General features: G+C 40.6%; 1 protein-coding gene across 11 annotated transcripts; it reads right to left on the bottom strand.

Annotated features, from left to right (window-relative positions):
• Window positions 1-61,924: 61,924 nt before the first annotated feature.
• On the bottom strand, window positions 61,925-129,651 carry LOC131251438 (glutathione S-transferase DHAR3, chloroplastic-like). Of its 11 annotated transcripts, none has more exons than XR_009173867.1 (8): window positions 129,295-129,645; window positions 102,552-102,642; window positions 102,298-102,441; window positions 91,097-91,214; window positions 88,021-88,166; window positions 75,397-75,599; window positions 68,018-68,156; window positions 62,438-63,237 (listed from the first exon to the last, which is right to left on the bottom strand). XR_009173867.1 is itself a non-coding variant. In XM_058252124.1 (6 exons), the coding sequence occupies exons 1-6, from the start codon at window positions 129,509-129,511 to the stop codon at window positions 75,491-75,493; spliced, it is 825 nt and encodes a 274-aa protein (XP_058108107.1). In that variant the 5' UTR covers window positions 129,512-129,645; the 3' UTR covers window positions 75,246-75,490. The 11 variants fall into 11 exon arrangements, 4 of the variants coding, with proteins under 4 accessions (XP_058108107.1, XP_058108108.1, XP_058108110.1 ...); XR_009173868.1 differs by having other exon boundaries at window positions 68,018-68,117; XR_009173866.1 differs by lacking the exons at window positions 62,438-63,237; window positions 68,018-68,156 and adding an exon at window positions 61,925-62,123.
• Between the last annotated feature and the right edge of the window lie 14,528 nt (window positions 129,652-144,179).

Here is a 144,179-nt window from a genome sequence, read left to right as displayed (position 1 = left end):
GGGTAGTTCAGCTCATGAACCTTGAGATGACGAGACACATAAGCCACTGGTCTCCCGTGCTACATCAGGACAGCACCCAAACCAATACGTGAGACATCAGTAAATACAACAAATCCATCACTCCCAGAGGGAAGGATGAGGACAAGAGTGGACGTCAGACGGTCCTTCAACTCCACGAATGCCTGCTCATATGCGTCAGATCAAACAAAATCTGCACCCTTCCGAGTCAACCTGGTCAACGGGGCTGCAATATGGGAGAAGCCCTTAATGAAACGCCAATAGTATCCCTCTAAACCAAGGAAACTACGGATCTCGGACGCAGTCGTGGGCTGGCCCCACTGACACACTGCCTCAACCTTCGAGGGGTCCACTGCGACACCCTCCCTCATCATCACATGACCGAGGAATCTCACCTCCTCCTGCCAAAACTCGTACTTCTCCAGCTTCACATACAGCTGGTGGGCACGGAGGGTCTGCAATGCAATCTCCAGATGCTGCATATGATCCCCATGGGTCCTCGAATATATCAGAATGTCATTGATGAAGACCACAACAAACTGATCGAGATATGGACGGAAGACCTCGTTCATCAACTGCATGAAGACCGCGGGTGCATTGGTTAGTCCAAAGGACATGACCTGAAACTTAAAATGACCATAACGCGTCCTGAAAGCCGTCTTTGAGATGTCCACCTCTCGGACACGAATCTGATGATACCAGGAATGCAGGTCAATCTTTGAAAAGAACTGTGCACCCTGCAGCTGATCAAACAAATCATCTATCCTCGAGAGTGGGTACTTGTTCTTAATCATGACCCGGTTGAGCTTGCAGTAGTCCACGCAGAGCCTCAACGAGCCATCCTTCTTCCTGAAGAAGAGTACTGGTGCTCCCCAAGGCAAACTACTCAGACGAATAAATCCCAACTCACGCAACTCATCCAACTGTCGCTGTAGCTCACGCAACTCCATTGGTGTCATACGGTACGGGGCCTTCGAGATAGGCATGGTACCAAGCACGAGATCAATCTGGAACTCAATATGACGGTGTGGCAGCAATCCCGGAATCACCTGGAACACGTTAGGAGAATCATAGACCACCGACAACTGATCAATACATAAGGCAACTGGCTCCTCGACTGTGCAGGACATCAAACAAGACAACGGCTCTCCTCGGGGCTCTGCAATGAACTGAAACTGTGGCAAGCCGGGTATGCAGAGTGTGACTATCCTCGCGGAACAGTCCAAGATGGCGTAGTACTCGGCAAGCCAATCCATGCCCAAGATAATGTTCAAATCTGACATCGGCAATACGTACAAGTCGGCGGGCAAAAAGATATCACCGACCAGAACAGGGCAAGAAGACTGTCAGTAATCCAGTCGATCGGCAAAAATCCTCAGACATGAATGAATGTGATGCACAGAAATCAAACAGTACACGTACGATACATGCGGAGATGGAAAGAATACCCTCAATGACTCCTCTAGATGACTGTGGATCTTGCTGAGCCGCGTAGAACCTACCTGAGCTGGCTGGGGAGGTGTCTGTCCCCTTTAAGGTCCTTGATGCTGCTGCTGCCTCTGCGGTGGTGTAATGACCTGGAAAATTTTATGCCAAGACCAGAGTACCACCTCTATTTTTCCTTAGTAGTTAATTGGGGTAATTAGCGCTAAACTTGATTCCTTGTGAAATTTACATCAAGCACTTTAAATTTGATCTGCATGACTCAAAATCTGTAGAATAGTTAGCGCTAGGTTACTCTGAAATCTGGGATTCATCGCTAAATCCAGTTGCTCTTAGAAATTTTTGGAAGTTCTGGATCGGACCTGGACCACGCGTCGTAAGTCCGATAGTGATGATCTTAGGCTGTATTGGTCACCATGTTGGACTTGGCCATCACCTCAAAAATCAAGTCCAGATGATGTTCTGGGTCGATTTAATTGAGTCCGGAGTGAAGAGTGTGAGAACGGTGAGAAATTAAATAAGATTTTATGAAATCTGAGTCGTGTCGCTTGCGCGATGATTTTAAGCAATCTGACCGTTGGATTCTAACCCAATTTCACCCTTTGATCAAGGAAGAGGGCCCAGGCAGGTCATAGTGCTTGTGGTCCTGATCGAGATTCGGTGACCGTTGAATTGAGTGTGGTCCGCCACGGCTGATCTGAAGATCCGATCAGTACGAAAACTCAGCTTGACCTAGATCCATGGTCAGTGAGCTTAAGTCCGACCTTTCATGGAAAAAGGCCCACCGAAAGTGCTCCGTTGGATCGAGAGAAGCCTATTTTGGTTATAACCTAAGTATACCTTGGCCGTGGGGTTGTTTTCATCAATGTTAGGCCTATATATAGACCTTAAAACCCTAATTCTCTTTTCCATACGAATTTCCTAACCCTAGCTAAGAAAGAGAAAGGAAAAGAGAGAGAAAGTGAGAGAGAAGTTGGTGAATCATCTTAGATTCTTTCCTGTTCTCCTTCATCCTTAAACCATCACTTTAGGATCGTTATTCCGGTGATTCTAAGTTCATCCTTGGGTAAGTTAACCTAACCCTAATCTGTTTTAGAGCTTAGAATAGTTTATGCGTGTTGTAGCTCATTTCTATTCTTGCTTTAGGTTATCTTGTCGCCGTTGACGAAGACATATCGTCTGAATCAGTTCAGTGTTCTATTTCTGGTTTAAGGTGCGGACTTTAATTGTATAGGTTATGGTTTTCAAGGCTTTCAATGCCAGTGAATGGTTTATTCTTGTTATGATGAGATTTCACATGTCAAATGCTATGTTTATCATGCGTTCCTAATATGCATGTCTTATATGGCGATTTGTGTATTCTATGTATATGTAGGAAGTACCGTATACGTATAAAATATGAACCTGTGTTTGCCATGATTAATTGTCGTATACTTGTGCTAATTGTATATGTGACAACTCCTTGGCAAAAGGAATTTTCCAAATGCGTATATTTCAACATACATCATGTATGTTGAACTATGTATTCTAAGTGTTTGTAAAAATGTCTGTATGATCTAAAGTGTAATATATTTACCTAATTGCGAGCATTGAGAAGCGATTGTCAATACTCCTATTGATGTGTATGATTTCCTACATGCAAGTCATATTCCTTGTTGTTTAATTTCAAGTATTACTTATGTGAAAATCCATGTTAAGTTGATTACTCTTTAAATGCTTACATACCATGTGATTTGAGTTGTTGTTCCATTACTATTCTAAATTGTTGATATGAATATCTGTTGTAGTGGAATGTGTTTGGGACTATGGAATAGTCTAGAAAATCGGTAATCGGCCTTGAGATTATGGCTGAGGTTGCTTTCGCCACATAGGACGTGATTTGACGAACCCGAGTCGTATTAGAGTTGTCGGCGGTGGTTTGGCCATACGGAGTGTTTGCGCACTCTATGTCGTTCAACCCAACGTGCGCTCGTGCTAGTCGAGCTCGTCAAGTAACTCGATTGTCCGATGTATGTTCACCATGTATGGATACTATTGTTTAAATCTAGGATACCAAACTTACCAGTGCAAATTCTGTAAACCATTGTACCTTGATCCGCTAAGACTCATGAGTCGGACATGGTGGTATGGGACACCGTGGTCGAGCTGTCGGCCTACGCTGGGGTGACGAGCCTCCTCGTAGTGACCAGTGAACAACCAAACTCGTGAGCCGATTATGGTGGTATAGGACACTATATTCGTGCTATCGGCCTACATTGATTGGTGACGAGCCCTTTGTAGTGACCTCGAGCATATCTGGATACCGCATTGAGGTGACGAGCCTTATTGTAGTAACGAAGGTATGATAGGCGTGCATTGATTGGTGACAAGCCCTTTGCAATGACCTAAAACCATATGATTGTATGAGATGCCTAGGACTGACGACCCTAGAATGGATCACTGTTTGGACGTTGATATGAGGAAGGTACCTTAGCTTCCCAATCCTGCTGCATGAAAAGGACTAATAACAACTTGGTAATCATGTTCATGCACCGCATTTGCATGTGCCTGGAAGACGTGGCGCACTTTGAGGCGATGTCATGCGTAACGTAAGATGAAGACGCTAAGGGTGTACGCGCGAGGGCACGCATCATTCTACATGCATCCTTGCATTAACAAGAGTACTTAGGACATGTTTGATTATTCTGCTTTATCATTACTGATTGATTGAATTGATAACATGTTAACCTTTGCTTTATTGTTCCATTGAGTGATCACTCATCCCCTCGTTCTGGGGCGGTGTTTAAACACCCACCAAACTGTCTTAGCTGCAGATGTTAATGAGACCTCTGAGGCAGAGCAGGAGATCAAGGATGATGAGGCTGCATTTTCTTTCATGCAGTTTTCATACGGGTTCTAGTGAGCCTTATTCTGATGCGTGGGATGCTGGGATTTCTTTTGGGATTAAATGATGTAATTTGATACTTATAATTTTGATAGCAACACTTGTAATACATTCTGGTATGTATATGTATTTCAGGGATGTGCACATGTACACATATATTTCTTTAAGTCTTCTGCTTACGTTCTTCACTTATCCCTGAATTATATTTGCAGTTTGGCTTAATCTATTCCATGTTTTATGCACTCATACAGACAACATACATCCATCATTCAATATTTTCCATAAGTGATGTTTTGAAACTCGGGAGCTGAGTTATGCTCGACCCCCGAATTTCAGGGCGTCACAAGTGGCCTGTGCTGCTGTCTCTACTGCTGCTGGGGCCTCTGTGGCTAGGGTGGCTGCGGTCGCTGCTGATGGGGTCGTTGCTGTGCTGGAGGCTGCTGTTGAGGTCGATGGTGCGCTGGAGGCCGCTGTGGCCCTCTCGACTGCTGCAGATGAGGGCGAGGACACTCAGACAGGTGGTGCCCTGTCCCACCACATCTAAAATAGGTCTCTACCAATGGTTGCTGGGGTGGCACTGGAGGTGCTGCTGTGGTTGCTCGTGCTCTAGCAGGTGGGTGGCTCTTGTACCTCTGTGGGCGTCGATGCTGTTGGGAGCTACTGGAGGGGGCCTGCCTCTTCCGACCTCTCCACTGATCTCGATCGCCCTGTGAGCCGGCCCACTCAGTCTCGTAAATTTGAGCCCTCCGCACTACCGCTTGGAAAGTCGGGAGCTCATGCCCAATAACACAGCCTCGAAGACTGTAACGTAAGCCGTTCTCGAAATGGCAGGCCTTCCGCCCCTCATCATCAACCAAATATGGCGCGAACCTCGATAATGCCACAAAGCGGGCCGCGTACTGCGCCACGGTCATGTCCCCCTGCACCAGAGTCTTGAACTTCAGTGCTCTCTGACGTCGAATGTGGTCTGGGAAGTACTACTCCTCGAATCGGTCGATAAAGTCATCCCATGTCCAGACATAATTAGGTCCTACAACGCGGGTGACAAAGGTCCACCAATACTCTACCTCACCTTGGAGAAGGAATACAGCCAACCGGACTCGCTGTTGGGTCGTACATGCCATAGTATCAAAGATCTTCTCCACATCAGAGCGTCATCTCTTAACTGTGGTCGGATCTGGCTCACCCTGAAAACGCGGAGGATCAATCGTTCTGAACTCTTGAAGTAGTTTGCTTGCATGCTCCTGCTCTGTCTGAGCTGACGAAACAACTGGACGCCTGCCCTATCCCTGAAGTGCGGCTATCATAGCCTATAACATTTGCTGTAACTGAGAGGCACTCACAGGTACGGTCGGATCTGCACCGGCCTCAGGTGGAGGAACGACATCCTCAGGCTATGGAGCAGGGATCTCTGGGGGTGGAACGGGAGCAACAGGTGGTAAAGCAGGATCCTCAAGAGCCAAAGCGAGAGTCGATCGGGTCACTCTCCTACGCGGCATGTTTTATATGAAGAATAAGGACGCTGATCAACCTTGAGAATCGCACATTAGGGAATTCAATCGGAAGGTTATCCACTCAGAACCTAGACTCATAGTAAACATGTGATGTTGTTCTCGGTTATTCCTAAGTTATGTTCTGATACCAACTTCTGACATGCCCCAAACTCGGAAACCGGTCTCACAAAATTCTCGATCGCCAAATCTGGCGCCGACAGCCTTCGTAGTACCCCATTCTCGGCTCCCGGCATCTATATACCAGGTTCCAATCCTAGGATCCTACAAGGAGGATTTCAAGTATGATTTTGATTCAGTATAAGCATAACCATAAGCATAACCTACGAACAATAACCACAAGAACACCATCACAAAATCCACTATGATCAAAAACTTTAAGTACAATGCGTATGAAAGAGAAATACAATATGACAAAAGTAACAAAAACTCCAAAAGCTCAGCTGCACACTCCAACTGCGGCAAGGCTATGGCTATGTCCTGGTGCCACCTGCATGCATCAATCATGCATAAGCTTATAGAAAGCTTAAAGGTTGGTGTAAATGTGTGCGCAATATAAGTGTGCTCAGAATGCAGGGTCAGAGAAATGCAGAATCATGTTGATGAGTACATGAATGTAATCATCCATACCAAGGCTATGCGGTGCAAGATATGAATGCTATCGGCCATGTCAAGACCATGCGAAGCGAGACGTAGTTCAAGCATGCCAATTCTCATCATATATCAGTACAGTTCTCATTCTGGATAATCACCGGGGTTTAGTACACTCCAAATGGCACTGCCACTCTCTTAGTCGCACAGTCCAAGTGAGCATAAGAAACCTCACTATCCGCCTGGCCAATAGTCTGCCAATACCTATCCGGCACGTTGATAGCGGACCCATTCATGAGCTGGTCAAACTCAGCCTAGTATTTCCCCTACTCTCAGTCGAGTAAGGCCACACCCCTTTCCAACCGACCACGACACAGTGAGAGACGCGGCCTCCTGGTATTCAGCCCTCATGCGCTCATATATCCACTCGGTCTTGACATTGGAGTCATCCTTTGGTACTATCAGGTTTAGGAATTTTCACCCAAGGACATCTATGGCGCCCCGATGATTAGTAACAATATTTTTGGTATCTGATCCTACCATCCACGATGTGTCTGTGGAGGTCATAACCCTAATGTCGCTAGGGCATGTAGTAATCATGTCATACAAATGTGAAGTGCATGAATCACACTACCAGTCATGCAACAGTCCTACGTGTACCGCGTGCTCATGAATGGCAACTCCACCTATCAGGGAACCCATAAACAATCTACCCAAAGGCATATGTGGTGACCAGTCACTCCTCATATCAAGCATACATATGATGCATACGAGCATGAATCATGGATCTATACTAAATAAGTTATGTGGTATTGGGCTCTGTTCATAACAAAGATGGGCCTAAACGGCCTACACATTACAAGTATGGGCTTATCAATGAGTCCTAGGGAGAGTGATAATGCAGACATTTAACCAACATTATCCATACAATGTGGACATCAAACCATCAATGCTCCCAAGGCGTAGCCCGCTATAAATGTCAACACATATACCATGGTGGAATCACACTACAATGGGCCTTATGTTCATCTTATTGGGCCTCGACCCATGGGCCTCCCATATATCAAATGGGCCTCATACCATGAGTCTCATATATATCAAAGTGGGCCTCAGTGGGCAAGCCACAAATACATCAAGTCGGGCCTAATCACATGGGCCTTGCATACATCACAATGAGCCTTATAACATGGGCCTCATATCTATTAAGGCAGCCTCAACAACGGGCCTCATACAGATAAAGGTGGGCCTCAACAATGGGTCATAAATATGGTAAGTGGGCCACACCACATAGGCCACATGTATATCAAAGAATTCCCAAGGGTTTAATGGTGGACATTCAAACCCACTGTTTCCTATAATGTGGTCCACCTGATCCTGAATCTGTCTTATATATATATATATATATATATATATATATATATATATATATATATATATATATATATATATATATATATATATATATATATATATATAATTTTTATTCCATCACAAGCCTTAAAATAATCTTCAAAATGATTGGACGGTTTGGATGAAACATATGCATCATGGTGGATCCCATAGGGATGGATGAGGTACATAGCTCATGGTGGGGCCCACACTACGGAAGGTGTGGATTATAGTACATACATTAGTGGGTCCCATGTGGGGCCCACCATAACGTTTATTTCCCACCCAGCCTCTTCACAAGGTCACACAGAGATGGGGGCCCACCATAATGTTTGTTTTCCACCCAATCTATTGATAAGGTCACATGTACCTGGGGCCCACCATAATGTTTATTTTCCTCCAATCTGTTGATAAGGTCACGTGAACCTGAATGGATAGGAAAAATAAATTTCATATTTGATCCGAAACTTCTGCAACCCAAAAAGGGTTTCAATGGTAGGTGTCAATCCTCACCGTTCCCTGTGTTGTGGGCCACCTAAGCTATGTACACGGCTGATTTTTGTGGCAACCCGCTGCCCTGAGAGGGGCCCACCAAATGCAAGGTGTTGATGTACGGCACATATCACGGTGGGGCCTATGAGTGGAACCCCTGGCCGTCTATCCGTTAGTGGCACAAGACGCCGCTGGCGTCCTCTACCAGCAACAGCAGCAAACGCTGCTATTGTTGATTTCTTTTTTTAAAAATCAAGTATTTTTGGGGTTTTTCATACATAGGGCCCGCATCGGTTAGATCCACTCCAGCCCTTGGATCCTATGGCTCATTACAAGCTAAATGAGCCCAATATCCAAGGTATTTTGGCGTATGGAAAACTTCAAAGTACATTTTAATGGTAAGAACCCCTATTTTCTACACTATGGCCCGCCAGATAATCTGAATGGCTTCATTTTTCGACTCAACACCTAAAGTGAGCTGGAGAATGGAATGGACGGTGTGGATTTGATTTTTGCATCAAGGTAGGGCCTACCTAAGTAGCCCACCCAAAAAAGCTCTCTTTTTTTTGTTAGCTTATAAGTACACACCCCTGTCAGTACACGCACTCCATGTTAGCCACTGTCTATCCAGCGTCCAAGGACGCTGGATGGCATGGATAGAACACAAGCATCATGGTGAGTCCCACATGGACGTGGCCCACCGTGAATGTATATATATATATATTATATACATATATATATAAATATAATATAAATATATTACATATGTTTAGATCTAGTGGGTGGGATTCTCCTGATATGTGGTGGGCCACTCCGTCTGATGGATGGAGTAGATCTAACACAATTCGGTGGGGCCCACAACATTCAAGGGAAAGAAGAGAGAGAGAGAGAGAGAGAGAGAGAGAGAGAGATACGGTGATGGAGGGGAGGGACCCCGCTACTAAGGGCCCTCCATTGATACAACACATACATCAAGTGGGTCCCACAACAAGTGAACCTTAAAAATTAAATTTATTGATGGATCACCCACCTCTAGGCCTTCTCCTTGCTCCCTTAGGCTCTTAAGCTCCTTGCCTTCAACTTTAATGGAGGTTGATGGGGTTTTAATGGTGGGGATGAGAGATGAGAGGGTGGGCCACACTTGGCTTGGGAGAGAATGTTTGGACGTATGGAATTTTTGGGGTTGCTTGGAAGATTTGAGAAATGAGAGAGAGAGAGTGAGGTGAAGGGAATGATATGGATGGGATGATGTAAGGAAAAGGATGGGAGGATATGGTTTAATTTGAAATATTTGTAAAAGAGGTATGGGTGAGTTTGAAAATTTGTAAAGGGGAATGGTGAGGTGGAGAGAGAGAGTTGACTTGTGGGGAAAGATTGATGGGTTGCTTGTACCTAAGACATGGTGTGTACTTGACTTGGATGATTGATTGATTGATGGGACATATCGTAGAGATTCCCTCGAAATTCACAACGCGTGGCGTTTCTTCGAAATGAACGCAGACCCATATCTCCTTGCCTGGGCATCGGATCGATGTGCGAGTCCCGGCGTTAGAACCGCGACGATGGCACAGTCGCTATGATACAAGTTTCGTTTCAAACCAACTTTGGTATACGGGACCCGGCTTAAGATCACGCGCAAATGTCAGATACGGGTCGAGGATTGCCGGAATTCGACCTGAAGGACCGCGGAAGCCAACGGAACGGTACGGACTAGGACACGGGTCTTACACATATGATACGTATGGGCATGTATCATGATGTAATAAAGTAGATAGGCATGATTATCAAATAGGGTAGACAACAATAATCCACAATTGACCACTACTAGTATATCACATACAAAGAGTAGAAGCTAAACGACATGCCCTTTCTGCAACTATAGGAGTCCATGTGGCATGTCCTATGTTAGACTAATATTAACCTCCCAAAGCACTAATATATCATATATCCCAAGATGGGGTCCACTGGAAGAATGGTGGGTCTAACTCATACATCGAGATAGGCTCTACATAGTGGATATACTAAATCTGGTACCACATATTCTCACATCTATGACAAGAGGTGATGGTGTACTAGCATCAAGGATAGGCCTCACACTTGTCCCGAAGAAGTAAATGGATGGTGTAGATGATATATGCATGACACCCTAACACTGGATACAAGGATAAGATATGTCTCATGGGGAGAGTCAAGTGAGTATACAACAAGTGGGCTTTCCCTCCCCATGGGGCCCAATATGAATACAAGGCAGGCATCGGTAGGGTCCATACATATAGGACTATGTGTCCTTACAAATGGATCGGTAGTTCACCCATCATCTAAGTGGGCCTCGGTTTGGGTCACTAAGCTTAGGCAAACCCATGTATCTAGGTGGATTACGTTTACTATGGAAGGCCTAATACAAATCACAAGGAGGGCTCCAAAGCTTAGGGTAGTCCTACAGGGTATGGTGGAAAGCATTATTATCAATGGGGCCCAATGTTTTAGGGTAGCCCATCAATACATATGATGCACACGGGTAAGAATCATGTGGTTATACTAAGCATTATCTATGGTAATGATGAACTCTCATATATATATATATATATATATATATATATATATATATATATATATATATATATATATATAGTGGCAGCCTAAAAGCCATACTACATTAAGGATGAACCTCATAGGGTGAATCATTCAACAATAGGAGTCAAGATGATGACCCTAAGTATATTAAGTGGGTTTTCTCACCCAATCCATCATCTGATAAGTGGGGCTTTCTTATGGGGCCTGATACAAACAAGGTGAGTTTACAAGTTATGGTGATTCCTATAAGGGTGGTGGAGAACACTAGCATGAATGGGGGCCCAACGGTTTGGGTTAGCCCTCTAGGGTAAGATGGGTAACACTTATGGGGATCCAATGATTTGGGATAGCCCAATTAAGGGAAGGATGAGTATTACTAGCATCAATGGGGGCCCAACAGTTTGGGGTAAGCCCAATAAGAGGAGATGAGAATGGGCCTAATAATGGGCCTTAGGGAGATTACAACGTGGACATTTAACCATCATTGCTCCCAAGGTAATGGGCTTAACAATGGGCCCTAGGGAGGATTTCAACAGTGGACATTTAACCACTATTGTCTCCTAGTGTGGTCCACTTGGGATTTGAATCTTACTCTCTATGGGGCCCCATGACCCTTATACAAATCGGGGAAATGGATAGACATTGTGTATGTAACATATACATCATGATGGGCCTCATAAGGCAGCCCCATGGTGGGCATATAACCCATAAATCAAGGTGGGCCTCTCAAGGCAATGGGGCCCACGATTTGAATATAACACATACATCATGGTGGAATCACTCATCACAATTGGGCCTCATATAAGGGCCTTGTATACATCACATCGGGCCTCACACAAGGGCCACATATACATCACTTGGGCCTCAAATACATCACATTGGGCCTCATTCCTGGGCCTCAAGTACATCACAATGGTTCTCATACCTGGGCCTCTTACACATCACAATGGGCCTCATATACATCACAATGGGCGACATCTCATGGGCCTCATCAATCAGCAAGTGGGCCTGATTAAAACACATACCTCTAGTGGGCCTAAATATTAATGGATGGCAAGGATAAAACATACATATCATGGTGGGCCTCAACCTAGTTGCAGCTGGACATTGGTCCAGCAGCAGGTGAACCTGCTGACTGCTAGCTAGGCCTGGCCGTTAAGGCCCGGGCCCTAAAAATGATATGGAACTGGTGGACCACGTTGATAAAACGCCTACATCATGTGGGTCCCACTGTCCACGTGTGGATAGCGTGGGTGGAGCACATACATCACGAGTGGGTCCCACAGATGGATGGTGTAGATAATACACTACATCACAGTAGGCCCCACCTAATCTAGACGGCCTGAAAGACGTGGCTAAAAAACGTACATCATGATGAATCTCACCATCCAGATGGACAGTGAGGATAAAACACTTACATAAGGGTGGGTTCCCATATATCAGGGCAAGCCCCACCGTCCATGCATCTAGACGGTTGGATATAACACATACCTCATGATTAGACCTATATCATGGTGGTCCCCACCGTCCAGATGGACAGTGGGATAAAATACATATATCATGGTGGGGTCCACTACATAGATGATGCAGATAGAACCCATAAATCAAGGTGGTGTCCACATAAATGGATGGTTTGGACATAACACATACCTCAAGATCAGGCCCACAAAACTTGCTGACGTCAATACAGCAGGTATATAGCTGGTGCGACCCACAGAGCTTGCTATGTCAATACAGCAGCTGCATAGCTGGTGTGAGGTACTCCAGTCAATCCATTTCCACGGTAGGTGGGTCCCATGTGGGGCCCACCACAATATAATATTATATATATTGTTGAAACGCTTCAATGTCTAGGCCCTAGACGGGTTGCCTGGATAAAACACTTGCATCGTGGTGGTCCCCACACGTGCTACAGGTGAATAATGTGGTGATAACACATACCACATGGGTCCCACAGCTGCTAGACGTTAGTCCAACAACCTCCTCTGATGGACGGTATGAATAAAATACATACATCACAGTGGGTCCTGACCCACCTAGTGGATCAAACTGATATTTCTGATTTCCTACATCCAGGGTCTGCCCAAAAATGGGCAGCAACAAGTTGGGCCTCATGATCAGACGGTGTAGATCTAATCCATTCATCAAGGTGGGCTACAACAGGGAAAGAGAGAGAGAGAGAGAGAGAGAGAGACAGCGATGGAGGGGGGGGGCTCCACCACTATAAGCCCTCCCTAGGTGGGACATGTAAATACAATACATTCATCAAAATGGGTCCTAAATCATGTGGGCCCTAAATCATACGAAGATCAACAGTGCAGATCCCTTTCCACAAAAAATTCAAGGTCTAGATGGCCTTTTCACAATGGAAAAATAAACATCATGGTGGGGTCCATGGAGAATGGCCCCATCATGGGATGATCATATGAATCATAGTGGGCTATCGGCCACACCTAGGGCGCAAGGTGAGATCCATACCATCAATTGGTAGGCCCCACTTGGCCCATTATCAAAAACACAATATAACCTACAAATCACCCACCGATTGCTAATCTTTTAGGCTCCTTGGAATGCTAAGCTCCTTGGCTTGAACATTGATGGAGGATGATGAAGATTGAAGGGCTAGGATGGGAGATGAGGGGGTAGGGGCCACACTTAGCTCTCTTGGAAGAGCTTGGACGGTTACTCTCTTTGGATTACTTGGAAATGGTAGAGAGAATGAGAGAGGAGGGGGTGTTGTAAGAGGAGGTGACATGGAGGGTATGGGCTTTATTGACTTATGGGGGTGTGAGGTGGCATGGGGCATAGGTTGCCTTGACTTGTTGGTAAGAAAGGGATGGGATAGGCATGGGTTCATTTGACTTGGTGAAGAGAGAGGTATGGGTGAGAGATGGATTGTAGTTGATTGATTGATGTGATAGATTGGGTAGAGATTCTCTTGGGATTCGCAACGCACGGTATTTTTTTCAAAATAAACTCAGGCCCACAACTCCTGGCTGGGTATCGCATCGGTGCGCAAGACGCACGTTGGAACCGTAATGACGGCGCGGTCGCATTAGTACAAGTCTCGGGTCGAATCGACTCAGATCTACATGATGCGGCTTAGAATAGCGTAAATGTCAATTGCAGGTCACGAGTTGTCGAAATTTGATGAGGAGGATTGTGGGAGTCTAAGGGATGGTACAGACTAGGATACGGGTTTTACAGAACACCCATCTAATCACTTAGTCATTTTATCAAACATGTGTGCCTCTATAGAATAATACATTCACTAGAGCATTTAATCAAACATGTAAGAATCAACAAATCAACACATCTAATCAAGCATTTAACCAAACATGTGAGCACAATTAGAATAACACATTTTATCACCTAGACATTTTATCAAACATATAAGCATCCATAAACAACTAATGACATATATTACAATCGAACATGAAACATAGAGATGCTAGCTATTTACAAACTATTCACAATAAGACATCATTAAGTGAGACCCTCAAGGGTCGATAAATGGAAACCTAGGCATAATGGTCTTTACCTTGTGACTATTCGTCCAATTCATGGCACTCCTAAAGTTAGGATTTTGAAATATCGTTGAAAGACCTAAACAAGCATATAAGCTTGTGAGATTTGGATAAACAACTATTGAAACCCTAGATTACAAGTTAGATTCAATACTCACCTCCAATCGTGGCCGGGAAAGCTCTGATGACGACTTTGGTTATGGCCTGGCGGCTAGAGAGGGGATGAGATGGTGGAGGTGCACCAACACTCATACCCCAAGCTCTCTCTCTCTCTCTCTCGCTCTTCTCCTTTCTCCTCTTTCTCTTCTCCCTTTCTCCATTTTTCTCTTTTTCTTGGTCATGAAATTCATATGGGATGAGGGGGGTGCCCAAATAAGAGCCTTATATAGTGCCAAAAGTAATGTAAATGGCCCTTTATTCATTATATTAACCCTTGAGGGGGTTGTTTTCCACTAATGGGACCCAATGGAAGGTATATGGGTCAATTTAAGTCATGTGATCAGTGTCCCACTAGGCGATCTATGTTTGGACACAAACATATAATGATCAGGCGTGCCGATTAATCGGGGAGGCCTTAACTTAGATCGACAGTCACCAATGATTAATCGGGCCATAGCTATATGGATATGTGTGGAGAAATGTCTTTAGTTGGTATCCCGACTTTGGCCATGAATCAATGGTCCAAAAGTTACAACTTTGTAAAAGAACAAATGGGCTAGTTTCACTTAAGTTTTAGATTTTTGTCTAAGGTATTTACACAACCCAAGCACTTGCCTTGTGAGTCCAAGTTGATTGATTCAAGATGTAATATTGGTTCAATGTCCAGCGATGGACGTCAAGCCTGCTAAGATGATCGTCTTTCTATAGCCTCAGGTTTATTAGCCCATAAATGAGCAATTTAGAGCTTATTCGAATAATTAGTGCATTTCTAGAATGAATTGGAAGTGAGATTTCTTATACACGATGATTAGGGTGTGGATTAGCTAAGTTTATAGTATGGCCTATTTGTAATTAATGAAAATGGTGATTCAGTCCTAATCACTCTAAACTATTGGTTTTTAGGATAAAGGAGTAACTTGGTTGATTTGATTTGTTAATTAAGATCCAACCCCTAGTTGTCTCGGCTTTAGGTCGATCTTTATTTAGTTACGGTTGTCTCAATTAGTTAGTAATAGGTCAAATAGATTTAAGCCCTAGATGAATAAATCACGAGGCTAGACTCAAGGTTTAAGTGATCGGGCGGATTTGTTCGCTTCCTACAGTTGATTAATCGGATTTGTACAGTTCTTTACTGGTACCACCCACGTATAGGCTCACCTTAAGCGTCAAGGGTCAATAAGTGACAATATAGGCTAGTTATATTGAAAATTTTCAACGATTTTTGGAAATCCAAAGTAACGAAAATCTAAGACGTTACCCTATTCCATGGTATTTCAGAAGTAATTGTATCATCCCCAATTTAAAATTTGTGTTTCTTGCATTATGTGGAAAAATCATGCAGGAAGGTGTACTCATCCTAACTGGTTGTAAATAAACATGTAAGGTTCTAGTTGAAGGACCATTATGCACATCATTGTTATTCATCGTCACGACGATGAGGCTAATTCCCAACCATATTCTCGGCCAATTCAAAGGATCTTAGGTTTTGTCGAATCCGACGATGGATAAACAATCCTTTAACTAGTCATCCTTCACTTAAGAAAGCTAGAGTGAGGGTTAGAAGGATAGTATCAGATTAACGATCCTAGTTTAGATTCTGTGAAACAAACAAACAATGTTAGTATATAAATTCTCAGAAAAACCTAATTTAGAAACGCAAAGAAAATTAATCCTAATCCTACACCAATTCCAACCCTAAGGCATTTTAGAAAAAACAAAGCTGAAATCCTCGTCAATGGTGCCAAAAATTTATTGAGCAAACCCCAAGTGTAGGGCTTCGATGTAGTAATAACTCGGTAAGACCGAGGCTGAACTCACAAGGACTTATATTTGTCTATTTTCTAGAATACTTTAGAAATAGAATTAAAACTAAAACTAACTTATGGAATTGGGTTATAAGAAGTAATGATTGAAATTGAGTATTGTAAAGAAAAATAAATAAAGCAAAGCACTAGAGCGCCAATGATCTACTTCTAGTAATTTTTAATGTCTAATTCACTTGATTCAATTAGACAACTAACTTAGAATCATAGTCATATATCCTATCCAGCCAGATAATAAAGCGGTTAAATCATCATTCATAAACTAAAATAGATTTGAAATTCAATTAATTTAGTTCCCACAAAAGAAACCAAAGTATTGATCATGGGGAAATCAAAGCATTTATTGTTCACGTAGTATACGATAGATCAATAAATTTTATAGATCAATCCATTGCAAAATAGATAAGCATTCATTCTTTGTCTCCCTGAGCATCCAAAATGCTCAAAGTTGATAATTGATCAAAATAAACTAAAAATATATAAATCTTCATTCAAACCAAATATCAATGAATTGTTCAACATTCAAATTAAATACTTGAATCAAAGTAAACCAGAATATTAAAAACTACGACAAGCTTCACTCTTGGCCCTAACTAAGAGATTTAGATAACCATAAACATGATTGAATTAAACTCTAAGAGAAAAAACGAAAAAGAACTTATAACCAAAAAATTGGCGAAGAAGAACGGCTCCATAGATGCTCTATAACTCATTGTTTTCTCTCACAAACCCTAAATCCTACTTAAAAGAGCCTAAATCACACCCTTAAATAGACTTAATTCGCACTGGCTTCAAACCAACTTTCGATTTACGCAATTGCACGCACTGTTGATGGGTCTTCGATGGCATTGAACTCCCCTTGAATACCTATCGATGGCATCGAAGATCTCCTCAAGTGATTAAGTATGAACATAAAAATTGTCCAACAACGGTTTTTCAAATTTTAGAAGTTTGTCGAATGCATCGAAGCTCCGATGTCATCGAGTAGGAACATAGGTTTTTGTCCAGCAACTGTCCAGAATTTCTCGATTTATGCTCAATAGAATCAATCTCCCATCGAAGTCCACTCGATGGCATCAATGATCACTCAATGGGATCGAATGTATTTGAACTTCTTCTATTTGCAACTTTACTTTGAATCTTTGATTTTATTTTTTTTTTCTTTTTACGCTTAGTTCCCATGATATTTAACACTTCTAATTCTTCTTCATGACATTGGAATCTTTAACTCTTTGTTATATCTTCTTTTGAGCTCTAATTCCATCACCTTAAGCATATTTTCATCATTGGGTCACGAATCATCTCGCATGCGTGAAACACACATAAATATATTAAATTAATACTTAAATTCATGGAAAGTGAATGCAGTTAAGAGGATAAATATGTAATATTTAAATCTCAATAATTACATCCAATACCAAGTTATCCAGCACCCTGGCAAGCCCATGACTGACCCTATCCTCCATAGAAGCACAATAGGAGCCCTTTAGTATGTTATCTTACTTGGCCCAACATTTCTTTTGTGATTAACACGGCATGTTTGTTTATGCAATACCCCGCTGCTGATTGTTGAACTCCTGTCAAATGAATTATCCACTATCTCAAGCAAACAAACAGTCATGGCCGTGTTATTACCCGGTCCTTGTCTCTTCACTTAGTAGCATTCTCTAATGTCGATTGACGTAGTTGTGCAGGTGACAAGAAATCACAAGACAGATACCTAATCTACTTGGGACCCAGTATCATTTCTTGGCAATCTCGCAAGCAACATGCCATTGCTCACTCCAGAACTGAATGCAAATAACACTCCCTTGCCAGTGCTACCTAACGTGGCTACCATTTTTAGTCAATGTACTTAGCATTTTTCTATCACTTCTATCCATGTTATGTTGTGATAATACCAAGGCCATGTACTTATTCACAAATCTCATTTTCCATGTAAGAACCAGACATGTTGAGATTGATTTTCACTTTATGAGAAACAAAGTAGCCAAACGAGATCTTCAAGTTCATTTTATCTCAATTAAAGATCAGCTTGTCAACGTATTAGCAAAGGGGTTTTTGACCATTGAATTTAGTCATTTCTGAAGCTAGCTGGACACTCGACATCACTTCTTTGCCGTTGAGTTTAAAGGGACATGTTAAGAAATCTTAACAAAATCATTTCTTAATATGGAAAGGGATTTAGTCATACTGCTTTTCACCGTCAAAATCTCATTTTAACTAGAATATTCATTTTATTTTTTTATTTGTCAACTACCTCATTTTAACGAGAATATTCATTTTTTTTCCTCTCTTCAATTAAATTTCTGTTTTTAAATAACAATCTATAAATTCTATTTTAGAAAACTATATACAGAACTTATAAATTTTGCACTTCTTTCATTGGAGAGTTTAGCGGAGAATACAATAAAAATTAGAAGATCTTTGATTTTATATACATACGAGAGCCTAACCAATGGCACTACCACAATGTTTGGTTGCACCCAAATGAATTGTCTTAGAATTTTACACTAAGTCAGATCAATTACTCATTAAATATCATAATATTTGATGCAACCAAATACAACCGTGAAAATTTTAAAGAATCTAAGTAATTGAAAGTTAATTTAACATGATTTAGTTGATAACACAGGGAAGGACATGAGGTTGAGCACCGTCTTCCTCAAGAGGATAACTATTCCGAATCCACGGAACTTCGCTGGACTCCTCACAGAGACTTCTCGAATCCACGAGGAAAGAAAGCAAGAAAATAGAAATAAATTCTAATAAATTCGAAATTGATTAATGAATGAAAAAAAAAAAAAAAAACAAGTTCACAACCCTTTAAATAGGGATACCAAGCAATGGGAAAAAAATTAGAATCAAACTACAACTAAAACTCGTAGAATTCGCGACTTACTATAAATAGTAAACTTACTATTTATAGACGGTCATGATGTCTACTAGTGTACATGGTTTTCAGCTACAAATAGTAAGTGTCTTATTTGGCTTCACCAAGCTATTCTCCTAATTTTTCTAAACTCTTTTCACGTTGGGCGCAACTCCTAAAGCCCAAACGGATGAAGAGTTATAATCAAACTAAAACTTACTATTTATAGTAAAAATGGAATTAAAATAGGGAAACAACCATCGATCTGGCTGTACTTCACAAATCCATCTTGCGCAACCCGGCATAAAAGGGTTGGTTGGCTAAAGTTGCTCGTTCTACCCCGAAATCATATATTTTATGTCCGATAACTCATTTCGAATTGCGAGACATGCCTGATTTAAGGTCCAATGGTCCAGATCACTTCTGTCGTCGACTGGGCCTTTTCTAATACATCTTGGCCATGTAACTATCTGTGACCCTCTCTACATCAGTCTCCTCCATTTCAAAAGAACTCATCCTTAAGTTCTCATCTTGCTCTGGTTCACAATACTCGGTTAGGTCCGTGACGTTGAAAGTTCGTGAGATTGTCATGTCATCTGGAAGATCAATAACGTAAGCGTTGTCATTGATCTTTCGGATGATTGGTACCAGTCCAATCTTCTTAATTTTCAACTTGTTGTACGTTCCAGTCGAAAATCTTTCTTTACGTAGATGGACCATTTGTAAGACCCGTGTCCTAATCCTTACTGTTCCGTTGGCTTCCGCGGTCCTTCCGGTCAAATTCCGTCAACCTTCGTACCATATCCGGTGTTTGCACACGATCTTAGGCCAGGTTCCGCGCACCGATGACGGCTTGATCTGAAAGTTGTATCATAGCGACCGCTCCGTCGCTGCGGTTCCAACGCCGCGTCTTGTGCGTCAAACCGACGCTTAGATCATAAGTTGGGGACTATGCGTTATAATGGTCGTGGACCGCGTATTGCGGGGCCCACCTATTCCATGTGGCACTAATCTCTAGGAAATTATGAGAACAATGACATCACCCTACCCTAGCTATAGCCACCCTACCCTAGCTATAGCCACCCTACCCTAGCTATAGCCACCCTACCTACCCCTATCCCTTCTTACAAGCATTTAATGCTAGCCACCCTCTCTTACAAGTCATTATTACCTACCTAAGCTACTCTCCCTCTCTCTTATCTCTCCCTCTCTCCTTTATTTTTTTTCATTCCTTCATTTTTTTTTCAAAGCAACAAACCCATACGTATGAGACCCTCTCCCATTTCTCCCAAGCTACTTGTGTGGCCCACCTTTCCTACCCCTTCATCTCTCATCTCAACCATCCATTTTTCATCTTCCTCCATCAAAGAGTAGCACAAGGAGCTAAGGAAGCCAAGGGAGCAAGAAGATCAAGTGGTGGGTGCCTTGATAGGGTAGATTTTCATATTTTTAAGATGGACCAAGTGAGGCCAACCGATCAATGGTTTGGATCTCACTTTGGACCCTAAGATGTGGCCGATGGCCCACTTGGATCATCATGATCATTCCATGATGGGGCCATTCTCCATGGACCCCATCATGATGTTTACTTTCTTGCATATTTAGGGTCATCTAGACCATCTAATTTAGTGGAGAAGGGATCTCCACCGTTGGATCTAACTTTAATGGGCCCACATGTAATGAGACCCACTTGATGTATGATTTAGTGCAAGGGAGGGCCCATAGTGCTGGGGCCCCTCCATCACGCGGATCTCACCCTCTATCTCTCTATCCCTCTCTCTTTTATTTTATTTTCTTTTATTTATTTATTATTATTATTTTATTTTTTTTGTAATGATAATGAGTTTGTGTGGCCCACTTGAATGGACCCCACCATGAGGTAGGTATACTATCCAAACCATTTATAAGTGGGGCCCATCTTATATGTGTAGTACCTATGACTTGGTGGCCCACCTAAGCAGGGCCCACCTCCAACATTTGTGCCAAGTCCAGCGTCCAGGGACGCTGGACGTTTGCTGGAAAAGAAACACAAATGAGCTTTTTCCCAAGCTTGGAATGGTCCACTCATATGGGTCCTACTTTGATGTATATATTAAATCCATGCCGTCCATTCCTTTCCTAAGTTTGTTTTAGGCGTTGAGCCAAAAGATGTGATCAATCAGACCTTCGGACGGGCCATGCCATACCAAAAGGTGGTTTTCACCATTGAAACCTCCCCTGATGGGTTATACACTGGAATAGGTCCAATATTGGACTTGTTTTGCTCGTAGTGAGCCATAGAAGGACACTGGACGGTGTGGATTCACTGGATGTGGACCCCACCTGTAAAATCTGTGGATTTTCAAAAATCAAGAGAAAAAAAAAATAAATGAACACAGCAGCTGCTGCTGCTGTGTCAGAGCCGCAGCAGGCGCTGCCTGCGCTCACCGGGCGGGCGGACTGGCCGCCGTACAGCCACCCACGGCTGCAGTCAGCCTGCTCCAAGACTCAGGTGGCCCACATCGTGTGAAACAGTGGAATTGAACATTTACCTTTGAAACCCTTTTTGGGTCCACAGAAGTTTTAGATCAGGGTGAAAATTTTTGTCCCCCTTCATCTAAGTCTGCTTGACCTTACCAGTGGTTTGGATGGAATATAAACATTATGGTGGGCCCCACATAGAGTCCACAATGATGTATGTGTTTCACCGTCCGCTGGACAGTGGATGTGGAGCCCACTGAACGTGGAGCCCACTGTGTGGGTGGGTGCTCGTGTGCGTGTGTGTGGGTGCGTGTGTGTTGGTGTGTATATATATATATATATAATATTATATTATATATAATGTTATATGTTATATGTATATATACAATATTATATTATATATAATATTATATGTTACATATATATATATATATATGTATATATATTATATTATATATATAATTGATGGTGGGAGGCCCATTTCAATTACTTATGGCCCATGATTGAGGCCCACTTTGATGTATATGCAAGGCCCATGGGTCGAGGCCCATTTGATGTATTATGGGCCCATGGTTTAAGGCCCATTAAGACATATTGGGGCCTATGAGTTGAGGCCCATTTGATGTGCATTTGGGGCCCATTGGTGTGGCCCATTTGATACACATAAGGCCCATAAGATTAGGCCCATTTGATACATTCTAAAGCCCACAGTTTATAGTCCATTGCAATGCACATAAGGCCCATTGGTGCGGTCCAATGATGTGGCCCACTTGATGAATACAAGGCCCATATGATATGGCCCATTTGACGTATTTAAGGCCCAATGGGACGTGCCTAAGGTCCATTGCAATGTACGATCCCAACATGATTTATGTAATGATGTTTATGTCAGGGCTATGCCTTGGGAGCAATGGTGGTTTGACGTCCACATTGCAAGTATAGTGTGGTTAAATGTCCGCATTATGACATTCCCTAAGGCCCATTGTTAGGCTCGTGCGTGTTATGTGTAGGCCGTCTAGGCTCATCTTCATTATGAACATCATCCACCCCATATAACATATTTAATTCTATGATTCATGATCATATGCATCATACGTATGCTTGATATGAGAAATGACTGATCATAGCATAGCCTTCGGGCAGATTGTTTAGGGACTCCCGTACAGGGGGTGTTGCCCTACATGAGCGCACGATATGCGCAGGAATTGCTGCATGACTGAATAGTGTGATTCATGCATTCGCATTGTGTGGTATAGTTACTGTACGCCCTGGCGACATCAGGGCTGTAGCCTCCACAGACGTATCGTGGTTGGCAGGATTGGATACCGGAAATACTGTTCTACATGGGGTGCGATAGATATCCCTGGGTGAAAGTCCCTAAACCCTTATGGTACCAGGAGGTTGCTCCAACGTCTAGACCGAGTGGGTGCATAAGCGCTGGGTGCCGATTACCAGACGGTTGCGCTTTCCACTGTGTCGTGGTCGGTTGGAAGGGGGTGTGGCCTTACCCGCCCGAGAGTAGGGGGCAATGCTAGGCTGAGTCTGACCAGCTCGAGGAATGGGTCCGCTATTGACGAGCCGAGCCCGATATTGGCAGGCGGATAGTGAGGTCTTTTCCACTCACCTTATTGCGCGCGATGGGGCGGCAATCTGGCTTGGAGTGTACTAGACCCCGGTGATATTCCAGATTTGAGCCGTATTGACATGTGGACTTAGATGAGGATTTGTATGCTTGACTTGCATTTCGCCTTGCATGGCCTTGGTATGGCCGACATCATTCCTTGCACCGCATGGCCTTGGCACGGCTAATGGGATTCTTAGCATTCATCAGCATGTTCCGCATTACTCTGATACTGCATAGCTACATTATCACCTTGAGCATACACTTTCACCACCCTCTAAGCTTTCTATAAGCTTATGCACGGCCGTTGCGTGCAGGTGACGTTGGATCGCAGCAGCGCTGAGGTTTGGACGCGTGGCTGATCTTCTTTTGGAGTTTTGGTCTATCTTCATTGTATTTCCCTTATGCTCATTGTACTTGTAAAGTTTTTGATTATAGTGGAAATGTGATGGAGTTTTTGGTTGTTGTTTGTGGGTTATGCCTTTGGCTATGCTTATTACCAATCAAACTGATGTACAAAATCCTCCTTGTTGCATCCCAGGATCGGAACTTGGCGAATGGGCGCTGGGAGCCGAGAATGGGGTTCTAAGGAGGCTGTCGGCGCCAGATTCGGCGATCGGGAATTTTGTGAGCCCGGTTTCCGAGTTTGGGGCGTGACAGAAGTTGGTATCAGAGCATAACTCGGGAATAACCAAAAACAACATTACATATCTGCTATGAATGATTTAAGTCCTAAGTTCGGGTAGCCTAGCGATCCTTTATTACCGACCCTTAACGAGCGTGCCTTCGAGAGTTTTCAAAGTTGATAGGCACCTTCGCTCTTTCCTGTAGGACATGGCGCGCAGGAGAGTGACCCGATCGACTCCCGCACCACCATCTGAGACTCCGACTCCACCACCTGCGGCTCCCGCACTACCACCTACGATTCCTGCCGCACCACCCGAGATTCCTGCTGCCCAGCCTGAGGATGCCGCTCCTCTACCAGGGATTCATGCTGCCCAGCCTATGGGTGCAGCTCCTCCACCAGAGACCAGTGCGGAGCCGACCGTATCTGTGAGTGCTTCTCAGTTACAGCAGATGCTGCAGGCTGTGACGGCCGCACTTCAGGGGCAGAGCAGACCCCCAGTCGTTTCACCAGCACAGGCAGAGCAGGAGCGCTCGAGTGCCCTCCTTCGAGAGTTCCGACGCCTCGATCCCCCGCATTTCCAGGGTGAGCCAGACCCGACCGTGGCTGAGAGATGGCGCGCCGATGTAGAGAAGATATTTGAGACGATGGGATGCGCGACTGAGCGGCGAGTCCGATTAGCCGTATTTCTTCTCCATGGTGAGGCTGAGCACTGGTGGGCGTCAGTCTCCCGAGCAGCCGGTGCTGACTTTGTATGGACTTGGGAGGATTTTGTGGATCGGTTTGACCGACAGTATTTTCCCGATCACATCCGACGTCAGCGAGCGTTGGAGTTTGAGGCCTTGGTGCAGGGCGATATGACAGTAGCTCAGTATGCTGCTCGTTTTGTAGCATTGTCCAGATTTGCACCTTACTTAGTGGATGATGAGGAGCGGAGAGCCCGCCGATTCGAGGCCGGCTTGCGTTACGGTCTTCGAGGCCGTGTTATTGGGCATGAGCTCCCTACCTTTGAGGAAGTGGTGCGAAAGGCCCAGATTTTTGAGGCTGAGTGGGACGGTTCTCAGTCTGATCGCGGTCAGAGGAGAGACCGCAAGAGGCAGGCTTCTTCTAGTGATACGCAGCAGGGTCGACCTCAGCAGAGGCGCACAGGTCGCCCAGCCTTCCGAGCGCCAGCAGCACCTCCAGCACCTCCAGCACCACCTTCGAGACAGTTCACTGGCACTTGTTTTAGGTGCGGTGCGACAGGACACCGTATGTGGGAGTGTCCTCGTCCCCAGCAGCAGCAGCAGAGAGGTCCACAGCAGCCTCCACCACCGCAGCAGCAGCAGAGACCCCCACAGCAGCAGAGGCCCCCACAGCAGCAGCGACAGCAGCCTCCACCAACGAGACCACCTCAGCAGCAGCATCAGCACCAGCCTCCGAGGCCGCAGCAACAGAGGCAGCAGTTTCGACCGCCTCAGCGACAGCAGCAGCAGTAGCACGCTCAGAGAGGACAGGCACCTCCTCAGCCGGCTCAGGCTCGATTCTATGCGGCCCAGCAGGATCCTCAGTCATCCGGAGGAGTCGTTGAGGGTATACTTCCTGTATCTGCATGTATTGCACGTGTGTTGTTTGATTCTGGTGCATCGCATTCTTTTGTGGCCGAGAGTTTTTGCCGATCGACTGGTTTGCCATTGGAGTCTGCTCGTGAGGGGTTGACAGTATCGACTCCCTTGGGGAAGACTGCAGTGTTGGGCCGATTTTGCTTGTCTTGCCCCGTTTTAGTTGGGGATATATTTTTGCCTGCCGATCTGTTTGCTTTGCCTATGTCCGAGTTCGATGTCATCCTGGGCATGGATTGGCTTGCCGAGTATCACGCCATATTAGATTGCTCCGCGAGGACAGTCACGTTTTGTATACCTGGCTTGCCGCAGTTCCAGTTCATTGCTGAGCCCAGAGGAGAGCCGTTGTCTTGTTTGATGTCTTGTGCCATAGAGGAGCCTTTAGCGGTGAGCGTCGACCAGTTGCCTGTGGTTTGCGATTTTCCCGATGTGTTTCAGGAGATTCCGGGATTACCGCCTCGTCGACTCACCGAGTTTCAGATTGATCTCGTGCCCGGTACTGCGCCTATTTCAAAGGCCCCATATCGTATGGCACCGTTGGAGTTGCGGGAACTACAGAAGCAGTTGGACGAGTTGCGTGAGTTAGGCTTTATCCGTCCGAGCAGTTCACCGTGGGGAGCGCCGGTACTCTTCGTGAAGAAGAAGGATGGCTCGTTGAGGCTCTGCGTAGATTACCGCGAGCTCAACAAGGTCACGATCAAGAACAAGTACCCGCTCTCGAGGATTGATGATTTGTTTGATCAGCTGCAGGGTGCATAGTTCTTTTCGAAGATTGACTTGCGTTCCGGTTATCATCAGATTCGGGTCCTAGAGGAGGACATTCCGAAGACAGCATTCAGGACGCGTTATGGTCATTTCGAGTTTCAGGTCATGTCCTTTGGACTGACCAATGCGCCAGCAGTGTTCATGCAGCTGATGAACGAGGTCTTCCGTCCGTATCTCGATCAGTTTGTTGTAGTCTTCATCGACGACATTCTGATCTATTCGAGGACTCGTGAGGAGCATGAGCAGCATTTGGAGGTTACGTTGCAGACCCTCCGCGCACACCAGCTGTATGCAAAGCTGGAGAAGTGCGAGTTTTGGCAGGAGGAGGTGAAGTTCCTCGGTCACGTGGTGACGAGGGAGGGTGTCGCAGTGGACCCCTCGAAGGTTGAGGCAGTGCGTCAGTGGGGCCAGCCCACGACTGCGTCCGAGATCCGTAGTTTCCTTGGTTTAGCGGGCTACTACCGGCGTTTTATTGAGGGCTTCTCTCGTATTGCAGCCCCGTTGACCAGGTTGACTCGGAAGGGCGCAGAGTTTATTTGGAGCGACGCCTGCGAGCGAGCATTTATGGAGTTAAAGGACCGTCTGACGTCCGCTCCTGTCCTCACTCTTCCCTCTGGGAGTGACGGATTTATTGTATTTACCGATGCCTCGCATATTGGTTTGGGTGCTGTCCTGATGCAGCACGGCAGGCCTGTAGCCTTCGCGTCTCGCCAGCTCAAGGTCCATGAGCTGAACTACCCCACGCATGATTTAGAGTTGGCTGCAGTTGTCTTCGCACTGAAGGTGTGGAGACACTATCTCTATGGGGTTAGGTTCGAGCTCTTTTCTGACCATAAGAGCTTGAAGTACCTCTTCTCACAGTCTGAGTTGAACATGAGGCAGAGGCGCTGGATGGAACTCCTGAAGGACTACGATTTCGATCTCCAGTACCACCCGGGTAAGGCGAACGTGGTGGCGGATGCCCTCAGCCGTCAGCCACGAGGCCTGGTGGCGCATATGATGATTCAGGAGTGGCGGATGCTCGAGGATATAGCAGAGTACGACTTTGAGTTTGGCTTGCAGTCTTCTATTGTGCAGTTATCGAGCCTGTCGATTCAACCCTCTCTTGTCGCAAGGGTGATTGAGGCTCAGCAGGCAGACGAGTCGTTACAGGATTACCGAGCAGATGCAGCATCTGAGAGTCAGACAGATTGGCAAATTGGTACAGATGGTGGACTTCGCTTCAGAGGCCGATTATGTGTCCCGGATATTCCTGAGCTACGTAGAGATCTTATGACCGAGGCACATCGATCGCGGTTTTCTATCCACCCTGGCTCGACGAAGATGTACCGTGACATGAGGCGACAGTATTTTTGGGCGGGGATGAAGCGCCAGATCGCCAGCTTTGTGGCCGAGTGTGACACGTGCCAGCGTGTCAAGGCCGATCATCAGAGACCCCCTGGTCTATTGCAGCCGTTGAGTGTCCCGATGTGGAAGTGGGAGCACGTGTCGACAGATTTCATTATGGGCTTGCCGAGGACTCAGCGCGGTCATGACGCCATCTGGGTTGTCGTTGATCGACTGACGAAGTCGGCACATTTTATTGCGATACGTGCGACTTGGCCTTTGGACCGGCTTGCGAGATTATTCATCGAGGATATCGTGAGACTGCATGGCATTCCAGTCTCGATCGTTTCTGACCGAGACCCGAGGTTCACGTCTCAGTTTTGGAGGAGCTTCCAGAGAGCGATGGGTTCTGATTTGCGATCGACCGCGTACCATCCGCAGACCGATGGCGACCGAGAGGGTCAACCAGATCCTTGAGGATATGCTTCGAACTGCGCGATTGATTTCGGGGGTAGCTGGGATGAGCATCTGCGATTGGCTGAGTTTTCATACAATAACAGCTATCAGGCGACCATCGGCATGGCTCCTTTTGAGGCACTATATGGCAGACCATGCAGATCACCGAGTTGTTGGACCGAGGTTGGAGAGCGTCGTCTCTTAGGTCCCGAGCTTGTGCAAGAGACGTCAGAGGCTATTGATATCATCAGGCAGAGGATGCGCACAGCTCAGAGCCGACAGAAGAGTTTTGCTGATCGTCGGCGTCGTCCCTTGGAGTTTGATGTAGGGGACCATGTGTATCTCAAGGTCTCGCCCATGAAGGGCATAGTTCGATTTGGAGCGAAGGGCAAGCTTGCCCCGAGATTTATAGGACCTTTTGAGATCACTGGGCGCATTGGCGCCGTGGCCTATCGGCTTGCCTTGCCATCTCAGTTGTCTGGCGTCCACAACGTTTTTCATGTCTCTATGTTGAGGAAGTGTGGGTCAGACATCGTTCCTGTTATCGATTGGCAGCCGTTAGAGGTTCGTGAGGACGCTTCCTACATTGAGCAGCCAGTCCGTATCCTTGATCGGAAGGAGCAGGTCCTCCGGACCAAGGTCATCCCGTTGGTGAAGGTTCAGTGGGGTCACCATTCTGTCGAGGAGGCTTCTTGGGAGCGTGAGGCTGAGATTCGAGAGCGCTATCCTCATCTCTTTGATGATTGATTGCATGTTGTATGTTGTCTCTGATATTTATATGGCGATGCCTTGCTTCCTCTTCTATTATGATTTATATTTTCTTGTGTTGATTGTTTAAATTTCGAGGACGAAATTTTTATTTGGAGGGGAGAGCTGTAAGACCCGTGTCCTAATCCTTACTGTTCCGTTGGCTTCCGCGGTCCTTCCGGTCAAATTCCGTCAACCTTCGTACCATATCCGGTGTTTGCACACGATCTTAGGCTAGGTTCCGCGCACCGATGACGGCTTGATCTGAAAGTTGTATCATAGCGACCGCTCCGTCGCTGCGGTTCCAACGCCGCGTCTTGTGCGTCAAACCGACGCTTAGATCATAAGTTGGGGACTATGCGTTATAATGGCCGTGGACCGCGTATTGCGGGGCTCACCTATTCCATGTGGCACTAATCTCTAGGAAATTATGAGAACAATGACATCACCCTACCCTAGCTATAACCACCCTACCCTAGCTATAGCCACCCTACCCTAGCTATAGCCACCCTACCTACCCCTATCCCTTCTTACAAGCATTTAATGCTAGCCACCCTCTCTTACAAGTCATTATTACCTACCTAAGCTACTCTCCCTCTCTCTTATCTCTCCCTCTCTCCTTTATTTTTTTTCATTCCTTCATTTTTTTTTCAAAGCAACAAACCCATACGTATGAGACCCTCTCCCATTTCTCCCAAGCTACTTGTGTGGCCCACCTTTCCTACCCCTTCATCTCTCATCTCAACCATCCATTTTTCATCTTCCTCCATCAAAGAGTAGCACAAGGAGCTAAGGAAGCCAAGGGAGCAAGAAGATCAAGTGGTGGGTGCCTTGATAGGGTAGATTTTCATATTTTTAAGATGGACCAAGTGAGGCCAACCGATCAATGGTTTGGATCTCACTTTGGACCCTAAGATGTGGCCGATGGCCCACTTGGATCATCATGATCATTCCATGATGGGGTCATTCTCCATGGACCCCATCATGATGCTTACTTTCTTGCATATTTAGGGTCATCTAGACCATCTAATTTAGTGGAGAAGGGATCTCCACCGTTGGATCTAACTTTAATGGGCCCACATGTAATGAGACCCACTTGATGTATGATTTAGTGCAAGGGAGGGCCCATAGTGCCGGGGCCCCTCCATCACGCGGATCTCACCCTCTATCTCTCTATCCCTCTCTCTTTTATTTTATTTTCTTTTATTTATTTATTTATTTTTTTTATTTTTTTTTGTAATGATAATGAGTTTGTGTGGCCCACTTGAATGGACCCCACCATGAGGTAGGTATACTATCCAAACCATTTATAAGTGGGGCCCATCTTATATGTGTAGTACCTATGACTTGGTAGCCCACCTAAGCAGGGCCCACCTCCAACATTTGTGCCAAGTCCAGCGTCCAGGGACGCTGGACGTTTGCTGGAAAAGAAACACAAATGAGCTTTTTCCCAAGCTTGGAATGGTCCACTCATATGGGTCCTACTTTGATGTATATATTAAATCCATGCCGTCCATTCCTTTCCTAAGTTTGTTTTAGGCGTTGAGCCAAAAGATGTGATCAATCAGACCTTCGGACGGGCCATGCCATACCAAAAGGTGGTTTTCACCATTGAAACCTCCCCTGATGGGTTATACACTGGAATAGGTCCAATATTGGACTTGTTTTGCTCGTAGTGAGCCATAGAAGGACACTGGACGGGCTCAGATTCACCGGATGTGGACCCCACCTGTAAAATCTGTGGATTTTCAAAATCAAGAGAAAAAAATAAATGAACACGCACGCCGTTAGCAGCGCCGCGCGCTGCGCCACCGGGGCGGATCGGCCGCGTGCTACCCACGGCTGCAGCTGTGGCCCCACGCTTGATGTTTATATGTCATCTAATCCGTTCATCAGGTGGCCCACTCTCAAGTGGGCCCATCTCAAAATCAGCCTGCTCCAGACTCAGGTGGCCCACATCGTGTGAAACAAGTGGAATTGAACATTTACCTTTGAAACCCTTTTTGGGTCCACGAAGTTTTGGATCGGGGTGAAAATTTTGTCCCCCTTCATCTAAGTCTGCTTGACCTTACCAGAGTGGTTTGGATGGAATATAAACATTATGGTGGGCCCCACATAGAGTCCACAATGATGTATGTGTTTCACCGTCCGCTGGACAGTGGATGTGGAGCCCACTGAACGTGGAGCCCACTGTGTGGGTGGGTGCTCGTGTGCGTGTGTGTGGGTGCGTGTGTGTTGGTGTGTATATATATATATATAATATTATATTATATATAATGTTATATGTTATATGTATATATACAATATTATATTATATATAATATTATATGTTACATATATATATATATATATGTATATATATTATATTATATATATAATTGATGGTGGGAGGCCCATTTCAATTACTTATGGCCCATGATTGAGGCCCACTTTGATGTATATGCAAGGCCCATGGGTCGAGGCCCATTTGATGTATTATGGGCCCATGGTTTAAGGCCCATTAAGACATATTGGGGCCTATGAGTTGAGGCCCATTTGATGTGCATTTGGGGCCCATTGGTGTGGCCCATTTGATACACATAAGGCCCATAAGATTAGGCCCATTTGATACATTCTAAAGCCCACAGTTTATAGTCCATTGCAATGCACATAAGGCCCATTGGTGCGGTCCAATGATGTGGCCCACTTGATGAATACAAGGCCCATATGATATGGCCCATTTGACGTATTTAAGGCCCAATGGGACGTGCCTAAGGTCCATTGCAATGTACGATCCCAACATGATTTATGTAATGATGTTTACGTCGGCTATGCCTTGGGAGCAATGGTGGTTTGACGTCCACATTGCAAGTATAGTGTGGTTAAATGTCCGCATTATGACATTCCCTAAGGCCCATTGTTAGGCTCGTGCGTGTTATGTGTAGGCCGTCTAGGCCCATCTTCATTATGAACATCATCCACCCCATATAACATATTTAATTCCATGATTCATGATCATATGCATCATACGTATGCTTGATATGAGAAATGGTGATCATAGCATAGCCTTCGGGCGATTGTTTAGGGGCTCCCGTCAGGTGTTGCCCTACATGAGCGCACGATACGCGCAGAATTGTTGCATGACCGAATAGTGTGATTCATGCATTCGCATTGTGTGGTATACTTACGCACGCCCTAGCGACATCGGGCCGTGGCCTCACAGGCGTATCGTGGTTGGCAGGATTGGATACCGGAAATACTGTTCTACATGGGGTGCGATAGATATCCCTGGGTGAAAGTCCCTAAACCCTTATGGTACCAGGAGGTTGCTCCAACGTCTAGACCGAGTGGGTGCATGAGCGCTGGGTGCCGATTACCAGACGGTTGCGCTTTCCACTGTGTCGTGGTCGGTTGGAAGGGGGTGTAGCCTTACCCGCCCGAGAGTAGGGGGCAATGCTAGGCTGAGTCTGACCAGCTCGAGGAATGGGTCCGCTATTGACGAGCCGAGCCCGATATTGGCAAGCGGATAGTGAGGTCTTTTCCACTCACCTTATTGCGCGCGATGGGGCGGCAATCTGGCTTGGAGTGTACTAGACCCCGGTGATATTCCAGATTTGAGCCGTATTGACATGTGGACTTAGATGAGGATTTGTATGCTTGACTTGCATTTCGCCTTGCATGGCCTTGGTATGGCCGACATCATTCCTTGCACCGCATGGCCTTGGCACGGCTAATGGGATTCTTAGCATTCATCAGCATGTTCCGCATTACTCTGATACTGCATAGCTACATTATCACCTTGAGCATACACTTTCACCACCCTCTAAGCTTTCTATAAGCTTATGCACGGCCGTTGCGTGCAGGTGACGTTGGATCGCAGCAGCGCTGAGGCTTGGACGCGTGGCTGATCTTCTTTTGGAGTTTTGGTCTATCTTCATTGTATTTCCCTTATGCTCATTGTACTTGTAAAGTTTTTTATTATAGTGGAAATGTGATGGAGTTTTTGGTTGTTGTTTGTGGGTTATGCCTTTGGCTATGCTTATTACGAATCAAACTGATGTACAAAATCCTCCTTGTGGCATCCCAGGATCGGAACCTGGCGAATGGGCGCTGGGAGCCGAGAATGGGGTTCTACGGAGGCTGTCGGCGCCAGATTCGGCGATCGGGAATTTTGTGAGCCCGGTTTCCGAGTTTGGGGCGTGACACCATTACCTAATCGCCTACCTTGAACACTTTTTGTTGTCGATGTTTGTCCGCTTGCTCCTTATACTTTTCGTTCAAGGCATGTACCTTGGTCTGTACCTCTGCACGAATGCCCATGATCCTGTCTGTCATATGTTCTACTACAATGCTCATTCTTGGGAGCTTAGGCAGAAGGACCAAGTCAAGTATGTGGCGAGGTACACGTCTGTAAATAACCTAGAATGGAGATTTCCTTGTTGAATGGTTCACCATGTTGTTGAATGCAAACTTTACTTGAGACAATGTCAAATCCCACTGCTTCGGTTTTTCTCTTAAAATACATCGAAGGAGTTTTTCCAACGTGCAATTCATAACCTCGATCTGTCCGTTAGTCTGTGGGTGGTAGGCATTGCTGAACTGAAGTCGTGTATTGAATCGAGTCCATAAAGTTCACCAAAAGTGGCTAATGAACTTCATGTCACGATCAGAAATAATAGTCTTGAAAATCCCGTGTAGCCGCACAACTTCTCTAAAGAATAGATTCGCCATGTGTATTACATTAAGAGTTTTCTTGCATGGAATAAAGTGTACCATCGTAGACAAACGATCTACTACCACGAACACCAAATCCATAACGCATCGTGTTCGTGGGAGACCAAGCACGAAGTCCATAGATAAGTCCTCCCAAGGGTCGTCAGGCACTGGTAACGGGATGTAGAGACCCATATTATGAGATTGTCCCTTGGAGATCTGACAAATACAACAACATTGGACTGCCTTTCCTACATCACGTACCAATTGCGGCTAGTAATACCGCTCTTCTACAAGAGCTCGCGTCTTATCTCACTTAAGGTATTCACTAAGGCCACCTCCATGTAGCTCTTGGATTATCTGTTCTCTTAACAAACTTTTGGGGATGCACAGTCGATTCCCCTTGAAAAGGAACCCGTCTTGCATAAGTAAGTCACCAGGGTGACCTTCTTGACATTTAACCCATACATCCTTGAAGTCGTCGTCGTCAGCATATATGTCCTTGAGGCGCCCCATCCCGACAACCTCATTGCTCATAGTCCCTAACAAAGTTGCACGACGACTCAGCGCGTCGGCTACTTTGTTCTGTCACCCAGACTTATGTTTTAGCACAAACGTAAATTCCTGCAAAAATGAGATCCATCTAGTATGCACACGGTTAATGTTAGCTTGGCTACTAATGAATTTGAGAGCTTGATGGTCCGTGTAAAGTATGAATTCCCTTTAAATCAAATAATGTCAATAGTGTCGCAATGCCTGGACCACTGCGTACAGCTCAATCTTATATGTGTAAGTGTCATGGTTTCCTACTCCTTTGGTTGTCAAATTTTGTGGTGCCAAAAACACAATCTGTGTCTTGTGTAGCATGTTGATTTATATGATCAAGACACTCTATCACAATGCTTCAAGTTAAGAAAGAACGGTGATCTACTTCAAGAAATGCAAAGTCAAGTACTTTGTCCACTTCTTTAAGCTTCAATGTTCAGAGTTTTTGAAGTTATATCGAAAAGATGAGTGCTTGTTTAAGATTCAAGATAATATTCAACTCAAGATGAAGAACAACTCAAGAACGACAAATCCAAGCTTTAGAAGATCTGAAGTTCAAGCTACATTATGTAAAGATCTCAAGCTTTATAATCTTCAAAGGTTAACCATCATCTGAAGAAATGATGTTTCAATGTTCATACTTCATGTCTCAGGTATGAAAGACCTTAGATTGACCTTAGGGTAGGTCATTTTGTATACATAATTCAAATTGAATCACTTTATATGAATTTAGACTGCTTTAAGACTTGTCCTAAACCCTATTCGACTAGTCCTAGCACTGCCTCGACCAGTCCAAGAAATTTCAGGACCAGTCCTAAGTTGTTGTAAATTTTCAGAATTTTTTGGTTGAGCCACAACCAGTCCTAGACTCTACTCGACCGATCGTGTGAACAGTACACAATTCATTCACGACCAGTCCAGTAGCTTCACTCAAACTACAGGAATGAAACCTACTGGCTCACGACCAGTCGTGGGTTGGTCACGACCAGTCGTGGAGGGCTCACAACCGGTAGTGAATAGCCTACAACCAGTCATGGAACGGTTTTATCTGATCGCACTCAAAAATTCAAAAATTTGTTCGACCTACGACCAATCATAGTGTCCTCAGGACCAGTCGAAGATACAATTTCTGTAACTATAAATAGAGCACGAATTTCAGAGTTTCATAATCTAATTCAAGAAAAATCAAGGCATCACTCTGAGATAAGTTTGTGTTCATTTTAAGCTACTTTGTGCATACTTAATATTCTCTTTTGTTAGCTTTATCAATTTGATTTTATTTCTATATTCCAATCTGATTTAAAAGAGGAATTGTTGTATTCCTTCTTCTTGGAATCAAAATCAAATAGAGCTAGCCCAACTGATTTAATTTAAAATCAATTAGAACCTAGAACCATTTCTTAAGTGAGTATTGGACATTGAACTTCTACTTTCGAACTTCTACTCTGACTTGGTTCTTCCGGGCTGCAACAAAAGGAGAAATCCTGGTATTTTACATTATTGTAAATTTTCTTCTTTTGGTTTTATTTGAGATTAAGCAAGAAAAATCTCAATCTGTTGGTTATCTGAGGAGAGCCAGAAAACTCAGAAGTGGAGGTTTTTGAATTGTGTAAGCCCATTTGAAAGACACAATTGTGAAGCTTTTGGGTGAACCTGAGAAAAACCTAATTTTCCTAGTGAACGCTAATGTCCCCTATGTGAGGATATTAGGAGTGGAGTAGCAAGCTGTGTGGCTGTTGTTTAACAGTTGATGTACACACAAGCAAACCACTATAATTTTTTGTGCCTTGTGATTTGAATGTTTGTGTTATTTCCATTTCTTTTATCATTCAAATTTGTGGGATGTATGTGTGGATGTGAATGTTATAATATCTACATTTCAAGCATTATAGGAAATGTTGTAATAGTTTAAAATTTATTTCTTACTATTTCCTTTATTTCCTTTTAGTTTGAGCTTTTGATATTCAAATTGTTCTAGTAAGGTTGTCCTGCCATAAACCCTTGGTTTTTATGGTGCAAGGTTGTCCTTAAAACAACATTGGTATCAATCTCTCTATTTGAGGTTGCTTTAAATTTCGGTATTATAATTTGTTTAAAGTGTTATCTTTCCTTTATTCATTTAAATTCCGTTTTTAAAGTTTTAATTTGGCATAGTCCTATTCACCCCCCTTCTAGGACTCATAGCTAGGCCTTTTCAATATGTAGACCACTTCTTACGTGCATTGCTAAGTTTCTCACTGTAGAAGGCTACCGTCTTACCTTCTCGAGATAAAACTCCCCCAATCCCGACATATGAAGCACCACATTCGACTTCAAATAGTTTGTCAAAGTTGGGAAGTATAAGAACCGAGGTCGTGGATAACATGCGATTAATTTTGGTAAAGCTCCTGTCAGCTTCCTCAATCCACTGAAACTGCCCTTTCTTTATGCAATTTGTGATTAGTGACACAATAGTACTGAAATTTTTTATGAACCGATGATAAAATGTCACCAATCCATGAAAACTTCACACTTCATGAATATTTGTGGGAACCGGCCATTCTCTGATTGCCTTCACCTTCTCCTCATCCACCTAAATGCCCGCGGATGTTACGACAAAACCCATAAACAACAGACTATCAGTCATGAAGCTGCACTTTTTTAAATTAAGATACAGTTTATTTTCAGTAAGCACTTGAATGACCTTCTTATGGTGTTCCATATGGGTGATTTCGTCTTAACTGTATATCAAAATATCATCAAAATAAACCACAACGAATTGTCAAATAAAAGGTTTCAGAGTTGGTTCATCAATCTCATGAATGTGCTAGGCACGTTCGAAAGACCAAAGGACATGACCATTTATTTGTATAATCCTTCATCAGTCTTAAAGGTCATTTTTCACTCATCACCTGGTCGTATTCAAATCTGATGGTAGACGCTTCTTATGTCCAATTTAGAGAATATTTTTGAGCCCTCCAGCATGTCTAACATATCGTCCAACCGTGGTATAGGAAACCTGTATTTTATGGTGATTTTATTAATGACCCGGTTGTTGACACACATGTGCTAACTCCCATATTTCTTTGGAGTTAATACAGATGGTACAACACATGGGCTCATGTTTTTTTGATAAGACCCTTACAGATCAGTTCCATCACTTGCCCCTGTAAAATCTTGCATTCATTCGGACTCATCCGATAATGAGGACGATTGGGTAAACTAGACCTAAGGACAAAGTTAATATAGTTTTGGATAACCCTCATAGGGGGTAACCCATTGAGAAGGTCATCAGGCCAAATTTCTTTGAATTCATGTAACAAGGGCCTTAGTCTTTTAGGGATGATGGTAAGCTCGAGTTTTTTCCCTTTTACAATTAATTACAATTAATGCATAAGCTTGTCCTGTTTCTTTAGATTCTTCCACGAAGTCCCATCTGGTTAAGAGAAAATGAGCCTCAACTTTAGAAGTTTAAAGTGGTCCCTCTGGATCCATAGGGGCCAATATGGTCTTCCAGCTGTCTTTGATAAAAATATATATGTTATCTCGCCCTTTATAAGTGGCGTCACGGTCATATTGCCATGGTCGACCGAGTAGTATGTGACATGCTTCCATGTCAACCACATCGCATACTACTTCATCCTTATAATATTTGTCAATTAAAAAGGATATAGTGCACCGTTTAGTTAACTTTGTTTCGCTCACCTTCTTGATCCAGCCGATTGTATATGGGGAGGGATGACACTCTGTTTTCAATTGTAATTTCTCCGCCATGACTTTGGAGACGATGTTCTCGCTACTCCCACTATCAATAATCACGTCATAAACCTTTTGATTCACCGTACACCTAGTTCGGAAGATGTTATACCACTGTGAATGCACTTCTTTTCTTGGCGCATATAATATCTGCCTCACGACGAGCGACTCGCTGCAATCTTGTTGAACTCAACCTGATTCATTTGCCTCGTCCTTAGTAGTGTGCTCCTGTTCTTTAATATCTGGATCTTCATATGCATTATCAATACTACCATCATTGATGGCGATGTTCACCACTTTTTGCTAGGGACAAGTATTTGATAGGCAGTCCGGTTGGCCACAACAATAGCAGTTATCGAGCCTCAGTCAAGCATAAGGGTTCGGGATTCTACTTTGACTAGTAGCAGTCAATACGCCCCTTTGGGGTCTAGCCTGCCCGCTTACCTGATCTTAGCTCTCAGACGTAGGAGGTTGAGTGCGTGTTCTTATGGGCTCCTTCCCCTTGGGCTATGAAGCTCCCTGGGGCGAACCTGCCGCAACGACCCTTGCGGTAGGGTAGGTCCATGTGTTAAAACGTTCAAATTACGCTTCCGCCTGGGTAGCCAATTTGATTGCATCATTCATCATCTAGACGAACTGCATCTGGACCCGATCCTGGATCACCATACGTAATCCACAGTTGAATCGGGCGACTTACTACAATTCAGTCTCGTCCAAATCATTATGCGCCGCCAGATGATAAAATTATTCTGCATATTCTCTTATCGACCAATTACCTATCAAAAATTTTAGTATTGTTGGAATAATACATGATCGTAGTCACTAGGGAGGAATCAGGCACGTAGTAGTTGCTTCATCCGTTACCATGTGTGGATTGGTGTTTTCATCTGCCCGGTTCGTACGAGTTGCAGTTGTTCCCACCAGGCTGAAGCTTCGCCCTTTAACTTATAGGCCACAAGCTTGATCTACTTTGCTTCACGGATGTCCATATAGTCGAAGAATCTCTCAACTTCAGAAAGCAAATCGAGGAAATCCTCAATGTGTAGTTCGCCAATGAAGGTAGGAATATCAACCAGCATCTTGAATTCCCTATCTGTTCGATCTACTCGATCACCCCCTTGTTTTAGGTGTTGGAAGATTATGTCATCGATCTCCTCCTTGCTGGATCCCCCTTCCTCAAGAATGATCCTTGGATGCACTGCCAATACTATCCTACGATCAGGGTGATTACGAGTTTTAGTAATTGGTGGTGGAGGATTACAACCAGAAACACGGAGTTGTCCTAAGGTTTCAATTATGCGATCTGCCAAGTGATCTGTCATGCGATCAACGGAAGCCTGCAGCCCTTGCATGGCTTACCGATTCTCTTGCTGCCCTACTTCAAAAGTCATTAAAAGCTGATTCCATGGAGCACCGTCCATAGGATTATTGTCCGCCCCGTCGTTAGAAGTCATCGATCCGAGGAAAAACCTCACTTTAATACGAAACTGACGCAGGGAAGGACATGAGATCGAGCACCGTCTTCCTCAAGAGGTTAACTATTCCGAATCCACGGAACTTCTTTGTTCTCCTTACAGAGACTTCTCAAATCCACGAGGAAAGAAAGTAAGAAAATAAAAATAAATTCTAATAAATTCAAAATTGATTAATGAATGAAAAAAAACGAGTTCACAACCCTTAAAAGAGGGATACCAAGTAATTGGAAAGAAATCAGAATCAAACTACAACTAAAACTCGTAAAATTTGCAACTTACTATAAATAGTAAACTTACTATTTATAGACGGTCATAATGTCTACTAGTGCGCAAGGTTTTCGGCCAAAAATAGTAAGTGTCCTATTTGGATTCACCAAGTTGTTCTCCTAATTTTTCTAAGCTCTTTTCACATTGGGCGCAACTCCTAAAGCCCAACGGATAAAGAGTTATAATCAAACTAAAACTTAATATTTATAGTAAAAACAGAATTAAAATAGGGAAACAACTGTCGATCTGGCGGTACTTCGCAAGTACATCTTGTGTAACCCAGAGTAGCGGGGTTGGTTGGCTAAAGTAGCTCGTTCTACCCTAAAATCATATATTTTACGTCGGATAACTTATTCCAAATTGCGAGATACACCTGATTTAAGGTGCAATGGTCCGGATCACTTCTATCGTCGACCGAACCTTTTCTGATCCATCTTGGCTATGTAACTGTCCGCGGCCCTCTCTACATTAGTTGAGATGACAGAACTTACTCTCACACATGCGCAATGGGTGCGTGTCAGGATCCAGACTGTTCATCATGAGGTGGGCTAGTCGTATGTATTGAATATGGATTATTAGTAAACTTTTTGAGATACATCGTAACCGATGAATGGGCTCTCTTGATCGTCAGTCCAGGGTTTATGCATGTGAGGCCATTGGTTTCCCAAGTGGGCCACACTGACACATGAAGCACGCATATTGGCAAGGGTAGCGGGCATCTTTTCAACAGTATGAAGTTGATTTTGGAGAGACATTTGTCTTGTTTGCTTACCTCGAATTATTCTTTCTTAATTTTCAAATCCACCACTCATATATTGGATTCATTGGATTTTTATTTAAACATGCATATATCAAGAGAAATTTCCTACTGTACGACCCATATATGGCCCACCAACCTTTTAAAGCCCACTTGCTTTTTAGCTTCCAAAAATAAGCCCCAACCGTATGGCCCCATTTCTCAGGTTAAAAATGCCCCTGCTTTTTCAGCTTTTTGATTTCCGAAAGCTGGGGCTCCCTATGGCTATGGATTATAACCATAGCCATAACCGTAGTGCCACAGCAATCTGTGCACCGTTTGTTTTTTTTTTTTTTACATGGAGAACTTTATTCTACCTACATTTTTCTCTAGTACATATTTATATAAATATGTATATAAGCATATAAAAAAAATTCTCTCTTTTTTTCATTTATTTCTTTATTCATTTAACGAGAATATCTTCTAAACCAAAATTAGTTACTTGACGTACCCTATATGTTTTTGGGGTAGGAGAAGCTACTTTAGCCAACCAACCTAGTTATTTTCCAAGATTCCATCAGGTTGATGGTCGAAAATCCATTTCATTCACTTTGTGGTCAATTTCAATCAGTTCGCGATCAATTTCATTCATTTCATTTACTTCACAATCAATTCCATGCATTTCACAGTCAATCCCGGTGATTCCCCTTCACTTCACGGTCAATTCCATGCATTTCACGGTCAATTCCCTTCACTTCATGGTCAATTCCGTGCATTTCACGGTCAATTTCCTTCATTTCGCGGTCAATTCCATGCATTTCACGGTCAATTTCCTTCACTTCATGGTCAATTCCGTGCATTTCACGGTCAATTTCCTTCATTTCGCGGTCAATTCCATGCATTTCACGGTCAATTCCGGTGATTCCCCTTCACTTCACGGTTAATTCAATTCATTTCATGGGTCAATTCCCTTCACTTCACGGTCAATTCCATGCATTTCACGGTCAATTCCCTTCATTTCATGGTCAATTCCATGCATTTCACGGTCAATTCCGGTGATTCCCCTTCACTTCACGGTCAATTCAATTCATTTCACGGTCAATTCCCTTCACTTCATGGTCAATTCCATGCATTTCACTCCATTCACTCCCTTACACTCAAATACACGTCCGAACTCATCTCTGTCATCCCTATTCCCTCAAATACACATCCGAACTCATCTCTTCCATCCCTATTCCTTCTTTTCACCGATTTTCTTCATTAAATCTCCATCCTTCCATGTTCCATTCTACTCAAGGCTACCTGCATTCGTTTTATGAGATGACGTGAATGCATTGATAAACGTGAAATGTTGTAGGCTTTTCTCTAAAGAACGTATTTCACATCAATGCCAGGATTGACCATGAAATGCATGGAATTGACCGTGAAGTGAAGGGAATTTACCTTGAAATGCATAGAGTTGATCGTGAAGTGAAGGGAATTGACCGTGAAATGCATGGAGTTGACCGTGAAGTGAAGGGAATTGACCATGAAATGCATGGAATTGACTGTGAAGTGAAGGGGAATTGCCGGGATTAACCGTGAAGTGAAGGAAATTGATCGTGAAGTGAAGGGAATTGACTGTGAAATGAATGGAAATGACCGTGAAGTGAAGGGAATTGACCATGAAGTGAAGGGAATTGACCGTGACATGCATGGAATTGACCGTGACGTGAAGGGGAATCGCCAGGATTGGCCATGAAATGCATGTAATAATTGACCGTGAAATCGACCGGGTCTAGATGGGGTCGACCCTGTTCCCCTCAAAGCTCTTTGGGCCATACTTGAGTTATAGATTTATCCTGTGATTTTGGTTTCCACCCAAACTTGTTGAGCAAACTATACATTCTTAATATACGGCAATTCCAAGATTTTAACATTAGACCCTCCAAAATTATCTCACATACATCCTTTGCATTGACCTTCACGCCAATTGCTTTCAATGGGTCTGGTATAAAAGAAGAAGTGGAGCCCAAACAACTTTCAACTGAACGGGGTCGACCCTTCCATGCATTTCACGGTCAATTCCGGCGATACCGCTTCACTTCACGGTCATTTCCATGCATTTCACGGTCAATTCCCTTCACTTCACGGTCATTTCCATCCATTTCACGGTCAATTCCGGCGATTCCGCTTCACTTCACGGTCATTTCCATGCATTTCACGGTCAATTTCGTGCATTTCACGGTCAATTTCATGCATTTAATGGTCAATTCCGGCGATTCCCCTTCACTTCAAGTCAATTCCATGCATTTCACGGTCAATTCTCTTTATTTCACGGTCAATTCAATGCATTTAATGGTCATTTTCGGCGATTCCCCTTCACTTCACAGTCAATTCCATGCATTTCACGGTCAATTCCCTTCATTTCACGGTCAATTCCATGCATTTCACGGTCAATTCCCTTAACTTCACGATCAATTCCATGCATTTCATGGTCATTTTCGGCGATTCCCCTTCACTTCATAGTCAATTCCATGCATTTCACGATCAATTCCCTTCACTTCACGGTCAATTCCATGCATTTCATGGTCAATTCCCTTCACTTCATGGTCAATCCCATGCATTTCACGGTCAATTCCCTTCACTTCACGGTCAATTTCGTGCATTTCACGGTCATTTTCAGCGATTCCCCTTCACGGTCAATTCCATGCATCACGGTCAATTCCCTTTACTTCATGGTCAATTCAATGCATTTCACGGTCAATTCCCTTCACTTCATGATCAATTCAATGCATTTTACGATCAATTCCCTTCACTTGACAGTCAATTCCATGCATTTCATGCTCAATTCTGGCGATTCCGCTTCACAGTCAATTCCATGCATTTCACAGTCAATTCCCTTCACTTCACGGTCATTTCCATACATTTCACAGTCAATTCCGGCGATTCTGTTTCATTTCACGATCATTTTCATGCATTTCACGGTCAATTCCCTTCACTTCACGATCATTTCCATGTATTTCATGGTCAATTCCAGCGATTCCGTTTCATTTCTCGGTCATTTCCATGCATTTCACAATCAATTCCCTTCACTTCACAGTCATTTCCATGCATTTCACAGTCAATTCCAGCGATTCCCCTTCACTTCACGATCAATTCAATGCATTTCACGATCAATTCCCTTCGCTTCACAGTCAATTCCATGCATTTTCACGGTAAATTCCCTTCACTTCACGGTCATTTCCATTTATTTCACGGCCAATTTCCTTCATTTGACAGTCAATTCCATGCATTTCATGGTAAATTCCCTTTACTTCATGGTTAATTCCATGCATTTCACGATCAAGTGAAGCAAATTGATCGTGAAATGCATTGAATTGACCGTGAAATGCATGGAATTGACCGTCAAGTGAAGCGAATTGACCGTGAAATGCATGGAAATGACCATGAAGTGAAGAGAATTGACCGCGAAATGAATTGAATTGACTTGAAGTGAAGGGGAATTGTTGGAATTGACCATGAAATGCATGGAATTGATCGTGACGTGAAGGGAATTGACCGTGAAATGAATTGAGTTGACCGTGAAGTAAATGAAATGAATGAAATTGATCGCGAACTGATTGAAATTGACCATAAAGTGAATGAAATGGATTTTTGACCATCGACCTGATGGAATCTTAGAAAATAACCAGGTTAGTTGACTAAAATAGCTTCTCCTACCCCAAAATCATCTATGGTACGTTAATTAACTAATTTTGATTTAAAAGATATTCTTCTTAAATGAATAAAGAAAGAAATGAAAAAAGGAGAGAAATTTTTTTTTATATGCTTATATATACATATTCATATAAATATGTATTAGAGAAAAATGTAGGTAGAATAAAATTTTGCATGTTAAAAAAAAAAAAAAAAAAAGTGTATACCACGATAGTTATGACTACAGTTATAATCCGTAACCAGAGGTAACCGCAACTCTAACCCGGTCGACCGGGTAACTAGGCCGATCTCAATAGTTGGACAGTGAGTTGGGGTCAACCGGGTCAGTGGGACGGTGACTTAGGGTCGACCGGGTTAACCTGTACTTCTTTTATATGGCATCATGGTTATGGCCACGATTATTATCCGTAGCTATAGGATCCTGGTTTTTTTTTCGTGGCTTTTTGTGGGTCCTATTATGAGGTATTTGTTATATCCAAACCGTCCATCTATTTGGCGAACTCGTATTAAGGGTTGAGACGAAAAATAAGACAGATCTAGCTATCAAGTGGACCACACTGTAAAAGGCAATGGAGGATTTAACGTCTACCATTGAAACCCTTTTAGGGGTCACAGAGGTTTTGGATCATTATGAAATTTGTTTTTCCTCTTCATCCAGGTCTTTGTGACCTTATGAACAGATTGGATGGAAAATAAATGTTATGGTGGGCCTTACAAAAGTTTTAACGGTGAAAATCAATTTTCCTGCTGCTCTTTGTGGTGTGGTCCAGTTGATCTTTAAATATAATTTTTTTTTTTGATAATGCTCCGAAATGATCTTGAAATATGGATGAACGTTGTGGATATAATAAATACATAACTCTGGGGCCCATGTAACTTTGATCTCGTTTGAACCGTTTAGTACAACTCGGAGTTCGAGAAGCGTCAGCGCTCTTCTTCGAGCACCAGGCGGTCCGGCTCCGGGAGGAAAGCAGGGGCATTTTCGACCTGAGAAATGTTGCCGTACAGCTGGGGCTTATTCTTGGGAGGTAAAAAGCAAGTGGGCTTAAAAAGGTTTGTGGGCCATATATGGGTCGTACAGTTGGAAATTACCCATATATCAAAGACGGAAAATCCATGTATGAGGTACGTATTCTAATATGATACGTCGGGACTTTAAAGATTGAATATGGGTCGTCCTGCAATGATCCAGACCGTTGATACGATTAGTTTCATCGTGTATAGTGAGTATACAACAAAAAAAGTATTCAAATTGGATCGTTTCAAATTTTGAAATTCAGTTCCTTTTCTTTTGAAAATGGACGGATACCGTAATCTTTGTCTAATTAAAGGTTAAAACATTCAATCTGAGAGATTATTTCGGATATCCCCAAATCAAGATAATACTACCCACTTACACGGTTTGGATCATTCAAAAGAACCCAATTCCAATGGCCAAAGTGCGGACATATTATATTACAACACACCGGGATCTATTGGAGCAAACCTCTCGATGGATTCCTTCGTCCAGCCTGTGGATTCCTTCAGCTATCGGTACTTTTGAGTAAAGACGATGAATGAAACAAACGTCCACGCGCGCCCCTAACAGAACAATTCCCAAGTGTTCCGGAGTGCGAGTACACATTTTTCCACACTCGTTTCCCAGATGTGGACAACGTCCTACCACGTGAATCATCCCAGCCGCACATCAGTCAGATCCACCAGTTAAATACCCTTCTTCGAAAACCCAGCTCATCTACTAATGATCACGTGGGACTCACGGGTGTGCTGAAGGTCAGACACACGCGGATTGGGTACTACCCTTGGCTGGAGAGAGGATTAGGTGAGACCATGGACTCACCCAAGATGGTGCTGCCCTTACCATAGATCGACCTTGATGTATATATTTTGTATCCATGCCCTCATATATTTTTTCAGATCCTTTTAATGCATGATCCCAAAAATGAAGAAGATCCAAATATTAGGTGGGCCATACCTTAGGAACAATGGTGATTGAACGCCCTACCAGTAAGAAATTCTTAGGGCTCACTTTAATATTTCTGTAATGTTTATGTGCCATCCAATCCGTTCATAAGGTCACATAAGCCTGTATGAACGGAAAAACCAAATATTAACTTGATCCAGAACTTTTGTGGCATATCAATAGTCAATCACCACTTTTTCCTATGGTATGGTCTGTCTGGTAATTGGATCTTCTTCGTTTTTTGGATCATTCCCTAGAATAAATTGGAAAAATGGATGGACAGCATGGATACAAAATATATAAATCGAGGTGGGCCCATGGTAAGGGGTGCACTATCTTGGGAGGCCGGGGTGTCACCTAATCCGCTCCCCTGCCTGTCAGCTCGGCATTTACTAGGAGGGGCTCATTGTGATATATGAGTTTTATCCACATCATCTATCTATTTCCCCGTGTCATTTTAAAGTGCAAACCCATAAATGAGCCAAAAGGCTCTAGCGGACTACACAGGAAAATGCGGTGATAATAATTCCCACCACTTAAACCTTACTATGATCCACAGTCATGTTTATTTGTTACCCAACCTATTCATAAGGTCACATGGGGCCAGATGAAGGGAAATCACAAATACCGGTTTCATTCAAAACTTCTGTGCCCCATGAAGTTTTTGGCAGCAAGTGTTTAATCCTTGCTATATGGTCCACTTGAGCCTTGTATCTACCTCATTTTTGGGCCCCTAAACTAGAATGATACGAAAAAAATAGATGGACAGTGTAGATAAAAACCCATACATCACTGTGCCCCAACATATGCCAAGTTTGGGAGAAGTGGGGTAGTATCCCATCCGCGTAGGTAAGACGGTTGTTCAATTTTGCCTACACCCTTTGTCGAGGTGAATTATCTATGGCAACCTTGGTCAAGAAGTTCCTGTCCTCAGGAGTTAGATGGGCCTACCATAATGTTTGTGAGAAATTCATCACATCCACCCATTTTACCAGATCACCTTAGGACTCGAGCCTTTTTTGGTATATTGAAAACTCATGTGGGCACAAGGAAAAAAATGAGTAGGAAAATGCCTGCCTACCATTGAAACTTCCCTGAGTCCACCATCATGCTTATATGTCATTCAAACCATATGTAAGGTTGTTCCTAAAAAAGTATAAAAATACTAGCCTGATCTAAAACTTCTTCCGTTGCCCATGAATGTTTCAACAGTTAAAGTTCAATCCTTATGTTTTCCTGTCATACGACTCGCTTGAGTTTTAGACGTGTTTCATTTTTTTATTCATGTCGTGATATGACCTGACAAAAAATAAAGATGATAGATTTCTGACAAAAATCACAATGGCTCCACCTAGTTTAAGAGTGGATGAACTTCATGGGTGGAGGTGTACACGAGTTGAACTGAGTTAAGCTTGGCAAAGCTTGACTTGGCTCAGCTCAGTCCTCGAGCCTGATTAGCGAGCTCAGCCCAGTTCGTTTGGCAGCTTGGGCCAATTCGAGCCGAGTTCGAGCCAAGATCGAGCCTCTGCGACATTTTCTTAAACACATGGAGTGAACCTTCAAATTCTCACGGAATGTAAAACATCTTCATTGGTTTACATGTATTTCATCAAACACTCAGTGAGCAACATAAAAATCCAGATACAAGGGTATTTGTTTCCTATCCATATCTTCCTCGCTACCAACCGACACTTGGTTGAGTCATTTCATCAAACACTTGTTGAGCAACATCAATATCAAAATAACTGAGTTATTGAACTGGTTTGATTTGAGTTCAATTTGAGTTGGGGTTCGTTCCGAGTTGAGTCAAGCTCAAGCAAGCTCGAACTCAGCTCGAAACTTTTTCAAGTCAAGTCGAATTGAGTCGAACTCAATTTCAAACCGGCCCGAACTCAACTTCAAACCGAGTCAAATTGAGCTTTTTTGAGTCGAGTCGAGCTAGCTAACTCGGTTCGTGTACAGCTCTATTCACGGGGCAGGCTCTCGCGGGCAATCCGCATCGATCGTCCTTCATCTTGTACACGTGTCCCACGTGTATCAGACTAGTGTTTAGATAAGTTGGCAAGTGTGGGGCGTTGGCACGTGGGAGGAAAGAAAGGAAGGGAGGAAGAGACAAGGGGGGAAAGGGATGTCTGGGGAGTGGCCGACCCAGCAGAAGTAAGTGGGGGACATGTGCCACAGCTGGGAACTCTCCTTTCCATGCATGCATTGGACAAAGACAACATCTCTTCCTGACGTATCGAGTGCGCTGTTTCGGCCTTTGTGACTCTTTTCCTTGGCATACCTTCCCCTCTTCTCAGTGCGTGCATGCGTGCCTCTGTGGGTTGTCCACCTTGTCTCGACAATCCCCCGTTGCTTCATTTTCACTCAACTGGCCACCCCATGTGGGGCCCACATAAGGAATGTTGCCTTCGAGAGTGGTACTGGGCCCCACTTATTTCAGACAATTGGACGGTGTAAGATGAAAACGACCCGCATTTATCTATTATCAGGGCACACGTATGGTCTTATCAGCCGTATTTTGCCGACATGGATCTTCGATGTGGGCACACCTTTGTTAACTGGACGCGGATTGCGTACTGAGTCACTCGGTACGCTATAGCATACAGGGTAAAACTCTGTGGGGCCATCGTGATGTATGTGTCTTATCCACACCATCCATCGTCTTTTTCAGCTCACTTTAGTGCGTGATTCAAATATTGATGTATATCCAAGGTTCAAGTTGACCACACCGCTTAAAATAGTGGGGATAATGACATCCACCGTTGAATCTTGCCTAGGGCTTGAGAGTGATGTTTCGTTTCTAATCCAACGTGTTCATAAGGTCACCCAGTCATGCAAGAAGGGAAAACACAAATATGAACTTGATCTAAAATTTCCATAGCTCTGGTAACGTTTTCATTGGAAGGCGATCAATTACCATTGTTTCCTGTGGTGTGGTTCACTTGAGATTTTAATATGCTTCAATTTTGGGCTCATGCCCTTAAATTAGCTGGTAAAATGAATGGACGGTGTGGTTAAGAAAGATACATCACAGTGGGCCCCACAGATTTTATTAAGTAGGCAACCACGCTATGTTGAACTGACCCTTTAACACCCTGATCTATAGCTCAAGCGGTAGACTGAGTGAAAGATACCTCGTTTCAACAGTGAGGTCCTAGTGGGGGTGGCTAACAGTGAAGTGTGAACTCACAGTGGAGTGTACTAACAAGCTAACAAAACAAAAAAAAAAAAAACTGATCCTTCAACTTCTCCTCGCGCGAATCCCCTGACGAGTGACAGTTTGCTCGCACATTGAGGACACGTGTGAAAGATCTGAACCGATTGTCAGGAGTGCAATAACAGGACTATGTCCACATTCAAAAATCAGGTTAGTCAGACGATCCAAACTGCTCAATATGGCATCTTACCTATTTTTGTCAAATTCAGTGGTTGGTATTATCCAACTGAGTTGGTTTTCAATGGGGTCATATCCATGGTGATGCCCCACATGATGAGTGGCTTGGATCGTACTCACGTGCACTTTTTTACATGGTTTCTGCAGGTAAGTTGTGCGAGTAGATGTGCTCGAAAGTTTGGCATACGCTCGCACTTAGCTCTCCCTTTCTTCCATCTCTGTGCTACAATCAAAGATGCCCTTCAGAGTAGTGGGCCACCATAACGGTTACCAAAATCCAAAACTCACCGCATTGGGACCATGTTATGGGTCTTTCGTCTGCTATGAACATCAGTCAGATTTTCAACGGTGGAATCGTTCAAACGTAGTGATGGCCAGCAAGGTCAATGGTCTCGATCGACCTTGTCATGTTCCATATGTAGCGTGGAGATGGCAGCTAGGGCTCTCACATCAGTGGCGACCATGTTCGTGCTGGTGGGACCCGAGTCGAATAGGCACCTGTTTTAGGCAGCTTCGTAAATGCCCGACCTCTGTGGGGCTTACCGTGTTTTATATGAAAATCTACTCTGTCCATCGGGTGAGAGACGCTATTTGAACCGTACGTTCAAAAGATCAGCCCGAGAAAAGAACTTTGATGGGGATTATTAATGGCAAAAATGTAGAAATGCTCTTAAAATCTCTATCTTCATATAGTGTGGCGCGCATGTTATTTGGGTGAGGCTGATTTTTATTTTTATTTGATGAAAGATACAGATCATGATGGATCCACACGTAAACCTATGGTTGTTATCTCATCCCCATTTTTTTATCCTATCATGAGGTCCACCTGAGATATGGATATCGCTGAAATTTTGTCCAAGGTTCTAGAATCTAGTATGGAACCTGATGGACGGAGTGGATTTTAGATATGCAACATGGTTGGCCCCACAAGCATGGGTTTTCTACGCGCTTCCTAAAACAGCTGTTGTGGAGGATTATGGTCGTGTCTGCATTTGATGGACAGCTGAGGCTCCCATTGGGATGACATCATGCAACTAACCATGTGCCTATGGAATGTGCCATGTATGCACGACAATGGCGCACGGGTGGCATGTCGCATGGCTCCATTCGACAAGCACGTGCCTGCCACAGATAATGACAGGCCTTTTGTCAGTTTTTAAACAAGCAAAAAGCCTGAAATTGCATGGCGTTTTCTCTGTACTAAAGTGGACTCGAATGCAGTGCGCTCTTTTCAGTGGTCAGCCCCACAAGGGACACATATTCAAGATCTAAGCCGTTCATCAGGACGGTGAAATGTAGATGCCTCCAAACAAGAGGTAGTAGCCCATATCCGTACAGAATATCAGGTCTGGTTTAAAGATATTGAAGAATGGTCCAAATTAAACATAGGAAAATGGCCCACTAGATGGGTGGGAAAGGATTGATCTTTTATCTAAGGCATATAGTGGCAGTGTCGAGTCCGATTATCAGCTTGGATCTTGCATATACACGCCACATTGTCACATTGGCACGTGCTATATGCATGATCACAAAAGCGCAATCGTGCGAGTGCATTTCCCGTTTCTCATGTACATACACGCCGCACGTGAAACTGTATTTTATTGAGGGCGGATCCGATACAGACGTTTCTTGGATAAGCTTCATGTGGGGCGCACAGTGATGTTTCAATGCCATCCGATTCGTTCTATCATGTACACCCTCTTCTGTTCCCTTGGATCCCAAAACGCAGGCTGATCTACAACTCAGGTGGGACACAATGTAAAATCATTCCAAACCTCTACATTCACATATTGTGGCCCACCTAAGTTTTGGATTGGGAAGGTTTTTACAGTATACATCATCCTAGTGTGTCCATCTTCTGAATGGATTAGATGGCTTTCACCAAAAACACGGTGGGCTCCACATACAATCTGGGAGGTTTCTAATGGTGGGTGCACCCATCTCAACTTTTCCTTGTGGTGTGGCCCACCTGAGCCTTGGATAGGTTGGATCCTTTTTAGGCAAGTAGAACATTAGGTGGTTCACATGATGGACGGATTGGATGCCATTAAAGCAACACGGTGGATCCCACATGTATCATAAAAGGAAGAAGTTAGTATTGGATATGTCATCAGGAGTTAATTGATGCTCCGGCATAGCGTGATGATTGATATGCAGCCACTTAAATACATGAGCTCAAAATCAACGTTCCCAATTGCGGGGACCACAATAGATAGGTCTCGCATCCAAAATTCAGATTGATAGAATCATCCCAGCTACTGAGGAGTGAACTTTCTCTGCTGAATCTGGACTGTTGACTTTCCTATGACCGTCAATCAAATGTCCATTGATCGGCCAGATAAGAAACCAGAGAAGCGAAATTTTCTTTTCTACAAACAATCTATATCAGGGCATACGATTTGAACGGTTTAGTTTAAGTTACCTGCATATCAGGTGTCCAATTTCCTAGTGCCAGTTTACAACCATCACTCCCCTGCCAGAGTATCTAAGTGTAGGAAGTGCCCATTTATGAAAGTAAAAGCTCATACTAAAAAAGTTGGATATGCTGAGAGGCTTTTCTGAAAAGATGGAGCTAAAGATTGATACTCTGGCAGAGTATGATCGTCCATGCAATGGGCACTCAAGAAATCGTACTGGTGGCTTGTACTAACTAAAAATTAGATGTTCCCAGTAGTGGGCCCCACCTTAGATGGGTCATAATCCAACATATCAGACCAAACCCATGTCCTAACCATCTGATTTAGTTGACATCTAATATGCAGCTGAAATGAAAATTAATTCAATGATCCACTTCAACCAACAAATGTCCGTTAATCACACTTAGGTTTGTCCAACGAATCTATTTGATGGTGATGACTTAACTGCAGTGGGTCCCACAGTTTTGCAGGTCTTGTTTGACCTGAACGGATGCACGTGTACAACTAAGTGAATGCATATTGGCCGAACATCCTTCGAAAAGTTGATAACGGTAGCTTATTAAATAACCAAGGGCTATCCACTTCCCTCCAACCAAAACTAATATCATCTACCAATATCTATAGTAAGCATTTTAATATATGCAAGCCTTTTTTTATTATTAATATTATCATGTACACCCTTGCAATCTCCTTTTGCACCGAGGAATGATGCCATGCACTAAGTATGCAACTTTTCTTTCTTTTTCTTTTTTCTTTTTTAGTGGATCACGTCTGCATGAATATGGATGGGCCTAACCATGGTTTCTTATGGCCCAAAAATGATCACGCAATTGTTTTATCAAATGATTTATGGTCAACTAATTGTAGCCATTGACATTTTTAAATCTCCACATGTACATTGATTTTGTTTAAGTAGTTCAAAAATTCTAAAAGAGTTTATTTTTTTTCAATTACATATGTAAATGGGAGTAAATAGCTAATAATAACTCTTGAGGGACGTTTATTTGAGAGAAAAATTACAAATTAATTATGCTTCAAAAATAACATCAAATGCATGAAATCAAAGAGGGATTGGGTACCGTTAAAATCACGGGTATATATGTGTGATCCACAAATTGACTCAATGTCAAGGCCAACTCGAAGACTTGACCGAGTCTTTAATCAAATTGGGGAATGCACATGCACCTGCACACGCGCACATTTAAAGATATTTCATGGCTGAAAACTGCCTGCATGGCACCGCTGGTGATCAACTCTCAACTGAAATATTAATAATGTGAATAGATATTTTAAAATAGTTAAATTTAGTACAAGTACTGTAAAATGCAAATCAAATCAACAATTACATAGATAACTCATCGTTTAACTGTGTTGGTTTCTTGGGTTGAGGTTGGGGTTTTTTTAATTCAAATTCACACCTTTATTTTTAATTAGATCTCCACTAGGGAAATGAGTGACTCGGTTTGAGTCACTCTTGAGTCATGTGAATCAATCCACTCAATTCAATAAGTCTCTCTACGTGAGTGATGTAGGGTTGAATGTGATGAGGTCAATCACCGTCTTCCTCAAGGGTAACTATTCCGAATCCACAGAGCTTCTCTAAACTCCTTACAGAGACTTCTTGAATCCATGAGGAAAAGAACAAGAAAAATATAAATAAATTCAGAAAAATTCAGAAATTGATTGATGATTGAAATAAATGAGTTTACAACCCTTAAATAGGGATACTAAGTCATGGGAGAAGTTTCAGAATTAAACTAAAACTAAAACTCCTAAAAACCGTGACTTACTATAAATAGTAAACTTACTATTTATAGACGTTCATGATTTCCACTAGGGAGCATGTTTTTTGGCCAAAAATAATAAGTACCCTATTTGGTTCAACCGTGTGATTCTCCTAATGATTCTGAGCACTTTTCATGTTGGGCGCAACTCCTAAAGCCTAATGGATGAAGAGTTATACTCAAACTAAAACTTACTATAAATAGTAAAAACGAATTTGAAACAGGAATTCGACCAAAGATCTGATAGTATTTTGCAAATTCAACGTGCGCAACCCAGTTTGCGAGATACGTCCTACCCCAAAATCATATATGGCATGTCGAATAACACATTTCGGTTTGTGAGATACGTCCATTTTAAGGTTTGGATGGTCCGGATCACTTCCACTTCTGACCGGGCCTTTTCTGATCCATCTTGGCCATGAAACTGTCCCTGACCTACATCACTGAGTCAGGCCTAGTACCGAGTTTCCCAGCAACTTAGCTCAAATCTCACTTAGCCCGGTTGACTCAGCCGAGTTTTGAGTCAGGTTAGTGAGTAAAGGAACTATTGGTAGCAACGGTATCCTTTCTTCAGCCAAGTTTACCTGTTTGGATCCTATTGCAAGCGTATCATTTTCTTTTTTAACTGTTAAACAATTGACTGGGTAAGTAACTCGGTCAAGTCAGGCAGAGTTGACTGAGTTCATGAATCAGACTCGAGGAGTCTTGTCATGCCTCCATCGTGTCTTGCCTCAAAATCTTGTCAATTCGACTTTGACTTGGCTGAGTTTTGAGTCAACCCAATGAATTTTAAAACTAGGGTGAGTTGCGTGAAAATCTCGTAATCTGATGGTTAATGCCCAAAGGAACTCAAAAAATTGTACATGTGGCATGAATTAACTCAAATTAAACTGTTCAAATTGCTGAGCCTACCGTAGACAGGACATCATCCAAAAGGTAGAGGAACAATCTTCTATTAATGGTTCATTTCAGCTGTCTACTAAAATGTCCACCAATCAGCTAGATAGGAAACCAAACCTGTGTAGTTTACTATCCAAGAGCCACTTGGATTGAGCGAGGCGGATTATTACAGTTACTCATCTGCCCCCGTTTGCACTCTCTTTGTGCCTAGATACCAACCATCACCCTCTGCCATAGCATCAAAGTTCCACTTGTTTTTTATTTTTGCCCTTTTCAAGGGTACTTGGCAAGTTGCAACCACATGTGCCAAAATGGCATACACGTGTAATATCTGGGCTATTCATTAGGTGGACCCCACATGAATGTTCCCAAGCCGGAATACTGGGCCGTCCAACTATCAGGGCACATCAACTGTCTTCTTCATCTTATTGGCATGTGCTAATCTACTCGAGTGTATTTTGGCAGGAAAGCTGCAATTCGTTGACTTAGGGTCCATTTGAATGGACAGCACAATTTGGAATTACTGCAACTTGAGCAAAACCCTGTCCAGCTTGATATTAGAGCAGCACCGAAATGAAAACCTCATTGAAAACAGAAACCTGTTTTTCCTACTTTCTCACCCCAAGTAGCAAAAGCAGAGATAAACACCGTAGGTCCTGTTAACATCAGCCTGCAACCCTGTGGCTCAGTAGACTCGCGAGAGTTTCAACAAGAGGTCATGTGTTCGACATATCGCATCATTTCTATCCAACTGCTCAGGTTGAAGATGGTGTCAACCCAACTATCCAAGTTAAAGATGTAGACCCAATCAGGGATCCAGATTGAGCTGGTCGATGATATGGACTCAATTGTGGGCTTTTGATGATAGACTAGTACCAATTCAACAGTCTAGGGCTTTTGATGATAGACTAGTACCAATTCAACAGTCTAATTGAACCGGGACCCATGTGTCCATCTGTTCATTACTGTTGATGGGTTGGACTAGTCGGGCCCACAGCTTTATCATATCCCCACATGTCAATCATTCAGCCTCTTTAGAAGATCTTTACCAAGGTTCAAAGGATTATCCAAAATTGGGATGCGTTGCCCTGTGTGTATTGGTCTTCATCTACAGGCCTGAAACAAAGGAATACAACCCTGTTTCCGTGTTGAGTAATAAGGTAAACTGAAACTAATTCGCAATCTTAAACCACTGATCAATGGTTAACAAAATGGATGGTACAATTCCTTGAAGGTCCATGAAATTGAGCATCCATATGGGTCCCACCTCTACTCCATTTTAAAAATGGCTTTGATTTGAGAATCCATTGGATCCAACTAGTGAACAATAAAATGAATAGTCCACTCCAAATTTTATATATATATATATATATATATATATATATATATATATATATATATATATATATATATATATATATATATATATAATGTATGATCATGGATGTGGACCATTCACAAGGTGCCCTACCTCTGACTCAACATACCTGTAAACAATCATTTCAATCTGATGATGCCAGCCAATAATCAATGCCAATGAAATGAATGTCCAAACCGTTCATTATCAAAAGAGGGCTTATCATGAACTTGGATTGGTTATGTTTTGAGTCCCACATAATAATTCGCTATTTCTCTCACGTGTCTCTTAGATCTAGTGTGATCCTAGCCATCTGAACAGAGACCAACAAAATGGGTAATACAGATCATTTATGAAAAATGCTATCTGATCTTGGATCTAATCAGCAATCGTATGGGCCCAACTTTTGCTTCCCCTTCGTCTCAAGAACTGCTCTAACATAGATGACCAACAAAAATGAATGGTGACAAAAAATTGTCTCACCACATATATAGAGTTCTCCTATGTGCCCTACCAGATCACTTGATCCAAGCCATCTGATCAGTGGCCAATGAAAATGGCTAGTCCAGATCATTTATGAAAGTTACCATGTGATCATGGATTTGATCATCAATCTTATGGGCCCCACTTTTTCCATGTTCCTCTCAAGAATCACTTTAATCTGACTATCCTAAATCATTTAATCAATGGCCAACAAAGTGAATGGTCCATATCATTTATAATTTTATTTTTTTAAATGTCTAAATTTTGAAATAGGCCGTTCATCTATTGTCCCTTCCTCTAACATCCCCATTACTCTAAAGAATCACTATGAACCATTTGATTGATGCCCAATAGAATGGAGAATCCAGATCATGTATGACATAAAGTCTTCCAATCATGGACCATTGATCTTGCAGGCCCCAACTCTAGTTCCCTCTTTCCTCCAGATAATCACTTTGATGTAATGATCTTTGGACAGCCTATCAATGGGCAACATAGTGGATGGCCTAGATTGTCTATGACAGAGCATCTAAGTTGTGGATTGAGATCCTCCATCTTGTGGAACCCACCTCTGCTTCCCATTCCTGTCAAGAAAATCACTTTGATTTGCTGGTACTAGCCATATGATCCATGGCCAACAAAAAGACAGTCTGGCTTCATTGTTGTCACCATCATCCAAGCCTCACCCAATCCTATTCCACCATTCTACTCTATTAAGCACTGTAACTTCAGTTTAGACCATAGGTCATCAGTTCTTTCCTTGCAACCATCCTTTTGGACCCTAAGCCATCAACTCTAGATTATTTATGAAAAATATCTCACCATGGATATGGATTGTCCATCATCTGAGTCCCACCTTTGATTCCATTTTCCTCTCAAGACATTACTATGATCTGACAATCCTAAAATAGATGGTCCAAATCTTCATGACCAAAGGTTTTATTCATGGATTTAGATCATCCATCTTGTTCCCAAATAATGTTAACAACTTTGACTTCCATGATTTTGATCTTCATGGATTTAGATCATCCATCTTGTTCCCAAATAATGTTAACAACTTCGACTTCCTTGATTTTGATCTTCATGGATCAAGATAATCCACCTTTAAGAAATTGCTTACCAAACAACTACTGAGTAGAGAATCAATTCTTACAAGTGAAAAGAATGGATTCTTGAGGTATTATGCAATGCAGCCTTAATAATCAAATTGGAAAGTATATTCATCTAGTTAAATCCTTCAATTGTGCTGCATCAGAGGCATGCATCTACTAACTGTCAGACTTGCTTGCACACATATAGGATTTCCATTTTTGCTTGGGCTCACACAAGTGATCCATGTCTCGGATCTCCACATTCTAAGACAAAATGCAAATTGGTAACTTAAAAAACATCCATCTCCCAAGATTCCAAGAGCAAAACCTGTCATTTTTTATTTTTATTTTTTCTTGAATATATTCACATTAAGAAAACATATTTTGAAACTACAAGATCAATTTCCATACCAACTGTGAGAAATGGGTTCATGGAAAGAGAAACCATTCTTTTTGTTATCAAGCTATGGGCCTTAAACCCATGGTCGATGTATAGTGGTTAGAGCATATTCTCACTCGCACTTCCCATGCAAGAGTTTGTCGAGAGAAAATGTTTCCATTTCTTCATGATGAAAGAAAGAGAATTTCTTCATGATGAAAGAAAGAGAACACTCCTTCATTACCTCCAGCAGTCAATACATACTAGGAGTGGATTCTAAACCAGGCATAGACGTCTGTACAGGATCCTATTGAGATAGGGTGGGTGATAGATTTGGGAACACATATAGGCGAGTGGGTTAATTGATTCTAGATAGTTACTCTACCTATGTATGATTCAATGCAAAATAAATAAATGACTGTGGAACATTAGAAAGAAAACTATCTCCATACTATGATGTGCATTAGCACCACACTAATTTGCTTAAGCATCAAAACCAAGAATTGAGATTCACTCTTCCAAAAGGGAGAGAATCTCTCTTAAGAATAGAAAAAGTTAAGGAAAAAAGAAAAAGAAAAAAAGAAGCCTAATTCTATATTCGACTATCATCAGAGGAGGCTCTACAAGCATGTATAAGTATGGAAAAATCCCAACTATCCATACAATCTAATTGTAGTCATTAAAAAAATTCACCTAAGCAGTCCCTCACATTTTTCTACTTTTGCATAAAATAAAAATAAGACCTAACCAAATTCTAAACAAATTAGAAGGCCAGTTAAAAACCTCAAAACTATAATCCCATTGTATTCTCGTACCTGCCATACTTTGGCAATAACTTCCTAGAATCATGGAGGGATCACATTATCAAGGAATCATTTTAATGCTAACTCAAAATGCTTTCAAATGGGACTTCTTTTTTTTTTTTGAATTCCTCAGCAGGACATTGTTTCACACCCAAAAGATCGCCCCAAAGTAACTGATGGAATTGCTCAATGTATTCACAAGGGACTCATCATTGAGATCTTGTACGGGTGCTTCCATTTCCATCTGATCAGGTACATTGACATCTTGTTTCTTGTTTCTTCATTTTCTTTCATGTTGCTATGCATCAGTTTCTCCTGTCCAATCTGAAAAGAATCCTTTATAGGCTCTATGACTTGGGCCTTTTATGACACTGTTTACAAAAATTGCCCAAGGTTCATTTCAATTTCGAGTAATTTGGATTAAGATGTCAGTGAGACAACATTTGCCCCTAAAAATGTCTTGTCAAAAGGCTTTTATTAATTCTGGGAACAATAAATTCCAGGCAGTGATCTGACACAGGCCATCAATTACAATCCCTAGTGAAAAAACTCTGATTAAAAGGTAAAGCCAAGGAAACTGCTTTATTACATGGCTTAGAACATCATATGCAAATGATGCATGAAATCCTATGTCCTTCATCTTCAAACAGTTTTTATATACCTTGAGAGAGTGAGAGAGAGAGAGAGAGAGCCCTGTATCAGCCCATAACAGGCCATTTTTCTGTAATGGTTGTTACAGCCCCGTAACCTGTATCAGTGCCCACCAGTACCATTACCTAACAGTTTTTATATACCTTAATAAGGCTAGATCATTCTGATGCTTGAAGAGCATGATAGCCATTGGTGTTTAGGCATCTGTACAGCCAATTGAGCATCAGGATACTAGCATAGGCTGCATATTATGTATTCAGAGAGGCACAACCGCACAGGCTTCAGATGCCATCAGCCTTGAGGCGTATACTACCAAAGATAATTTCTTACAACAATGTCGTGGTTGGGAATAGTATTGACATTGTAATGGGTCTAACATGCCAATTGGGAAGAAGAATGTCAAAATGTTATCATATTCCTTTACAGGAAGGCGCAGGCAACCCCACTCAGAGTAAGAGCAACATGTGTGCAACACAACCTTGACCCTGGGGATGAGACGACAACACCTTAGTGTCAGTCAGACACAATTAGCACAACTTAGCCTTGAGCCTAGGCGCGGGATTGCAACATCCTGATGTCAGGTAATTGGGTACATTTAGTGCAACCTGACCTTGTGGCCTTGGCCCCAAACCCTCAATGCCTTAAGACCCATTTGGGAGCTTGTAAATGGAGACAAATGGGAAATGGAATTGGAGATAAATGACTTAGAAAGTTGTGTTTGGATGGGAGTAAATGGAAGGGATTGGAATGCATTTGAATTTTCCAATATATTCAAAGGAACTTAAGTGATATTATATATAAGCCTTAATATCCGAAATTAGTGTACATATATGATATTTGACATAATAATTGTAATAAGCCCATTGAAATATATACTTTAGCCAAAAATAAGGAAATTTTGAGCCTTAGGTGGCTACAAATGTAAGGATCACAAACAAGCGACTTGTTTGGACGATTCAGATCATTCTATTACTGTGATTTTAGTGATGTAGCTGATAATTGGCTTGTTTCAGTCAGTGTTCGAAATATCGATATTGCGTTATATATCGTACCCTTGGGATACATATATATATATATATATATATATATATATATATATATATATATATATATATATCAGTTATTGCACAGGATATATTGTTTGTATCAGGTAATTTATCGCACTTTTTGGCAAATATGGGGAAACATAGGGAAAATGGTTGAATTTTCAATGAAACTTTAGGGATTGTTAAAAATGACGTTAATACACACTTTTAAATCATAATATCTCAAAAAAGAAGTGCACGATAGGTTTCTTTTGCATAGGGTCCTAGGTTATACGTTGTCTAACTGAACTAAAGCAACTATATTCAAATTGAATGCATAACATTTAGAGTGTATGTGATTATCATTTCATCAAACACTCCTAAAGACTTCAAAATAAGTCTCGTGATAGCTGGTTGAAAAGAAATTTTTTTTATATATATATATATATATAAAGAATTTAAATTATTTTTTAATTAAATAATGATTTTTTTTTTCGATAATTGACAAGAACTTAACAAATCAATAGATCAGCCCTCATACATGCTTGATTTCATTTTTGGAATGCAACATTGCAAGCAATTTGGGAGAAATAGAGAAATTTTTGAAATTTCTCCAATTTCTCCAAATCGAACCCCTTACACTCAAATTTCAAAATTAGAGTGCATATGATTATCATTTCATCAAATACTCATAAATACTTCGAAATTAGTCTCAATTGACAACTAGTTGAAGGAAAATTTTGAAAAAAAAAAACTAAAAAATCAGGGAGAAAATGAAGAACCAATGGATATTGAAATCAAGGCTCAAACTCCATGATTTTTCATGCAAAACATGAAGAATCAATGGATTTGTAACCATTTGTCACTAATTTAACATAATTTTAACAAAAAAAAGGATCAGAAATTGAAAATGCTCATCGGATCGAACATGTGGGATATATCGGCACTACCTATGTGTTTCGTATCACACAGGTGGGATCCAAGATATATCATGGGATATATCGGCCGATTTCGTCGATATTTCAAACATTGGTTTCGAAGTATCATCAGGGTGCCACGTGTATGGCAGACGCATGTGTAGCGACACCTTTGTTTACTTGTGCAACTCTCCAAGGGAGCCCAAAAAGGCATTTACCTCCATTTACTCTCAAATCTCTCGGTTGAGGGAGGATTTCATTTGCAGCCGCATTTACTCCCATTTCATTCCATTTACTTCTATCCAAACACAACCAAAAAGTCATTTACTTCCATTTACCTTCATTTACTCCCAATCCCTCCCATTTACTCTCATCCAAATGACCCCTTAGCATTCGGGTAGGCAAGTACATTATCAGCCGAAGACCAGCATGACCACGCTCAGAGGTTGGCACGGAGCCACCTTAGACAACATAGTGGGAGAGACCAATTCTAGTGTCTCAGTCAGTGCGCGGAAGGCCACTATAGATAGTGAGCACAAGGCCACTACTAGGGCCTTAGACAGTTGGCTCGAGGCTACTGCCACCACCCGGGTTCCTAGGATTTACTGAGCAACATAGACATTTTATTTCAAACATCAAGAAGAGGTTTGTTTGTTTGTTTGTTATTTTTATTTTTATTTTATTTTTATATTATTATTTTCACCCATTTCAGAGAACACAATCTTCTAAAATTAGATGGTCTAATTTGAAATCTTAAATATTCAATCAAAACCTTGTAGAGAAAGCTACAATCTTTTCTAAAACCTCCTTGACATTCAATACCTTGGAGAACAAAAAATACATCCAATAACAAAATGATGATGGCTACCGCAGTCAAATATATGATGGCTCTGCTCCTTCCATAGCTCCCAAATTACTAAACCTGGCAACATTCCAAGAAGCCATGATAACATAGTTTTCCGAGCAGCTTCAAAAAAAAAAAAGAAGAAGAAGAAGAAGAAGAAAGAGGTAGTTTTCCAAGAAGCCTTTTCATTTAGCATATGATATGAGACAAAAGGAACATCCAAAACTACATTCACCAAACTGCCTATCCTAATTCCTAGGACATGATTAACATCGTCAGACATTGACCCCTCACAGCAAACACACATCGAAGTGAGCAATGTAACCAATTGCTGAATTGAGAAATCAACTGGGAGTCTCCCTTGCAGCTCTCCAGGAAAAAAAAAAAAAAAGGAAGAAGAAGAAGAAAATTTTCAAAGGAAAATCAGCATTCCACACCCACTAGAACTAAGGCCAGATTGGGCACCTAGCTCCCAGGAAAATCCATGCCAATTTATATGTAAATTTACCATTAGTGTTCAGCATCTGCGCTAAAGCATCTTTGCTGCCATGGACCTCAATTTCAGAGTTGTCAATTTCCTGCACTAGGGGTTTAGGGCATAATCTGATTTAACAAATCCACTTTCCAGGACCCAATACTCACAAACTAGCAACCCATCATGAACCGCTAAGGCAGGAGGAAAGGCCTAAGCCTTCAGCAGTTGATAATCCCACCAAACATCCTCAAAGAAATTGGCATTTCCACACCTCAGCAGCCATCTCGAGACGCATGTTCATCCTTCAACTCATAAATGTCCTCCAAATTCAAGAACAAGAACTAGAAATCAGGACCTCCGATAAATGAGATTTCCAGATGTACTTTGCCTTCATGTAATCAGACCATTCTGACTTCGTAAACATCATTCCCCACAGCCTTTTCATTCTGGAGGCCTTTTCAATATCCCCAATACTTTTAACACCCAAACTACCTTCCCAGACAGGTAAGCAATCTTATTCCACTCGACACGATGATTCTTGAGGTCAAATTTTCCCTCCCCATAAAACTCAGCAAATATCTTTGCAACCCGGATCAACACAAACTTTGGAGGAGATGACGCAGAGAGAAGATAAACACGATGTTGTCCAGTATGTGCTTAAGAAGAATAAGCTTACCTCCCACCAAAAGAAGCTTAGCTTTCCAACCAGAATCCCTTCTGATTTTGACCAACAGACAGTGAAAATAAGCAGTTTTAACCAACATAAAGTTGAGCCCGGATGTACGTAATCAGAAATATATTTTGTTTTGAAATCCTGAAAGAGTTGACATATTTCAAATTTGCATGCAGAAATTTTATCAGACACCATATAGTAACTTTATTCTTATTGATGAAATGACTGGAAAATCGTTCATAAGAAGTTAGGAATTACATAACCCCTCAATTGAGCATTTACAGCCATTCAGAAAGAGCGTTGTAGTTCCTCGCTGTGATGTGGCTTTTCAAAATTGTAGGTTTTTTGTTACCACCATAAATCATGGCAAATGTGAAAATTAATGTTTTTTTTTCTCTTCTAAGGTTTTGTTTTTGTTGTTGTTATTAGCTGTTATTGTTGTTGTTATAAATACACTGCATGGGAATGACCACTCCATTCCACATATAGCCTTGCTGATCATGGCAATTATCAACATCCACGTCCCTATTGATCATCAACTAATCAGTCTGCAATACATCAAATTCTGATGATCATGGAAGAGCTGCAGCAATTGATGATCAGCCATCTGATCTGTAGGACATCAGATTCAGATGATTATGCGAGCGCTGTCATCTCCCAGAGAAGTGGCCACCCCCTCAAATTATTTTCAGAAAGCTAGCTGCATCTTAATCACATTATTTTCTAACATGCAAAAAGAAGATGAGAAAAAAGACTGCATCCTCTTCCAAACTCGTAAAAAGAAAAATGGCCATGACTGAATGAGATATATGTGGACATGATCATATGCTTTCTCCAAAACATGTAAAAAGAAAATCCCAATCAACATGATCATATGCTTTCTTGAAAACATTTACATAGGAGAAAGCGGCTTGCCTTCTCTATGCCTTGAATCAAAACATTCATGTGCTATTAGTGCCCCACTAACAATCTGCCTTCCAAATAAGAAATCCACTTATGAGCTAGAGATTACTCTTCCTAGTACCTTCTTAATCCTACCAGCAGAATTTTGCCTAGCATGTTGCATGGGCTTCCAATTAAGGCTTGTTGGTCTAAAACATAGTTGTGCAAAGCCTAAAAAAATGTAGCAACAACAAATTCGGGTGCAGGAGCAGGGAAGGTTCTGTTTCAAGATGTTGGCAAGTCTAAACAGGAAGTGGCAGAGGGAGTGTATGAGTTTGAAGCATCATCAGAAGTGGGAGTGTTACCTGAAATTGTGCCACTAAGGTCTATAGTCCCTTACAGATTCTACTCCTTATTTGGGATCAGGAATTGCTCCCATCTGTTTACTAAACGTTGCTCCCTCTGTTTGGATATCTGGCCTCTAGCATGAAACTCTAATGAATTCCACAAAGTCACCTTTGATGGTCTCCCAAAACACTTGAAAGAATGAAATAGGGAAACCGTTTGGACCAGGTGCATTATCTCTTTCCGGATCATTGACCACTTCTTTGATCTCATCTTCTACAATTGTTCTTTCTAACCACAGAGAATCTTCCTCTTTGATGTGCTCGAAATCAGGATTGTCCAATCTAGGGCGGTTTTTTATTCTTCTTCCATTCACATCTATGCTTGAATTCTATTGTCTTCTATGGCCATTAGCAATTCAGTGGAAAATTTTCATTTTTTTATCACCTTCAGTAATGGTTGAATCTACTACTACCTCATCCATTGAGTATAACAAAGCAAATGATGGTGTAGAATGAACCTGGCAATGATACCAGAATGGTCCCAATAATCTCGATAGTATTTCCAAGAACAATCCTTTGCAGAAACAAAGCCATGCAGCACAGGACCTCTATCACCAAAAGATTTCATCCTTAATATTTTTCCTCCTGCAGACTGTTACAAGGGTCCCCCGTTTGTAGTTCTCTTTGATGGATAGCTTCGGATTCCTCCTTGTGATCTAGTTCTTGCATTTCCTACAGGATCGCAAATTTTACTTCCATGGAACAAAACTGTTCCTGTTTCTAAATCTTGATGATATCCTTCAATTTTTCATCTTCATCTTAAGCTTGAAACCATCCCCTCCACTATGGAATTCTAGCATTCAATGACATTTTTTTTGCAAATTCTTCCACTTCTAACCACATTAACAAAAGGGGATAGGACCCCAAGATGCTTCAATGGTGTCTTAAACAATGGGGTCAATGATCCAAAGTTGGCAAAGGAATTTCGTGCAAAAATACCCCAAGATAGTGTTCTTCCCAATTTCCAGAAATAATGAATCTCTCTAATATTAGCAAGAATGGATTATCCTGATTATTGGACTAGTATATCGATGTCATCTCATGGGGAGATCAATCAGTTCACGACATTCCACCCACTTCGAAAATGCCATCATATTTGGCGTGATCTGGTTCCCCTGGGTTCTTTTATTCAAGAATTAAATGGCATTGAAGTCTCTGCACACATACCATGGAAGGCTCCACCTTTGCATGGCACTGCTTAGTTCTTCCCATAATTCCGTTGTACTATTGTGGTCGCAAGCTAGTCAATGATGACCCTCCATAGATTCACCTATATGGGATACAAGCAATTTTCAGCATCTCGCAAGCCAGCCTATCCAACTTTTAGGCAGTAAGATACGTTTCAGGCGTAGATGATTTTCATAAGAAATTCCCATCATATCATAAGATTCCTGTTCTTGAAAATCAACACTTATTAGGCCTCTGAGACTAACTCCTAAAACAAGACTCACTCTTGCCGCCATCATCATCATCACTACTATCGATAGAGTCACCATCATCGCTATCATCACCATCACCGGACTCACCTCCCACATCACTTTTTGTCTCAATCTCGATGTTGGATAGTGTCACCCCGCCATGTGTCCCACGTAATAGTGATTGTTGCGAACTACCTTCCGAACTCCTCGTCAATGGGTTGAAAGCCACATCAGGAGATCATTGCCACTACACATGAGCGTCAACATCAATCCCTTGTTCATTTGCTTCTGCCGCCACACGCGGATCTGGTCTCCTATCCGAAGAATCCAAGTCATCTAACCTAACTCGCTGGTAAAGTGCATCCTCATCGTCCTCAACATATACATGTTGTCCGACCACCATTAGGTCTAGTGGGTCTTCCTGAGCTTTTCTTCTCTCTTCGGAGAGAAGTAACTTCTCTCGTAGCTTCATGTTGTAGTGGGAATACAATAACTTCTAAAGCCTCCCGTACCCCAATCTATTGCACTTATTATGTAGACGGGGGAGAATATACTCCAATTCCTTTCACAGGGTAAAGAGTACATCGTCTATGCAAGTACACAGACAACTAACCGCTATAAAACCTCGTTGTCACTCCCGTACATGGCCCACCATTCACTTGCGAATTATAAAATTTTTCATTATTTTCAAATTTGCAAAAATAATATGAAGCTAACTTGACCACAGCAACTCACATACCATCATGATGGTCCTTAACCCTCATCGTGGCCTGGCACCTGACATTACAACCGCATCACGAAATCTAATAATTTATTAATGGCATATAGCGTAAGTATGTGATGAGGACATCCTGTGCACTGCACGGTGTCCACACGTGCACGCACACCACCCCCCTTACGCTCGTAGGCCAGAAGGAAGGCCCCACCGTCGATCTAAATCGATGACGACGTCTAAGGAGGGCCTCTACCTAGAGGACAAAGTTTTGATTCAAAAGAGTGGGCCCGTTAGTCAAGAAAAGCCCATCATGGGATCTCGTGATCGTGGCCCACTAGTCGGATTGATTTCATATTTTAGGTTTTGCTTATTGTTATTATTTAAAATATCATGAACGCTTTTGATTTCTTTGTTTTGTTTTTATTTTAGTTTACTTCATCGCCAAGTAATAGGTTGCGCACATAGTGCGAGTTTAAGGGTATAGGATTTTCCCTATAAATAGGCACCCTTGTAATTGTTTTGATTGATTCAAGTTTAATAAAAATTCTTGCTTTATTTTTCTGCTCTCTTAGTGAGCTGTGGAAGAATTCAAAAGGATGCGAAGCCCTCTCTTTTCGAAGGGCTAACTACGTGGTGTGAAGCCACATTATCCCCATCCGTCCCTACCCTCTCTCATCCGTATATCTCATATTCTATTATCATTATTGCTTTCAATTTCCCAGCTTTTGCAACTATTCATTCCCATACAGCCAGTTTCCAGAATTTGGAACTGTAGGAGGGCTGAAACTTCGGCGGAGCACTACGCCTTGACCTTACGTCAGATCGTTGTCAAACTTGGAGGGATTGGAGGTCTCCCCTATCCGACCAAGGCCTAGGTGCCACTTTGGGGAGGCAGGCTTCCATCACACGTGCAGCCAGCCCACCGGCGCACGTGCATCAACCTCGGGTCACCATCTGCGCACAGGAGCTTTCTCCGGGTCAGTTTTTCCTCTGGTTTTTCTCTTTTCATTCCTATTTCCTAAACCCTAGCCTTAGTTTGCATTAGCCATAATTTATTTGCCCTTTTTTTTCACCCTAGGGTTCCTTGAATTGAGATTGAGTAATCCCTTATATTAGGGACAGTTTGTTATGCATGAGTGGTTGATTTCTATTTCCCTTTGAGATCGTTTGGCTTATAATTTTTATCGGTCCAATCCTAGCCTGTGTAGGCCTAGACCCGCATAGATTCCCCTTTAATTGAATGTTTGGATTTTCATGCGGGATGTGGAATTTGTGTAATTGTTTCTGAATTGGTATGATCTAAGCCTGAAATCTTGCATATCATATTTAAATTTCATGTCCTGCATCAGTATGGAATGGTTGAGATGAAGATATGGAGAATGTAAGTGTGAAACATATTTACCTCATTACTGAAGGTGCCTTTCCCCGAACAATGGAGGAATAAGTGATAGTACACCTCATGAACAATCCTCTTCAATGAATTATCTTGGTAAAGTCTCCAGCTATAGTGGTATGTGAGATTTAGGAAATAGGTTGAAACCCTTCATGATTCAAATATTTACATATCGGTACAAAATAAGAATATATGATATGAGAACTAGCAAAGTACTGAAGCATATAGACGAAAAACTAAATCAATAACAACTTAACAGCCTGATGAAGTGGGTGAAAAAGTATCATTTTCCAATGTTCGTCAATTATTGCATGCACCCACTTATATGCCTTGGGGGCTTCAAATCGAATAACTTTATTTAGCTGCGGACACATACAACAACCTTATCGACGGATCTATATTGTTGTCGACTACCTTCAACACAACATAAATGGCTCCAAAATAGGCACTACATTGCGTACGCGCTCCTAAAACGCTTTATTCAACACAAGCTCTTCGATTCTTCAGGCTACTCTCTTCCCACTCTTATTCCAATATGCACATTCTCGAAAGCTAAAAAGCTCTCGTAGTAGGGGTTCTCGTAACCTCTGCCTGTGTTGGAAGAAGCTATTCAAGGTGATATAATCTGTGGCGAACGGTGTCACCCCGGAGTACACTATATCACCACCACACCTCTTGTGTATTGCGGATTATAAGCATGTGTAATTGTATATGAAGGCTGTGATGAGTCGTGCGTCAGTTGCTTGTCCATTATATCATTCATTGCCTTGACAAATGCACTCCCATTGTCTGTACCAAACTGCACAATGGTCTTCCTCCCAGCATCTTCCATGACAATGTGCATTAGTTTGTGAATGTAGTCTGTGTTTTTAATTTTATTACTGACATTTACAGACTTTAAGAACACTGCCCATCCCCTACGGTAGACCATAAAATTTATTACCGACATGCTCGTCAATCCGGTCCAACCATCACACATAACGATGTAGTCGTACATCTCCCATGACTGCCTATGTGAATCCACATAAGTCTTCATCTCTGCATACTCATCATCAAAATACTTCTCCACGATCTCACGGGGCATGGGCGACTACACACCCTCACCCCCACACTGCACTTCACTTATCATGCCGCATTCACAGGATTTTGATCGTAACTAAAAAACTTAGCTATAAACTTCCACACCTTCCTCACATCCCCCTCAAAATTGCGTGTGTTGGGCCCACGGGCTACAAGTGTAGAAGCTTGGCAGAGTTAAGGGATGAATCGCCAAGTCCTAGAGAGGGAGTGATTAGGATCAAATAAAAATTATGCGAATTCAAAACACAATTGCCTACTCAAATTAAAGTAAGGCGATTAACCCCAAGACTTCCAAGCCAAAGTGGGTCCAATAACATAGACTACATTTGATATGCCAGTGAAGCAACTAGTCTATAATTGATAGTGAGCTTGTGTGTGCATTATAAGTGCCTAGCATACAATCCAATTCAAGCATTCAAATGATAAAACTTAATCAAACACATAAGCAAGAATAGAATGTACACAATTCACAATCGCAAACGCAAGCACGTATAGTGGTTCGGTTTCCCTACTCTACTCCCGGCGAACGCACTCTCCTCGAGGATACCGATATTCACAATTGGATGTTTTAAATCAGGTTCACCTCTAACATATACAAGTGTACACTCTCATCGAAGGCCTACACAAGGACTTACCCATGTACTAACCCGTGTCGGTGGCCTACACAAGGACTTACCATGTACACACCCATGTCGATGACCTATACAACAACTTAAACATGCACCCACCCATGTCGGTGGCGATATGGTCCTACACAAGAATGTACGCGAATTTGAGTTATAAACTCAACACTCAATCCTACATAGGCTTGTCAATGAGCCGAGTTGAGCCTAGGGTAGGTCTCGGCCAGGATTTTTAACTGTTTGGGTCGAGCCTATTTAAAATTCTGACTTTTCAAGCCCAAGCCTAGACACCCTTAATCCTACACAGGGAAGGAGTGTCAATGAACTCTTACAATTGACAACTTACTTGCCGGATTGAGCCTCTTTTGTAGCACCATACTTGAGCTACTTCTTCAAAGCTCTCTCGTGCTTGAATCCACTCCTCAATTACTTCCCCGATCGTTGATGCCAATGCTTCAGCTCCTACGGTCGTTTGCCTCTCATATGATGTGCCAATGAGGTAACCAAGGCAATGGAGGTTGGGTGAATCTCCTACAACTCTAGGAATGTTATAATCCTAGGGGATTCACCTAGAAGGGTCTTCTAAAGAGTTTAGACAAGGATTTGACTATATGCATAGTGTCTAATCTCTATAAATGTAAGAGTTCTTCCACATCATCGATTGGTATAAAATTCTTTAGATTGATGTATAGGATGTGGTATGGGTGGGCAAACACCTAGCATTTGTTTGCACTAAAAACCCCTCTGAAAGCCCAAATATCGAATGCCCTATATATAGGAATCAAGTTCCAACTGTAAATATATATATATATATATATATATATATATATAAGGTGGCAGAAATTGGCCGGTTCAATCAATCAAACTCTCCTTCGATTGCATCGCTCGATCACTATAAATCCAACATTTTTCCAAAAGCTTATTGGACAATTTGAGCCATGTTCAATCACTTGAGACTAATCGATTAATGGCACTTATGAGTCTACTGTTTTTGGGCAGTTTGATTTAACAACAGGTCGGGACATCTATAGTCTATCTAAGCATGTTCAAATGGAGTTTCTAAGGCTAATGAATGATCAAACAAGGTTCACCTATTAGGTCATGATCATCTAGAGGTTCAAGGGTTGTTTTGGTTCAAAGTTAGGGTCACCAAGACACCTCATTTACTTGTTCTTCGCTCCTTGATTTTCCATGTCCTCGTGTCTTCGGTCTTCAGCTTTCAAGGGCTCAACCGACTCCCTGACACACGAACCCATGTGATTGATAAATAAGGTGCACAAATAAGTGCACTAACAATCTCCCTCTTTTGTCAATTACATAGCAAAATCTTAAACTAGACCATGTCATAGTTCCATACCAATGACAAACCAAAGCGACAAAAATATTACAAGTCCAATTACAATGATTTACAACTCGATACAAACAAGACATGTAGACTAGCAATGCTCACCCTATCTTCATCAATTCCCTACATAGACCAAGCAAATCCTGCAAAATAGAATTTTAACTATTTTGGTGGGATTTAATATTTCTTCCCCTTTTTGTCAGTATTTGACAAAGAGTTAATTCAATAAATATAGCAATAAAAACATAAAATGGAAAGAAACTTTATAAGTCATACATATTACTATAAACACATACTAACAATGGATTAAATGGTGCATATCAACATTAAATACATGGAGTATGCTTATTATGGTCATTCAAGAAATATACCAATCAAAATATAAATGATCAATATGATAGTCTAACAATAAACATGTGATACTTAAAATTAAGTAACTTTAAAGCTATAACTATAAAACATAAATGAGGTTATAATTCTTGAATATACCGATTAAGCACGAAATGAGGCTTGAATCCTCAGATTTTCCTATATGCTCAAAATGCAGCTGAAATGCTCAAATTTAACTATAAGCTAACATATGAGGCTAAAATTCGCTAATTTTCCATTGATGCTCAACGATGAGGCTTGAATCCTCATATTTAACTATAGAGCACAAGATTGAGGTGGAAATCCTCATATTTAACAATTAGCCCTCATAGACCTTCTAAGGTCACCTATCTCTCTTTACAACCCACTTGGGTGTGAATTTCCTACGACCTGAACTATGTTCGAGAAGGGGAATGATTTTCATATATTCATCTTCCTTAGGTGAATTCCTAGTTGGAGATCTATATTCAGTAGGTGATTTAACTATGTGAGTCCTAACCTGATTAATATTGCCCTCGATTAGCATTTTCGTCTTTTCATTAAGCCGCCATTTAGTTGCAGCAATACCTTCATCCAGTCATTCTTTTTAGGAAGGGTTGGAAACTCTTTCTTCTTATTCGGAGATCCTTTAGGGATGCTTCTCCATTAGCGTGTCAATTTCTCAGTAATGAAATTTTTACCAATTTGGTTAGTGACCGAGGTGGATGAGGCCCTTTTTTATATTAAACATTCAAATCTAAAGTGCCTAATATCTCCACAAGCATGGCACAGAAGAGAGGCTCTCGAGCTACTTCCCGAAGTAGACGAGTCCCTTTGGATTACCGAAGGGGTAGAGGAAAAGATGTGACTATCGAGTTCAAATCCCCTATTATCCTTAAAAGGCTTACCCATACTAGATTTCCAAATCTGTTCAAGTTCTTGAGCAAGGTGTCCCGTATTGGTATCGGTTCGATACGGATACAGGGGTGTAACGGTGATACGGAGGCGTAATGGTGCAATTGTTTTTTTTTTTTTTTTGCCAAAAAAATATGGATTAAATCCGGAATATTCTAAGCATTCCAAATGTGCATTCATTTATAAATTGGAACATGTTTATGGTGGTGTAACGGTCCACTCTTTGGTGAGAAATTGTATCGAACTGTCTGATTAACTTTTAAACCAAGTAACCTGAATTTGACTACAAAATTCATATATTTAATTTTCTAAATATCTAATTTATATACTTAACAACTTGACATCATTTCTCCTAATAGTTCTTTAAAAAAAATTAAATTAAATTCAGATAGATGGCATTGCCAATTTGGGGCTGACTTGGAGGACCAATCTATGCTCCAAGTCAGCCTCAAATTCATGCAATTTATTGCCATTATCCCACTTATGAATTGGTGGACATTTATTGGATAATGAATCATGAAAAAAAAATAAAAATCAAAAGGCCTTATTTTAAAAAATAAAAGTCCACAAATTAACAATTAAAACTATTCAAACAATTTGATTCTGGCATTGTGAGTTAGCAATTGCAGTCCATAATTTAATTGGTAAATTTTAACTTAATATATGTCTAGTGTACAATTTAAGGGCCCGAATTAGGCGGGACTCAGATTGTGAAGTGTAGCACGTGTCAAAGTTTTTTGGGCCCACCCGTGATGAATGTCTTATATCCACACCGTCCATCCATTTTGCCAAATAATTTTAGGGCATGACCCCAAAAATGAGGCACATCCAAAGCTCAGGTGGACTGCACCATAAGAAACAACAATAATTAAACGTCCTCCATTAAAAATTTATTGGGGGCTACAAAAGTTTTAAATCAAGCTGACATGTGTGTTTTCCCTTCATCCACGTCAATGTGACCCAATTAATAGATTAGATGAAAAATAAACATTACAGTGGACCCAAAGAAATTTTTAATGGTGAGCATTCTATAACCACCGTTTCCTATATTGGTTTTTCTCCCAAATCCAAGCAAAGGATGGACCAAAATCCACCCACTAACAACTTAGAAGAGAAATCTGAAGAAAAATGGGGAACAAATTGGATTTTAAGGGTTTTTAGGAGGGTGGCATGTGTTTCCTGGAAAGCGTCAACTCATCAATACTTAGAAATATCCTTTAGAAAAAAGCAACGATATCTCACGATATCGCAAGATATCATTGATACTTTGTGATGCATAGCAATACAATGCGATCTTATCGCCGATACATAGGAATCGAGCATTTCTAGTGTTACTCCCTACGGATTTCGTATCCACTGACATGTGATATCAATAATATTGGCTGATATTATCGATACTGCAAACGCTGGCTTCAAACACTACAATGCTTTTGGGACCCAAGTTTACACTCTCCTTCAGTAGTCTCTAGATAGATCGCGCTACACCTATGTGCCACACACTAATAAAGCCTCTACTCACCATATGACAGTAGGCATTGATCAAACCTTCATATAAGTAACATCACACACTACCACAGCGTCAGGACATGGATTAGCCTTCTTCCTCATCATGGCACTACCACACCATGGTCTCTCTCATAGAGGTGTCACTATGACACAACAGCCTTCCGACATGGCTCTACATTCACACTTGACCAACATAGGAGCTCCTCTAGTCCTACTCAGTGTTTTAAATAGATACGCTACGTAGCTTAGCCTTAATGCCACGTAGCTCATGAAAATAGCTTAAGCTATATGTAGCCTATGCTACATGATAATTTGCATAAGCTACGTGCTACATAGACTACGTTACATGCTATATAGCTCACATTGCAAGTTATTTTTCATTACAACATTAAAATCAATGATTGTCTTCAATGATTTGTTGCATTTCCTATTTTTAATAAATATTAGATAATCTTTTTAATGATTTTAGTAAAATAATATGAGTAACAGTATTAAATTGGTTTCATGCTCTTTCTTTACCTTTATACTTAATCATTGCCCATTACTATTATTTTTTTTTGAAAGATATCATTGCCCTTTACTATTATTTTAGTTTGTGTTTGGTTGCACCAAATATCATGAAATGTTGTTAAATTTAATTATTTATCAGTCTAATTTGGTGCAGAATATCATGAAATTGGTGCAACCAAGCTCAACCTTGATTAAAAATCTCAAAGTAGCATGCAGCGTAAGCTACACGCTATGTAGCGTAAGCCTCATGCTTTAGAGGGGTTAACGCTATGCCACACGCTATTCTCTATTTAAAACATTGGTCCTACTGGATAGCACTTCAACAGGTTGTGTCATGCACTACCAGGGTTATGGTCCATACAATTGCCCACTTCAGGTGGTACCTTCTCACAGGGATGCACCAGAAGGACATGAATTCATATTCTCTCCAGCAAATGCTATACATTATCAAGAATCTTGATTCAGCTCCACCTGGTATATTCAATGCCATGTACTTCAGAGCAGTTAGCTCGCTCCAGATGGGGTAACCTTCTCACAAGGACACACCAAGGTCATTGTAACAACAACACGACACCATGTTTGTCTTCGAGGGATGCTTGAACCTTGTCACAAGGACCCACTGGCGTTAATACCATAGAACAATGTTGAACTATTATTACCATAAGTAGAAAGAACAGGTGCCAGTGCCACTATCAATTAGGGTGGTGAAGGTGGCAATTCCCTAGAAATAGTGGAAGATACTCTTTGTTATTGAGTATCATTTTGCCAACTTATCATCACCTTGTGATTTTTGAAAAATTACATGAGAAGACCTATAATTTGATTCTAAACACAAATTGTGGATGAAACAGTAGATCTATCAACAGATCTAGATGAGAAGATCCAGAATGTTATTTAAAGAATTAGAAGGTGAGGATTTAATGCCAGCTTATGGAATCAGAAATTATCAATAGAATTATATGAGAGATGCCACCTGCTTTCAAGTGATGAAAATTGATCATGCCAAACAACGAAAAAAATGTGGATTCAATAGTCACATAATTACAATAGAAAATACATACCGAGACCCAAGTAGAAAATTAGTGTGGCCTAAGTCACTCTCATCCATGTAACCATTTGGCCAGGAAGACAGGTAACCTGCTCTTGCTTGGGAGATTAGCTGAAATTCAACCGAGTTTTAACCCATAACTTTTGGACGCCACCCAGCAATGACATCTTCAGGCAGCGCTCTTGTTTTAATGAATGAATCCATCGAGAAAATTGTCTGGCAAATGTGGATATCGGCAGTCAGAAAACCATATGCTGAAAATAAATAAATAAATAATCCCTACATTAGTTATTCATGAATGAAGAACAATATGATCCTTTTTTATAAAAAAAAAAAAAAACACGCACACACACTCACGCCGTAGTGGGATTTCACCACCTATGGGTATTCGAACCCTTGACCAGGTATTGAAACTCCAAAGAACAATATGATCCTGATCCATAAAGATGTAATGATATCTTGATGCCGCCAGTCCATACATGCAGGGCCCATTGTTCAGTAGTCCAACTGCCAGTCCGATGGGCAGCAGATGGGGATGCCCCAAATTCTTCCAGATTGACAGATGCTACACATCTAATATCTGGCCTTCTACAGTATCCAGACTGTTGCAGTATTGATTTATATATATATATATATAGCTTACTTAAGCTGCTGATCAGAAAGTTTCAATCTTCTCATCTGGGAGATTTTGGGCATCCCACACAATGTTCGAAATATCGGTATTGTGTTACGTATCGCACCCTAGGGATACGGATACGTATTGGTTATCGCATGGGATATATCGGTTGTATCGCATAATGTATCACTATTGTTGGAAACATGGGGAAACATTGGGAAAATTCAATGAAACTTCAATGAGTGCTAAAAAAGAAATCAATACACACAAATCAAAACATTACAAAAAACAAGTGCACATAATAGGTTTTCTTTGTATGGGGTCCTAATCTCTGTGTTGTCTAATTGAATTGATACAAGTATATTCAAAGTCTATTCATATAATTTATAAATGTAAGAAGACGTGTGGAAACACAAAAAAGCAAAAGAAGAATCACTAGATCATGTTACATGCATGTTTGATTTTATGTTTGGATACAAAGATTGCAACCGATTTGCGAGAAATTGGAAATTTTTTATTTTTTTCACTTTTCGACAACTCAACGCATCTCCTCCAAATCTCAAAATCGAAGCTCTCAATCCATGATTCTTGCAAAACATGAAAAATCATGGATTTTTAATAATTTGACACTGATTTAACATGATTTATAGGTGGGAAAAAATGAAAAAAAAAAAAAATCGAAAATGCTTACTAGATCGAACATGCGGGATATATCCCACTACTTATGCGTTTCGTATCGCACAGGTGGGTACAAGATATATCGTGGGATATATCGGCCAATATCGTTGATACTTAAAACACTGATCCCACATAAATAATGGGGCCAATAAGGTCAATGATCAACATCACTGTACCAGGGACCCACTTATACAGACTGACATCAGAGGCTTTGCTAATTCTACATGTGTACAGCCCAAGCCACATCCATGTTGTAACAGATGCCCGCATGGCACGCATGCAAACCAAGCCATTCATTGGGCATGCCAGTCAATGCCATAGCATGGAAATCAGGCCTTGACTCTTCAAGACCCTATCTATTCACCAATGTTTTAAATAACCAATAGAGTGTAGCGTAGGGTTCACCCTTCTAAGGCGAGAGGCATAAGCTACATAGCGTGTAGCTTATGCTACACGCTACTTCTAGATTTTTAATCAAGGTTGCGCTTGATTGCACCAATTCATGATATTCTGCACCAAATTAGACTGATTAATAATGAAATTTAACAAAATTTCATGATATTGGTGCAACCTAATGTAATAGGAAAGGGCAGTGATTAAATATGAAAGTAAAGCAAGAGCAAAGAAATTGATTAATATTGTTACTTATATTATTTTACTAAAAGGATTGAAAAAATTAACTAATTTTTATTGAAAATAGAAAAATGTAACAAATCATTGAAAAAATTAATTTACTTTAGTGTTGCAGTGAAAAATAACTTGTAATGTGAGTTACATGGCATGTAGTGTAGTCTATGTAAAGCATATAACGTACACAAATTATCATGTAGAGTATGCTACACGCGACTTAAGCTATTTTCAAGAGTTACGTAGCGTTAAGGCTAAGCCACACGCTACATAGCGTAACTATTTAAAACATTGCTATTCACAAAGAAGGAACAATTAAATGTTGTATTAGTCAAGAACCAACACAATTTTTGCACTGTTTGCATAACTGTACGCCTCATTGGAATGGAGAGACAAACATCAATGCACTCGTTCTTTAGTTCTTAATAAAAGCCAGAGAGGGGGCCAAGCATTCTTGGTTCTGGATATTGGTATCGGTGGGGGCACATCGTACCGGCTAAAAAATAATACAATACAACATCATATATCAATATCAAGCCCATATCAGCCTATGTCCAGCATAATTTTTTTTTATATAGCCAAAAAAAAAAAAAAGGTATCCAAAAATTATTATTATTATTTTTTTCTAACCATGCATTCAATGGTTTATCGGACCATCATTTAATCTGAATGCTATATGTTAGGTTAACTTACCATAAGTTGTGATGCTAATTTTAATTTTAATTTTTTTGTTATATAGTGTTGATATATATCATAAATTGATATTATATATTGATAATACAATTATATATAAAAAATTGGATTATGAATGATTCAAATCATAAAAATAAAAATGTAAAACACATACAAGTATGGGTATGTCACCATTGTAAAAGGCATATATAAACATCTATTTTTATCCTTAAAAGTGTTGAAGAATAAATCCAAGTGTTTTACTTTTACCTTGTCAATACCAAAAGGATTGTTGACCCTGCTCAATTTTGCCCTCATTATCTGTGTTGTTGTATCATCCATATCTATACTGAACAATATTGCAGCTAGCCAAACATGCTGCCATTATGTCTCATGACCAATTGGGGAATGTGGTCGTGGTTACTGCAGATAAGTGTTTTAAATAGCTACGCTATGTAGAGTGTAGCTTACGCTACTTAGCATAGCTTAGCCTTGACGCTATGTAGCTCATGAAAATAGTTCAAGTTACTGGCATACGTTACATGCTACTACATACACTATGTTACACACTACGTAGCTCACATTACAAGTTAATTTTTCACTACAACATCAAAACCAAATAAGTTTTTCAATGATTTGTTACATTTTTCTATTTTTAATAAAAATTAGTTAATCTTTTCAATGCTTTTATTAAAATAATACAACAATATTAAATCAATTTTGTTGCTCTTTCTTTACCTTCATACTTAATCATTGCCTTTCCCTATTACTTTTTTGTTGCACCAAATATCATGAAAGTTTGTTAAATTTCATTATTAATCACTCTAATTTGGAGCAGAATGTCATGAAATTGGTGCAACCAAGCACCGTTAAACAACCACTTTCTCTAAAAGCTTGAGCTGTAGGATGGCCTATCAATGTATATCAAGGGACCTTAACACTCTAACACTCCCCCACACATGCGGGGTGGAACTCCGCATGAGAACATACTGACAATGATGAAGGGACACTCACACCATAAATAGGTCGGGCTTGATTTCCAGGTCCCTGGGCCAGACCTGATTTTCTTTGCTCCCCATGGGAGAATAATATATTACCGAGGCATATTTGTTGCGACCTTCCACTTTGATACCAAGTAGTTTTTTCAGAAGTTGTAGCGAGAGAGAGATGAAAGACGAGGAAAAGTTGAAAGATAGCTCAAAACATGAGCCACCACTTTTTCTTTTTCTGTTTATATATAGGGTTTCCCCTATTTACAAATTACATAACCCTAATAAATATAAAATTACACATAAGACTCTACTTTGCATATTTACAACTAAACCCCTACATAACAAATAAATTGTTTCAACAAGCACAACCTTGATTAAAAATCTAAAAGTAATGTATAGCTTATGCTACACATTATGTAGCTTACGCTCACGCTTCGGAGGGGTGAACACTATTCTACACACTATTCACTATTTAAAACACTACTACAAATAATCCTTGTATCAACCATATTAGTATAGCATCACCAAGTTTGGCCATGGAGACTATGGAATTTGATAAGTATGCATGCATGTCAAGGTGCACCAAATCGGTTACGTATCAGCCGTAACGGCCAATATGTAATGGTAACGGCCGATATGTTACGCGATACAGGGGTCGAAACGGTAACCCCCCAATTTTTTACTCGGATCGACAATTACGAGGACCGTAACGGCCGTTACGCCCCATAATGGTCATTAGTACCCCATGACGGTTAGCGCATAACGGTCATAAACAGCTAGTTTTTTTTATCTTTTTAAGTTAGGATTTCTCTCCTTTTTTCTTCTTCTTCTTCTTCTTCTTATTTATTTATTTATTTATTTATTTACTTTTTTAGCATTTTTCTCTTCCGAATTCTTTCCTAAACTATTCTACAACAAATTTCGACCACTCTTAGATTGAATTTGAGGATCAAAACAAGTTATTTTAAGGATTTTGTTGAATTAAAGATCGGTGGACCATTTTTTGAAAAATCTTCAAAAATAAGTATTTATATCTTCTTCTTTTTTTTAATATATATGTTGTTATGGTTAAATATGATGCATTATTCAAATTAGAACATATGAATGTACATTTTACAGATTATGCAACTGATTTTCTTTCTTCTTTTTTTTTTTTGTATTTTTTTTCGAACTACTTTTAGTCAATTTAAAAAAAATTAGTAAACACCTACACATGTGAGACATTTTGATATTAAATTCATTCTAATATATCTACCATTAGTATTAGATAGTTAAAAAATTAAATTTATGAGTTTTGCAGTCAATTCTAAGGAATCCTTTTTTTTTTTTTAGATGAGAATTTATTAAAGAGGAAAAAGGCAACAAAGAAGAGAGGAAACTCCCACAAAAACTAAAAGCTAAAAACAGAAAAGAGAGAGAAAAGGAAAAAAGAGAAAAAGGGGGGACACAAAATAATTAGAGATGAAGTTCTAGAGACTTCTTTGTAGAATAATCTAGAGAAGATCCGTGCCTACAAAGAAAATAGAGCCATTCATACATATGATGTTATGATGAATGATACACTAGAATTTGATTTATTGAAAGTTTTTGTTAGCATCTAGTAAGGATGTGATGCAGGACATGAAATTAAATGTGACATGCAAGATTTCAAGCTTTAGATCATACCATTTTTAAACAATCACAAAATTCCACGTCCCACATACGATCAAACATTCAATAAGGGGAATCTACGGGGGTCCAAGCCTACACAAGTTTAAGGCTGGATCAAATAAAATTATAAACCAAACAATGCCCAAAAGAGTACAAGATTCATCCAATCTTGCAAAGGATTGTTCTCCAATTCAAGAGATTCACCATGTTTCAATTCAGGGAAAAATCTAGGGTTTGCAAAAGTTGGAAATACTTGGAATTTGAGATTATCTAGGGTTAGGGTTGGGGTTTGAAGGCGAGAGAGGAGAGAAATAAAAGAAATCCAGAACCTGAGACGATTCACACGTGTGGACAGCTACCTAGCCCAAGTGCACGTGCGTGGATCCCTGTCCGCATGTGTGTGGGGCCCACGGAACTGGAAAGCGCCACCTAGGGTGTGGTCGGCCAGGGGAGGCCCACTCTCACACCAAATTTCGTGTCAATCCGCCGCCCGGTATGTGCGTGGTGCTCCTCCGAAGTTTCAGCCAATCTGGTGGGCCAGAATCTGAAAATCTTTTGTGGATGAGAACTTGGGCACAAAAACAGGTGAATCTAAAGCTGGGAGGGCTGTGGAAGATGATAGAAATGGGGAGTAGGAGGTGGGACGATTTGTGATGGTTGTGGCTTCGCGCCACGGTAGTTAGCCCTTCGAGGAATAGAGGGTTTCGTACCCAATTAGCTTCTTCAACTCAGAGGGATAGAGAAGAAGAAAAACACAGAATTTTATTTATAAACTTCATTGAAAAAATACCTACATGGGTCTGCTTATTTAAAAGAAAACCCTAAACCCCAAAAGTCGTGCCATGTACGCACACTAATACTTAGAGATGAAGTAACAAAAATAACAATTAATCTACGCAATCAAAACCGTTCATGATGTTTTTAATAATGATAATAACCAAAACTCAAAATCTTAGATCATCCAAGGTAGTGGGCCACGATCATGAGATCCAATGATGGAATCCACATGATGATCGGATCCACTTCAATGCTTCATAGCACAACCCCCTAACTAAGAGGTCCTCCATAGATGTCATCATCGATCCAGATCGATAGTGGGGCCTTCCTCCTCCTTGAATACGTGCATAGGGTGGGGGGCGTGCGTGTGCGCATGATGTCCCCATCAACTCTCCCCGGCTGCAACAATTTCGCCACTGGAAAAACAAAACTCCTGAACCGCTTCAAGATGTTAGGATCAAGTCTCTGAAGCTCCTCCTCAGTGAGTCACGCACTGTCTAAAGTTGAGCGTGACTTCCACTTGACCAGGAACTTTTGAAATCCGCTGTCCGACGTTGATACTATCTGATGGTCCAAAATATCCTCCATCTCCTCTCTGAGCGTGCATGGGAGGTAGAGGCTGTGAAGATGGGTCGGGAAGAGGCCATGAATCAATGGAAAGGTCTGGGGAATCAAAATGGTTTGGTGCAAGGCTGGACAATGTATCAGTGGTCCCCTGAAATGCAACTAGATCCTCAACATTGAATGTGGAACTAATTCCCATGAAAGGTGGAAGAACTACCACATACGCATTGAGACCGTTTCGTTTTATAATTTTGAATGGTTCAGCGCTACGCGCATGTAATTTATGAACGGTTCCTTGAGGGTACCGCTCTGGCCTGATGCGGACCATCACAGAGTCCCCTACATAGAATTCCTTGAATCGTTTATGTTAGGTTGCAGAAATTTTGTAATGTTCATTACTAGTATTGATCTTTCACCTGATTTTTTGATGCAATGAATGAATGTGATATGCAAAGGACTCTGCAGACTCTGATGACCTATGGGACAGGGACAAGGACATAGGGACAAGATCAATAGGCTTCCTAGGAACAACATCACACCAAAGTGTGGCTTTATATGATCCAAACTGAATAAGAACAAGACAACGGTGTGAGATTGGACTGAAAGTTTCATCAACCCAAGACACTTTATAGGGTTGAGGATAGGCTTCAAGGTTCAAGCCCAAACGGTTCACATTGCTAGTTGATGCCACGTTGGTACAACTACCACTATCCACAATCATCTTGCAGCTCTCATCACCACATTTTGCATGAGTATAGAGGGTCATGTTGTGGCGTCAATCGTCGGTATTCTTTGCTTGTGCAAAGGCACGACGCACAACTACAAGGGTTGCAGACTCTTGTGCTCCCTCTTCCTCATCACTAGGGGTTTCTGCTGGCTCATATTCTTCCTTCTCACCGTCACTTTCTGGATGCACTACTTCTACTTGCCCATCAATAAGAAACACCTTGGTGCCCTCTCTCATGCCACACTGGTGGGCAAAGTGACCAAACCCCTGACATCTAAAACACCTAGTCGCATCACTTTTACGCGAGCTAGACCTGACAACTCCTTTTACCCTTATTATCATTGGGCCTAGATTGAACACTACTGGAAGGCTTGTATTGACATCCAGTGGTAGGCTTAGCCCCGAAAGGGTTGGCCTTAGCGCCAAAATCGCGAGGCTCAAACCGCCTTTCCATAGGTGTTTTAAGGTATTGCTCGACCTCCAACACTACTTGATACATCTGTTCAAAAGTGTCTGTCCTTGGCGAGCAACTCTTCTAATGTCAGAACGGAGGCCCGTCTTAAATCGAGCAAGAGCGAGTACGGGATCCTCATCAACTTCACACCGAATCAAGTACTCTTCGAACTTCTCAATGTATTCAGCCACACTCATGGAACCTTGTTAAAGAGACTGCCATTCTCCAACCAACCTCAAGTGATAGGAGAAAGGGAGGTACTTTTCCTTAAGAGTTTCTTTCATTTCTCCCCAATGGACTATTAGGGGCTCCCTCGACCTTTCTTTCTTTCGCTCCACAATAGCCCAAAACTGCTTTGTTTAGCCCACAAGCTTCATCTTAACAAATCGGACTCGACGAGCATCCGACATGTTGTACCACTCAAAATAGTAGTCCATATCCGAAAACCAATCTAGAAAAGATTTAGGATCCAAGTGGCCATCAAACATAAGGGCATCTACTCTAACTCCTTGGAGGAGTCTCACTTCTGGATCATAGTGATCATGATGCCCGTCATGGGGTGGGTGCACGGGTGCGCACCCATGACTAATTCATTGGCAACCTCCATTCCTTTGTCTATCCTCCTGACCACCTGCTTGAGATTGAGCATCTTCCCCAATGGTGGGGTTTGCCCGGACGAAGGTCTCTAGTTGGGTAATGCACACATTAAGTTGTTCAAAGCGTTGGTTAATACGTTGTCCCAAGCGCCTACCCAAAGACTTAAACTGTCGAGTTATATTGTTCATTGACTCTTGCAATTGCTCCATGTTTAGTATAGGGTGCAAGCCAAAACCACGACCAGTACTAATGCAGGACAAGAAATTTTAAACATAATATGCGAGATTCCAGGCTTTAGATCATACTAGTTCAAAACAATCACACAAAATTCCACATCCCACATAAAGTCAAGCACTCAATCAAGGGGAATCTATGCGGGTCCAGGCCTACACATGCTAGGGTTGGATCAATTAAAGTTATAGACCAAACAATGCTCAAAGGAGAGTAAATTCATCCACACATGCACAAAAATATTTCCCAAACCCAAGGGATTCACAGGTTTCAATTCATGGAACCCTAAGGTCGAAGAAAAAGGCATAAAAATTGAGATTTAAGACAATCTAGGGTTAGGGTTAGGGAAATCAAGTAAGAGAGGAGTGAAAGAGAGGAGAGAATGAACCTGAAACCAACCCGCACGTGTGGACAGCAGGCCAGGCCTGACACACATGCGCTGAGGGCTATCCACACGTGTGTGGGGCCCACAAACTCAAAAAAACCCCAACTTGGGTATAGTCGGCTAGGGCTGGGCCACACAACCACCAAGTTTCAGCTCGATCCGAGTTTCGGTCCACGCGTGGTGCTCCGCCGAAGTTCAGCCCTCTTGCGGGGTCAGATTCTGAAAATCTGCTGTAGAGAAGGATTGGCTGCAAAATACCAATGGATTTAAAGGTTGGATGGCGGTAGGAAAAGGTGAATATGGATGGTAGGAGATGGCGGCGAATCGGGATGGGTGTGGCTTCGTACCACGGTAGTAGCCCTTCGAAGAAGGGTGGGCTTCGCACCCAATTAGGTTTTCATAACTTAGAAAGGAGTAGAAAAACGCAGAAATTTTATTCCAATCATCAATAAGAAAAAAAAAGACCACAATGGGTGCCTATTTATAATAAAATCATATACCTCAAAACTAGCGACATGTGCGCACCCTATTACTTGGAGACGAAGTAATAAAAAATAACTAATCAAAGCAATCTAAACGTCCATAATCTTCCTAATAACAATAATAAGCAAAACCCAAAGTACTAGATTATTTAGAATAGTGGGCCACGATCATGAGAACTCATGGTGGGATTCACATGATAATCGGGTCCACTCCAATGAACTAAAACACAGTCCTCTAGCTAGGGGTCCCCCTTGGACGTCGTCATCGATCCAGATGGATGGTGGGGCCCTCCTTGCGTACGTGCGTGAAGGGGGGGAGCGTCCGTGTGCGCGTGATGTCCCCATCAAGTACGTGTGGGCATACAACTACTGACTCAACTCAAAGACCCTCTAATACACTATATGCATCTAAATGAGACTAAATGATCCTATAGGACTCTATATGAGGGAAACTACACAACGCTATTAAAATTCCAGCAACATATCTGCCCAAATAGTTTGTTAACAAAAAATTTAGCAGTCCATGTTGTGAATGATGGGTCCTAAACAGCCCTATATGATGAGACTTGGATGTAAAATAGACGTGAATAGACTAAACCTTAAACATGCAATGCATTCCCCCATGAAAACCCTAAGCTCTAATACCAAATTTGATGTAGGACATGAACTTAAATATGACATGCATTCAAGCTTTAGATCATACCAATTTTAAATAATCACAAAATTCCGCGTCTCACATACGATCAAACATTCAACAAGGGGAATCTACGGGGGTCCAAGCCTACATAAGTTTAGGGCTGGATCAAATAAAATTATAAACCAAACAATGCCCAAAAGAGTGTAAGATTCATCCAATCTTGCAAAGGATTGTTCCCCAATTCACAATTCAAGATATTCACCATGTTTCAATTCGGAGGAAAATCTAGGGTTTGCAAAAGTTGGAAATACTTGGAATTTGGAATTATCTAGGGTTAGGGTTGGGGTTTGAAGGCGGGAGAGGAGAGAAATAGAAGAAATCCAGAACCTGAGACAATCCACGCGTGTGGACAGCTACCTGGCCCAGGCACACGTGTGTGGATCCTTGTCCGCACATGTGTGGGTCCCATGGAACTGGAAAGCGCCACCTAGGGTGTGGTCGGCTAGGGGAGGCCCACTCTCACACCAAATTTCGTGTCGATCTGCCGCCCGGTATGTGCGGCGTGCTCCGCCGAAGTTTCAGCCCCTCTGGTGGGCCAGAATCTGAAAATCAGCTATGGAGGAGAACTTGGGCACAAAAAAAGGTGAATCTGAAGCTGGGAGGGCTGTGGAAGATGATGGAAGTAGGGAGTAGGAGGTGGGGCGATTTGGGATGGTTGTAGCTTCGTGCCACGGTAGTTACCCTTCGAGGAATTGAGGGTTTTTCACCGAATTAGCTTCTTCAACTCAGAGGGATAGAGAAGAAGAAAAACGCAGAATTTTATTCATAAACTTCATTGAAAAAATACCTACATGGGGTTGCCTATTTATAAGAAAACCTTAAACCCCAAAAGCAGCGCCATGTGCGCACACTAATACTTAGAGATGAAGTAACAAAAATAACAACTAATCTACGCAATCAAAACCGTTCATGATGTTTCTAATAATGATAATAACCAAAACTCAAAATCCTACATCATCCAGGGTAGTGGGCCACGATCATGAGATCCAATGGTGGAATCCACATGATGATCGGGTCCACTCCAATGCTCCATAGCACAACCCCCTAAATAAGAGGTCCTCCATAGATGTCGTCGTCGATCCAGATCGATAGTGGGGCCTTCCTCCTTGAGTACGTGTGTAGGATGGGGGCGTGCGCGTGCGCGTGCGCATGATGTCCCCATCAGGATGCCAGCCTATGAAAGCGATTCTTTTAGAATCACTTGTGTGATGCCTCTAGATCCCTAACTCCATTGGGTTTCCTTTGTGGCGTAATTCCACATTTTTGTTCTCCCTTCCCTTCTATTTTGTTTCATCTCTGCTGCAAGTGACAAAGTTTGTGGCATAATATTGGAGCATTAAATCATCAAATTGGTATGTATATTCTCCAAGTTCAATTCCAATTAACCTACATCAGCCTCTCCTATTGTTTTTAAAAGGGGATGAGATTGTCCATAAGCCTCTCATTGGGAAGAGAACCAAGATGGTGGAAATGATCAGTTTCGTAACATACCACCACCAAGAGGAGCAATGATATCAACATGGAAAAAACAAGAAGAATTGCATCTTGACAATTGTGAAAGGAGATGGAGATGATGCTGATGTTAGAGGCCTAGGAAGCTGGAGGACAACCATGTAGGACCTTTTGCTGATCTTGATATAGTGGAATGGCAGAAAGCACCAGTTGCAGAACCAACATAATGATGCAAAGAGTTCCCACATAAATTTTATGATTGTGTTGCTTATCAATAAATACAACAGCTATGTAACACTTTTCGGACTTTCTAACAAGTGGTAATATTATGGACCACAATGCCATTTTGGTAATCTGATAGCTCTCCATATATTATTACTGTTCATATTACGTTGTACTTGTATATTTTTTACTAGTGTTTGTTAGTTGAATCGTGGTGTGAACTCTGATTCTTGTAAACAACAATCTTTGTGAATCTTGATTGATTAGCATGGTACGAGTGTCTTACAGTTTTATCCTTATGGCATTAATCACATATCCTATGCAACTATTTTCATGCTAAAGATGACCAAGATTTTCTATGGAACTGGTTGTTTGAATCTGGAGGCATTAAACATTCAGTAATTGTCTTCCACTAGGTTGGAGTAGCTTTTTCTTTACTGTTTATTTTTTATGTAGTTTACTAAAACAATTTAATGGCAGAAGATCAATTTTATTTTATTTTTAAATTTTAAAAAGAAGCATTGGATAGAATATGATCAAGTTCAAATCAGAACCTGTTACTGCCTGCGTCTAATTCCATATTTTTAAACCAAAAACACTAACAGGAATAAATAAATGCTTGTCAAAAGTAAATAAAAAAAATAAAAAATAAAAAAAATAAAAAACTAAAGTGATCTTCTTTTGTATGAGAATTTGGTGATCGGTAACTCATAACCCACGAGAGTAGCATGAAATGAGAGGTAATCCTCAAACTACTCAAACTACCACAAGAAGTTCAAAATATGCATAAACACAGTGAAATTTTACAACACACCTTACCTTCATATAAGACCTCACATATGGCAATGATTCTGGAATTGACCATTTCTTGTAGTGACCCAAAGCAATCTCTAAGTGGTAAAGCTTAGGTCCAAGAGATAAGTCTACAGCACAAATATCTTTACCATTAATAAATGGGCCCTGAATCAAGCAACAAAATTAAAGAAATGTGAAAAATACCGTACACCTTGTCTTTGTAGAATAGAATTTTGAGCATATAGTCTATGCTTCCAAAAAGATGGCTTGAAGAGGTATATAGAAGAAAATTTAGTGCAAAAACATTGCAGGAAGACCCAACATCTGTTAAGCAACAATGATCTTTCAAAGATGCTATGTTTTCCTCCTGCAGCTACCAAAACTCCGGTTATTGCAGAGATTTAATGTTGGAAACTTTATGACCATTGCCCTTTAATTTATTATCATTTAATCTTTGTTCTATAAACTCAGGTTTAGTTGCTGAAGTCTCCTCAATAGTGGGGGTATAGGTTTGAAGTCATTGCAACTTCTAATTGTTTGAAGGTTAGGGAATTCCTCTCAAAAGCATTGGAGACCATCTTGATTGAAAATTTTATAGGGAATTTCAGTTCAGAATTTGGGTCATGATGGGTTATGGGTTGACTGATGGTGCAAATAAGAGGAGCACAGTTGGTGATGAAAACCAAGGGTAGAATTGCATATATGGCACAGTATTAGGTTGTAGGAAAAAGATAATTTCAGAAGAAAAATGCAAATCTAAAGATTGGTAACTGTCCCAAAGGCAAAGAAGAGAACCAAGATACGATACGGCCATGTTGGCTGATACCAATATTGAAAACTATGGTTAGATACTCCCATGTCTACCTACAACACAGGTTCTTGATTCACATGTTTATAAGATCGACTGTAGCAAGCAACCTTAAATCATCATACTTGAGAGTTGCCCTTCAAAATAGAATAAACCATCCGGCACGTTAGGGCATGGACCATGGTAAAATTAGAAAGGTCTAGAAGTTGCACAAAATAACTCTTCAAAGGAAAACTTTTGACTATACTGGCAGTGGGGCAAAGACAAAGTAAAGAAAACTCGTCATCATGCTAGTAGAGCATATTACTAGGTTTTTTATCCTAGATATATGACATATCACATATCAAAAATGCTTGTATAATGAATATTCAAGTTAAACAATAAAAAGGTGATACACCTAAAGCTCAAACTCAAGTAGTTAAGGGGATGTCGACTTTGGAGACTAAAATGAAGAAGTTAAGGGGCACAAAATTGAAGAACGAAAGAAGATTGCAGACTGAAATAATTCAAGTTGAGGTCTGAGTGTTACGAAGGAAGCTCAAACTTTCTTAGTCTCGAATACAATGGCCATATTATTATTATATTAAAAGTGGGATAAGCTTAGTCTAGTAGAAAAATAAAATAAAAGAATTCTAGAGAAGATAAGAGAGGAAGAGAAGAACTGAGAGGAACGGGTAGGGCAACAGCATATCACGCGCGAGCGCGCGCACACACACTAGTATGAAGGAAAACTTACAGTGCTCTGCTGGGGTACAAACAAACATACACACACACATACAAATTACATATATTTTTACACTCCCCCTCAAGTTAGAGCATGCATATTGATCATGCCCAGCTTGGAATACATAGAAAGAAAATGAAGGCAATGAGCATGGATCATAGCTCCCCCTCAAGCACAACATGGTAGAATATACACTAAAGCTTGCGCTTCCTTCATCCGTAGAATCTTCTCTTCAAATACATGGCCATAACAAAACTCGATACAATCAAGTCAATAGCATTCTCTCACAAATATGAGTGTGCATCACGTGCAACACTCAAGAGAACAAAAAGAAGGTGAGGGCGCATCATGTGCAACTACACTCACAACAAACAACAGGGTGGATGGACAATCACACCACAAACAAGCCTAATAGAATAAGAGAAGATGAGCTGAGAAGGAAAAATCCACCACTTGTAGAGAAACTCCCATGTAGAGTTGGGTGAATCATAACGTTGAACACCTTGTGTGCACTGAACCTTCTAAGCACTGTGACGAGAGCATCAACATCGCAATCACCATCAACACAATTTTAAACGGCATTTTACAGCTCCACAACATCAGATCATGAAGAAGAAAGAAAAGCCAGCAACAATACCCAAAAAATAAGAGACTGCGGCACCCATCTCTCAAAAAAGACATCTAGTACCCCCAAACCTTGACGACACTTCATGAATCTTGTTCCTGGTAATTGCATTGCTCTTGATCAATCACACCTATCCCTTGGAGAAAATCTACTCAAAACTCCTTCAAAGAAGCATCACAGCAGAATGACTGAAATCTGGATTTTTCCTATTTTTCTTCATTTTCTGCAGAAACACTACAAAAACTACTCCAAACTATGCAGAAAAATCTTCATTATTCTTCTAATATCCAGATCTACCAGATCCCAAACTTCTGCTTCAAAAAGAACTACTTGTCGTACACTGCAGACATCATCCATACGAAGGGACAACATCAGCAGTGGGCCTCAGCAGTGGGCCTCACTACCGCAAGTTATGGCCAGGTCCCGGATCAGACGCTCTGATACCAAGTAGAAAAATAAAATAAAAGAAATCTAGAGAAGATAAGAGAGAGTAAGAGAATAAGAATGAGAAGAACGGCTAGGGCAACAACTTATTTGTGTTGCACTTAGTCAAAAGACTAACACATACATATTTATATTAGTATGAAGGAAAAGTTGCAATGATCTACTGGGGTACATACAAACATACACACAAATTACATATATTTCCACAAGTCCCACATCAATTAGAAAGACAGTTGAATCTAAGATCAACTTAAAGAAGCTAAAAGCAACCGCAAAGAAAAATGGATGAAAGATACACTCGGTTGTGCCTGTATGCTTCCTTTTTCTAATTATTGGATAGGCATTATCTGAACGTTGAAATAAAAGGATAGTGAACTTCGAATTGATAAAAGCACCAATAAATGAAAGCAATAGAATTTCTAAATACACACAACTCCCAGTCCTTCTCTCATCACAAAGATGGGACTTAGTATAGCTGACAGAATAAAACTTACATTTCCTTTAATATAATCATTGAAGGATGTCAGCTCGGTCAACAAAGCCTGCTCTGTTCCATCATTTGGGTCTTTGCATTGAAGAAAACCAATGAAAGTGGGGAATATCTTTGACCCACTACGAGTAAAACATACAAACAATGGGCATAAATTGATATCAGACAAACTTTAATAAGAATATTCAGCATGGAGAGAACTGTTGGAAAATCCGAAGGGGGTTATGGATGGTAACCAAATTAGACATTTTATGTACAGCTGTATATATAGTGTGAGAATGAAATCCAAGAAATCCTATAGAAACATTACCAAATAATATTATACTAGAAAGCATCAAAATGACATTTGAAAATTCCATATTCTAACGTCATGCAAAACATAAAAGAATGCAGGTAATAAATTCCAAGAATAAAATTGATAGGCTTTTTATCCAAAAATAATAAATTCCAATAAATAACATTGATAGGCTTTTGACTAATAAACGTGGAATAAATGGAAGACAGCTATTCAGTTTATGTATGTAAAAGCCTGGTGGTAGAAACCAACTTTAGAAAGCTAGAAGCCAAAAGTCAGATTTTTAGCCCAAGAAATACTATGACATGCTTATGGAATTATTGAAGTAATTTAGAGAGTCAGAGTGTCAATCATGCTTACCTTTCTGTTAGAATTGAGGGGATTTTCTGCCTTTACAGTATTTGGCAGTATTTTATAATTTCAGCATTGTATGTGTAAATAAAATAGATTAGTCAACCAAGTGGGTCAACTAATCACATTAGAACCCTAATCCATTCTCCATCGTTCTTTTATGTTCTTCTTACATGGTATCAAAGATTCTATTTTCCTCCACCTTCTGGTAAATCTCTCTAGATATCAAGAAGTGGAGATCCAGAGATCTTGTTCAAGGTAATGTCCAGAGATCTTGTCAGATTTAGGGTGCGCATAACTCCTTTGTTGCGGCCTCTACCACGGCCACCACGAGCCATGTTTGCATTTGATGAGCCTGACCAGTAGCAGCAACTGGGTCATGTCTGTGCTGTGACCTTATGAAGTATGTCAGAATGAGCCTGCAGTTCTCAGCTTCTTTCTTAAGTGCTTCAGTTCAATGTGATCTATCACAGACGGTTTTGAATAAGACTATTCCTCTACTTTCACGCATCATGAGCAGATTCACCTTTCTCCCTCTGCAACTCCCATACCTCAAACAACCTCAATCTTTTTTTCTACCAAGTTCTTTCAGCACGGGGAAACCAGACTACAGCTCTGGCAGATAAATATTAATAACGATCCACAAGAATAGACCGGTCTATGGTGAGGTTAGCCATTCTCGGTTAATCCTCATGTAATAGGCGACCCCCACACCACATATCCATCCAAAAATGAATACAACTACCCTTACCTAAAGAAAAAGAGATGCCTTGATGAAACAAATATTTGGATGAAACAATTGCCTTCCACACATGAGAAGCCCAATATAAAGAGGAAGATTTAATGCTCCAATTGCCTATTTGAGTGACATACTTAGAAAGTAGGACTAGGATCTCCCTCCATAATTTGCCTTCTTCATATCCGAATCTCCAATGCCATTTCCAAGAAGGGCAACGTTCATGAGACTCAAATCTTTTAAACCAGCCCCGCCTTCACTAATTGGCTTGCAAACGTCTTGCCAATTAAATAAATTGAATTTTCATTTTTCTTTGGTCCCCTTCCATAAGAAATCTCTTCCCATCTTATCAACCCTTTTCAAAACTGATTTATGACATTTGAAAAGAGAAAATAAACCAGCATGTTGGAAAGAGCTGCAAGAGTGAGCGGCCTCCCAAGGAAAGGCACTGACATGTCCAAGATGACAACTTCCTCTCCACTCTTTCAATCACCTTGTCCCACAAGTGCTTTGTCAACTTCCTGATGCATAGCGGCAACCAAGGTAAGTGGACAGGAAGCTCCACTTTTACATCTAAAAGCATTTGTCAACTACATTAACTCTTCGTGTTGCAAATGAATTCCTAAATTTTCAGTTTTTGAAATGTTCACATGAAGGCCCAAAACCGCCTCAAAACGCAACAATTTTCCACAGGTTGTCAACCAAAGATATGTTTGTATCACAAAAAAGGATTGTATCGTCCACATATTGGAGATAGCTGACTTGGACACCAACTTCCATTACTTTGAACCCAGAGATCAAACCATTTTCCTTGGCCTTATGCATCATCCGACTAAACGCCTCACCAACCACCAAAAAAAAAAAAAAAAAGAAAAAAGAAAAAAAGGTAAGGGGTAACGGATCTCCCTGCCTATGCCACAAGAAGCTTTAAAGAAACCGTTAGGTGATCCATTAATCGGGATGGAAAACAAAGGAGACTAAACACAAGCTTGAATCCACCTTCGCCACTTAGAGCCACAGCCAAGTCTCTCAAGCATGTAGTCTAAAAAGCTCCAATCAACATAATCAAAGGCCTTCTCAATATCAAGCTTGCCAACCACCCCACGCTTGCCTTACTTGAATCTGGAGTCGATGCATTCATGAGCTATAAGAGAAGTATCTAGAATTTGTCATTCCGCAAAAAAAAAGCACCTTGATTCTCAGAAATCACCTTCGAGAACACACTTTTGAACCTTAAAGCGAGCAGTATGACTAGAATTCTGTATGGGCTTCCTATAAGTATTACAGGCCAGAAATCTTTCAGCATTTCTGCCCCTTCAACTTTGGGGATAAGAACCATAAACGTCACACTCAAGTCTTTGGAAAGATGACTTCTTTCAAAAAAAAAAAAAAGTGGAGATGAAATCCATCACATCTTTGCTAACCATTGATCAAAACCTTTGAAAAAAAGACCAGGGGGGCTTCTCACCACACATAGAGTCAAGGGCAAGTGTACTTTCATCATTAGAAATCGGCTTCTCAAGGGAGTTCGCATTGTCATCAGATAGACATGAAAATTGGAGGTTATGCAACCTCATCCTTCTCCAAGGATTGGAGGATAGCTGATTTTTGTAGAACTGAACGATAGAATCGCAAATTTGATTGTTTTATGTAGTTCTACAACCATCCACCACTAGGCTGCTAATTATGTTGGTCTGAGCCGGAGCACTCACCATGTAATGGAAGAAACTCATATTTTTGTCACCTTCTTTTAACTACAAAGCTCTTGAATGTTGTTGTCATTTTATCTCCTCCTCTTTGGAAAAAGAGGCATACTTAGATGATAAAGATATTCTTTCTTCCCTTTCAACTTCCGAAAGCTAACTCGCTTCTTCCTTCAAATTGAGGTCGTGAATTTTATGCAAGATAGAATCAAACTCGACCTCTTTAGCACCCAACACTTTTTTTTTTTTCATATTTTGATTCTTTCTTTCAACATCTTAAGCTTCCAACCAAGCCTAAAACCTGCATAACCTTCCACTTTGAACGAGGACCACCAATTTGAAATAAGAGCCTGAAAACCTTCTATTTTGAGCCAAGTTGCCTCAAACCTAAAAGGTTAAGCTCCCCAATTTTCGTTAGATACTTCCAGCACAATCGGTCCTTGATCTATAAGACTGGACAAGGCAGGGCTCACTGATTTACTAATGAAAATCTGGAAAGCCAGTCTTGAGACACAAAGAATCTATCTAGTCGTGATATAACATCAGCCTGGTTGTTGATCCAGGTATATGGAACTCCCCCTAGCGAATGATCAACCAAATCATGAAAGCAACCCAATCTGAAAATTTCTACATGCTGCAATGGTACGGCCTCTGTTAGATTTTTCAAACGAAAATCTCACTACATTGAAATCGCCTCCTATACATCACGGAATATCCCATTTTCGCTTAATGGAGGAGAGCTTCATCCCCATCTGATCATGTAATCCAGAAGAACAAGAACCATAAACTACCGTAAAAATCCACCAGAAGTCGGACTTACAATCATGCAAGAGAACTGAAACTGAAAAGAGCCAATTGAACTGTTTTCCAACTTCCAATGTTCAGTATTCCAAGGCACAATGATCCCCCTTGCTGCACCAGAAGCACCTAACGCCACCCAATCAACACTCTTAATTACCTAGATGGAACTCAACATACCTCTGTCCACAGATTGAAGCTTCGATTCCTGCAATGCTATAATCTCAGCTTTTAACTTCCTACTTATCTTCCTCACCTGGGCCATTTTGTACTTGCAACCCAGAACCCTCACATTCCAAGAGAGAATTAACATTGATCACCTACTCTACCCAATCTTACCCTCTTATTGTCACTTGACTTGTTTGAATAGGCATCGTTTATCAAACATTCAAGACTTAACAATTCTTGCCAAACCTTGGAGATCTTTTGATTTTTGAAATCTGATCTTCATGCAATTTGTTAGCTCCTTTGCTCCTAATGAAATGAATAAAATCAGAAATGTCTTCCTTACTGGCACCAAAATATAAACCAATCATCCCTCCCACTCTTTCGAGAATATCTTTTGACCATCTAATTTGGACTTTGAAAAGATTGGCATTGCCTTCGACACCATTCTGAAGAACCGAGCTTTTAACTCTTAACCAGATGCTTGAAGGATATCGTTGACACCTTTTGTGGCACACAGAGGGGTAACGATAATCAGTGTTCGAAATATCGGTATCGCACAATGTATCGCACCCTTGAGATACAGATACATATCGGTTATCGCACGGGATATATCGTTTGTATCGCATAGTTTATCGCACTTTTTGGGAAACATAGGGAAACATTGGGAAAATGGTTGAATTTTTTAATGAAACTTTGGGGATTGTTAAAAAACCCCTTAATACACACTTTTAAATCATAACATCTCAAAAAAAATATACACATAATAAGTTTCCGTTGTTGTATAGGGTCCTAAGCCATGCGATGTTTAACTGAACTAATGCAACTATATTAAAATTGGATGCATGATATTTATAAATATATTATAGTCATGTATGAAAACACAACCAATTCATTGAAAAGACAAAGAATAACTGAAAAAGTAAATTTTGAGAAATATACTTATGATTAATGGCGATATGAAGTGACGTCACCGAGTTCTGAAGGGCCAACCATGATGTATGTGTTGTATCCACACCGTCCATCCATTTGAAGATATCATTTTAGGCCATGAGAAAAGGAATGAGTCAGATCCAAAGCTCAAGTGGACCCCACCACAAGTGGAGAGAGTGACGCCCACCATTAAAAATTTCTACATGATGTATGTGTTGTATCCACACCGTCCATCCATTTAAAGATATCATTTTAGGCCATGAGAAAAAGAATGAGTCAGATCCAAAGCTCAAGTGGACCCCACCACAGAAAACAGTGGAGAGAGTGACGGCCACTTTTAAAAATTTCTAAGGGCCACAAAAGTCTTTGATCAAGCTGAAAGTTGTTTTTTTCCTTTTTTCATGTTTGACTTAACTTATAAACAGGTTGGATCTCAGATAAACATCATAGTCGACCCATGATCAGGGTTTCAAGGGTGGGTGCCCCTCTCCCCACTGTTTTCTACGGTGGGGTCCCCTCCAGATTTGGATCTAACCCATTCTTTGTCTCATGCCGTAATATGATCTAGCCAAATGGATGGATGGTGTAGATACAACACATACATCATGGTGGGCCACACAGAACTTGGTGACATCACTTTAGTAGCCGATCCGGCTACGCATCCTGAGAATCCATGGACGCAGATTTCCTGCGCAAGCCATTTGCAGGAAGTTCCGGCATTGAAAACTTAAATGGGGCCCAACGTGATGTTTGTGAGTAATCTACTCCGTCCATCCGTTTTTTGAGATCATTTTAGAACAAAGAGCCAAAAATGAACAGGATCCAATTTTCAAATAGGCTGAAAACGTAAGGATTGAACATCCACAGTCGAAATATTCGTGGGGCCATAAAAGTTTTGAATCAGGTTAAGATTGGCTACTCCCCCTGACACCAGCCCGGCAGGGTGATGTATTTGTTTCATTAATTCCGGTCATCCATTTTTTCGAATCATTTTAGATGAATGCAAAAAATGATAGAAATATAAATTTCAGGTGGACCACACCACAGGAAAACAATAATGATTGGATATCCACCATTAAAATCCTCCTAAGGCCCACTGTACTGTTTATTTGACATCCAATCTGTTGATTGGGTCATAAAGACCCAGATGAAGGGAAAAAATAAATATCTGGTTGGATGACAAACAAACATCACTGTGGGCCTTAAAAAGGTTTCAACGGTAGAAATTAACAGTTCCACTGTTTCTTGTGGTATGGTCCACTTGAGTTGTGGATATGGTTCAATTTTGGGCTGAACACCTAAAATGATCGGTAAAAACGAATGGACGGCATGGATAAACCACGTGCAATCACGGTGGCCCAACAGAGTTTACTCGGTACCAGCGTACCATGTCGCCCGTCATTGACGGAAACGGATTGGCTACTCCACCAGCCAATGGCTGATGGTCGGTGCTCTGTGGGCCCCACCATGATGTATGTGTTTCATCCATGACGTCCATCTATTTTTATATATCATTTTATGATATTACACAAAAAATTAGATATATTCCAATATCAACTGGACCACATTACAGGTAACAGTGTGGAATGAACGTTGACCATTAAAAACTTTTTGGGGTCCATAAAAGTATTGGATCTAGCTGATATTTGTTTTTTCCCTTCATCTCGGTCTTTATGACCTAATCAATAGATTTGATGTCAAATAAAAAGTACAGTGGGCCTTAGGAGGATTTAAATGATGGATATCCAATCACTATTGTTTTCCTGTGGTGTGGTCCACCTGAGATTTATATCCCTCTAGTTTTTGGGATAAAGCCATAAAATGATCTTTAAAAATGGATGAACGGAATGGATGAAATACATACATTATTTTGGGGCCCACTGAGCACCGACCACCATTCGCCGGTTGGTGTCAGGGGGAGTATCCAATCTGTTTCCGTCATTCACAGCCCCAATGCCACGTGACCAACTTACCTGGGTCCCACCATGATGTATTTTTTGTATCCACATCGTCTATACATTTAAAGAGATCATTTTATGGCATGAGCCAAAAAATGGGTCAGATCCAGAGCTCGAGTGGACCCCACCATAGAAAACAGTGGAAAGAGTGGCTCCTTTAAGGTGGGCCCTTAAAATTCCTAAATTTAGGGATCAACCCCTTAAATTAGATGGGAAAACGGATGGACGGTGTGGATAGACTACATACATTAAACGTTGGCCCAACTGAGTTTACTGAGTACGATAAGAGTGTACTCCGTAACCCATTGCACGATCGAAATCCATTTTCACCCCATCTCTGCACCCTTCTTCTTCGTTTTCCCTCTCCTTCACGCACGCAGAGGTTCTGACGATTGTGGCGGCGACGATTCTCGTTCCGGAGGAAGGGGTTCCTCAATCTGGCCCATTTTCTCGCCGGAATCTCCGAGAAATCCCCACAGATATATCGTAATGGCCCACCTCCGATCACCAATCTTCGCGGGTACTCTCCGGTTTCTCCTTTTTTTCTCTAATTCAATTTTTTTTTATTCTCCACCCATACGCATGGCGATATCGTGCGATATCTCACAATATATCGTGCGATATCTGAATTTTTGCATTTTTGGTATCTTCCGGGCGTTATCGCTCAGGTATCGTCTCGTTGGGGGCCGATAACGATAATATCGGCCGATATATCGGCCGATAGTATCGATATTTCGAACACTGACGATAATAGCATCTTCAAGAAGACACCCCTCTAGGACTTTGGCTTCCATCTTAGTCGAATCTTCGTTAAGACCTTCCGTCTTGTCATCAACACTCAATTCACCGTTTGCAGTAACATGTTCGTCCCAACCCTCATCTTTGCAGATCGACTCTTCAGTCTGGTCTCTAGTCATGTTTGTGATTTGCAAGAGAGGTCTCTCTTCTTCAACATCCCCAATATCAAGGCAATGTTGCGTATCGCAACAGAGGTCTTTCCCATATTCCGAAACATCCGACTTTTCGATGAGGGAATTGTTACAAGGTAAGAATCTCCCGTTGCATATGGGTGACAAAGGCTCGAGATCGATTTGGGCCTCATCCCCACGTGTTAGGCATGATACCTGGTTATCTTCCACCATGTGAGCCTCATCCAACCATGTCTCGAAAGACGAAGGGGGGTCACCACCAACCTTGAGATTCAAATTCAAAAAAGGACGTTCGGGATGTATCTGATCCACCTTAAAAGCCTCAGCGGTCCCTAATACTTGCTACATCAGCTGGGGAGGCTCATGAGAAGCCACATTTGTCCCACGAGCCTCCTGCTCGTGCACTGAACTTGAAGGTGAGAGACTCAGGATGGAGCAAATAATCCCCCCTGCTCCCACAGCACACCCGGGAGTATTTAGCGATGCCTCATTGGACCGCAAACCTCCTACAGCCTCTCCTCCAATTAGAAGCTCGCAAGTGCACAAAGGATAGTCCAGTGGACTGTCGGAGCATACAATTTGAGCATCATCATCGCCATTGCTACAGAGATTCTTCACCTCATCTTATCCAACATCCCTGTTACGCCATATCTCTCCCCACCACAATGGATTCCCCTAGGTTACTTACTCACTGGACTATGAGCCTCAACACTTCTTCCCTGGCCATTACCTTGACAAAACCAGGGTCAACGACATATCATTTCTTCCCCCAAATCAAAAACCAAACCTCCTCTCATCCAAAATGGGTTTTTTTTTTTTTTTCCCCAACTAATGAGGTATCTTAATGAAGAACTTTTACAAAACCAAAAAAAAAAAAAAGTACTAGGATGTAAATTTCAACATAATGAGGTAGGTTTTTTATAAAAATCACCATAAAGAAACATACATGGGCGACTTTTCACCTATTGAATGAATGCTACAATTTTGTGAATACAGTGGTCCAAGGTACTAAACAATGCAATTAATAAAAAGATACATACTACTTCATCCCTCAACAATCCCACCTCTACCCCATCAATCAACACTACATCATCCACAAACAAAATACACCAGGGACCTTTTACTAGATCATTATCATTATTCTTATCTTCATCATAGCCTTGCCATAGCCATTTGGAGTCAGCTTTATGAATCATGCTTAAGCAATCGTACTAGAAACCAGAGTTCTCATGATTGCTTCACAAAAGTCATACAAATGGCAATGCACCTGACATCACCCTTCTTTCCTCGAGCTTGGGACCAACTGAAAAGCTTTTGCTGAATACTAGGGGTTAGTTCACCTATAGCATGTGCAAAAAAGCACAGCCTTAGTATGAACCCTGAGGAAGATCGACAGTGTTAAGGAACTCATCTATCTCACCGTAAGTAGTTCTCACTTTTGTATCAGCTCCCTCGCATCATTAATGATGTCAATATGTCCTCGAGGAATCTCACCATTCCTCCACACCCACCATATAACCTACCTCAGTACTCTATCATATGCCTTTTCTAGACCTACAAAAAACATGTGTCGAATCTTCCTCCTCTACAGACTTCTCCATCAATTCTGAAGTGACTACATTACATATTACCTCGAGGATATCTCAAAATGTTTAACTATTTTTGCAATACATGTTTAATGATGTGCTACAGTAATGACGTCTAAAGTTCGAGCCAGTTGGGGAAAAGAATTCGAATAACAAACAGATATCAACAAACATCTCACATGAGGTCCAAATCAGTATGAGGAACTTGTCAAGTTGACTCAACACCAAGCCAACTCAACTTGGTACATTTCAAATTCCAAGTCAACTCAACAAGATAATCGGTTCTAACCAAGACTCAATTGACTCATAACATTGAAGGCTCAGCCGAGTCCCATCAGTTTCTTCTAAAGGAAGAGGGTAACAAAAATTCTTAATCGTAGATTCCTACAAGAGCAGATCTTCCACTCACGGTGTGCCGTAAAGGCAGTTACGTAAAAGGTAATGGTGGCAACCGTTACACGTTATGGGGTCATAACAGCCGTAACAACCGTTATGGAAAAAAATGACCCGTAATTGCCGTTAACGGCACATTATATCCCCTATAAAGGCCATAATAGCCCCGTAATGTTCTATTATGGGACATATATAGGTTTTTCATACTTCTTAATCAACATTACGGGGCAGATACAGGTTTTTTGGGGGTTTTTTCAATAAATAAATAAATAAAAAGAGAGACCGTAACGGCCATTACGGGGCTGTAACAGCTGTTATGCCCTGTATCGTAAAGGTAAAGGTGGTGGCCATCGGCCACCGTTACCGTTACGAAATACCTTGAGTTCCACTACACATTTTGAAGATTTACTAAAAGGGCTAAAGAAGCTAATTCATTCAATGAACATAAGAAACGCCCTTAATCCCTTCATGAGAAAAATCCTTAACGCCCTTCAATTTTGGGACCTTACAATGCCATTTTGAAAAGAAGCCAGAGGATTTGGATGCCATAAACCAAATAGAAAACTTTCCATAACAGATAGAGTTTTCCTCTGAAATCACTATTAACGATATCTAAGTTTTTTTTTTCTTAGTTTTTTTTTCCTTTTTTTTTTATCTCCTACTTATTTCATCCTCTTACTGATACCCCTTTATAAAAGCATTCCACGTTTAATCTGATCGATTTTGAGTCTAGCCAATTGGGTCTTCAATTCTAATTAGGCAAACTCAATATGACTCAAGTTTTTGCATCTAAATGAATGGTCCTAATCCATAGCATGAGATTCCTAAAATAAATTATCAGTCCAAGATTAAGAAATTCCTAAGAAATTGAAAGCATATGGTCTGAAATATCACATCTGCAAAGAAGTTATATTTCAATACAGTGCTACAATTGCAGTAGAGAACACTAAGGCTGATCTTCTAAAGCATATTGAAAGTGTTCAGTTCAGGTTTGTCAAATGAAGAGCAACGATAGTGGCACCTACTTATGGAAGATGAGAAGAAAATAATGTCTTGGCAACAAATACATATGTATGTTTTCACTAGAATCCTCTGATAAGCCTCTTTGTAGCTTTGCTAATTTTCATTTCTTCGAATTTTAACATGACAAAACCAACGCAGAAACAGATGCAATTGTGATTGGGAAAATTCTATGAACATTGCAATGCATGGACTCTTACAGATCATGTTAAGAAGGTAAGAATCAGCTAGTGGAGGCATCGAAATTGACAATCTTTTCCATCTCATTTATGCCTTGGGAACAGCAATAGCATATGTATGGAGGCTTAAGATGTGATATTTAAGGTTAAAATTCATACATAGATGCCTTCTCAGGTGGAACTGCCAAAGGTGGTTCAGGATACTTCTCTTCCAGTGCCTGGGTAATAACATCGGAATCTGCTATCCACTTCTCATCAATTTTGATTACAGGAACTTTTCCTTCAGGAGTAATTTTTAAGAACCTAAGCAGAAATTAAAGGTAAACTGAAACAGTGAACAAAAAAAGGAAGGAGAAATCTCCATATACATTAACGTGTATTTCTACTTCACCGGACTAGGTTCAAAAGTTTACCATTCTGGTTTGTTGGCCAGATCTACCAGCTTCATATTATAAGGTAGATGCTTTTCTTCAAGAGTCAACAAAACCCGTTGCGTGAAGGGGCCTGAAAATAGAGAGTAAGCCTAATCAGTGTTCAGAGCTCAGTATCATTATATGTATCGATGACCAAGGATGTGGAAACATGTATCGCTGATACCGATACTTGCAAAAATATCGGTCTGAGGGACACATCGGAGAAATTTTGGGAAAAGGTGGAATTTTTCAATGAAACTTCAGAAAATGTTAAAAGATGCAAGTTTACACATGTAGGAACCAAAATATTGTTGAAAAAAAAAAACTATACATAATTAGTTTCCATTTAATAGGGTGATGGGGACATCACGCGCACTCACGCCGCCCCCCCTACGCACGTACGCAGAAGGAGGACCCCACCATCGATCTGGCTCGATGACGGCGTCCAGGGAGGGCCTCCTAGCTAGATGACAAGTTTTGGTTCAGAAAAGTGGCCCGATAGTCAAGAAAAGCCCACCATGGGATCTCATGATCGTGGCCCACTCGTCAGATTGGTTTTATATTTTAGGTTTTGCTTATTGTTATTATTTAGAACATCGTGAACGCTTTAGATTTCCTCGTTTGGTTTTTATTTTAGTTTACTTCATCGCCAAGTAATAGGTGTCGCACATGGTGCGAGTTTTTGGGTATAGGGTTCTCCCTATAAATAGGCACCCCTTGTAGTTCTTTTCATTGATTGAAGTTAATAAAAAATTCCTGCTTTATTTTTCTGCTCTCTTCGTGAGTTGTGGAAGAATTCAAAAGTGGGTGCGAAGCCCTCCCTTTTCGAATGGCTAACTACCGTGGTGCGAAGCCACATCGATCCCAATTCACCCCCATCTTCCATCATCTTTTTTTCCATCTTCCCCCACCATCCGTACTTCGAATTTGTCCTTTTGTTGCATCAGATTTCTTCATTACAGCAGGTTTCCAGATTTCGGCCCGTAGGCGAGCTGAAACTTTGCATATCATATTTAAATTCACGTCCTACATCAAACTTCGGCGGAGCACCATGCACAAAGCGTACATCAGATCGAGCTGAGATTTGGAAGTTTTGGAGTCCATCCCTGGCCGACCAGGGCCAAGGTGGCCTTTTTCTGAATAGTGGGCCCCACACACGTGCGGCCGGGATCACACGCACGTCCGTCTGGGCCATTGTTGCTGTCCACACGCGGGATCATCTTTTGGCTCAGGTTTTTATCCTCTCATAGCCGTTTTTTTTTTTTCATGAATCCTAACCCTATATTACATGATCCCTAATTGATTTGCCCCTTTTTTTTATCACCTTAGGGTTCCTTGAATTGAAATTAGAGAATCCCTTGGATTAGGGACTAATTTTTATGCATGAGTAGTTGATTTTATTTCCCTTTGACATTGTTTGGCTTATAATTTTATTGGTCCAGTCCTAGCCTGTGTCGGCTTGGACCCGCATAGATTCCCCTTTAACTGAATGTTTGGATTTTCATGTGGGATGTGGAATTTGTGTGATTGTTTCTGAATTGGTGTGATTTAAGCCTGCAATCTTGCATATCATATTTAAATTCACGTCCTGCATCATAGGGGCCTAACCATGTATTGTAAAAAAAATAAAAAATAAAAAACTAGTACAAAATAATACGTAAAAATTTGTAGCCAATCAACTGCTTGAAAAAAAAATATTTAAATTAAATTTATAGCCAATCAATAGATTATCCAACACTCATATAAATTTTCATCATTAATTAATGTATAAGACACATTTTCCAATATAAAAATGGAAAAAAATAGAAGTTTCCTAATTTCCCCCCATTTTCAACTTAAATGTTAATATTTTTCACCACAAATCCATGTCAATGCATGAGAATCATGCATAGATATGGATTTCCAATGCAATCCATGCTAACATTTGAAAAAATAAAGCTTCTATAGATTTTTTGTCACCTTTGAGTTCCGACCCATCTTCATTTCGAATCGAGATTTCTCCCCAAATCTAAACTTTTATAAGTAATCAAAATCACAAGGAACAAATTTTCAAAAATAAAATCCCAAAAATAAAGAGAGATTTTTTGGGTTTTAGGAAAAAAAATTAATTTTCTATCAATTTTCATATATTTACAAATGTTTTCCTTGTATTAGGGATATTATTACTGGTATCGGGATATTATCAATGGTATCGTCAAAAACAAGGAACTTTTATAAGGGTTTCTTCTTAACTATCATTAATATCGATAATATCACCAAGAATTGGTGATATTATATATATATATATATATATAAATAAATAAATAAAATTGGTGATGTTTGAAAATTTTTATACTTCTAGCAATTCTGGTATTGTTGAACTAGTGATACCGATAATATCGGTGATATTATCGATAATATAGCCAATATTTGGAACACTAAGTGTAAAATGCTTTCTTTTCTTTTTTTAAGCATAGGATGAACATTATAGCTTAGATTTGAAACCACTAAACTGTAAACATTGCATTTTGAGGTCCCGCCTTATTCTGATGGACACATACATACATTTGCTTTGATGAAGATGAGAGGAAGTGAGAGCAAATTTAGGTGTTAAGTAGGACTTGTCTATTGAAGACTATTGGTAAGTATGAAAGCCTAAGAATGTGGGAACGGGAATGTCTAGTATGAAATAGAGCAGATAAAGCAGCCCACTGGTAGAAGATTCCTACATCTAATGTTCTAAAATTCCAGACCACCATTTACATAATGGAATCTTAAGCAATAGTCAATAGGTATATAGAAGGGGTTCTATATAAAGCACATTTCAACTCTTCTTCACTTCTGCTGTGGGACTCAAACCAGTTTTCAAAACAAATGTAAGTTTAGAAATTCTAAAAACTAATTTAACAATCCATCACTTTTTTTTAAAAAAATTAAAATAGGTAGGGATTATGGGCATATAGAGTAGTTATGTGCATAAATAGTGTCTTTTAGACTTGAACCATCATATGGTGTATAGAAGTCAAGGTTTATCGAAAATCTTTAGTGTCTTTTTTTTTTCTTTTTTTTTCTTTTTTTTTCTTTTTTTGAATTCAATAACCATCAAATTTTGATTTCAAATTCAATCATAATTCCAATATTCAAAAAAGAAAAAAAAAATCACCTTAAACTCCCCAAAACCTGACTTGGCCTCCCGCTCCATCGCCAACTCAACAATCAACCCCGCGAACCTCTTCGTCTCTTCGTTGCCAGCATCCACACAAACCAACCTTTCCCCACAGCACCCACACACTCCGTCTATCCCAACCCTCGATTGACAAACATACGACCTCCCTGTACCCAACCACCCCAACCCATGTCACCCTCCGTCATTCCTTGAAACTGCCTCCTGAACAGAACCCACATATCGAAAATCTTTAGTTGAGAAACCTTGAACTAAAACCTCTGATAGATAAACTGGACTAATATCACAATACAATTAAAGGGGTTGATATCCCCTCAGCTCGACACTTTAAAGTCTATGCCTAACCCTAGAATCACTGAGTGCTCTAGAGATGGCCTATATCTAATAGGAAGTGACTAGTTTCCACACTTAGATACATGAGTCATGCAAGGATGGTCCTGTATCTCATCCTAATCAGATTGATATATGACTCTTAAGAGATTATGAATCTCAACTTAGTGTTATACAGGGCATTAGCACTATCATCATGGAAAAGCGATTTTCTTAGAATAACATTGCAAATAGTGCTTCCGAATAGCTATTTACTTGGTTGTTTTTCCGATTGAACTAGATAAGACTATTTGATTAGGTTTCCTCCAAGCACAACTTAGTTATAAGCCTTTAGTCCCATTTCCCTCGATAAGGAAATGATCATATCCCTACTTAGGCCCTTAAATAAAGGATTTGCAAAGTTTTCCTTTGATTTTACATATTGAATAGCAATGATACCATCAGTGATCAGTTCTCTCAGATGATAGTGCTTCAGACGATTTTTTTTCCCATTATAATTTTCACTATATGCTTTCGGCATAGCTACTTGATTATCACAGCAGAGTGAGATTGTTGGCGTGTGATTGCTCCATATTGGTATGTCTACCAATACACTTTTAATCCACTCAACTTCCTCTTTTGCAGATGATAGAGCTAAAAACTCATATTCCATGGGGAAATGAGTTATGCACGTTTGTTATTTGGGCTTCTAAAAGATTGCTCCTCTTAGGGTAAAAATCCAGGTTATAACTGATTTAGAGTCATTTGCATAAGAATTCCATGTTGCATCACTATATCCTTCAAGTAGAGCAAGGTATCTCCCATAATGTAACCCATAGCGCATTGCACCCTTTACATACCTTAGAACTTTGACCAATACTTGCTAGTGTTCCTTTTTAAAGTCACTAGTGTATCTGCTTAATTTTCCTACTACATAGGCTATATTACGCCTTGTGTAGTGAATGGCATACATGAGACTGCCGATAATCTAGAAATACTCAAGTTGAGGAATACTTCTTCCTTTATTCTGCATTAGCTTAATGCTAGAATCATAAAGTGTAGAATCAAGCATGTGTTCTAATTGAATGAACATTTTGATAACTTTCTTAATATAGTTTGATTGTGAAAGAGAAATACTATCACCATACCTTGTGATTTTAATTCTTAAAATCACATCTGCTTGACCTAAGTATTGCATTGCAAAGTTTTTAACTAGAAACATTTTTGTTTCATTAATATAATGAATACTTATACCAAAATTAAACACATCATCAATATAAAGACATGCAATCACACCAGAATTGTTTTCAAATTTACTGTATAAACATATGCCACCATTATTGATTCGATATCCATCAGCTAATAAAACTCGGCAAACTTTATCATGCCATTGTTTAGGCACTTGCTTGAGACCATAAAGAGATTTAAGCAATTTGCAAACTTTTCTCTTTCCCCCGAAGGTCCAATCCTTTTAGTTCCATATAAACCTCTTCTTCAAAGTCTACATTAAGAAAAGCAATTTTGATATTCATTTGATGAATAATTAAGTTATTAATTATGGCTAATGCAATCATCATCCTAATAGTTGTAATTCTGGAATCTATTCTTTCTCGTTGTTCAACTCCTTTTGCCACTAAATAAGCGTTATAATTTTCAATTGTTCCATTAGCTCTAGTCTTTTCTAGAAATATCCATTTGTTCCCTTATGGGTTTGCATGAAGATCAACAAGTGTCTAGGTATTGTTAAATAAAATGGAATACATATTGCTGCTTTCCATAAAGCAGCATCATGACAAGACATTGCTTCAGTATATGAGGTGGGATCCTTTTCAATGAAGCAAATGAAATCAAGACTAGAGTCCTTAGAGGTCTTATTTCTTTTGCTTCTCCTTGGTTCGAAAGTTTCAAGGTCAGTGGGATCAAATCTTTTCTGATTATTGATTACATCAACCCCTACTATATCTGAATTTCAAATTATGTGAAATATGTGTGATGCAGGACATGAAAATTAACTATGATATGCAAGATCACAGGCTTTAGATCAAACTAATTCAGAAACATGCACATAAAATTTTCACATCCTACACGAAAGTTCAAACATTCAAATGAGGGGAATTTGTGCGGGTCCAGGCCTACACATGCTAGGGCTGGATCAATAAAAATTATTAGCCAAACGATATTCAAAGGAAAGTGAAAATCATCCACACATGCACAACAATTAGTCTCTAACCCAAGGGATTCACCAATTTCAGTTTAGAAAACCCTAGGATTAGAAAAGGGGCAAATAAGTTGAAAGTAATGTAATCTAGGGTTAAGGTTAGGGGAAAGATGTATGAGAGCCGTAAAATAGGCGGGAAATCTGAACCTGGAGATAGTCCCCGCGCATGAAGAGCGAGTCAGGCTTGTCGCATGTGCACAGGGGCCTGGCCGCACTTGCGAGGGGGCGCCGAACGCGGAAAGCGCCTCCTTGGCTTTGGTCGGCTAGGGAAGTGCCTCAAAACCGCCGAGTTGTGTGTCGATCGGATGCACGGTTTGTGAGTGGTGCTCCGCCAAAGTTTCAGCCCTCCTGCAAGGTCAGATTCTGGAAACTGGCTATAGGGAGAAGAACTACTGCAAAAACTGACGGATTCGAAGCGAGGATGGTTGTAGAAGGTGAGAAGTATGAATGATAGAAGATATGGGCAGATCGGGATAGATGTGGCTTTACACCACGGTAGTTAGCTCTTCGATGAAGAAAGGGTTTCGCACCCAATTGGATTTTTTCACAACTCAGGAACTCAAAGGAGTAGAAAAAAACGCAGGAATTTTTTTATTATTAAACTTCAATGAATCAAAAAGCTACAAGGGATGCTTATTTATAAGAAAACCCTATACTTCAAACTCGCGCCATGTGCGCAACCTATTACTTGGCGATGAAGTAAACCAAAATAAAAACTAATCAAAGAAATTTAAACCATCCATGATATTCTAAATAATATTAATAAGCAAAACATAAAATATGAGATTAATCAGACTAGCGGGCCAAGATCATGAGATCCCATTATGGGCTTTACTTGACTACCGAGCTCACTCCAACGAACCAAAACTCAAGTCTTCTAACTAGGAGGCCCTCCCTGGACATCGTCATTGATCCAGATCGATGGTGGAGCCCTCTTTCTTCTTACGTACATGCGTAGGGGGGCCACGTGCGTGCGTGTGCGCGCGTGATGTCCCCATCAATGTGCTCAAAGAATTCAACACTAACAGCGTCTACTATAGTATGAGGACTAGAAATTTCGAGATTGAGAAATCTATAAGCTTAACTATTCATGGAATATCCTATAAATGCATAGTTGATTCCTCTTGGACCTACCTTCGGATTATGCAAATTTGGTTATCTAACTTGATCAAAGCGACCACATATTTTTAATTAGTTTAGATTTGGTTTCTTCCTTTCCATAGCTCATAGAGAGTTATGCCTAATTTTGTTGTGGGGCACCCTATTAAGTATAGGGTAAGTCGATAAGAAAGTTGTCTTTGTAAGTTGAGTGATGCACGTAAGCTAACCAACATATTATTAACTATTTTAGTTAGATTTCTTTTTTCTTTTTCTTTTTTTTTTTTTTCTTTTCAGCTGCACCATTTTGCTAAGGTGTATAAGGAGCAATCATTTGACAATGAGTTCATTTTCTGAAAAGTAACGAATTTGGTTTTTGTATATTCTACTCCTTTGTTTATTCTGAAGTCTTAATTTTGGTTTCATGGATTTTTATTTTATTTTTTGCTTTAGCCTTAAAGGCATGGAATTCATAGATATGAATATCGATATGGTCTCATGCTAATACGGCCATATCGGCACAAGACGATACCCGATACAGGGCAGCATCGGCTTGATATGAAAAAACCAACCTGTATCGGCCCGCATCATCCGATACAGGCCGATGAAGGCCGATATGCCCATAAAAGCCTAATTTTGATTTTTTGATTTTTTGATTTTTATTTTTATTTTTTCAAAATTTCACTCATATCTACTATTCTTTTTTCATTTAAACTATGGAAGAAACTTACAACTCATTTTATGCTAGATCTACAACTATTTTGGGATCAAAACAAATTATTTGAATGGGATTCAACAAATGGAAGCGGACCATTATGGGAAAATCGAAAAGAAAGGCAAACTTTCACTTTCCTTTTTATATTTTCATCATTCTTTTTGGTATATTTCAATGTAATGGGCCCTAGTCCACCAAATCATGCTGGATTTGTGTTCAATTAGGGCTCATTTAGTTTACCTTCAATAAGTCAAACCAATAAACAATATTCTCATCGAAGAATGGTCTGATACATCATATGCATGTCCAATGTGGGCCCCACCGTGACGTGTTAAACATCCACACATCTCTCTCTCTCTCTCTCTCTCTCTCTCTCTCTCTCTCTCTCTCCAACAAGTGTAAGAGTATAAGGCCCTCTCTCTTCCACTCTCCTATTAGATTAGACGTGTCGACTTGAAAACTTAGAAGTAGACTAGACACTCTATAATCTAATCGTTATCTCTCATCATCTCTTCTTCCAATCTTCTTCTTTGAAACCAAAGACTAATGACCCGGGATGGAAGCACGGGCATTACTATAGTACCTCCAAAAATCACTCACACACACGTGTGTGTGTGTGTGTGTGTGCTTTGCGAGTTTTTAAATGCTAGTGGCATTGGCCAACATAAGCAACACCTTGCACACACCCCGAAATCAAATACAAGAGCATGTCTCAATGTTACTTCAGAGATCTGAAAGGAAATTATGGAGTACATAGACAAACATGCTCGAAAAGGGCATAACAATTCGGTACTTAGAGAAGAATTCATGGAACGTGAAGCTTATGAGGATATTGATGTAGATGTTGATGTTGTTGATGTCAATGATGTCACACCTACGTCCACGAGGCAATCTAGATCACCAGCACCCAAAAGATCTTGTGACCATTGCTAATAGATAGAAAGTAAGGGGGTAAAGGCGGTGTTCTCATATGCGATCACATGATCGCTTATGCGATCGCATAATCGCATACCATGGCTCAGATCGCTTATGCCATGGTCACATATCCATGCAGGAAGTATGCCATGATAATACGATCAAGGTATGCAAAATCGGTTATGTAACGATAACGGTATATACCGTTACGCGTTACGGGGTTGAAACAGGGTGACCCTGAAAAAGCAAATCGTAATGGCCATTATGGAGCCGTAACGGCTGATACAGACCATAATGGCCGTTACCCCGTATCAGTGTTTTCATAAAAATTAAAAATAAAATAAAATAAATAAAAATGAAAAAAACCAAAAAATAAAAAAATAGAAATAGATAAAGGGAACTTACCTTTTTCGTTACTTCTTCTTCTTCTTCTTCTTCTTCTTCTTTTTCTTTTACTGCAGCTGCGGCTGTGGCTATGGTTGTGGATGTTGCTACTACAGTTGTATCTGTTGTGTATGTGCATGCTACCACTACGACTACAGCTGCGGATCCACATCCGCTTCCGCTTCTTCTTTTTCTTCTTCTTCTGGCTACAATGCTCTCTCTCTCTCTCTCTCTCTCTCTCTCTCTCTCTCTCTCTCTCTCTCCTTTTTTCCTCTTTTTCTTGTTTTTTCCTCTCTCGCTCTCTCTCCTCTTTTTCTTGTTTTTCCCTCTCATACTCTCTTTCCTCTTTAAACGAAAGTGGATTGGCTGATGTGCGTACGTGTCATGCGAAGACGTGCTGACAGGTGGTTTAAAGGAGATCAAAGTTATATTGGCCCCACATGATATATTTTATCATATCTTCGTCCATTTGGCAATATCATTTTAGATCTTGATCCAAAAAATGAGCAATTTCCAAGGCTCAAGTGGACCACACCACAAATAGCAGTAGGGATAATGATTTTCACCATTAAAACATTTGTAGGGCCCATTGTAACTTTTACTTTCCATCCAATCAGTTCATAAGGTCACAGATGAAGAGAAAAAACAAATATCATATTGATCCAAAATTTTTGTGACCCCAAAAAGGGTTTCAATGGCAGGCGTTCAATCTTCCACTGCTTTTTACAGTGTAACTTGATCATTGGATCTGTCTTATTTTTCGGCTCAAGCCTTACAACGAGCTCACCAAGTGGACGAACGGTTTGGATATAACTCATACCTCATGATGGAACCCACAGAACTTAGTGATGTCAACACATCAACCACATTGTTGTGTGGTACACCAGCGACATTGGTGGTCATTTGAGGCTACATGGCTGTTTGACAACCATGTTTAAAAAAATAAAATACGCTGCTGGTATTTCATTCTAAATGTACTCATTGTTTTGTGGGACCTATCTTGATGTATGTGTTGTATATCCATGTCGTCCATCAATTTTTCCAGGTAGTTTTAGGGCATAATCCCTAAAATGAAGTAGATCCAAATCTCAAATGACCACAGGGATTGAATTTCCACCGTTAGAAGCTTCTTGGGGGCTACGGCTTTACATCAAGCTGTTATTTGTGTTTTCCCTTTCATCCAGGTCCATTGGACCTTATCAACATGTTGGATGGCAAATAAACATTACATTGGACCTTGGCAAGTTTTAATGGTGGGTGTTCTACAACCACCTTTTTATGAGTGCGGTCTACATGAGATGTGCACCAACTTCATTTTTGGGACCATGCCATACAATGAGATGGCAAAACAGATGTACAACATGGATATACAACACATACATTGAGGTGGGCCCTATGCTCAGCCTCACCCACACAAATTGTCTAGATGCAATCGCTACTGTACAATGCTATCTGGGCCCCAACATGATGTATGGATTTTATCCACATCGTCCATCCATTTTGCCAGATCATTTTTTGGGATGAACTAAAAAAGGAGGCTGGTGGACCACATCACAGGAAACAGTGGTGATTGAATGCTAGCCATTAAAAACTTCTTGGGGGCCACAAAAGTTTTGGATCAAGCTGAGATTTGTGTTTTCCCTTCATCCAAGTCTATATAATGTAATCAACAGGTTGGATGGCCAATAAATATTACGGTGGAGCATAGGAAGTTTTTAATAGCGAACATTCAAACACAACTATTTCTTATAGTGTGGTCCACCTGAGATTTGAATCTGCCTCATTTTTTAGAGCATGCTTTAAAATGAGTTAGCAAAACAGATCGATGGCATGGATATACAACACATACATCAAGGTGGGCTCCATGTTCAAGGCCTCACCCACTAGTGGTCTATCTGAGATTGTATGGAGATGTTAATTACCATATGTTGTCTTCGATACAGCCTTCTCACCAACGAGTGGACCGTTATACTACCATAAACATGTTCAAAATCATAAATGAATGCATATTTGGAATATTCAGATTTTTCTAGATTTAATAGATTTTTTTTACCAAAATAAAAAATCTGACCGATCCAGGGGGCGTAACTACTGTTACCCCCTTGTATCAGCCATTACACCGTATAGGTAACGGTGGGCACTGTTACCGCAACGGGACACCTTCTATACGATGGCATAATCACATAATCATGGCATACTTTAGTATGCCATGGCATAATGGCCAACAGTCAAGTTTCTTGTAAATTGTAATAAGTTATAAGTTGTAACTTATATTGTATACATCAACTCATCAAGACTCAAGTTATCAATACAATTTCTATATTTGTAGTTTTCAATAATTATTTCTTAGTGGAACTTGTTGATTATTTAAATTTGTTTTGTTATATATAATATAATATACCTCAACATATAGATGGCCTAATAGTCAAACTACAATGAAATAGGTAAGTAAATAAACCCAATCCAATCACTTGTAGTAATTATACATAGTTTTTCTTATTTTTTTAGATTTATTTTCTATTTTTCACTCTTTTTACGATTTGAAAAAAAAAAAGCTATCAGTCTGAGTGATCGCTTATGCGATTATGCGATGGCATAAGTGATTAGCCCAAGTTGATGGCTTATGCAATTTGACAACGTTGGGTAAAGGAAATGGACCTGCTCAAACAATACTTACAAATCAATATAAGAATAAAGATTGGAAAACCACAATTCAGTACATTGCTAAGTAGTTATACTAAGCCGATGTTGCTTTCAACACCGTTAAATTGAAGAGCTTTAAAGTTATGGCTAAAAAAATAGGTCAATTTCGACCTGGACTCAAGCCCCCTTCGTATTATGGAATGAGGAAAACTTACCTCTACACCGAGGTTGAATTTACTAGAAACTTTATAGCCGAATACAAAGAAGTGGAAAATCTAGGGATGTAAATTAATGGTCGATGGATGGGCCTATGGATAGGTCAGACACTTATTAACTTTCTCGTTAACTGTCCAATTAGGACTGTTTTTTAAGTCTATGGATGCATCAACCCATTCTCACACAGCTAAATTAAGGAAATAGGAGAAGAATATATTGTCCAAGTTATCATGGACAACGTAGCCTCTTATGTAGCCATTAGTCGCTTTCTTATGGAGAAGACACACCGTTTATTTTATACTCCATGCGCGGCACATTATATAAATTTAGTATTAAAATATGGAGATAAGTTATATATTAAAGTGATTGCTAGGGCTAGAAGAATAACTATGTTTATGTATAAGCATGCTCTTCTACTCCAACACATAAGAAAATACAATGGTTGTAATTTGCTTCGTCCAAACATCACTTGATTCGCAATAGCCACTTTATCATACAAAGGTTGTATACCAAAAATAAATAAAAATAAAAATTGAGCTTAAAAGTTTTGTAATGTCGGCCGATCGGAATAATGGGCCTTAGTCTAAGAAGACCAAAGGAAAGTTAGTCCAACAAACTATCCTTTAACAATCATTTGGGCACAAGTGCTAAAGGCATTAAAATCATCAAAACCCTTAATAAGTAAGTTAAGATTGGTGGATGGTGATTAACCACCAACAATGGGATACATCTATGATGCGGTGAAGAAGGCTAGAAACAAAATTATGAACCATTATAATTATAAAGAACGTGCTTATAGGCATAATTAAATATTATAGATAAGAGATGGGTCAACCAAATATCATCTACATTGTATTCGGCTGCCTACATTCTTAATCCAGTTGTATTCTTCGCTTCCACCAATCACAGTGAGGCGGAAGATAGTTTAAAAAGAATTATTCCAGATAAAGATGAACAAGATAGGATTTCTACTCTTTTAAACTTATGGATGAAGGGTGAGGGGATTTTCTCAAGAGTCATAGTCATCAGGTATAGAACTATCAAATTTCCAAGTATGAACATCTTAATGAGTTGCTTTAACTTAGAAATAATTTCTTATTATCTATAAAGTCCAACTTTAATTGTTATTTGCACAGTTGATTGGTGGTCAATGTACGGAGTCGACCTGAACAAGGACCCAGCATTGAGGAAGTTAGTGATGCAGGACATGAAAATTAAATATGATATGCGAGATTTCAGGCTTAAGATCACGTTACTTCAGAAACAATTACACAAATTCCATCTCCCACATGAAAGTCCAAACATTCAATTAAGGGGAATCTATGCGGGTCCAGGCCTATACATTATAGGGCTGGATCAATAAAAATTATGAACTAAACGATACTAAAAAACAAGAAATAATCATCCACACATGCATAGTAATCAGTCCCTAATCTAAGGGATTCACCAATTTCAAATCAAGGAACCCTAGGATGAGAAAAGGGGCATAAAATTGAAGATTTGAGTAATTTAGGGTTAGGTTTAGGGATTTTGGGTGAAAGCGGAGTGAAAAAGAGGAGAGAGATGAACCAGAGAAGTACCGCACGCATGGACAACAACAATGGCCTAAATGCACGTGCATGTGATCTTGGCCGCACGTGTGTGGGGCCCACTATTCAGAAAAAAGGCCACCTTGGCCCTGGTCGGGCAGGGATGAACTCCAAAACCCCAAAATCTCAGCTCGATTCAATGTACGGTTTGTGCGTGGTGCTCCGTCAAAGTTTCAACCCTCCTGTAGAGCGAGATTCTGAAATTCTGCTGTGGGGAGGAGAATTGCTGCAATAGATGATTGATTCGAAGTGTAGATGATGAGGTGAGATGAGAAGAATGGATGATAGAATATGGGTAGTAGAGATAACGATGGATGGAGGTGAATCGGGATAGATGTAGCTTCACACCACGGTAGTTAGCCCTTCGATGAAGAGAGGGTTTCGCACCCAATTGGATTTTTTCACGACTTAGGAACTCAGAGGAGTAGAAAAAAACGCAGGAATTTTTTTATTATTAAACTTCAATGAATCAAAAAGCTACAAGGGATGTCTATTTATAAGAAAACCCTATACTCCAAACTCGCGCCATGTGCGTAACCTATTACTTGGCGATGAAGTAAACCAAAATAAAAACTAATCAAATAAATCTAAACCGTCCATGATATTATAAATAACATTAATAAGCAAAACATAAAATATGAGATTAATCAGATTAGCGGGCCAAGATCATGAGATCCCATGATGGGCTTTACTTGACTACCGGGCTCACTCCAACGAACCAAAACTCAGTCTTCTAACTAAGAGGCCCTCCCTGGACGTCGTCATTGATCCAGATCGATGGTGGAGCCCTCTTTCTTCTTGCGTACGTGCGTAGGGGGGCCGCGTGCGCGCGTGATGTCCCCATCAATGTGCTCAAAGAATTCAACACTAATAGCGTCTACTATAATATGAGGACTAGAAATTTCGAGATTGAGAAATCTATAAGCTTTACTATTCATGGAATATCCTATAAATGCACAGTTGATTCCTCTTAGACCTACCCTATAAATGCATAGTCAGATCCTCTTGGAACTACCTTCGGATTATGCAAATTTGGTTATCTAACTTGATCAAAGTGACCACATATTTTTAATTAGTTTAGATTTGGTTTCTTCCTTTCCATAGCTCATAGAGAGTTATGCCTAATTTTGTTGTGGGGCACCCTATTAAGTATACGATAAGTCGATAAGAAAGCTTGTCTTCATAAGTTGAGTGATGCACGTAGGCTAACCAACATATTATTAACTATTTTAGTTAGATTTCTTTTTTCTTTTCAGCTACACCATTCTGCTAAGGTGTATAAGGAGCAATCATTTGACAATGAGTTCATTTTCTGAAAAGTAATGAATTTGGTTTTTGTATATTCTACTCCTTTGTTTATTCTGAAGTCTTAATTTTGGTTTCATGGATTTTTATTTTATTTTTTGCTTCAGCCTTAAAGGCATGGAATTCATAGATATGAATATCGATATGGTCTCATGCTGATACGGCCATATCGGCACAAGACGATACCCGATACAGGGCAGCATCGGCTTGATATGAAAAAACCAACTTGTATCAGCCCGCATCATCCGATACAGGCCGATGAAGGCCGATATGCCCATAAAAGCCTAATTTTGATTTTTTGATTTTTTGATTTTTATTTTTATTTTTTCAAAATTTCACTCATATCTACTATTCTTTTTTCATTTAAACTATGGAAGAAGCTTACAACTCATTTTATGCTAGATCTACAACTATTTTGGGATCAAAACAAATTATTTGAATGGGATTCAACAAATGGAAGCGGACCATTATGGGAAAATCGGAAAGAAAGGCAAACTTTCACTTTCCTTTTTATATTTTCATCTTTCTTTTTGGTATATTTCAATGTAATGGGCCCTAGTCCACCAAATCATGCTGGATTTGTGTTCAATTAGGGCTCATTTAGTTTACCTTCAATAAGTCAAACCAATAAACAATATTCTCATCGAAGAATGGTCTGATACATCATATGCATGTCCAATGTGGGCCCCACCGTGACGTGTTAAACATCCACACATCTCTCTCTCTCTCTCTCTCTCTCTCTCTCTCTCTCTCTCTCTCTCTCTCTCTCTCTCTCCCTCTCTCTCTCCAACAAGTGTAAGAGTATAAGACCCTCTATCTCTCTTCCACTCTCCTATTAGATTAGACTTGTTTACTCGAAAACTTAGAAGTAGACTAGACACTCTATAATCTAATCATTATCTCTCATCATCTCTTCTTCCAATCTTCTTCTTTGAAACCAAAGACTAATGACCCGGGATGGAAGCACAGGCATTACTATAGTACCTCCAAAAATCACACACACACACACACACACACATGTGTGTGTGTGCTTTGCGAGTTTTTAAATGATAGTGGCATTGGCCAACATAAGCAACACCTTGCACACACCCCGAAATCAAATACAAGAGCATGTCTCAATGTTACTTCAGAGATCTAAAAGGGAATTATGGAGTACATAGACAAACATGCTCAAAAAGGGCATAACAATTCGGTACTTAGAGAAGAATTCATGGAACGTGAAGCTTATGAGGATATTGATGTAGATGTTGATGTTGTTGATGTCAATGATGTCACACCTACGTCCACGGGGCAATCTAGATCACCAGCACCCAAAAGATCTTGTGACCATTGGCTAATAGATAGAAAGTAAGGGGGTAAAGGCGGTGTTTTCATATGCGATCACATGATCGCTTATGCGATCGCATAATCACATACCATGGCTCAAATCGCTTATGCCATGGTCACATATCCATGCAGGAAGTATGCCATGATAATACGATCAAGGTATGCAAAATCGATTACGTAACGATAAAGGTATATACCGTTACGCGTTACGGGGTTGAAACAGGGTGACCCTAAAAAAGCAAATCGTAATGGCCATTATGGAGCCGTAACGGCTGATACAGACCATAATGGCTGTTACCCCATATCAATGTTTTCATAAAAATTAAAAATAAAATAAAATAAAATAAAAATGAAAAAAACCAAAAAATAAAAAAATAGAAATAGATAAAGGGAACTTACCTTTTTCGTTACTTCTTCTTCTTCTTCTTCTTCTTCTTCTTCTTCTTTTTCTTTTACTGCAGCTGCGGCTGTGGCTATGGTTGTGGATGCTGCTACTACAGTTGTAGCTGTTGTGGATGTGCATGCTGCCGCTACGACTACAGCTGCGGATCCACATCCGCTTCCGCTTCTTCTTTTTCTTCTTCTTCTGGCTGCAATGCTCTCTCTCTCTCTCTCTCTCTCTCTCTCTCTCTCTCTCTCTCTCCTTTTTTCCTCTCTCGCTCTCTCTCATCTTTTTCTTGTTTTTCCCTCTCATTCTGTCTCTCCTCTTTAAATGAAAGTGGATTGGCTGATGTGCGTACGTGTCATGCAAAGACGTGCTGACGGGTGGTTTAAAGGAGATCAAAGTTATATTGGCCCCACAATGATATATTTTATCATATCTTCGTCCATTTGGCAATATCATTTTAGATCTTGATCCAAAAAATGAGCAATTTCCAAGGCTCAAGTGGACCACACCACAAATAGCAGTAGGGATAATGATTTTCACCATTAAAACATTTGTAGGACCCATTGAAACTTTTACTTTCCATCCAATCAGTTCATAAGGTCACAGATGAAGAGAAAAAACAAATATCATATTGATCCAAAATTTTTGTGACCCCAAAAAGGGTTTCGATGGCAAGCGTTCAATCTTCCACTGCTTTTTACAGTGTAATCCACTTGATCATTGGATCTGTCTTATTTTTTGGCTCAAGCCTTACGACGAGCTCACCAAGTGGACGAACGGTTTGGATATAACTCATACCTCATGATGGACCCACAGAACTTGGTGATGTCAACACATCAACCACATTGTTGTGTGGTACAACAGCCACATTGGTGGTCATTTAAGGCTACATGGTTGTTTGACAACCATGTTAAAAAAAATAAAATACCCTGCTGGTATTTCATTCTAAATGTACTCATTGTTTTGTGGGACCTATCTTGATGTATGTGTTGTATATCCATGTCATCCATCAATTTTTCCAGGTAGTTTTAGGGCATAATCCCTAAAATGAAGTAGATCCAAATCTCAAATAACCACAGGGATTGAATTTCCACCGTTAGAAGCTTCTTGGGGGCTACAGGTTTGCATCAAGCTGCTATTTGTGTTTTCCCTTTCATCCAAGTCCATTGGACCTTATCAACATGTTGGATGGCAAATAAACATTACATTGGACCTTGGCAAGTTTTAATGGTGGGTGTTCTACAACCACCTTTTTATGAGTGCGGTCTACCTGAGATGTGCACCAACTTCATTTTGGGACCATGCCATAAAATGAGATGGCAAAACAGATGTACAACATGGATATAAAACACATACATTGAGGTGGGCCCTATGCTCAGCCTCACCCACACAAATTGTCTAGATGCAATCGCTACTGTACAATGCTATTTGGGCCCCAACATGATGTATGGATTTTATCCACATCGTCCATCCATTTTGCCAAATCATTTTTTAGAATGAACTAAAAAAGGAGGCTGGTGGACCACATCACAGGAAACAGTGGTGATTGAATGCCAGCCATTAAAAACTTCTTGGGGGCCACAAAAGTTTTGGATCAAGCTGAGATTTGTGTTTTCCCTTCATCCAGGTCTGTATAATGTAATCAACAGGTTGGATGGCTAATAAATATTACGGTGGAGCGTAGGAAGTTTTTAATAGCGAACATTCAAACACAACTATTTCGTATTGTGTGGTCCACCTGAGATTTGAATCTGCCTCATTTTTTAGAGCATGCTTTAAAATGAGTTAGCAAAACAGATCGATGGCATGGATATACAACACATACATCAAGGTGGGCTCCATGTTCAAGGCCTCGCCCACTAGTGGTCTATCTGAGATTGTATGGAGATGTTAGTTACCATATGTTGTCTTCGATACAGCTTTCTCACCAACAAGTGGACCGTTACACTACCATAAACATGTTCAAAATCATAAATGAATGCATATTTGGAATATTCAGATTTTTCTAGATTTAATAGATTTTTTTACCAAAAAAAAAAAAAAAATCTGACCGATCCAGGGGGCGTAACTACTGTTACCCCCTTGTATCAGCCATTACACCGTATAGGTAACGGTGGGCACCGTTACCACAACGGGACACCTTCTATACGATGGCATAATCACATAATCATGGCATACTTTAGTATGCCATGGCATAATGGCCAACAGTCAAGTTTCTTGTAAACTGTAATAAGTTGTAAGTTGTAACTTATATTGTACACATCAACTCATCAAGATTCAAGTTATCAATACAATTTCTATATTTGTAGTTTTCAATAATTAATTCTTTCTTAGTGGAACTTGTTGATTATTTAAATTTGTTTTGTTATATATAATATAATATACCTCAACATATAGATGGCCTAATAGTCAAACTACAATGAAATAGGTAAGTAAATAAACCCAATCCAATCACTTGTAGTAATTATACATAGTTTTTCTTATTTTTTTAGATTTATTTTCTATTTTTCACCATTTTTACGATTTGAAAAAAAAAAAAAAAAAAGCTACCAGTCTGATTGATCGCTTATGCGATTATGCAATGGCATAAGTGATTAGCCCAAGCTGATGGCTTATGCAATTTAACAACGTTAGGTAAAGGAAATGGACCTGCTCAAACAATACTTACAAATCAATATAAGAATAAAGATTGGAAAACCACAATTCAGTACATTGCTAAGTCGTTATACTAAGCCGATGTTGCTTTCAACACCGTTAAATTGAAGAGCTTTAAAGTTATGGCTAAAAAAATAGGTCAATTTCGACCTGGACTCAAGCCCCCTTCGTATTATGGAATGAGGAAAACTTACCTCTAAACCGAGGTTGAATTTACTAGAAACTTTATAGCCGAATACAAAGAAGTAGAAAATCTAGGGATGTAAATTCATGGTCGATGGATGGGCCTATGGATAGGTCAGACACTTGTTAACTTTCTCATTAACTGTCCAATTAGGACTGTTTTTTAAGTCTACGGATGCATCAACCCATTCTCACACAGCTAAATTAAGGAAATAGGAGAAGAATATATTGTCCAAGTTATCATGGACAACATAGCCTCTTATGTAGCCATTGGTCGCTTTCTTATGGAGAAGACACACCGTTTATTTTATACTCCATGCGCGGCACATTATATAAATTTAGTATTAAAATATGGAGGTAAGTTATATATTAAAGTGATTGCTAGGGCTAGAAGAATAACTATGTTTATGTATAAGCATGCTCTTCTACTCCAACACATAAGAAAATACAATGGTTGTAATTTGCTTCGTCCAGACATCACTTGATTCGCAATAGCCACTTTATCATACAAAGGTTGTATGCCAAAAAAAAAAAAATGAGCTTAAAAGTTTTGTAATGTCGGCCGATCGGAATAATGGGCCTTAGTCTAAGAAGACCAAAGGAAAGTTAGTCCAACAAACTATCCTTTAACAATCGTTTGGGCACAAGTGCTAAAGGCATTAAAATCATCAAAACCCTTAATAGGTAAGTTAAGATTGGTGGACGGTGATTAACCACCAACAATGGGATACATCTATGATGCGGTGAAGAAGGCTAGAAACAAAATTATGAACCATTATAATTATAAAGAACGTGCTTATAGGCATAATTAAATATTATAGATAAGAGATGGGTCAACCAAATATCATCTACATTGTATTCGGCTGCCTACATTCTTAATCTAGTTGTATTCTTCGCTTCCACCAATCACAGTGAGGCGGAAGATAGTTTAAAAAGAATTATTCCAGATAAAGATGAACAAGATAGGATTTCTACTCTTTTAAACTTATGGATGAAGGGTGAGGGGATTTTCTCAAGAGTCATAGTCATCAGGTATAGAACTATCAAATTTCCAAGTATGAACATCTTAATGAGTTGCTTTAACTTAGAAATAATTTCTTATTATCTATAAAGTCCAACTTTAATTGTTATTTGCACAGTTGATTGGTGGTCAATGTACGGAGTCGACCTGAACAAGAAGGACCCAGCATTGAGGAAGTTAGCCATCAAAATTCTTGGCCTTACATGTTTTGCAAGTGATTGTGAGCACAATTGGAGTACGTTCAAGTCAATAAGTTTTTCAGTTCACTAAGTGTTGAATTTAGACTTTAAAGTGAATATTAAAACTTAAAAGTATATATCTAATAGCAATCTCTAATTCACTTCCAATTGAATGTTATACAAATTCACACTAGAAAAAGGAATCATCTTGAACAAAAGAAGCTAAATGACCAGATCTTCGTCCAATACAACCAAAAGCTACGAGGACAATTTCAAGCTAGGCGAGAAAGGCTTGGTTTCTATGATCCCATTTTCCTAGATGATTTGGAGGCAAACAATGAGTGACTTATAGAGATAGAGGACTCCATCTTTGCAAGAAATGACTTAACATGGACCCAAGTAGAAGATGCCGCATTTAGATTGGCACTTGGAGAAAGTTCTTCAAGTCAAAGGTAAAGAAGAGGGGCAAGTACGAGGCCCAATAGCAATCAAGGCCAAGAGGTAGATGAGACTGAGAAAATACAAGAAGAATATGACCAAGATCAACTATACGATGTGAATGAATAACTAGTGTGAACCAATAATGAAGAAACATAAGAAGATGGAGTTGACTCAGATGACAGCAATGATGATGGTGATGTTGTTGTGCCACAATGAATTAAGGATCAATGTGTATAGTATTAGTATAGTAGCCTATTTTTTATTTTTTAATTTTGAATTTATAAGTTATAACTAATTTGTAGTTCGTAAACGGTAATTCTATTTGAAAGTTTGTAATTTTTTTTTTTACTGTTTTAACCTTTCAAAAAATTTTACTATTTAGTTTGTAGTTTGTTATTTGTACTTTGTACAATGTATTTATGCATTAACTCAAGTCATCAATAAAATTTATATGCTCGTAATTTTTAAGAAGTTGTTACTTGTTAATTAACTTGTTAATTATTATAAATGGTGTAATAGTCATTTAGATGTAAATATAATCATGTAATGTAACAATTAGAATATAATATGTAAAAACAAAAAACAAAAAACAAAACAAATCCAATCACTTGTAATAATTAGACATAGTTTTACATAAGTTTTTAGGATATTTTCACATTTTTTTTTAAATTTTTCAAAAAAACACAAAAAATACAAAGGAGGCATACCATTGTATGCTTCTTAAAGATAGTCGAAGCCTCCCAACTATGCAAAGGATTCGGCCCCACTACTCTAGGGATTCAATTAAGCATGGCTTGATCCAATCTTCCAGCAAGCTTGCACTACTCGGCAAAGACACAATACCTAACCTTTGCTCTATATGCCCAAAAAAAAAATTGATAGGAAGGAAAATGAAGTTGAAGTAGTTCTAGCATCTCTCTCCATCTTCTCTTATAGAAGGATATTAACTATGCAGTTAACAAAATGCATAATCCCACTATAAGGCGGTAATTGCAGGATGCTTTTAGGTTGAAAGACTCACCAATTTCAAATCAAGGAACCCTAGGATGAGAAAAGGGGCATAAAATTGAAGATTTGAGTAATTTAGGGTTAGGTTTAGGGATTTTGGGTGAAAGCGGAGTGAAAAAGAGGAGAGAGATGAACCAGAGAAGTACCGCACGCATGGACAACAACAATGGCCTAAATGCACGTGCATGTGATCTTGGCCGCACGTGTGTGGGGCCCACTATTCAGAAAAAAGGCCACCTTGGCCCTGGTCGGGCAGGGATGAACTCCAAAACCCCAAAATCTCAGCTCGATTCAATGTACGGTTTGTGCGTGGTGCTCCGTCAAAGTTTCAACCCTCCTGTAGAGCGAGATTCTGAAATTCTGCTGTGGGGAGGAGAATTGCTGCAATAGATGATTGATTCGAAGTGTAGATGATGAGGTGAGATGAGAAGAATGGATGATAGAATATGGGTAGTAGAGATAACGATGGATGGAGGTGAATCGGGATAGATGTGGCTTCGCACCACGGTAGTTAACCCTTTGATGAAGGGAGGGCTTCGCACCCAATTAGGCTTCACAACTTAGAGAGTAAGAAAACGTAAAATTTTTATTAATCTTCAATCAATCAAAAAAAGCTACAAGGGGTGCCTATTTATAAGAAAACCCTATACCCCAAAAATCACGCCATGTGCGCAACCTATTACCTGGCGATGAAGTAAACCAAAATAAAAACTAATCAAAGAAATCTAAAGCATTCATGATGTTCTAAATAACATTAATAGGCAAAACTTAAAATATGAAATCAATCTGACTAGTGGGCCACGATCACGAGATCCCATAATGGGCTTTTCTTGACTAACAAGCCCACTCTTTTAAATCAAAACTTCGTCTTCTAGGTAGGAGGCCCTCCTTAGACGTCGTCATTGATCCAGATCAACAGTGGGGCCCTCCTTCTAGCGTACGTGCGTGGGGGGGCAGCGTGAGTGCGTGTGTGCGCGTGATGTCCCCATCAATTCTCCCCGGCTGCAAAGATTTCGCCACTAGCGAAATAAAACTCCTGAACCGCTCCAGGATGTCAGGATCAAGTCTCTGGAGCTTCTCCTCAGTGAGCCACGTGCTGTCTGAAGCTGGACGTGACTCCCATTTAATCAGGTACTTCTGAAACCCGCCGTTCGACGTTGAAATTATCTGATGGTACAGGATATCCTCTATTTCCTTTTTAGGTGTGTGAAGGTTAGGTATGGGAGGTAGAGGCAGGGAAAATGGGTCGGGAATGATAGGTATGGGAGGTAGAGGCTGGGAAGATGGGTCGGGACGAGTAGGTATGGAAGGTAGAGGCTAGAAGAGTAAGTATGAGACGTAGAGGCTAGAAAAATGGGTCGGGACGGGTAGGTATGAGAGGTAGAGGCTAGGAAAATGGGTCGAGACAGGTAGGTATAAGACATAGAGACTGGAAAAATGGGTCGAGAAGGGTAGGTATGGGAGGTAGAGGCTAGGAAGAAAGGACAGGAAGAGTGAGTATGGGAGGTAGAGGCTGGAAAAATGGGTTAGGAAGGGGTCATGGTTCAAGGGATAAATATGGGGAATGAGGACGGGTAAGCGAAGGGCCGGACAAAGTATTAGTGGTCCCCTGAAAAGTAACTAGATCCTCCACGTTAAATGTGAAACTAATTCCCATAGAAGGTGGAAGATCTACCTCATACGCATTGAGACCGTTTCGTTTTATAATTTTTAATGGTCCAGTGCTACGCGCATGTAACTTACGGACGGCCCCAGGAGGGTACCGTTCGGGCCAAATGCGGACTATCACAGAGTTTCCAATATTGAATTCTTTGAAACGTTTATGTTGGTTTGCAGAAAATTTGTAATGTTCATTACTAGTAGTGATCTTCTGCCTGATTTCTTGATGCCATGAATGAATGTGATGCGCAAAAGACTTCGCAGGCTCTGACACCGTATGGGACAGTGACATAGGGACAAGATTAATAGGTTTCCCAGGTTTATAAACAGTAACGACTTCATAAAGACTGAGACCTGTGGACCTAATGACAGAATTATTAAACGCAAACTCGGCTATAGGTATTATGGTGTCCCATGTTCTAGTGTGCTCTATATCCCTCCTAGGGGGAGACTCATCCGATAGATCATCAGGAAAGACATCACGTAACTCATCCATTATCGAAATGACTTCAGTGGGTAACTCTACACTAGCGTCTGGTGCACTCTCTCCAGCCACAAGGCTGCACATGTCGTACCCCTCAAAATAGTGGTCTTGATGTCTCTCATGGGGTGGGTGCACGGGTGCACACACATAATTGATTCCTTCACCAACTTCATTCATTGATCTATCCACCAGGCTACCTGCCTGAGATGGGACATCTACCCCAATGGTGGGGTTTGTCCTGGCAATGGTCTTTAGTCGGGTAATGCGCACATCAAGTTGTTCTAAGTATTGGTCCATTTCCAAGCGCTTAATCATAAATTCCAACTTTTGGGACAGCTTGTTTAGTGACTCTTACAATTGTTCCATGTTTAGTGTAGGGTGCCAACCAAAATTCAGCAATATAGTTGTCAAAATATAAGAATTTTTTTTTTAATTTTTTTAAAAAGAAACAACCTAGTTTCTAAAAACGAAAAAGGAAAGTTTCTAAAAAAAACAAATTAGGAAAGTTTCTATAAAAAACAAATTAGGAAAGTTTCTAAAAAAAAAAAACAAATTAGGAAAGTTTCTAAAGAAAAGTAACCTAGTTTCTAAAAACGAAAAAGGAAAGTTTCTAAAAATAAATTAGGAAAGTTTCTAAAGAAACAAATTAGGAAAGCTTCTAAAAAAAAAAAAAAAAACAAATTAAAAAGTTTCTAAAAAAAAAAAAAAAACAACGTAGTTTCTAAAGAAAAAGAAAAAGGAAAGTTTCTAAAAATAGAAAGTAAGTTAGTTTTTAAAAAAAGAAAAAGGAAAGTAAACTAGTTTCTAAAAAAGAAAAAGGAAAGGAAATTAGTTTCTAAAAACAGATTAAGAAAGTTTCTAAAAAACAAAAAAGGAAAGTTTCTAAACCTAGAAATAGAAAACTAAGTTAATTTCTAAAATAATTCAAATAAGGGGATAACAGAAAATTTCAGCAGCTTATGTTAGGGTTTATGGACCTCTAAACAGCCATATATGATGAGAATTGATGCGTAATGGACATAAACAACCAAACCCTAAACATGTAATGAATTCCCCTACAAGAACCCTAGGCTTTGATACCAAACTTGATGCACGACATGAAAATTAAATACGATATGCGAGATTTCAGGCTTAAGATCACGTTAGTTCAGAAACAATTACACAAATTCCATATCCCACATGAAAGTCCAAACATTCAATTAAGGGGAATCTATGCAGGTCCAGGCCTATACATTATAGGGCTGGATCAATAAAAATTATGAACTAAACGATACTAAAAAATAAGAAATAATCACCCACACATGCATAGTAATCAGTCCCTAATCTAAGGGATTCACCAATTTCAAATCAAGGAACCCTAGGGTGAGAAAAGGGGCATAAAATTGGAAATTTGAGTAATTTAGGGTTAGGTTTAGGGATTTTGGGTGAAAGCGGAGTGAAAAAGAGGAGAGAGATGAACCAGAGAAGCATCGCACGCGTGGACAACAACAATGGCCCAAATGCACGTGCATGTGATCTTGGCCACACGTGTGTGGGGCCCACTATTCAGAAAAAATGTCACCTTGGCCCTGGTCGGGCAGGGATGGACTCCAAAACCCCAAAATCTCAGCTCGATTCAATGTACGGTTTGTGCGTGGTGCTCCGTCGACGTTTCAGCCCTCCTGTAGGGCGAGATTCTGAAATTCTGCTGTGGGGAGGAGAATTGCTGCAATAGATGATTGATTCGAAGTGTATATGATGAGGTGAGATGAAAAGAATGGATGGTAGAAGATGGATAGTAGAGATGACGATGGATGAGGGTGAATCGGGATAGATGTGGCTTCGCACCACGGTAGTTAACCCTTCGATGAAGGGAGGGCTTCGCACCCAATTAGACTTCACAACTCAAAGAGTATGAAAATGCAAAATTTTTATTAATCTTCAATCAATCAAAAAAAGCTACAAGGGGTGCCTATTTATAAGAAAACCCTATACCCCAAAAATCACGCCATGTGCGCAACTTATTACCTGGCGATGAAGTAAACCAAAATAAAAACTAATCAAAGAAATCTAAAGCGTTCATGATGTTCTAAATAACATTAATAAGCAAAACCTAAAATATGAAATCAATTTGACTAGTGGGCCACGATCACGAGATCTCATGATGGGCTTTTCTTGACTAACAAGCCCACTCTTTTGAATCAAAACTTCGTCTTCTAGGTGGGAGGCCCTCCTTAGACGTCGTCATTGATCCAGATCAACGGTGGGGCCCTCCTTCTAGCGTACGTGTGTAGGGGGGGCGGCGTGAGTGCGCATGTGCGCGTGATGTCCCCATCTAGAAAAAAAGCCAGGTCATGATGGAGAAGCCCAATAGCCCGGCTCGGCACGACGTGCACGTGTGCCACTAAAGCTCCATAATACGCCCAAGCAGCCCTGCAGCCCAGCGCAGACACTTGGTGCTACGCACCTCACCAGACCACCATTTTCATAGGGAAATCTAAAGCAATAGATATAAAGGAAGGGTCCTGTATAAACCACATTTCAACTCTTCTTCACTTCTGATGCAGGACTAAAACAAGTTTTCAAAACAAATATTCAAGTATATAAATTTTAAAAACTAATTTAACAAATATATTTTTTAAGGAAATTGCGAACTGGAAATTTCCCGTTCAAGAGGCAGTAGATTGCAAAACGGTTCAACAGTGCAATGTGGAATATATATATATATATATATAGACACACACACACACACGGGCACTTATTATTCACTTGCATTCATTACAGCTTAAATATCGCAATCTAAGTCGATTGTCCATACAAACACGCCCTAAAAAGGTTTGAGCTCAACAGAATTGGAGTGCTTACAGTCGCCGATCTTGTTGGGAGTGGTGGTGGATGCTTTGACACAGATCTCGAGAGGGTCGGAGGCTGCGGCCATCGCCACGTGGAGAGTTCTGGAGCGTCTGATGAGAAGGGGGGGAGAAGTTTTGGGGAGATGGAACGTAAAGCGTTTGGCGGAATAGATGAGGAGGGAAGAGGAGAGGGTTAGAGCGGTGGGGGAAAGGCTTGCTGCTGTAGACATTGCCGTCGGAGTTGGGCTGAAATGAGGGTGGTTGCCACTCTACTGTCAGGACCCAGATAAGAGGACGTTTGCGTTTGGTTTTGGATATTTTGAGAAGAAGGGTCTAGTAATCTCGGGCGCCTTCAGTTCAAAAAGTTGCTTCTATTGGGCTTACCTAGTACCTAGGCCCACAAATGTGGACACAGCGTTTCCACGTTGAGCAGCGCCTGCGTTCAGGTTAAGCGAGTAGCTCGGTGAACACCTCCGTGATGTTTGTGAGAAATCCACCCCATTCATCCGTTTTTCCATATCATTTGAGGACATGAGATCAAAAATAAGGTGGGTCCAAAACTCAAGTGAGCCACACTAGAGAAAAAATTGGGGATTGAACAACCACCGTTGAAACATTTGTATGGCTACCAGGCTAATTTTTTGGTGTTTTCAGTTCAAACCAATGAGAATGATCTTATAATCGGTTTGGATGTCATGTAAACATCAAGGTGGACCCCGGCAAGATTTCAATTGTAGGTATTTCTTTCCCATTTTCCTACCGTTGGGCCACTTCAGCCTTGAAACCATCTAATTTTTAGTTTCATGTTCTAAAATGAGCTGGAAAATTGAATGGACAGGATTGATTTCTTACAGAAATTAGTAGCCCCACCAAGCCTCTCAGTGCAAGACCTTTCTAGGATAGCCTTTCACAGGAAATCTAGGCCGTGTATAGGCACCCGCCACCACGGGTATCCCTAGAGGGAAGCAGATTGCCAAATAATCAGCTCACCTAAACCATGATGAAGGGAAAATATAAATATCAACCTAGTTGGCCCCAGGAAGTTTTCAATGGGAGGCAGCCAATTTGCATTGGTGCGACTCTTGGTAATTTAAAAACCCCTGACCTCATAAATTAGAAATACGATCATCCTCAAAACTTTTTTCTACTCAATCCTCATCCCGAGCACTATAGTCTAAATAGTTTGAGCAATGAAGAAAATCACATATATTGGTAGAAAATTCTAGAAATCAACAGTTATGACATAATTACCCCACTTTGACATCACCTATTGGGTCCATTGAGCGTAGGCATGGTGGATATATATAATTTTCATGATTTCCCAATGGACCTGTGTAACGCCCAATAACCCACTACACGAGTATAACAACCAAAGTCCCAAATTCGTGTGTTAACTCAAAATTTAGTTGCATGTTAGGTGGAAATGCCCATGTGTTTGCACAGTCCAATTAGCGTTTGACTCAAAATTCACAACTAGAGTTGCAGTTAATCACATAGTGGTAATAAAAAGGTGGGTAAAATTATAACCAAACTAAGAAAGTATAAAATATCATCCAACAAGTATATAAGTCAAATCCCAGCTATATACAACACGGTATACAAAATGTAGATAGCATAAGACAGCAAAAAGGAAAGGAAGAGAGCTCCACGAATAGCCCCAAGCTCCCAAGTGAATTCTCCTAGCACCACATCTTACTCATAGGCCACTTGTATATGACAAATAAAATGAGTCAAAGGCCTATATAGTGAGGAAGTACCCTTAAAATTATCCCCACAGCATAATAACCAAGTATTACACCACGATAAATTAATCATGTACACTATAAGTTATATATGTTATTGATGCACATAATTAAGAGATGCAAACAGGTCCACGCAACAAGCATCCGCATAATTTAAGTTCAAATCAAAGATACCAACACATGAATTGGACTTCAGGATTGGGGATAAGCATCGGGCCAACATGTGAGTGGCCCCTCATGGCTAATCAGTCAATAAAAGTATGAGAAAGCATGCCCGCACTGCTAGTCACCCGGTTAAGTTCTCAACAAAAAAGAAACACCCATAGTATCCTAGTTGGCTAGTAAAATTCCTAACGGCAATCTCTTCCAATCGACATCAATTGAAGGTCTCTCGATCGATTGAACCATCTGATCAATTGATCAAAATTCTGTCTTCTCTTGATTTTTCAGCTCTTAATGACGATCTCTTCCATGCAAAGTTCTTGATCTTTTTTATCCTCAACTTCCATTTCTTCAACACTTCGAATTTCCATCTTCATCTCTTTTTAGGCTTTAAAACTCTATGAGTAGCTCAGAGTATCTCAGACTTCTATCATCCTTTGCACATTGAAAAATCATCTAATAAAACCAGTTTACCATTCGAATGCAAGGGAAATAATGCAAAATTAAAGTTAATTACACAATATTTAGTAGTTATCACTATTGAACCCTTAGGAATCAACTTAGATCTTGTGAAGGGCGAACAATGGAAAAATCAAGTATCTAATCCCTTAACCAAGAACCAAAATATAGACCATGAATGGAAAAGACAAGTCTGACACCAAAAAGAAATGTTTTTCATTACTTTCATTTCCTTTTTACTTTCATACATACATTTTCTTTTATGTACACAAGCAAGATAAGAAAAGGGCAAACCCTAAATAGTAAATGTTTGGTTTGTCCATTTTTTGGTGTTCCCTTTTCTTGTTTTGCTTATGTACATAAAAGAAAATTATGTATGAAAGTGAGAAGGAAATGAAAGCAATGAAAAACTTTTCTTTATGTACATAAGCAGGACAAGAAAAGGGAAAATAAAAAAATGGGCATATGAATGGTGAGTTTATTTTTTTGGCAAACCCGAAGGTGGAGGAAGCTTAGGGAACTCCTAACTCTCGTCCATGTCATACAACATCCTTCCCAAAAGATGCCTCATCAAGTGATGAGCAACTAGCCAACAACAATAGGCGGTTGTCATCCTAATTAAAAAAGGACGAGACATTCGAAAAATGCAAGCATCTAAGCTCCCTGACCATCTCAAATCATCTTGTGATGATCCTGGCTTCGTTGAAATACACGGGTGTAGCCAACACCCATGAAGGCAAACACGGGCTCGAAATGTAGATAACCGAACTGGTGCAAGAATCGAATTGGGTGATAAGAGTACAACTCCCGCAGACCCACTAGAGGAAGGGGTGTATAGTTAAGACCATTAACTATAAGTTCCTGCTGTAACCAAGGAGCCTCCCGACATACGTCACAACTCTCCAGAACAATGGGCCACTTTCGATAAAAGCTATTTGTCATCCTGGCTGTACGTGGGCGGTCCAACTACCTTAATAAAATAAGTACAAGTTCATCTTGCTGCAAAGGAGGATAGTAGATCTAGGGGTTCAATGGTAGATGCTCTTATAGCCACATTTGAAAATCATGAGACTTATGAGAAATCTAAATTGCAAAGGAATGGGAGAGCATGACAAAAGAGGAACAAAGTCTCACATGGAGAAAAGCGTAACATCTTCAGAGGGTACGTGGACAATCAACAGTGGAAGCAGACAGGCCACAAAAAGTCTCAGTAAGAAAAATGGTGGTAATTGAGTGAGCACACGGTTAAATCCGTAAGATCTCTAGGAGCTCCAATTACCATGAATGAGGATCCTTGAAGAAAGAAGCTTTGTTAGAATACATAACATCAGGACATTCTTGTAACAATGATACTGATGCAATCCAAACACATCATGACCCGTCAAAAAACGGTGTTGTAAAGAAAGTCTAGGTCTAGAACCAACTCACCTTCACCGACACCCCCTATAAGAGGAGTAGACTTGACTCCGAAGAATTCTTGCTACTCCTGAGGGCGGATGCACCATACGTGGTAATCTACGCCTCATGGTGAATCGAAAGCTAGGCCGCTCTCTCTAACTCCTCAAAATATGGGCCTAACTCATCATCATTGAAGGCAAAAAGATTTAATATTAGAACCTAGATGTAAGTGGTCGTGCTTAACATATGCCAATCAATGTCAATGTGGTAAAGCTCGAGTACCCCTAAAAGGCCATAAACCTATTGGGAGGCGCACTCATTAGGTGTTAAAGATCTAATCCATCCGATGAGCTTAGGGGAGCAAGTCAAATGTGGTTGTAACTGGCAGGTGAAGGCAGGATCTACATTCTGAGCCCCTACCCCTACATTGCTAGCAGGAGGGGGTAACTCAGCAATTTGAACATCCTTGGTGTGCAATTCGGTGACCATATCCAAAATAGCAGTGTCAAGGGTAAATGATACATTAAAATGGTCCCTAGAAGTAGGGGAAAATCATCAGGTGGTAAACTCATGGATGTGGGCCCCACTACTAAACTAGTAGCACCTAGGCACAAAAAGTAAGAATCAAAAGAAAAGAAGAAAATTTGAATGAATCCACAACTGCCGGTCCCTAGACACGAGAAGTTGGGAGAGGAATGACCATTGCGAGAGAAATATAAATGCTTCATGTAAGGCCCGTGTTCTACACCGTACCGTTCCGTAGGCTTCCGCGGTCCTCCGGTCGAATTCCGATGACCCGTGACCTGTTGCTGGCATTTGCACACGATCCTGAGTTGTGTCCAGTATATCAGAGTCGGCACGACCCGAGACTTGTACCAGTGCGACCGCGCCATCACCGCGGTTTGGATGCCACGTCTTGCACGCCGATGCAGTACCCTGGCCAGGAGATATGGGCCCGCATTCAGTTCAAGGAAAACATTGCACATTTGCAATCCCAATAGAATCTCTACAATATGTTAAATCACTCCCATCAATCACCTCTCATGTCAAGTACAAAACCCTATCCCCAAGCAACCCCAAAGTCAAAGCAACCCATCCCTCACATGTCAAAGTACACATCACCCATCACTCACCTTTTCACCCATCACACCCATCCCTCTCTCTTACAACCTCTCTCTCTCATCTCTCTCTCTCCCATTCTCCCAAGCAAGAGAGGTGCACGTCCAAGCTCTCCCAAGTGAGAAAAGTGAGTGTTGTGTGTGGCCCACTTTTCATCTCTAAATCTATCATCCTAGCTCTTCATCTCTCATCACCTTCCATCAAAAAGGGACACAAGGAGGTCGGCGTTCCATCGGACCAAGGAGATCGAATGGTGGGTGGTTCAATAGGCTATTTTTCATGTTTTTATGATGGGCCAAGTGAGGCCTACCGATCGATGGTATGGATCTCACTTTGGACCCTAAGATGTGGTCGATGGCCCACCTTGATCATCATGATCATTCCATGATGGGGCCATTCTCCATGGACCCCATCATGATGTTTACTTTCTAAGTTTGAAAGAGGTCATCTAGACCTTCCATTTTGGTGGAGAAGGAATCTCCACCGTTAATCTTTGATTTGATGGGCCCACATGTATTGGGACCCATTTGATGTATGTTTACTTACAAGGGAGGGCTCATAGTAGCGGAGCCCTCCATCACACGTGTCTCTCTCTCTTTCTATCTCTCTTTCCCTCTCTTTTTCATATTTTTTTGTGTTACGTTGTGGCCGTGTGGCCCACTTGGATGGACCCCGCCATGAGGCATGTATCTTATCCAAGTTATCTATTGGTGGGGCCCACTTTATATGTGTTGTATCCACACCATCCATCATTTGGTGGCCCACATGAGCAGGGCCAACCTTATATACGTGTGAGCCCAAACCGTCCACCGTCTAGGGACGCTGGACGTTAACTGGAAAAAAGAAGAAGCAAATATTAGCTTTGGTTCAAAGCCACTGGGAAAGGCTGTCCATGTGGGCCCCACCTTGATGTATGCACCCAATCCACGCTGTCCATTTCATTCCCCAGCCCATTTTAGGTGTTGAGCCGAAATGTGAAGCCAATCCGATTCCTAGGTGGGCCATATCACAAATGCTAAGGGGTTGGGCTACCCATGTCATTTCTTACTTTTTGCATGGGAGGTTTAGAGTGAGTTTTCACTCATGGACCCATATTGATATATTTCTTAGATCCACACCATACATCCATTTTCTGGCACATTTTAGCCATGGAGCCCAGAAATCTACTCGATCCAACCATCAGGTGGACCACACCACAACCGATGGTGGTAGTGAGAGCACCCCCTCACGTCAACCATGCGGACGTGGGGTGGGGGCGTCCCAACCATGGACCCCACCTTGATGTATTTGTTTAATCCATGCCGTCCACCACCTTCCCCATGTAGTTTTAGGCTATGAGTTGAAAAATGAGACAAATCTTAGTTCTTAGTAGGCCACACCGAGGGAAATAAAGTCTCACTATTGGAATTTTCTAATACCTACTATTGTGTGTGTAAGTGGTGGACCTATCCATTATTAGACTCCTTTGGTCCATAAAGAGCTGGTCGATATAATAGACGGAATGGATTATCCACTATTAGGCCCCACATAGTAGAATAAAATAAAAATAAAAGAAGAAAGAGAAGAAGAAGGAAAAAAGTAAGTCCCTGGACTCTATTGTCCAGTGACGGTGAGGGTGGAAACCTTATTGGGTTGCCACCACATGTGGACCTCACCATGATGAATTTGTTTAATCCACACCATCCACCATCTCCTCCTTATAATTTTACGCCATGTGCCAAATTTTTGAGGCAAATATGAGTCTCTAGTGGGCCGTACTAAGGGTATTGATGCCCATATGTTGAAACACTCTAGGGCCCTCTTTGGAGTCCCTTGTCATCCAAACTAGTCCTAGTCAGAATCTATTTGACCTCATTCGAGGTGGCCAAGACGGTGAATGAATTTGATTATCACTTGGGGTGGCCCACACGGCAGGAAACGGTGGTGTTGAACGTCTACTATTGAAACCCTTTTCTGGGTCTAGAAGTTTTGTATCATTATGAAATTTATTTTTCCTCTTCATATGGGTCTGTGTTACCTTATCAACAGATTGGATGAAAAATCAACATTATGGTGGGCCTCACGTGGGACCCACCTGTTATTTGGAAGTGGATTAGTTGGCATACCACACACTAGCAGGCGGCTGGTGTGATTGATGTCAGCAAGTTCTGGTGGACCACACCTTGATGTATGTGGTGTATTTGCATCGGCCAACAAATTTGTACGGTGGGCCACACCTTAATGTATTTATTATATCCACATCGTCCATCCCTAGATGTGGGTTCCACCTTGACGGATGTACTCTAATCCAAGACTTTGTTTATATAATACTTATATATTATTATATTATATATATGTATTGTATATATATATATATATATATGAACGTGGTGAGCCCCATATGGGACCCACATTGATGTATTTATATACTATATTGTATATAATATTATATTATATACCTGGTGGGTTCACGTTGATATATATATTATATCTTGTGGGCCCCACGTGGGACCCACCTTGTTGCAAGTATCTTATACCCACACTGTCTGTATTTGGACGGTGGTGGGTGCAGCACACTGTGATGTAAGTGTAATCCACTTTGTCGGTCCAATAAGGGAACGTGGACCCCCCCTTTAATATGTTTATGGCCCATTGTTGAGGCCCACCTTGATGTATATGAGGCTCATTGTTAAGGCCCACCTTGATGTATATGAGGCCCATTGTTGAGGCCCACCTTGATTTATATGAGGCCCACCTTGAGGTGTATGAGGCCTATTGTTGAGGCCCACCTTGATGTGTATGAGGCCCATTGTTGAGGCCCACCTTTATATATATATATATGAGGCCCATGGGTTATGGCCCATTGCAATGTATGTAAGGCCTAATTGGTGCGGCCTATTCGATGTATATATGAGGCCCATGTGATTAGGCCTACTATAAGTTTGGCACCACAAGGGCCACTCCTTGGGAGCAATGTTGATTGAATGTCCACATTAATGGGCAATGATGGTTAAATTTCCTTATTGTAACCTTCCCTTCGGCCCTTTGTTAGGCTGATTACCGATTCTGCTTATCGAGGCCAATTATCAGTGTCGGTTATCAATACCGATTATTGATACCGATTATGAGTATGTGATAGTATAACATCATGATACATGCCCATACGCATCATCAGCATGTTTCTTTTGATATGTGGTTGACCATTATATATGTCATTGGGCAGATTGTTATGAGACTCCCTGATAGGCGGAGGTCATCTCACGTGAGCGCACGGTATGCACAGGACTGATGCATGACTAGATTGTATGACTCATGCATTTTGCATTGTGACTTGTGATCACTGTATGCCCTAGCGACATCAGGGCCGTAGCCTCCATAGTCATATTGTGGATGACCAGATGGGACATCGAAAATCTGTTTGAGCATCGGGCTGTCATAGATGGCCCTGAGTGAAAATTCCTAAAACCCTCTTGTTACCAGAGGATGCCCCAATATTGAGACCGAGTGGATATACATGAGCGCCCGAGTGCCGAATACCAGGAGGCCGCGTCTCCCACTATGCCGTAGTTAGTTGAAAAGGGGTGTGGCCTTACCCGCCCAAGGGAGTAGGCATAGCTAGGCTGAGTTTGACCAGCTCGAGGAATGGGTCCACTATCGACGAGCCGAGTAGGTATTGACAGACTACTAGCCAGGCAGATAGTGAGCTCTCTTCCACTTACCTAGTTGTGCGCTTGATGGGGCGACAGGTGGCGTGGAGTGTACTAAACCCCAGTGATGATCCCAGAGAGGAACCGTACTGATATATGGACTTATTGAGCAGGAATTACATATTTATTCATTCACGATCCACTCGGGTTGGTTGTGCACAACTATTTGTTACGTGTACCTTCGTATGGCCAGGATTTCGGTTGGGCGCGGGACTAACCTGAGACCAGGAGTTTACCACATTGTGTCTGACTATCCAAATTTAGGTATGAGACTTGTTTGGATAGAAGTCCCTTCTGATGGACCCCGTAGCCTGCGATACTATGTACTATCATCCTGACCTTATACTCCAGCTTGGTCATTTAATTCGCATCGCATATTGCATCCGCATTCATATGGCATTTTGGGTCGTTATGTTTTCTATACTTATATGGCCTAGATGGACTTTACAGGATTTACATATTGCATTGTACCCTCTACATTTGATATTTGGCTTTCTATGACTCCTCATTTGCATTGCTGATCTGTATTGCGTATTCTGATATTATATGACTCATCGACTTATTAGTATATTTCCGCTTATTCCGATGATGTATGATTTATGGGCTTTATAGTATACTTGGCACTTACCTTGTGCACATACTTTTACCACCCTCTAAGCTTTCTATAAGCTTATACACGATAGATGCATGCAGGTGGCGTTAGGTTGCAGCAGTGTTGAGCTTGGAGTGTGCAGCTGTCTTCTTGAGCTTTGATTTCGATATATGTATTTCCCTTTCAGCATTGTATTCAAATGATTATCTTAGTTGATATGTGACGATGATGTTGCCTTTATGATTTGTGTATACTTGTGGTTATGCTTCTTATGAGACAAATGTACGTTGGAAAATTCTCCTTGTTGGGTCCTAGGATCGGTACCTAGTGTATGAACGCTGGGAGCCGAGAATGGGGTACTATGGAGGCTGTCAGCACTGGGTTCGGTGATCGGATTCCTGTGAATCCGATTTCCGGGTTTGGGGCGTGACACTTCAACCCGTCCATGATGGACCAGTTAAAATCTATAGCTCACCGACCACCATGATGATGTATGGGGAGGACAGATGACTGCTCTATTTAATCATACGAAGCCCCGTCCCAACCAACCCATTGGGGATCGATTAAAGCCCAGGACACTTGTCATCTTGCGAAGGTCCACACCATCCACCAAAAGAAGACAAGAATTGCCTTTTGTGTCATGCCTCGAAATCTAGCCCCTGGGTTGGCCAGACCCTAATCCCATATCCGAAGACATGACTTGTACTTTAAGGATTCACGTCCACAAATTTATTAACATCGCATAACAAAAATTCATATTCCTATTAAAATATTTAATTAATGGGACCCTTTTACACTCATACTCACTCATCCAAAGGGCTCACTAGTGGGGAACCGTTCATCGTGGTTAGGCAAATACACAATACTTATTGAACCTAGTAGCCAGACCCTTTTACAATCCCGACATGCTCACCTACCCAAAGGGTCTACATTAGAGATCCAATCACAATATAACTTTTCAAAGTATTTCATCCAATTTCCAGCCTCTTTGAGGTATCCAACATTCGATTCTACTCTCTATGAGTCATACGTGTATCCAATATGCAACATATTAAATAACTCAAAATAGTTTTCAAAATCATTACAAATATACTTTCTAAAGAACAAAATCGAGCATTTCGTGTAATAACTGTAAGTGCTATGTTGTAAATCTAACAACCTGGATTATCAAATTTTGTTGTGCCATAACACTTTGGAATGTTTAACTTGTTTTGATAGATGGAAAGTTCTCCTTCAAGTTCAAATAGATGGAAAGTTCACCTTCATTTAAAGATGAGCTTCGTGTTATCTACATCAACATTGAGTGTGCTACAATTGTGCATGTTCAACTACGAGAACAAGTTGAAGTACTTAAGTCCAAGTACACTATCTCAAGCTCAAGTTCAAGCTCAAATACATTTGCTCAAGCTTAAGTTCGAGTTCAAGCTCAAGTACATTTGCTCAAGCTTAAGTCTTAAGTACTCAAGTTTGAGACACAAGTTCAAGTGTACAAGGTTAAGCTTCATGTGCTTCAAAGTGACCTATCTACCGAAGCGACTGATGATTCAATTTCAATACTCACATTTAAGGTATACATGTAATGCCCTGAATTTTGAGGGTCGAACAAAGCTCTACTCCTGAGATCCTGAACATTACTTATGCAGTATAGATGATGATGATCAGATTTCATCAATATTAAAGAGTTAAGCATAAGTGAGATTATACTAAAACAACATATCATACTCTGGATGTAATTAAATTAAGCAAGCGGAAGTTTGAAACATATATATTTAAGCATGTAAGTGTTTCACAACCTCTAGAGTATGAGTATGTAACCGGGCTCAATATATACATGTATAGTTTCAAAATAAACAAAATGCAGAAAAGTAGATGTGTCCAACTAAGCAAAGTATCCTTGTAGTCCCTGCGCATTGGCACGAGGTCTACATAGAACCGTCCGAGAGCTGAAAGTAGGAGAACTCTTCCTCCTCATCCATAAAGTCCTGCTCTGTTACATAGACTTCATCGTCACCGGCATCTAAACCAGAGTCTGGTTGGTGTTTTAAAACACCGTCCCAGGGTGTGAATGAATGGCCAACTCAGTGGTACTATAAGGCAAAGGTTAACATGTTATCAAGTCAATCAAACAGTAATGATAAAGCAACATAATAATCACTTCCTAACTACTCTTGTTAATGCAGGAATGGAGTATAAGTAATGATGCATACCCTCACATCAAAAGCTTCCTTAACAAGCGATGCCGACACCATATCGCATATGACAATACCACCTCCTGTGCGACTTCCACGCCTTTAATGCACATCCTAATTAATGCAGTGTAATGCATGGTCATGTTAGCCAAGTAATTAATTAAGTTTATTCATACAGTAGATTTGGGAAGCTAGGGTACCTCCCTTTATATTATTGACCCGAACCGAAGGATCCATCTAGGTTCGTCACTCCTAGTCAAGCACATACGATAGGCAAGTTGTGGGGTCATCACTCCTAATGGAAAGCAGTCGATAAGCAAGTTTATAAGTTTATACTCGCGGTCACTACGGGGTGACTAATCACCTCAACGTAGGCTGACACCTCAAACACAGTGTCTCATACCACCATACTCGGCTCACGAGTTTGAGTTTGCTCACTAGTCACTACGGGGTGGTTGATCACCTTGGCGTAGGCCGACAGCTCGAACACGGTGTCCTATACCACTATGTCCAACTCATGAGTCTTGGCGGATTGTGGTACCATGGTTAAAGTGGGCCTTTACATTGAAAGGGGTACCTTAGATTCAAGCAGTAGTGTCCATACATGGTAAATACATAATAGGCCAATCGATTTATTGGGCAGGTTCGATTAATACGAGCACACGCTGACTCAATCGACATGGAGCACATAAGCACTCCTCGTGGCCTAATCACTATCGCCAGTCGTCGTGTAACACGGATTCGTCTAATTACCCAATGTGGTGAGACTAATTCGGCCACCCGAACAGCAACTGTTACCTATTGCCTGGGCTAGGTTGTAGCGCTAGTCTTACATAGATGTAGCAATTAAATACATGTGATAATCAATTCAGCATTTAACAAACAATCTAAGTGAAATCCTGATTTGAGCATTTCATCAAACACCTTGATCATGTTACCACATACTAGCATTTTATCAATCATTTGCATAGAGGCGAATATGATTTCTTGAAAGAAAACTATACATATGTATAAGGCAAGAAAGAATCCTATATTAACACTCGTAATACATATAAATCATCAATAATTTCTCATTCAGACAATTCATCAAACACTTAGACTACACTTTACCAAATACGTAGACTAGGTTAGTTACAACATATATTTTAGCAAATCCTTACATAGAGAGATCAACATGCATATGACAACGATGAATCCTAGTTTAGTAGTCATAGCAAACACAAATCATATTTACATGTTCATACAAACATTTTAATAAATACATCAGATGCATATTTTGTACTACATAGTTCACACATGTATATTATATCGACAATGGCGTATCTAAGACAATATGACAGCAATCAAGTTAGACATAAATCATTACTGACATTGAAAGTATTGAAAACTATAACCTAAACGTTTATAGTCTGTACCTTTCGTCAAAATACTAGATTCAGACTTGGTTCGAATTCTACGTTCCCGAAAACGCAACGACGGGTACCTAAATCATGAAATAGGTTAGCTAGTTTATCGATTACTCAATCTGGATCTCTAGAACGTGATTAGGGTTAGGATTTCTTACCCAAATCTTAGCCGAAAATGATTGTGTAGCAAAGTGGGAAGGTGAATCAGCACGTGGAGTAGTGGGAGAGAATCACTGCAACAATCTCCCAAACTTTCTCTTCTCTCCTTACTCTTTTCTCTTCTTTTCTCTCTTAGGGTTAGAGAAATTCGTATGGAATAGAAATGGGGTGGTTTAAGGGCTATATATAGGCCCAGAAGTGATGCAAATGGCCCCAGGGCCATGGTATACTTAGTTTGTATCCAAAGGGCACTTGTTTTAGACAAATGGGGCTCATATGAAGGTCCACTACTCACGTCATAAGGCAAGTTCCCTGACAATGGATTTATGCCAGGATGTGATCTCGACGCGATTAGATAGGCCAATCGACCATGGAGGACTCGTGTCAAATCAACGGTCATGCTTACTTGATTGGCACCATAAGTATACGGATATAAGCAGGCAAATTTTCTTTTTCCCCTTGTGAAGTTTGGTCATAAACTGAAATCCTCAATTTCATGCATGAGTGAATGACCCAATTCACTTAAGTTTCATTACATTTTCTAAAGGTATTCGTGTTTCTCATATACTTTACTCAGGGCTTAAGTTGTGCATTTTTGGATACTATCTAGGCTTGATTCTCGCAATAGTTGTCAACCCCAGTAGGACGGACATAATCCTATAGTTTCGCGGTCATCGGACTTTCGACATGCGGTCCAAGTCCGGTACAGGGTTTTAATGTACTCTTGGGAGCGACAAGCTCTTGGAATTTTTTCTAGGTTTTTATGTAGTGTTGAGTTAGTGGTATTAATAGTTTTAGGTCTTCTCATTTGTGAAAATGGCGGCCTAAGCTAAATCCACCGATTATTTAGTTTAGCACTTAACTAAATTTCGCCTAAATTATACTACAGGATGCAGTCCTCGAGTAGTTTTATGTTTTTTTTAGCACTTTTAGTTAGTATATTTTTTTAATTATTTTTTTAGTAGTTCATCATTAAGTCTACTTTATCTCTACCAAATTTCAATAAATTTCGTGTCCTAGAAAAATTCTAAAAATTCTGGAAGTAGCAAATATCCGAACTAATAATTTTTGGATAGTTGTCACATCAACATATATTTAACTATACTAAAATTTTATTTTATTTTTCACTTATTTTATATAAAACATACTTATCAAGCTTCAATCTGGCTTTTGAATCACCTAAATTGGAGTTATATTGAGGGAGATATAAAATTTTGAAGTCGGCTTGAAAATGTAGAAAATTTTAGTGAGGGTCCATCGAAATTCGGTGCACCGGTGGCGTGCCGCCGACCAGGCGGTGGTGCCGTGCCCCTCTAGTGGTCCTGGTGGTAGTTTTGCCATTTGGATTTTGAAACGATTGTATCTTGAAAACCGGAATAAGTTATTCGATGTGCAATATATGATTTTGGGGTAGGAGAAGCTAAGCTATCCAAATAACCTAGTTATTTTATGAGATTCCAAAAGGTTTATGGTCAAAACTCCATTTTATTTATATATTTACTATTTATAATAAATTTTAGTTTAATTATTATTTTTCATCATTTAAACTTTAGGATTTGTGTCTAATATAAAAGTACCTAGAAAGATTTGAAGAATAAGGTGGTGGAAGGTGGAATTTTCAACGGAGATAGGTTGAAAGGGGGATTTGAGACTTTGGGATTGAGTTTTAAGAGTTTAAGAAGAGAATGGGGTGATGAATTGAGAGTGAAAAGGGTATAGCGGATTAGAAATGGGGTATAAGTGAAGTAGAAATGGCCTTAGGTGAAGCCCGTGGGGCTTCCATGTGATTCATGAGAGTAAAGAGGGGTCACTTCTATAGTTAAACCTTAGGCTAAGACTTCAGTGTTCAAATTAGCTGGATGGTTTGATCATAGGGTCCTTTAATGTTGCTAAGTTCGATCGCTCCCTCCTAAGTTGACAAGGTATTATGATAGACCCATTGCCTAAGGACGTCTAACTCTAAGTTGGGAAAAATTCGGGTCGTTA

The sequence above is a fragment of the Magnolia sinica genome, chromosome 7, assembly GCF_029962835.1.
Source record: "Magnolia sinica isolate HGM2019 chromosome 7, MsV1, whole genome shotgun sequence".
NCBI classification, from domain to species: domain Eukaryota; kingdom Viridiplantae; phylum Streptophyta; class Magnoliopsida; order Magnoliales; family Magnoliaceae; genus Magnolia; species Magnolia sinica.
Note: the sequence above shows the minus strand (reverse complement) of the source record. Positions and strands in the feature narration are given on the sequence as shown.

Coding starts and splice junctions, on each gene's coding strand:
- LOC131251438 (XM_058252124.1), bottom strand. CDS start 129,511: ATGTCTACAGCAGCAAGCCTTTCCCCCACCGCTCTAACCCTCTCCTCT. Junction 102,442..102,551: donor CTGGCCAACAAACCAGAATG/GTAAACTTTTGA, acceptor ATTTCTGCTTAG/GTTCTTAAAAATTACTCCTG. Junction 91,215..102,297: donor CCACCTGAGAAGGCATCTAT/GTATGAATTTTA, acceptor TTTTACTCGTAG/TGGGTCAAAGATATTCCCCA.